General features: G+C 44.2%; 8 protein-coding genes, 1 long non-coding RNA gene and 1 pseudogene across 21 annotated transcripts; 3 read left to right on the forward strand and 7 right to left on the reverse strand.

Annotated features, from left to right (window-relative positions):
* Positions 1 to 479: 479 nt before the first annotated feature.
* LOC107326827 (vomeronasal type-2 receptor 26-like) lies at positions 480 to 10,226 on the reverse strand. Its single transcript, XM_088151200.1, has 6 exons — positions 10,018 to 10,226; positions 8,783 to 9,074; positions 7,410 to 8,204; positions 4,721 to 4,933; positions 3,160 to 3,286; positions 480 to 1,381 (listed from the first exon to the last, which is right to left on the reverse strand). The coding sequence occupies exons 1-6, from the start codon at positions 10,224 to 10,226 to the stop codon at positions 480 to 482; spliced, it is 2,538 nt and encodes an 845-aa protein (XP_088007326.1).
* Positions 10,227 to 20,772: 10,546 nt separating this feature from the next.
* LOC148214477 (vomeronasal type-2 receptor 26-like) lies at positions 20,773 to 34,773 on the forward strand. Its single transcript, XM_088151201.1, has 6 exons — positions 20,773 to 20,984; positions 22,891 to 23,182; positions 23,578 to 24,372; positions 28,700 to 28,906; positions 29,805 to 29,931; positions 33,872 to 34,773. Exons 1-6 carry the CDS (start codon positions 20,773 to 20,775, stop codon positions 34,771 to 34,773), a joined length of 2,535 nt encoding a protein of 844 aa, XP_088007327.1.
* Positions 34,774 to 39,077: 4,304 nt separating this feature from the next.
* On the forward strand, positions 39,078 to 72,952 carry LOC107326595 (uncharacterized). 3 transcript variants are annotated; one of them, XR_015798053.1, is made up of 4 exons: positions 39,078 to 39,300; positions 40,424 to 40,831; positions 41,087 to 41,190; positions 72,592 to 72,952. It is a non-coding gene; the product is annotated as an uncharacterized LOC107326595 (long non-coding RNA). The 3 variants fall into 3 exon arrangements; XR_015798051.1 differs by lacking the exon at positions 72,592 to 72,952 and adding an exon at positions 53,725 to 53,856; XR_015798052.1 differs by lacking the exon at positions 72,592 to 72,952 and adding an exon at positions 51,024 to 53,750.
* Positions 41,416 to 54,574, reverse strand: LOC103062749 (zinc finger protein 500-like). 6 transcript variants are annotated; one of them, XM_025176289.2, is made up of 6 exons: positions 54,134 to 54,574; positions 53,749 to 53,896; positions 53,517 to 53,596; positions 52,470 to 52,598; positions 52,159 to 52,206; positions 41,416 to 42,479 (listed from the first exon to the last, which is right to left on the reverse strand). In XM_025176289.2, exons 1-6 carry the CDS (start codon positions 54,572 to 54,574, stop codon positions 42,450 to 42,452), a joined length of 876 nt encoding a protein of 291 aa, XP_025032057.1. In that variant the 3' UTR covers positions 41,416 to 42,449. The 6 variants fall into 6 exon arrangements, with proteins under 6 accessions (XP_025032057.1, XP_025032060.1, XP_025032058.1 ...); XM_015890891.3 differs by lacking the exon at positions 41,416 to 42,479 and adding an exon at positions 50,852 to 51,019; XM_025176292.2 differs by lacking the exon at positions 52,470 to 52,598 and having other exon boundaries at positions 41,418 to 42,479.
* On the reverse strand, positions 57,416 to 64,749 carry LOC103061420 (zinc finger protein 213-like). Of its 3 annotated transcripts, none has more exons than XM_088151452.1 (5): positions 63,903 to 64,749; positions 63,518 to 63,665; positions 63,287 to 63,366; positions 62,495 to 62,621; positions 57,416 to 60,410 (listed from the first exon to the last, which is right to left on the reverse strand). In XM_088151452.1, exons 1-5 carry the CDS (start codon positions 64,341 to 64,343, stop codon positions 60,331 to 60,333), a joined length of 876 nt encoding a protein of 291 aa, XP_088007578.1. In that variant the 5' UTR covers positions 64,344 to 64,749; the 3' UTR covers positions 57,416 to 60,330. The 3 variants fall into 3 exon arrangements, with proteins under 3 accessions (XP_088007578.1, XP_088007579.1, XP_088007577.1); XM_088151453.1 differs by lacking the exon at positions 57,416 to 60,410 and adding an exon at positions 61,793 to 61,833 and having other exon boundaries at positions 63,903 to 64,718; XM_088151451.1 differs by lacking the exon at positions 57,416 to 60,410 and having other exon boundaries at positions 62,370 to 62,621; positions 63,903 to 64,719.
* Positions 60,403 to 61,799, reverse strand: LOC148214478 (uncharacterized). Its single transcript, XM_088151433.1, is given in 1 exon segment — positions 60,403 to 61,799. A coding segment is annotated over 1 exon segment (1,356 nt). The 3' UTR covers positions 60,403 to 60,443.
* Positions 72,953 to 79,444: 6,492 nt separating the features above from the next.
* LOC148214479 (uncharacterized) lies at positions 79,445 to 93,066 on the reverse strand (annotated as a pseudogene). Its single transcript, XR_015798000.1, has 5 exons — positions 92,884 to 93,066; positions 92,555 to 92,690; positions 88,574 to 88,647; positions 86,810 to 86,936; positions 79,445 to 83,872 (listed from the first exon to the last, which is right to left on the reverse strand). The product of XR_015798000.1 is annotated as an uncharacterized LOC148214479 (transcript).
* LOC103054222 (uncharacterized) lies at positions 86,810 to 93,986 on the reverse strand. Its single transcript, XM_088151472.1, has 2 exons — positions 92,555 to 93,986; positions 86,810 to 88,647 (listed from the first exon to the last, which is right to left on the reverse strand). Exon 1 carries the CDS (start codon positions 93,950 to 93,952, stop codon positions 93,311 to 93,313), a length of 642 nt encoding a protein of 213 aa, XP_088007598.1. The 5' UTR covers positions 93,953 to 93,986; the 3' UTR covers positions 86,810 to 88,647; positions 92,555 to 93,310.
* A 14,559-nt stretch (positions 93,987 to 108,545) lies between these two features.
* On the forward strand, positions 108,546 to 113,954 carry LOC103060567 (uncharacterized). Its single transcript, XM_088151341.1, has 5 exons — positions 108,546 to 109,780; positions 109,984 to 110,119; positions 110,248 to 110,324; positions 111,228 to 111,354; positions 112,658 to 113,954. The coding sequence occupies exons 1-5, from the start codon at positions 108,764 to 108,766 to the stop codon at positions 113,602 to 113,604; spliced, it is 2,304 nt and encodes a 767-aa protein (XP_088007467.1). The 5' UTR covers positions 108,546 to 108,763; the 3' UTR covers positions 113,605 to 113,954.
* A 5,781-nt stretch (positions 113,955 to 119,735) lies between these two features.
* Positions 119,736 to 127,239, reverse strand: LOC107326386 (uncharacterized). 3 transcript variants are annotated; one of them, XM_088151237.1, is made up of 6 exons: positions 125,770 to 127,239; positions 124,902 to 125,037; positions 124,697 to 124,773; positions 123,424 to 123,550; positions 120,924 to 122,603; positions 119,736 to 120,340 (listed from the first exon to the last, which is right to left on the reverse strand). In XM_088151237.1, exons 1-6 carry the CDS (start codon positions 127,090 to 127,092, stop codon positions 120,231 to 120,233), a joined length of 3,453 nt encoding a protein of 1,150 aa, XP_088007363.1. In that variant the 5' UTR covers positions 127,093 to 127,239; the 3' UTR covers positions 119,736 to 120,230. The 3 variants fall into 3 exon arrangements, 2 of the variants coding, with proteins under 2 accessions (XP_088007363.1, XP_088007364.1); XR_015798005.1 differs by lacking the exon at positions 119,736 to 120,340 and having other exon boundaries at positions 122,465 to 122,603; positions 124,678 to 124,773; XM_088151238.1 differs by lacking the exons at positions 119,736 to 120,340; positions 120,924 to 122,603 and having other exon boundaries at positions 123,461 to 124,279; positions 124,678 to 124,773.
* Between the last annotated feature and the right edge of the window lie 8,080 nt (positions 127,240 to 135,319).

A 135,319-nucleotide genomic window follows, 5' to 3' on the forward strand; every position in this document is an offset into this window, starting at 1 on the left:
GCTGGGGGCCAGCAAGGAAAACTAATACGTTGGGCCTAGCCTTTTCTGGGAAATGCACTGATAAAAACCAGCATCGTTCTCACAGCTTGGGTTAGGTAGTCCTGAAATCTTGTGTAACAAAACTGATGAAAGTAGCCTAGGAGCTGCTCCTCTGACAGGACCCTCTTCAAGAAGGGGTCTCAGTCCACCTGCCCCATCCTTTCTCAGTCCACCTGCCCCAAGAATATATCAATATAATCGCCATGATTTTCCACTCTTAAGCAAATAAACCCAAAGATGTAGAACGGGGAAAGGAGATGCTAGCAATTTCAGGGCCTCAGACCATCATCCTCTTGAGGGGATAAAAGGGGGTGGGTGGGTCAGAAGGATGTAAGTCACCTTGATGGTCAGATAGATATAAAGGCAGCATAGAAACACAATAATAAATGCAATAAATAATGAAATGTCATGCCTCTGAGAAAAGAATCACAATCGGTTTTCTATATGACTTTTATTGTTAGATGTTCCTTAGTGTTTAGATCTGGTCTTATTATAATAATGTAGCACTTGGGAAAAAATATACAGCCCAGGAGGCCAGCGCTGGAGGCCAAGATGGAGAAGACCTGCACGGCCACCATGAACTTCCCTTTGGTGCTCAGGTAGGCAGGCACAAAAGTTACCCAGACGCTGCAGAAGACCAGCATGCTGATGGTGATCAGCTTGGCTTCATTGAAGGCCCCAGGCAGGTTCCTGGCCAGGAAAGCCACTATGAAGCAGATGGCAGAAAGGAAGCCCATGTAACTCAGGGTGATGTAGAACATGACAACAGACCCTTCATTGCATTGCAGGATGATCACTCCAGGCTGCGAGTGGAGGTCAGAGTCAGGGAATGGGGGAGAAACTCCCAGCCAGATGGAGCAGATGAGAATTTGGAAAGCAGAACAAGAAAGGATGATGGAGTTGGCCAAGCTCTTCCCCAACCATCTCCTCACTCTGTTCCCTGGTTTTGTGGCCAGGAAGGCCAGTACCACCGTGATCGTTTTGGCCAAGACAGAAGATATGGCAACTGAGAAGATGATGCTGAATACCATTTGTCGAAACAAGCACGTGACTTTCCTTGGTCGACCAATGAAGAGAAAGGAGGACAAGAAGCAAAGCAGGAGGGAGACCAGGAGGATGTAAGAGAGATCCCGGTTGTTTGCTTTGACGATGGGAGTTTCTATGTATTTAATTAATATGATTAAAACAATGCCTGTGGTTAAGGACAAGAGTAAGGCAAAGGAGACCAGGATGATCCCCAGATCTTCTTCATAGGACAGGAACATTATTCCTTTGGGAATACATCTGACTCGGCCCTCATTTGGATATTGATCTTCCAGACACTTTGTACATTTTTTGGTGTCTGAGGAAACAAGAAAAATTTTTTTTTAGAATTCCTCTTTTTACATTTCAAAGAAGACTTTCCTTGGATGACATCTAAGACCAAGAGCCAGGATCTGGATGAGTCTGGAAATGGGGAGAAATACATGGCCTGGGGAATGGAACTGAAGATGTCCCTAAAACAGGAACGTGCTTCTCTTGGAGAACATCTGAGATGAACGTCTTAACATTTCCATAGAAAGAAGAGAAGAAGAATGATAAGTATTTTTTACAGCTAAGATTCATTCTATGAAATTGGGAGGAGTCCTTGGACCATAAGGATTTATAGATTTATTGGGACCTACTTCATTAGAGGTATATAATGAATCATTTCCTCTTTTTGTATTCCTGCTATCATTTTATACTATTTATAATTCAACCCAGTATGGATTTATAAAAACTGGACATGCATCTGAGAATATTCATCTGGCAGCAGTTATTTTGGACATTGTCACAGATGAATTAGACTTCCTTTCCTTTCCTTTCCTTTCCTTTCCTTTCCTTTCCTTTCCTTTCCTTTCCTTTCCTTTCCTTTCCTTTCCTTTCCTTCCCTTCCCTTCCCTTCCCTTCCCTTCCCTTCCCTTCCCTTCCCTTCCCTTCCCTTCCCTTCCCTTCCCTTCCCTTCCCTTCCCTTCCCTTCCCTTCCCTTCCCTTCCCTTCCTTTCTTTTCTTCCTTTCTTCCTTTCATTGATTTGTGTAGCTGTCTATCTTACAATGGCAATTCTGGGTAGCTAACATAGAGTTAAAACCAAGAAAGTACAAAAGCCAAAATAATTAAATAACAGTAATGACATAATAATAACATCATGGCACCTGAAGACAATCCAACCCAAACCACAGCCAACCACAGTCATTTAAGAAGGATCATATCGACGGGCTCATCCAACCTCCAGATCTCTAGGCCTTCAAGGACTTAAGAAATACCAGTAGGGTAGGGGCCAAACAAATATCAGGGGATATGACTTCCAAAGGGCAAGCACTTCAACAGAGAGAAGAGACACTTTCTGGGTTCTGCCACACAGTCCTTTCAATGGACGTGACCCAGAGGATGTCCACCCTGCTGAATCTAGTGGGCTGGGCAGAAAGAACTGGAGAAGGGAGACCCTGCAAATAACCTAGCCCCCAGTTATGAAGGGTTTTATAGGTGCTAACTGGTACCTTGAATTGCCCCTGGAAGGCTACTGGAAGCAGCAGTATAATATGGGTGTACCAATGGGCACCCGTAACTGCTAACACCACCATATTTGGGGCCATCTACAGCTTCCAAGTGGTCTTCAGGGGAAGCCCCATGTAGAGCTCATTACAGTAATCCTTCCAAGAGGTGACCAAAGCATTAGTGATTATAAATAACACCACTCAATCCATGAATTTGCTGTCCTAATGTCATTAGATGTTGAAAAGACCTTTGATGAGCTTGGTCTGGGTAAGGAAAGCAATTGATCTGAAACCATTCCTCAAATTTCAAGAGTTTGGATGTTCCTAAGAAAAGTAAAAATGAAAGGACACTTCCAACCTAGAAAGCAGAAGAGATGATTTCTCTGGCAGAAGAAAACCTGCCCAATCCACTACCTCCTGCTATCTTTTTTTAGTCCATCCTTCAAGATCTTTTTGGTATTCCTGCCTTTAGGGAAGTAATCGTACATGTGGAAAAGAAATAAGAAAACAGTCAAGCTTAGATGTGTCTTTAACATGCACTTTCATCAAAATGCTGCAGTTAAATCCACTCCCACAAGACCTGTCCTTTCCTCTGGTGTCACCCACCTTCCTGAGTGGAGATGGTCCCCTCTGGACAAGGAACGCAGTCGTAGCAGCAAACTGGCTCTCCTTCCCGAGCCCGCTTGACAAATCCAGGATGACAATTTTCCCCACATCTGGACTCAGGCAAAGGCTAAACAAAAACACAAGGATTGCCAAAGAAAACGTCTTAGGACTAATCATCTAAGGAATAGGATCTGAAAAGGAATCTTGCAGGCTACATAAAATGATGCAAAGACATTCCCTTTTGAAAGGAGTAGAACTTCACAATCAGTCTCCCCCATGGATCCCTAGTTAGGATACAGAGGAAACATTCCTTAGAAAGTAGGGCTCTCAAACTTAAAGGAGACTGTTTCCATCCATCCATCCATCCATCCATCCATCCATCCATCCATCCATCCATCCATTTTATATGCTCTCCTTCCTGGTCAAATAATTAAGAGTAAAAATGACCCCACGGTTGATAGGACAGAAGTGAGATGAGACGGAGGTGATGCCATGAGAATGTGTCCCTCAAAAAGGGTTAGTCAGGCATCTCTGAGCTGCAGCAAGTGGGACATGAGGATGAGTCCAGTATCAGAAAGGGTACTTCTAAGGCCCAGCTAGAACCAAGACAAGGTCCTTTCTGGTCAACAACTACCATTATGTGACACTAACCACCATGGAAAGACAGTCCCACATTTATTATTAGTGAAATGTAGAGCCTCCACCTTGCCCAGAGAGGAGTTAAAGTACATAAAAATAAATATGAATAAAAATCTAATCCAAGCTAGGGCCATGCCTCACTTTGAACAGTTGCATTCAAGAGGACTCCTGATGAAGTTCCCTCTTACAAGCCAAATGCTGAAGCAAAGTAGCATTTTTCCTACATTACTTTAGATACTAGGAGTGGCTTTTCTTTGGGTCATGTTTCTAGGAGCAGAAGGCCTATTGCTGTATTTAAGCTAGAGCGAAGCAAAGGCATGGATAACACTGACCAGTTCTGGGATGCTTAGAAACAGTGACAGACTATGGAGCTGCCCTATCAGGGAAGTCAATCCTAATTTCAAAGTTTAATTTCCCCCTGGGACCAATAGGACTTCCTTCCGGTCTAGATTCAGTTTCGTCTGATTCAGCCCAACACTGAATTCAGGCACTGGTAGACAGAATCGCCTCCTTCTTTGGCATTTGAGGGTATGGAACAACCATACTTGAAGCTGTCAGCAACATGGTCCTAGCTCCTAATGACCTCTCTCAGCAGTTTCATGGAGATAATAAATTGCAGAGCAGACACAACAGGACATCGATATACATAAAAAGGAGTAATTACCTAGCATCATATATTGGACATGGCTGAATTTGTGTAAAACTGTGCTCCAAATTACTGCACCAAGCATGCGGTTTAGAAGATCTTTCCTGATAGTACTGAAATCTCCCAAGAAGTTTATGAAAACAAGAACAACTCTACTCCCCACATTCAGTTGTCGGTGAAGGTCATCCACCATGATGCACATGCTCAGTCCCCTAGAAATGGGTCCTGTTTTAAGGTGTTGAGACAAGAGAGAAAAGAAACCAGTATTTTCCTCACCTGGCTGTGCAACTTCAGTCGGGACAGAGAGTCTTGGTTGATAGTGAGTCCCTCTCTTTCCAGACTCCCCAGTTGCTCTGTGATGAGGTCCTTATTGGGGGAAACCACCATGCTCATGATCTCCAGGTCAGCTGCTATATCTCCATTTTTGTCCAAGTACAATTTCTCCAGGGAAATATTGCAAAACACATTCTTGTCCAGAAAGGGATGAAGCTAGAATGGAAAAATCCAGGAATTCAAAAGAAAAAAACTAGGTTTCTGATCTCACTTGGTCTTTTCCCACTTCTACAGTTGTCTAACTTGCAGATATCCTTAGATGGGAGAACAAATGTTAGCCTTATCTTCAAAAGCAAAAAAAGAACATTCAGCAAACTACAGACATCAATTACTAGGAAAACTCCAGAGTAGGTCATAAAGACATCATTCATAAACAATGAAAACAATGAGGTAATTGCCAGAAGACCTGGATTTGTCAAGAACAAAGCCTTCAAGGCTAACTTCTCCCATTTTTGGATGAAATCACTTCCTAAAAGATCTTATTAATCTTGGAAAGTGCCCCAGACCATTGCCATGAGGAACTCAAAAATACCTCCCCCAACATAGAAATTCTTTGCAAACCCCAAAATGCTACATGTCCCATGCAACCCTTCAATCAGGACATAATAAAAGCTTTCAAGGCGCACCACATGAGGGAGCTTCACAGCAAGGGTTGCAAGGCTCTCAGTGCCAACAAGGAAGCCCCCATGATGGACTACTCTATGTCAGTCACTATACGCAACATTACTGATCATGTTGGCACAGCCTGAGACAGCATCACGCAGGCTACTATCAATAACTGTGGAAAAATGCTTGGCCGGGCTGCATGAAAAATCTCGAAGGCTTTGAAGATGTGACAGAAAACATAAACAACAGGGTCAAAAGCAGAATTCCTATTGTGTGGCAAATCAGGGGAGATGGCTGTGATGACATGAAGGAAGAAGACGTGGAGGAAATTTTGGCAGACAAGGCATCAGAACCCACCAGTGAAGACCTGCACAAGAGGACAAAAACAAGGCACTGGAGTCAGAGATGTTGAGGATGGTGATAAAAGTCAGATTAAGACTCCAAGAATTGTCCCTCTCACAGCAGCCAAAATATTGGAATGGAATTCTGCCTTGGAAAAACTTTTCAACAAGATGGAAGACTATGACCCGATGTTGAACGCAGCCTCAAATTTAAGCACCTAGCCTCCACTGCGTTTGCCCCTTACACCGAGACACTTCAAGTTTGAGGCGAACAGCCAAGCGGACGAGGCTGGTGCAATTTTTCAAGCCAGTTTGGGAGGGACAATCACCGACATCACGAACAAATTGCAAGAGAGAAGCTCCTGAGGTAGCATTGCCAGATCTCAACAAGCCACTCTTGTTGATGTCCTCCTCTTCTGCAGAAGACGTTCCAGCAATCTCTTCCTTGGTTTTTGTGGGGCAAGCCAAGGATGAAGGGTTTACATACTTAACCTTTGTTTAATGTCCCCCCCAGGACTTCTTTTATTTGTAAGAAATACTGTCAATACATTCTGTGTACTGGTAACTGATTGCAATAAAATATTATTATTGTCTCCTTAATGATTTTGATGAAAGGTACAGGGAAAGGCTACCAAATTGGCAGCTGATATCAAATTGGGTGGCATAAGTTATGACCGAGAAGCAGGTATACAATTCAAAACAAATCTCAATAGTTTACCAAAATGGGCTGAAAGTAACAGAATGAAATTTAAGTGAGAAACAAATGCAAAGTTCTTTACTTAGAAGATCAAAAATTTGATACACAGGTAGAGGATGAGGGATCCCTCACTTGGTAAGAATATTTATGAAAATGATCTCAAAATAGCCACTGCTTGCAAATTGAATGTGAGTCAGGAGTGTGATGCTCATGGAAAGAAGGCAAAGGCCTCCATGGGAATCTCAGGAGGTGAATGTTCTACTCTGTTCTGGTGTGGTGAGACCTCAGCTCAAGTACTGGATCTACTTGCAGGCACCACACTTGAGAAAACACTGCAAAATAATGGGAGCAGCTTCAGAGAAGGGCAATGAAGGCGATGAAGAGATCAAAGGAGATGCTCTTAGCCTTGAGGAAAGACAACAAGGAGGAAAACCATGGGAGCTGGGAGTCTATGGGAGCTGAAAATCGGAAGAGGTTTGGGAGCACCTTTTCCAACTAACAAAATTTTATTAACAAAATGGGTTGATTGGTGAAGGGAGAATATAGCACTCTTCCTTTACCTGACAGATGTTACACAGAAGCTGAAGACCTGTTCACTGTTATTCCAGAGTGCAGGACATGAAACAAAGAACTGAATTACAAGAGAGGAGATTGTGGCTGAATGATTGGAAAAACATCAAAAAAGAAGAGGATTTTGATATTTAGCCAACAAACCAGAGAAGTTCAGTCTCCCCTTCACTGAAGGTCTTAATGCAAAGACCAGGCAGGCATCAGTCAGCAATACTTTAATTGGGATTCCTGCAGAGAGGAGGGGGTTGGGCTAGATGGTCTCAGGGGCTCCTTCAAATTTATTGCTTGAAAATTCTAGAATGCTTACCACATCCATACACACAGGAAAAAAGATCAGCAAAAAATTAGCTTTCACTCTTCCTTTGGATTCCTGCTCAGCAGGAAGGAAGTTTGATGGATCCTTGCCAGGACCCCATACCTGCCATGGCTGCAGGCTTGGAGCCCCCAACCTCTCTTCACCCTCCTTCCTTCTCCTTCTGGATCTGGAGGAATATGCAGCATTCAAGGCATGTGCCAGAGTCTTCACCGTACTATAAACATGATGATCATTTGAAACCAGGACCCTGTCCCATTTCTCTGGGGTCTCCATTTGCTGTTTCTCAGTGCATCTTCTGCGGCCTTTGACAGAAAAGACGTGTTTGGAGAAAGAACAGTTAAAAGCCTTCTCTCTAAAGTCTCTGCTCACATAGAAAAACTGTTTAAAGGAATCATCTTTTGCCCATTTTTTCCTCTGGATAAGAAAGGACCAAATACTATGGACGTATTGTAAATCCTTATTAAGTAGCAATGGCAAATGCCACAAGGCTGTGGTGATCCAGACTTTCCCTTCCATGGATCCTGGCAAGTCTTTAAGTGTCTCATGTACAGTGAGCAGTCCTTGTGTGAAGGAACCATACTCTACATAGTAAACAAAGACATTGACTTGTCTCCACTTAGAAAGGGCACCACTGGTGGATACTGTCAATGTAGTCATTGAGAACCTTTGGGATATAACAACACAAATTCCATTCCTGACAAGCAAAGGAGTCAAAGTCCTGACAAAACGCTCTGCATTGTCCGTGTCTGAAGCAACAAGACCAATCAAGGTCCATCTGAAATGGAGGAGGAGTTTGACAATTCCTGGGTACTGGAATCCTTCTTTAGGGGTCATCCGATAAAAAAAAGGGAATTGAGTTTTATCATCCAGCACATGTGAAGCAACTTGATAAGTGATCTGAAAAAGAAAGGAAGAATGTTGTGTTTTATTTGGACTCAGATAAAGGTCAGAATATTAGTTTTTAATAAAACCAACCACTGGGTGATTGTACTTGTAATAATATTTCCATCATTATTAATTAATGTTATTGGTCTACTGAGCCCATAGGACCTTTTTCCCCCCCCCATGTTTAGGCAAGACAATCAATTGGGACTTTTCCCAGGAATCTGAGATTGATTTAGCATTGCTAATATGATTTATTTTGGGTCAGATCAAGGATAAAATGTGACCTTCCCATCTTTGCTACACCATCATTTTGTACAAAAGATGTTTTGATTGAGTCTGTCCTTGCCCTTATCCCCTCTTGCACCTTCACAAGTGTATCTGCAGCCCCAAAAGCAATGGGGTTGGTGTCATGGGAAGATATGTCTGCTTTGATCCTTGTCCCTTCCCCATTGTGGATCCCAATCCATAGCCAAGACACCTACAAAGTCCATAATGCAAAGGAGCTGTTGAATTTCATGGAGAGGTTCACTGGAACTATCACTCATCCACTACCCACTCAGTTTACCAGATATAGAAACATACACACAAACCTGTGCAGTTTTATAGGTGTTCCCCACAGTGGATGTATGGATGGAGATGTCATTGTCAGTTCCATCAAGAAGAGCCATGGGGTTGTCCTTCCTTCCACAGCTGTAGTTGGGAACACTGGCTTCTCCAGTAGAAAGCATGTCCAGCAAAGCATCTGATGTCACAAGGGTGTTCAAATAGTTGTCCTGGATGTTGTAGCCAAGTGTGAGATTGTGCAAGAGCTGGGGGTTCTTGTTGACCACTTGAATGGCAAAAATAAAGGGTAGGATTCTTGAATAATCAGTGGTTCCTGTACTGTAAACAAATGAGCATATCATCATCATCATCATCCAAAACAACAACAAAATAACTTCTTCAATTTATTCCTCTTTGACCCCACAAGCCTATTCAGCCTTAGGCCAATAGTGACCCAATACAGATGCCAAACCAGAAATAAATTATAGTCACCAATCAGCATTTAATTATTTTTGAGTACTAATAGAAGAGAATATGTGTAGCTCACGGTTGAACCGTGGAGTCCTTGGGGTTCTAGCACTGAAGATGTAACCTAGCTGGGTAACAAAATGTTTGCAAGAAAACAACCAAGTTCAGAGAACCCCAAGGACTCCACAGTTCTTTTTGAGTGTTGAGAAGATGGAATGGAGATAAGTGTTCCACCAGATTTAATAATCACAATATGGCCTTCTTAATAGTAGTACTAATTATCATTTCCCCAAGAACCAGGATACAAAATAAGTAAACCACTGAAGTAGAAAAACCATAGAAGGAAGAGCATGGATTAATAAGTGACCCAGAAAATCAATGTTAAAAACAAGTCATCCTCTTCTATTTCTATAAGGAACAAGCCTTTCAATGATCTGTTATAAAAATACGGAAATGGGCTGGGCAGAGGCAACTACAATCCTTTAAAGAACTACTTTAGATAAAATTCAATACTTAAAAAATGCCTGATCTAAAATTAACCCTTCAGCCTCAATTGAGAAACTGGCAGAGAAATGGCCTTTTACTTCTGCTAAAGGAAAGAATCAGCAAGTGATGAAATCGGGAATGGAAGAGGAGCGGGAGATGATCTGGACTTGGACTGCTGTCGCTCTTTCTCAGCTTCTTTTCAGTTTTTCTCTACCCCATCCTTGGACCTGAGTCCTGCTTCTCAGAAAGAATAAAGGAATAAGAGCTTGAGAACTGCAAAAGGAAGGAATGCAATTCCATCACACACTGAATGACTTACCTACTAGACTCAATAAAAGGTGCCTTGTTGAAATTGAATGGCTCAAACAGAGCATGTGTGGCAGTGACAAGCACACTGATGAGATGGTCTCCTGGCCTGTAATGGTTCCATGGCTTTACTCCATCCTGCTGCTCCAAAGTCAGAGGGCATTTGGTTCTGAGCTTCTCAGCATCTGTCTGGGGCTGCAGCAGCATCAGAAGCAGAAGCAGGAGGTCCATTCCTCCTACGGCTTAATCACCTCCCTGTTTCTAAATGACAAGAAGAAGAGTTAGAAGAATTCAAACGATTCTCACAACATGGAAATGGCTGTGGCTCTCCTGATTCAGACAAAGCCTAACCAAGCTTCACATGGAAAGGAGAGAAAGGTGCATTCAACAGCATAGCCCCTGCCTGTCTTAAATCTTTTGCAAAACACTCAGCATGACCAGAGGCATTTATCCTTTTCTGATGTAAGATCCCTGGCCTGTAGCTTTAGTCTGATGTTTACATCAAAGGCAGGCACTGGAGCAGTAGCAGAAGAGGTCTCAAAGGGGACTGGAATGTTGGTTATTACATTGTGAAGCAACATCTCCTCTGGGTAGTCCTGAACGTCTTCTGGGGCTCCATATGCAGATGGGTGGCTGGAGAAAAGCATGTTAGTGAAAATCACAGACACAGCCCTGGTGGTAACTGTTCTGCATGTCCTGTTGGGACATGTCCAGAAGTGATGCAGACAGATGAGAGTTCAACACCCAGGTGAATGATTTCTGATGTCTTTCAGGAAAGTATCTTGTCTCTTATGCTTTTCAACATCCACAGTGGAAGACAACACAATTCTTTTTGTTGAAGCAAAGAGGGGATGTGATTTGCCTTGTCAGGGGAAAAATCTTGTTAAGCACAAGAGACATACACACCAAAACACTGACCACTTCAAAGTTCTAAAAGTTTTATTAAGTGTTAGTTCAATAAACAAAATTTAGTTCAAAAAGCAAAATATTACATACTTACTCAAATTCCCATTGCAATGAGGACCAGCTTGGACAAGTGGTCAGGTAGACAGCTTAGCTGAGTGGCCCCAAGCCCTTGTCAGCAATCCCTTTTTATCCTTCAAAACCACAAACCACAATCATGACTCCCAGGATGAGCAACTGTCTTTGGTGCTAATTTTACACCACTTCCCTGTTCCTTTCTCCTATCACACTCCTTCCATCAGCACTTTACTTTGTCCATCTATTTTCTGGCTTCTTGTCCATGACTGAAAACTTTAGTCCACATAACAATTTTATTTATTGCTCTGTAAGCTTGTTTTATTTGGTGTTAGCATTTATTGCTTTATAGCTAGTTTTATTAGTATGCTTTAATTAACAAAGACCTTGTTGTTGTTTAGTCGTTAAGTCGTGTCCGACTCTTCATGACCCCATGAACTATATTGCGCCAGGCCTTCCTGTCCTTCACTGCCTCCCTGAGTTTGCTCAGTTTCATGCTCATTGCTTTAGTGATGCTATCTAACCATCTCATCCTCTGCCGTCCTCTTCTCCTTTTGCCTTCAATCTTTCCCAGCATCAGGGTCTTCTCCAAAGAGATCTCTCTTCGCATTAGGTGACCAAAGTATCTGAGCTTGAGCTTCATTATCGATCCTTCCAATGAGCAATCAGGGTTGATTTCCTTTAAGACTGACTGGTTTGACCTCCTAGCAGTCCAGGGGACTCTTAAGAGTCTTCTCCAGCACCACAGTTCAAAGGCATCAATTCTTCGGCGCTCAGCCTTCTTTATGGTCCAGCTCTCACAGCCATACATTACTACTGGATAAACCATAGCTTTGACTATGCGGATCTTTGTCGGCAAGGTGACGTCTCTGCTTTTTAATATGCTATCTAGGCTTGCCATAGCTTTCCTCCCAAGGAGCAAGCGTCTTTTAATTTCATGGCTGCAGTCTCCGTCTGCGGTGATCTTGGAGGCCAAATAAATGAAGTCTGTTACTGCTTCCATTTCTACCCCTTCTATTTGCCAGGAATTGATGGGTCCAGATGCCATGATCTTAGTTTTTTTAATGTTGAGTTTCAAGCCAGCTTTCGCACTCTCCTCTTTCACCCTCATCAAGAGGCTCTTTAGTTCTTCTTCACTTTCTGCCATTAGGGTGGTATCGTCTGCATATCTGAGGTTGTTGATGATTCTCCCTGCAATCTTAATTCCGGCTTGTGATTCTTCCAGCCTGGCATTTCTCATGATGTACTCTGCATATAGGTTAAATAAGCAGGGTGACAGTATACAGCCTTGTCATATACCTTTCCCTATTTTGAACCAATCGGTTGTTCCATGACCGGTTCTAACTGTTGCTTCTTGGCCCGCATACAGATTTCTCAGGAGACAGGTAAGGCGGTCTGGTACTCCCATCTCTTTAAGAATTTGCCACAGTTTGTTGTGATCCACACAATCAAAGGCTTTTGCATAGTCAATGAAGCAGAAGTAGATATTTTTCTGGAACTCTCGTGCTTTCTCCATGATCCAGTGAATGTTGACGATTTGATCTCTAGTTCCTCTGCCTCTTCGAAACCCAGCTTGTACGTCCGGTAGTTCTCGGTTCATGTATTGCTGAAGCCTAGCTTGTAGGATTTTGAGCATAACCTTGCTAGCATGTGAAATGAGTGCAATTGTGCGATAGTTTGAGCATTCTTTGGCATTGCCCTTCTTTGGAATTGGAACATAAACTGACCTTTTCCAATCCCGTGGCCACTGTTGCGTTTTCCAAACTTGCTGGCATATTGAGTGCAGCACTTTAACACCATCGTCTTTTAGTATTTTAAATAACTCAGCTGGAATACCGTCATCTCCACTAGCTTTGTTGTTAGCAATGCCTCCTAAGGCCCACTTGACTTCACTCTCTAGGATGTCTGGCTCAAGGTCAGTGATCACACCAGCGTGGACATCGGGGACATTAAGATCTTTCTTGTATAGTTCTTCTGTGTATTCTTGCCACCTCTTCTTAATCTCTTCTGCTTCTGTTAGGTCCCTGTCTTTTTTGTCCTTTATCATGCCCATCTTTGCACTAAACGTTCCTTTCATAACTCCAATTTTCATGTAGAGATCTCTAGTCTTCCCCATTCTATTGTTTTCCTCGATTTCTTTGCATTGTTCATTTAAGAAGGCCTTCTTATCTCTCCTTGCTATTCTCTGGAAATCTGCATTCAGTTGCTTATATCTTTCCCTTTCACCCTTGCTTTTCACATTCCTTCTTTCCACAGCTATTTGTAAAGCCTCATCAGACAGCCATTTTGCTTTCTTGCATTTCTTTTTCTTTGGGATGGTTTTAGTTGCTGCCTCCTGTACAATGTTACGGACCTCCGTCCATAGTTCTTCAGGCACTCTGTCTACCAAATCTAATCCTCTAAATCTATTCATCCCTTCACTGTGTACTCACAAGGAATATGATCTAAGTCATACCTGAGTGGTCTAGTGGTTTTCCCTACATTCTTCAATTTAAGCCTAAATTTTACAGTAAGAAGCTCATGATCTGAGCCACAGTCAGCTCCTGGTCTTGTTTTTGCTGTCTGTATAGAGCTTCTCCATCTTTGGCTGCAAAGTATATAATCAATCTGGTTTCGGTATTGACCATCTGGTGATGTCCATGTGTAGAGTCGTCTCTTGTGTTGTTGGAAAAGAGTGTTTGCTATGACTAGCTTGTTCTCTTGACAGAACTCTATTAGCCTTTGCCCTGCTTCATTTTGTACTCCAAGGCCAAACCTGCCTGTTATTCCGATTACTCGACTTCCTACTTTAGCATTCCAATCCCCTATGATGAAAAGGACATCTTTTTTTGGTGCTAGTTCTAGAAGGTGTTGTAGGTCTTCATAGAAGCGGTCAACTTCAGCTTCTTCGGCATCAGTGGTTGGGGGACATCTTTTTTTGGTGCTAGTTCTAGAAGGTGTTGTAGGTCTTCATAGAAGCGGTCAACTTCAGCTTCTTCGGCATCAGTGGTTGGGGCATAGACTTGGATTACTGTGATGTTGAATGGTTCGCCTTGGATACGCACTGAGATCATTCTGTCGTTTTTGAGGTTGTACCCCATTACTGCCTTTCCCACTCTCTTACTGACTATGAGTGCAACTCCATTTCTTCTAAGGGTTTCTTGCCCACAGTAGTAGATATAATGGTCACCCGAATTAAATTCACCCATTCCCGTCCATTTCAGTTCGCTGATTCCCAAGATGTTGATGTTCAATCTTGTCATCTCATGTTTGACCACATCCAGCTTGCCTCGGTTCATAGATCTTACATTCCAGGTACCTATACAGTATTGTTCTTTACAGCACCGGACCTTCTTTTCGCTTCCAGATACATCCACAGCTGAACGTCCTTTCGGCTTTGGCCCAGTCGCTTCACTCTTTCTGGAGCTACTTGGAATTGCCCTCCGCTCTTCCCCAGTAGCATATTGGACGCCTTCTAACCTGAGGGGCTCATCTTCCGGCGTCATATCTTTTAGCCTTTTAACATTGTCCATGGGGTTTTCTTGGCAAGGATACTGGAGTGGGTTGCCATTTCCTTCTCCAGTGGACCACATTTTGTCAGAACTCTCGGTCATGACCTGTCCGTCTTGGGTGGCCCTGCACGGTATAGCTCATGGCTTCACTGAGTTACGCAAGCCCCTTCGCCACTACAAGGCAATGATCCATGAAGGGGGACAATTCCTGACAGATAGCAGTCCGGCTCTACTTGAACATCTCCAATGAAGGCGAGCCCACATGATCAATGGGTCATGGGTTCCATTGGTGAACTGTTAAAAGCCTCTTCTGGGTTTCTCAAGGGTTGATAGGAGGAAGAAAAGAAAGGAAGCTTGGAGGTGATGTGGAAGGCCTCTTCGAGGCTGTGAGGAGAAAAAATGATTTATTAATACTTAAGAACAAAGACCTTAAGTATTAATAAATCATTTTTTCTCCTCACAGCCTCAAAGAGGCCTTCCACATCACCTCCAAGCTTCCTTTCTTTTCTTGCTCCTATCAACCCTTGAGAAACCCAGAAGAGGCTTTTAACAGTTCACCAATGGAACCCATGACCCATTGATCATGTGGGCTCGCCTTCATTGGAGATGTTCAAGTAGAGCCGGACTGCTATCTGTCAGGAATGCTTTAGTTTGGATTTCTGCACTGAGCAGGTGGTTGGACCACATGATCTTCACAGTCCCTTCCAGCTCCAAGGTTCTTCTTCTCTTTCCTTCTATCTTTCCCAGCATTATGGACTTCTCAAGAGATGACACTAAATAATTATCCAAAATAGCCATAATATTATTGACATATTAAAGTAACTTGTATTCAGTATCAAGGGCTACCATACCCTTCATACCTTGAGATGGTCTAATGAGAGAAGAAAGGGTTCAACGACCAAATTAAAAATGTAAAGGACAGGAGAAATTCTCAGTAGATGCCAGAGTATAACTGACTGGCTGGAGAAAGAAAATCATTTGTCATGAATCTGGCTATGGGGTAAAGAATTGACATTGTAATCCAAGGAACAAAAGTTGTCAGAAACCCATATCTTCTTAAAACACACTTCATCAATTCAATGTGAACCATAACAAAATCACTGTCTGCCTCTAAATGAGATTAGAGCAGCCAATCCTAATTTACTTACCATAACATCCAAAATAATAACTGCTAGACAAATATTATCAGATGCTAGTCTGTTTTTTATAAACTCAAACTGATGCTCTTCTTATCTTCTTTCTCTGGGGATGTTAAAAATTTCATCTGAGAAGCTGTGCAAGAGGAGCATGTGCCCAATTCTATGTTGGGGAATGAGATTAAGAGAAGACAAGGATTATAAATTATCAGCCTCTATATCTATTTAAAATATACAAAAAGGAAAAACTTAAGCATAAAATATATCTTCAACAATACAAAAGTGACAACAAAGAATATAAATAATACAATACAAATATACCAGACAGCAAGAAATAAGCAGTGAGCCTAAAAAGGTAAAATCAGGAAAGCAGCAGGACAAGTAAGAGGAAGGATGCTTCTCTTATACAAAGTTTGCCACCTGATACTAATAGTTCACAGCCAAAAACAATCTCTATAGTTAATACTGTTAAAGGTGTAGATCTTGCAAATGTCCAACATTCTATACTTTTTTGGCTATATGCAGATCTATCTAGACTATAAAATATGTCTTTCCTGTCTCTTTAACATCAGCTGTCATATAAAGAAGGTCATTCTTGAATCATGAAGGAAGAGACTATAAAGGAAATATAATTTTGGTTTTCTCAGACACCAAAAAATGCATCAAGTGTCCAGATGATCAATATGGAAATAAGGACCAAGTCCAATGTATTCCCAAAGCTCTAACCTTCTTGTCCTATGAAGAACATCTGGGCATCATTCAGCTGTCCTTTGCCCTACTCTTGTCCTTACGCACAGGCTTTGTTTTCATCATATTCATTCAGTACCTGAAACCCATCATCAAACCACAATCAAACCTCTCCTACATTCTTCTGGTCTCCCTCCTGCTTTGCTTCTTGTCCTTTCTCTTCATTGGCTGACCAAGGAAAGCCATGTGCCTTCTACAACAAACGGTGTTCAGCATCGTCTTCTCAGTTGCCATGTCTTCTGTCTTCACCGAAACCATCATGGTGGTGCTGGCCTTCCTGGCCACAAAACCATGAAACAGAGTGAGGAGATGGTTGGGGAAGAGCTTGGCCAATTCCATCATCCTTTCTGGTTCTGCTCTGCAAATTACCATCTGTGTCATCAGGTTGGGAGTTTCTGCCCCATTCCTATGTTGACCTGCACTCCCAACCTGGAGAGATCATCCTGCAATGCAACAAAGGCTCTATTACCATGTTTTATGGAGCCCTTGGCTACATGGGCTTCCTGGCAGCCATCTGCTTCACAGTGGCTTTCCTGGCCAGGAACCTGTCTGGGGCCTTCAATGAAGCCAAGCTGATCACCTTCAGCATGCTGGTCTTCTGTAGCGTCTGGGTCTCCTTTGTGCCCAGCTATCTGAGCACCAACGGGAAGTACATGGTGGCTGTGCAGGTCTTTCAGCCATCTGTCTCCCATGTAGAAAAGGGGATTTGAAGCCAGTTTTTAAAAATGCATTTTCACATTTGGTCCTGGAGATGGACAGTGTTTCTGTTTGGTCAGTGATTGCTCTGATTGGTAGAATCTCCTGTTTCTTTGCCCCTCCTCTCAATGTCTGGATAGCAAAGACCCACTTCCCTTTCTTTGGGCATATTGTTATTTTGGCTATAAGAGGAAAAGGGAGGGAGGGAGGGAGGGAGGAAGGAGTGACACATGGGTTTAGGTGGCATTATTCTTTCCCTTGAGTCATAATGTAAGTGTGGCAGAAAAGAAAGAAAGAAAGAAAGAAAGAAAGAAAGAAAGAAAGAAAGAAAGAAAGAAAGAAAGAAAGAAAGAAAGAAAGATCCATCATTTCACCATTCCACTGCTCAACCTGTTTAAAAAAAAAGGCCAGCCTTTCATCACGGCATCAGGTGACCAGTGACACACTCCCTACAATGGAAAGAAGTCCAGGTGAAGGACCACTTAGCCCAGCATATTTCCAAGCAGAACTTGGAAAACGTTACTGTTGACATGGAGCGGAAAAGTTAGGTGGAGATGACCTTCAGAATGGGCTGAGGGTGGGATAAGAATATTGTCATGATTCCTGCTCTGAACAAACTGTCTGAGGGTCATCTTTCCATCAGAGCAAGAAAGAAATGTGGCTCAGCCCAGACTCCAGATTTCTCTCTCATCACCCCCATTAGAGAGGGAACCTAAGATGTGGAAGGAGCATTTACGCTGTCACATCCACAGTCCCTGATCAGTGCAGGGCCCATTTCTGTGAGTGTCCTAATCTGGATTTTGTGAACAAACTACAGGAAAGGACAAAATGGAAGTTGCCTCTCTCTTGGATTCTCAGGAAATCTGAAGCCAGGAGCTTTGGCTGCCCATAGAAATGGTTCCATCTAGACATGGAGAAATAGAGGAAGACCCACTAAAGACCTACCAGAGCATGTCCTTATGCTCTGCAACCCTGGAAATTCTTACTGTTGGGAGAAAGGGGATGAATGGCAAAGTGACCCAGGAAAGTTGTCTGTTGAAGATGAAGAGCAGGAGATGCCATCTTCCTCATAATGCTGAACCATCATTGGTTCAGTGCTTTTGAAGGTCCTGCCCCCAGTTTAACTTCCAAGGTCATTCCTTACCCCTCGCTATGAAATATATTGTAGATATTATAAAGAAATGAATGTTTTAAAAGCCAAGCTTCTGTTGAGGTATCTGGTCTTCCCCAAAATCTCCCCTTTCCTCCAGTGTCACCCACCTTTCATGGTGGAGATGGTTCCTTCTGCACAAGGACGGCAGTCGTAGCAGCAGATGGGCTTCCCTTCCTGAGCCACCTTCATGAATGTGGGATGACAGCTTTACACACTCTGGGAAGGAGGCAGGGACTGGGCAGAGAGAGGAGGAACATCCAGAAAATGAAATTGTTCCCAGAAAGAGGGCAAAGGTGGAACAAACTGATTATCTCCAGCTGAAGGCTTAACTTTGCTAAATTTGAGCCTATAAAAACTTAGAGCTCATTCAACTGAATCAACTTCTGTGTTGATCTTCTTTTTTGACTTTTCACACACAATGTAGATTCTAAATTTACAAAATTCCTCATGGGAAGGTTGGATAAATTTTTTGTTTTGGTGAAATGAATCACATGGCCCAATGGCTCAGATTGAGCTCCCTTTGCACAAGACTAATAAGTACTTTATTTGGACAGTTATTTGGATAGTTTCTCGTGAACACCTGGACATCTAACCAAAGAATGTGTTGCCTCTCTTGGAGAACTTGGATGACATTCAAAGGTACTCCTTGCCCCGAGAGTGAAATCCTTTTGGTAAGATCTTCAGAAAGAGTGAAATAAAGATTTTTCCCCATTTTATTCTGCCCTTCCATCTCTGCAATTGCCTTTTGGTCGATCATTAACTTGAATTCCAGGCATCCTTCTCTTTCTAGACTCCCAAATATCACTCTCCTAAAGGATAGATTGTTGATAGACTCCCATTTCACAATACCCAAGTCAGCTGATGGGTCTCCCTTCTCATCCAAATATACGCCACGTACGGAATTATTGTAAAACTGAGAGTTTTGAAAAAGGAATGACACTGGAATGGAAGAGAAAATAGGTATCTTCAGACAGGACATCCAAAATTCGATGGCACCCCTTCCTTTGTGTTGTGGGTGAGCTGAACAGTTCTCTCTCTCTCTGCACAAAATCAGTATTTCAGATTCATTTTCCAACTTCTTCAGAAGCATCTATAAAGATTTGAATCATAACACCTAGTAATTCACTTTTCAAATACATACTACCTGACAAACACTATGAGATATGAGAGAGAGAAAATTGGATAGGCTTTCAAGATTGTGTTACCATCGCCTACAATCATAAAGTAGTATTTCTGCAATCCCTGCAGTACCTGTTTCTTGAGATCAGCCTTAAAAGCCTGTCCAGTTTTTCCCTACTTAAACAAAACAAAATCAAGGAAGAGTTATTTTGAGTTTCTTTCTCACCCTTCTATCTCTAGACTATGTCTTCTCCAAATCCCCCTTTAATGGCTTGGTCCTTCCTTCCTCCCTTAACATTGGTCCTCTTTAATATTTTCTGCTAAATTCCTTTACAAAATGCCTATGAGAATTTGAAAGTGGAATCATGTTAGAAAAAACCCCAAGGATGACTAATTTATAAGTTGCCAGAGTCCCAATGAGTCTCGGCAGCTGACAATTACTGTAGAAAAGTAAAAAAATTACAGAAGGCAAAAAGAAATCCTGAATGGCCCCAAAACCACATAGAACCCCAAATCCCATCCAGCAGGGGCTCAACTTCACTCTGCCCCAGAGCTGAGGAGAACAGCTGGGTCCTTCACAGCCTCCAGAAGGTCACCAGGGTGGGAACCATCCTGAGCAGAAGCCCTCAAAGATCCTGGGGTAAATGGAGTTTCCCCTGGACTGAAGGCAGCTTTAGAGTAGGAGATTTTCATCTCTACTGTTGGACCTTTATTTTAACATCTCTATTCTTGCCATTCTTGCCACAGTGGGACTCAGCTGTACCTTTAGCAGGGTTCAAGGCTACTAAGTGCTTCCTTGGAGTTAGAAGGCAGAGGTGGGTGTCATCAGCATAGAGGAACAGCAAACTCCAAAGCTCTGGGTGACCTCCCCATCAGTTTCTTTTGATCTTTAAAAGCATAGGAGACAAGATGCAATCTTGAAGCATCTCATAAGTCAATCCCCAAGATGTTGAACTCTTTTCCTCCAGCATCACTTTTTGGACATGTCCCAACAGGAATGGCCAGAACCACTGCAGAACAGTTACCCCCAGGGCTGTATCACAAACATGTTTTTCTCCTGCTACACCATTGCATATGAAGCCCTAGAAGAAGTTCAGGATCCCCCAGAGAAGTTATTGCTTCTCTTTGTAATTATCACTAACCCCATCTTTGAGACCTCTTGTGTTACGTCTCCAGTGACTGCCTTTGATGTAAACATCAGACTGAAGCAACTTCCATCTGGCATCAGAAAAGGAGAAATGCTTCCAGTCATGCTGAAGGTTTGGCATACATTTTAGGAAAGGCAGAGGCTGTGCTGCTGAATGTACCTGTCTCTCCTCTCCATGTGAAGCTTGGTTGGGCTCTGTCTGAATCAGGAAAACCACTGGCATTTCCATGTTATGAGAATCCTTTGAATTCTTCTAATTTTTCTTCTTGCCATTTAGAAACAGGAGGGGACTGATTCAGCCTGAGGAGGAATGGACCTCCTGCTTCTGCTTCTGATGCTGCTGTTGCTGCCCCAGACAGATGCTGAGAAGCTCAGAACCAAATGCCCTCTGACTTTGGAGCAGCAGGATGGAGTAAAGCCATGGAACTATTACCGGCCAGGAGACCATCTGATTAATGGGGTTGTCACTGCAACACATGTTCTGTTTAAGCCATTCCATTTCAACAAGGCTCCTTTCATTGAGTCTAGTGTGTAAGTCATTCAGTGTGTGATGGATGGACATTGACTCCATTTGAATTTCTAAAGCTCTTTTTCATTTATTCTCTAATTCCAGACCTGTGTAATTTCTGGCCTCATTTTGATTTCCATTGCTCCCCTCTTTTGTCTTATTTTGTACAAGAAACTCAAATCCAAGGATGGGGCAGAAATAGCTCTGAAGGAACATGAGAAAGAGAGACTCAGAAGTCCAAGTCCAGATGATTTTCCCCTCCTCTGGCAATCCTGATTCAATCACTCACTTATCCTCTCATTTAGCAGAAGTAAATCTACTTTTCCCATCGCTTTCTTAGTTGAGTCAGAAGGATGACTTTTAGACCAGGCGTTTTATGAATATTGATATTTTTATTTATTGAAAAGGCTGTAGTTACCTCTGTCCAGCCCAGTTCCATATTTTAAAAATAGCTCATGGATATGAAATGCCTGCTCCTTCTAGGAATAGCGGAGGAAGATGTGTTTTTACCATCACTTTTCTGGGTCACTTATGAATCCACGCTCTTGCTTATATGGTGGTTCTACTTCAATGGTGTAATTATTTTGAAACCTTCTCATCCCTAAATGATAGCCATGTTATTTAAAAAAAAACCATCAATCAATCTTATTCTTACTCAGCAAAAGCATTAAGAGCACCAGTAATAATAACCTATATGTTTTAAGCTTAGACAAATCAATCTCTTTTGCATTTTGACGTAACTTTCACTAGTAAGGAAAACATAAAAGATTTGTCCCCATAGGTATAGAGAATACCCATAATAGTAACATATATTTTTTAAACTAAATCAAATAAGTCTCTTTTACATTCTAACCCATAATTTTCTCTAACAAGTAGGAGATAAAAGGTTTATCCCCATATGAAATTTTTTTTAAAGCCGCATCTTACAATCCTGGTTAAAAAAAAAAGATTCCATTAATAACAACTCAAACTCAGAATGTATATGGTTTAATCCTGATCAAATAAGTCCACTTTGAATTCTTTATTCTTCTTTTTCAGAGGCTTGATCTTCAGTCACTTCTTCAAATAAAGTCCCACATAATGATTTCTTATCATTTTTCCCTGTCTGTTTTCAGAAACAACTTCAGAGATTTTGTGCTTCCCTTCTGTGGATCCAAACTCTCAAAATCACTCTTCTGATTTATAATCTGGATATACCCTTTAATTAAATTTAATTAATTTAATTAAAAACTGCCAGCATAGTTTGTATATCCATTCCAACTTCTTTTTTCATATCACTCTTGTAGTCAAACATTTTTAAGTCCATTTTCAATTTCCTTTAACTGCTCTCTGGATCCCTCTAGTAAATCTTCAAAGCACAGTCTTATCTTTTGTTTATTTTCAGAGTCAAAACTTTCCCACAATAAAGTTTCTTACAATTAATTCCAAAATCATCAGCTATATTTATATAAAATTTTAAAAGATCCATAGAAGTTATTTTTTCACATCCATCTGGCCCCTTAACTGACCACAATCAACATTCTTAACTCACTTCCACTGTTTTCCAAAAGTTAAAATTTTTCTTGTTAATCTTTACATTTATTTAAATCTTCTTTCTTCCGGGATAGAAGGAAATTCTCCCCATGTGCAGCAATTTGCCTTTCAGAAGGCTTTTAATTTTCAAATAAATCACTAACAGGTAATTTCCAATGCTAATTAAAAGAGGAAGTGAAAGCAAATTGGCAATCTCTTCTCAGGATCAGTACGTGCTTAAAATGGAATTAGCTTGTGCTAAGAGGACAAGCTCAAGGAGGAATACATTGAATAAGTTATTTTGCTGTTGATGATGCTGATCCTGATGATATGCATGTATCGATTAGTCAGGTCAAATAGGAATAAACTGAATAATTGATGTTATTGCTGGTGCTGATTTGTTTGCAGTCAAGAAACCACTGACTATTCGAGAATCCTACCCTTCATTTACATCACTCAGGAGGTCAACAAGAATCCCCAGCTTTTACACAATCTCACTCTTGGTTACAACATCCATGACAATTATTTCAACACCCTTATGACTTCAGATGCCTTGCTGGACATGCTCTCTACTGCAGAAGCCGATGTTCCCAACTACAGCTGCGGAAGGAAGGACAACCTCATGGCTCTTCTGGATGGAACGGACAACGATATCTCCATCCAGATGTCCACTGTGGTGGGCACCTACAAAATCCCACAGGTTTGTATGAGAGTTTTGCATCTGTAAAGTGCATGAGTTGGTAGTGGATGAGGGATAGTTCCACTCACCAGGTGTCAGGGCTATAGACTGGGGATTCACAGTGGGGAAAGGGCAAGGATCAGAGCAGCCATATCTCCCCATGACAGCTTCCCCATAACTTTTGGGGCTTCTGCTACAACCTCATGAATGTGCAAGAGATGAAAAGGGTGAGGAGAGACACAAATATGACACAAATTAAATCATATGATCAACGGCAATATTACCATATTACCAATTGTAAAGAAATCCAAAATTCCTGGGAACAATCATAAGACCAAGCTGGATTTATTAAAATCCAATGTTTTGGTCTTGATCTGATCCCACATAAATGACAACATTCTACCTTTCTTTTTCAGATCACTTATAAAGTTGTTTCAGAGGTTCTGAATGATAAAACTCAGTTCCCTTTTTTCTACCGGATGGTCCCCAAAGAAGGAATCCAGTACCCAGCAATTGTCCAATTGCTCCTCCATTTCAGATGGACCTTAATTGGTCTTGTTGCTTCAGACACGGACAATGCAGAGAATTTCATCAGGACTTTGACTCCTCTGCTTGTCAGGAATGGAATTTGTGTTGTTGTATCACAACAATTCTCAATGACTAGACTTATAGTACCCGTCAGGGATGTCTTCTCTAAGTGGAGACAAGTCAATGTTTTTGTTTACTTTGTAGAATATGGTTGGCTTGAACAAGGAATGGTCATTGTACTTTGGACACTGAAAGAATTGGCAGGACCCATTGAAGGGAAAGTCTGGATCACTACAGCCTTGTGGGAATTGCCACTGCTACATAATAAGGGCTTACAATACGTCCATAGTATTTGGTCCTTTCTTATCCAGACAAAAAAATGGGCAGAAGATGATTTCTTTAAACCCTTATATTATGTGAGCAGGCAGTTTAGAGAGAAGGCTTTAAACTGTTCTTTCTCCAAACACGTCTTTTCTGTCAAAGGCCGCAGAAGATGCACTCAGAAAGAGCCACTGGAGACCACAGAGGAATGGGACAGGATCCTGATTCCAAATGATCATCGCATTTATAGTACGGTTAAGACTCTGGCCCATGCCTTGAATGCTGCATATTCCTCCAGACCCAGAAGGAGAAGGAAGGAGGACGAAGAGAGGTTGGCGGCTCCAAGGCTGCAACCGTGGCAGGTATGGGGTCCTGACAAGGATCCATCAAACTTCATTCCTTCAAAGCAGGAATCCAAAGGAAGAGGGAGTGGCATCTTCTCAACCTCCTTCTGCCCTTCCACTGCCTTCTATTCCTTCTTTTGACCCACTGCTGCTTGCACAATTCTTGCTGCTCAATGGTTGTGGGCTGAATCTGGGGAGTTCTAGGGGTGGTAAGGAGAGTGTTGAACATCTCTTTAGTTTCTTTGGGTTTTTTCCCCCCATTTTTTTCACATTGTGTCTCCGTTTCCAGGAATTGCAAGTATTTATGTGTGACGGTGGGTAAGCGCCTCTCTCTGCATCTGTTTTGATATTTAACTATTCTAATTTTTAAAAGGATTTATTTATAAAAATGCTTTAATTATGGCTTTGTAATTAGCATCCTAGAATTTTACCTTCATAAAGTTGAAGGAGCCCTTGACCCAATCCCCTCCTCTCTGCAGGAATCCCAGTTAAAGTATTTTGGACTGATGGCTGCCTGGTCTTTGCACGGAGACCTTCAGTGAAGGGAAGCCTGAACTTCTGTGGTTCACTGGCTCAACTCTCAAACTTCTGTTCTGTTTTGGATGTTTTTCCCATCATTCAGCCAGAATCTCCTCTCTTGTAACTCAGTTCTTGGTTTCATGTCCTGCACTCTAGCATAATAGTGAACGGGTCTTCAGCTTCTGTTGTAGCATCTTGCAGGTACAGGAAGAGTGCTATATTCTCCCTTTTCCAACTTACAGGCTTTGTAAATAAAAATTGGTAGCTGGAAAAGGTGCTCCCAGACTTCTTCTGATTTTCAGCTCCCATAGACCAACTTGGGCTTTCTTCTTGTTGTCTTTCCTCAAGGCTAAGAGCACCTCCTTCGATTTCTTCAGTAGCTTCACTGCCTTTCCCTGAACCTGATCCAATTCTCCTGCAGTGTCTTCTCCAAGTGTGGTGCCTGCAAGTGGACCCAGGACTCAGGTTGGGGATGCACCACACCAGAATAGAGTAGAACATTCACTTCCTGAGATTCCCATGGAGGCCTTTGCCTTCTTTCCATGAGCATCACACTCCTGACTCACATTCAGTCTGCAAGCAATGACTATTTTGAGATCATTTTCACAGATATTCTTACCAAGTGAGGGATCCCTCATCCTCTACTGATGCATCTCCTTTTTGTTCTTCTAAATGAAGATCTTTGCACTTGTCTCTCTTGTAAATTTCATTCTGTTACTTTCAACCCACTTTGGTAAACTATCGAGATTTGATCTGAGTTTTATGTCCACTTCTAGGTTATAAATTATGTCTCCCAATTTGATATCAGTGGCCAATTTGATGGCCATTCTCTCCGCCTTTCATCAAAATAATTGAAGAGATATTTTATTCCAGTGAGTGACGAGGATACATACTGAATATAACAGTATGAAAGACAGATACACATGGAGCTTTAATGAAAGATCCACATTGTACCCTACATCTGTCTGCTTCCTTTTTTTCATATACTGTACTTTTATTAAAAATATTAAAAAGAAAGAAAAACTAACAGAAACTAATATAAAATAAAGAAAAGAAAGAAAGAAAGAAAGAAAGAAAGAAAGAAAGAAAGAAAGAAAGCAAGCCAAAGCCAAAGCCAAAAGTAAATAAAAAAGAAAAGAAAGAAAATATACAGTTTTTCTTTACAGCAGTTATAAGTATAAATTTACCTCTTACTCTCTGGTTACAACATGTCTCTCATTTTTTCTATAATCTATTTTTTTCCAATGATCAAAACCATAAATCATATGTTCATTTTTCTTTTTCACGCAAAAAGTCTATAAGGCATTTCTAGTAAGCAATAAATGTAAATATTGTCTTTCCTCTGATCAAATAAGTCAATTTGGTCATCTCACAAGTTCTGTCATCTTCACCATCCATTGCTCCATTGTGGGTAATGCCAAATCTTTCCACCTTTGTGCATATAACTTTGCTGCAGTTATCATGTATAAAAACAAAGTTCCATTACTTTTTTCCAACTCTTTATCAATCAGTCCGATTAGAAAAGCCTCTGGTTTAAATTGTATATTAATCTTTAAAATCTTCTGAATTAGTGTATGTATTTGTATCCAAAATTTTCTGGCTTTTTTACATGTCCACCAAGCATGCTAAAATGTCCCTTCTTGTTGTTCACATTTCTGACATAAATTTGAACCACCTTTATACTTTTGACAATTTCTCTGATGACATATGCCAACAATACATCATTTTATAAAAATTCTCTTTAAGATTATAACATAATGTAAATGTCAGTCCTTTCAACCACATATTCTCCCACTGTTCTGTTTGTATATTGTAACCAAAACATCTGTCTTTTCCCATAGAAGATATCAGAGTTTGTCAAGTCCTAGTTGCTAAAACTCAGATACTTTCCTACTGGATTTCACTTTTGCATTTCTATCTATCAGAAAGTATTTTTCAAGGAAACTTGGCATGTTTTGTAAGAACACAAAATAGTTTTGTTTGAGAGTTGCTATAAATCTTGCATCACAAAATCATGATGGGCCAACTCTTCTGCCCTTTATAAATGAGAATATTAAACAACAGATGACTCTGAACTAATTGTTATTCATAATTAACCAATTGTATGAGGAACCATTGAACATTCTTTCAGTATAATTTTCTTGCCTGTTTTGCATCTACTTAATTATCATGCCATCCAGCCCTCAATTAACTAGTTTCCTAATCATCATCTCAGGAAGTATTTTTTTAATACTTGGCTGAAATCAAGATATATTGTATCAACAGCATGCCCACAATCTATTAAGGAAGCAATCTGATCCAAAAAGGGACAAGATTAGTCTGGTGAACATTTTTCTTGACAAATCCAGGCTTTCTGCGAATTACTTCATTATTTTCAAGGTGCTTGAAGAATGGTTTTTTCATGACCTGTGCTAAATTTTTGCTGAGGATTCTTTCTTTTCCAAAGACTGGACACACCACAGCAGAGAAGAGAACTGTACACAATACTTTACTGTAGCACACACCTTTCCTGTTGCCCTGGGTCAACTCAACCCTCCTAGGCTTTGCAAGTTGATGTGGCCCTGTAAATTAGTCTTTGGTGGTTAGTCCTTATAACAAATAAAAATCTTAACATTTGTAAAGTGGCATACAACTTTTACCTCCCTCCAAAAGTTCTTGCACATGTTGGGATTTGGTGCTGCCTCAGGTGGCTGCTCCTCTTCTGGTTGCTACTGAGCTCCAGGCCAACCTCTAACCCAAGCTCCAGGCAGGAATCAGATCACAACAGGCTGCTTACCGTAGCTTGTGGTCCTGGCAGTTGACTGATAGCCCTCTTACTTGCCTGTAATAGTCATACATTCCAGATGTTGCTTTCTGCTTCCTTGTCTGCTTGCTGCCTTCTTGTCCTTCTTTTCTCCTACACACCCACACTTTTGTAGGCTAAGGGCCTGGATGGGGTGAAGCTGCCTCTGGACATCGACACCTCCTTGAATATGCCAGGAACACTGAAACCTGTAACACCAGCGTGCATGCTTGTGACTGAACTGTGACTGGGGGAGTGAATGAATGAATGAATGAATGAATGAATGAATGAATGAATGAATGAATGCATGCATGCATGCATGCATGCATGCATGAGGCCACCTCTCAGGTTTCTGGGGCTGGAAACTTTTACAGCCCTTTGGGCAAAAGCATGAGCCTTGGAGAAGTGGGGCAGGAAGCATTTCTGCCTGGCTACAGCTGCTTTTCCCAAGTGCAGGCAGCAATTCCAGCTTCATTCCCTCACATTTTCTTACCAATTGATGTCAGATTTTTGGGGTCTATAATTTCCTGAAACTTTCTTTTTAATATTGGAAGATATGAGTAACATTTTTCTCCAATCAATAAGCACTTTAGCCCTTCTTTTTCTCAAAAAGTCTTCCCTATATATTAGGATTAAGACAAGGAGAGCTGATCCTTTTCTGCCTGACCTCACCTTCTGAGGGACCAAGTGGCCACCCAGAGAACTCAGAAACTTCTAGGAAGGATCACGTTTGGAATAGTTTGTCTCCCAGTAGATGCTGGGTCAATTACAGTCTCTCATCATCTCACCAGGTCTGCATATTGTGTATTAAATTATTTTTGCCCATCTGGGCTAAGAGCTCAGACTCATTTTATTTCCATGTCTGAGCAGAAGTAGATTGAAAAAGAAGTCATGAGGACATTTTCTTTCTTTCTTTCTTTCTGATGCTTCTTTGGGTCAATTATTATACTGTAGGCAAGTTTGAGAGTTTTGTCATGTGAAAAGACCAAGTGTGATAAGAAACCTCATTTCCTTCCTCTGAAGTACTGGATTTGTCCATTCCAGTTACATCCATTTCTGGAAAAAAATGAGTTTTGTAACATTTCCCTGGAGAAACTGTACTTGGACAAAAATGGAGATCTAGCAGCTGATCTGAACATAAAGATCATGGTGTATCACAACTCTGAGATCCTCTTCAGAGAGAAATTGGGCAGCCTTGAAAGACAGAGACTTACTTTCAACCCAGATGCTCTCTCCCGTCTGAGCAACAAGGTAGGGAAAGTATTGGCTTCCTTTTCTGTTTTGCAAAGCCTCAAAGCACACTTGGAGGATGCTGGTTATCAGGCTCCACTTCAGGTGGGCTGAGACCGATCACCACGGAGGAGGACCTTCACTGAGAACTGGATGTGGAGAGTAGAGCCCTACTAGTTCCTTAAACTTCTTGGGAGGTTTCAGTACTATTGACCAAGGTGTCTTTCTGAATTGGCTGGCAGGTGCAGTAATTTGGAGCACTGTTTTACACGGATTTAGCCATGTCTAACGTGGGATGGTGGGTGATTACTCTTTAGCACCTAGATCATGGTCCTGTGGTGTCCCCTCTGCAATTTATTTTCTCCATAAAATTGCCAAAGGAAGTCATCAGAAGCTGGAGATTCTGGTGCTGATAGCCTCAAGTTCTCTTGTTCATGGCACTCAAATGAAAGGAGGAGGAAATTCCATTGACCTCTGCCTGAGTTCAGGGTTGTAATTGTAGTTCTTGAACAGAAAGGCCTTGTCTTGGATGCATAGCCTTAGAAATATACTTTTCCAATATGTGGTCATCATCGTGTCCCACTTGCTGCAGCAAAAGTTGCTTACTAAACCTTTATGAGGGATATGTTCCCATCACTTCACCTCCATCTCATGTCATTCCTAACCTCAGAGCCAAACAAAAATATTTCCTCACTACTGCCCTAGCAACCATGGGTCATTTTTACTCTTAATTATTTGACCAGGAATATCAATGTCCTGTAAGGTTAATGGCCTACATTCGTAAGGAAAATATTCCTTTGCATTTTAGTTGGGAAGCTTTAGAGAATTGAGATGGTGAAGTTCTATAATCTCTACCTCCCTTTTTCATTGATGATTAGTCCTAACACATTTTTTTTACGTTCCTTGTTCTTCTGCTTAGCCTCTGCCTCAGTCCAGATGTGGGGAAAATTGTCCCCCTGGATTTGTCAAGCAGGCTCAGGAAGGAGAGCCACTTTGCTGCTACAACTGTGTTCCTTGTCCGGAGGGGACCATCTCCACTCAGGAAGGTGGGTGACATCAGAGGGAAGGGCAGGCCTTGCAGAAGTATTTTGATGACCTAAGGTTGATTGTTTTCTTGTTTTTTTCCATAAAGGGAGGAAAAACAAAAAGATCTTGAAGAATGGGGTAGAAAGAGATAAAAGGACATGGTGGATTGGGCAATATTTACTTCTGCCAAAGAAATTATCTCTTCTGCTTTCTAGTTTGGAAGGGTCTTTCCATGTTTACTCTTCTAGGAACATCTGAGTTCTTTGAAACTTGAGGAATGGTCTTAGATCAATTGGTTTTTCTCATCTGAACCAAACCTACAACCAAACTTACATTATGGTGTGCCCAAAAATGGACACATAAAAAGATATATCAGTCAATCAACCACTCAATCAGTCTGTCAGTCAGCGAAACAAAATATCTCAAAATAAGCCCAAAGAGTGCAAAATTCAGAAAAATCCTCATTCCAGAAGAATAGAACTGTTAAAATAAAGGCCCAACATTAGAGATGAAATTCTACTAGGCTAAAGCTACCTTCAGTCTAAGGGAACCTCCATTTCCCCTAGGATCTTTGAGGGCTTCTGCTCAGGATGACTTCCACCCTGATGACCTTCCGGAGGCTGTGAAGGACCTGGCTGTTCTCCCCGACTCTGGGGCAGAATGAAGTTGATCCCCTGCTGGATGCAATTTGGGATTCTATGTGGTTTTGGGGCCATTCAGGATTTTTTTTTGCCTTCTATAATTTTTTACTTTTTTAATTGTCAGCTCCCCAGACTCACTGGGTCTCAGGCAACTTATAAATTGGTCATCCTTTGGGTTTTTTAAACATGATTTTTCTTCCTAGTTCCTCTATCAAATTCTTATAGGCATTTTGGAAAGGAATTTAGAGGAAAATATGCCTGCCCTTTTGGAAGTCATACTCCCTGATATTTGTTTGGCCCCAACCCTATTATTAGTCCTTGAAGACCTGGATGTTCCTTTGGGCAAGAGGTCTGGAGGTTAGATGAGCCCATCAATACAATTCTTCTTAACATGACTGGGGTTGTGTGGTTTGGATTAGATTGTCTTCAGGTGCCATGATGCTATTTGTTTTTACTATCATTATTTATTCAACTTGTTTTTCTTGCTTCTTGTTTTTAATCCTATTTTTCCTGGCCAGCATTCCCATTGCAAGATGTACAGCTATAGAAATCAGTGAAAGAAAGATTAATTGATCTGCCATGGTATCCAAAATACTAATTGTTAGATGAATATTCTCAGATGTTCATCATTTTTTTATGAATCCAGACTGAGATGGGTGAATTATAGATAGTAAAGAACGATGGAGGGAATATAGAAAGATTAAATGATTCAATATAACCTGGTCATGCAGATCCCAATCAGTCTATGAAGGTTCATTCCACAGAAAATCCTTGCAGTCCGATGACTTTCCCCAACTTCATAGACTGAACCTTAGCTGTAAAAAAATGTTACTCTCATCTTCTGCCTGTGGAGCTGTTAAGAAGTTCATCTCGGAAAATGTTTCTGTTGAAGGAACCTCCTCAATTCCATTCATCATGTTATACATTTCTCCCCATATGCAGACTCAAAAACATCATTTACTATGGCTTTCTCATCTCTTGGCATCAGCTGTCATCCAAAGAAGGTTGTTTATGAAATGCGAAAGGAGAGACTGTAAAATAATTCTTACTTTTGGTTTTCTCAGACACCAAAACATGCACCAAGTGTCCAGATGATCAATATCCAAATGAGGACCGAGTCCAATGTATCCCCAAAGCTCTAACCTTCTTGTCCTATGAAGAACTTCTGGGCATCATTCTGATCTCCTTTGCCCTACTCTTGTCCTTAACAGGCTTTGTTTTAATCATATTCATTCAATACTTACAAACTCCCATTATCAAAACTAACAACCGGAAGCTTTCCTTCATTCTCCTTGTCTCCCTCCTGTTTTTCTCCTTGTCTTCATTTCTCTTCATTGGATGACCAAGGAAAGTCACATGCCTTCTACAACAAACAGCATTCAGCATCATCTTCTCAGTTGCCATATCTTCTGTCTTGGCCAAAACGATCACAGTGGTGCTGGCCTTCTTGGCTTCAACACCAGAAAACAGAATGAGGAGATGGTTGGGGAAGTTTGGCCAACTCCATCATCCTTTCTTGTTCTGCAGTCCAAATTATAATCTGGGCCATGTGGTTGGGAGTTTCTCCCCCATTTCCTGACTCTGACCTGCACTCCCAGCCTGCAGTGATCATCCTGCAATGCAAAGAAGGGTCTGTGGCCATGTTTTATGGAGCCCTCAACTACATGGGCTTCCTGGCTGCCATCTACTTCATGGTGGCTTTCCTGGCCAGGAATCTCCTTGAGACCTTCAATGAAGCCAAGCTGATCGCTTACAGCATGCTGGTCTTATGCAGCATCTGGGTGTCCTTTGTGCCCACCTGAGCACCAAGGGGAAATATATGGTGGCTGTGCAGGTCTTCTCCACCTTGGCCTCCAGTGCTGGGCTTCTGGCCTACATCTTCATCCCCAAGTGCTACATCATCATTATAAGGCCGGCCTTGAATACAAAGGAGCAACTTACAATCAGAACAAGATCTTAGCCCTAAGGAACATGTAATAGAGAAGTGATTGTGAACTTGTTTCCCAGGGTTGTACCATTTAATTATTTATTGTTTATTGGGTTATTCTGGCTGTCTAGTTTCTGTATCGGGTTGGTGTTTACTAGGAGGTAGATTTCTTTGTCCTCCAGGAATGTTTTGACTTTTTGTATTGTGATTTATCCAAAGTTCTGCCTTTGTCTGCTGGAAGGATGATGATGGTTTGGTCCTTCTTTAGGTCTTTGAGGGCTGCTGGGTCCTCTGCTTTGAGTTGGTTCTGTGTTCCTCTGATCTGTGGTATGATTGTCTGTCTTATGTTTTCTTGGGGCTCTGTGGTAAGTCCTATGGTTTTAAATGCAGCTTCTAAGGCTGCACAGAATTCTAGCTGGTTAGCATCATCCATGTTATAGTTGAGGCCTGTCAGGAGGATGTGTTCTGCAGTGGATAGTGGGCAGTGGGATATGTTGAATGGCCCCCCAAACCACATGTAATCCCAAATCCCATCCAGCAGGGGTTCAACCTCACTCTGCCCCAGAGCCTGGGAGAACTGAGAACATTCAGGTTCAGTTTTTTTCAGAAAAAAATCTCATTCCACAAGAATAAAACTGTTAAAATAAAAGCCTAACATTAGAATTGAAAACCTACAAGGCTAAAACTGCCTTCACTGTAAGGGAACCTCCATTTCCCCCAAGGTCTTTGAGGATTTCTCCTCAGGATGGCTCCCATCCTGGTGACCTTCAGGAGGCTGTGAAAGACTCGGCTGTTCTTCCAGGCTCTGGGGCAGAGTGAGGTTGAGCCCCTGCTGGATGGGATTTGGGATTACATGTGGTTTGGGGGGCCATTCAGGACTTTTCTCTCCAGCAATTCTTTACTTTTTAATTATAAGTGGTCCAGAGTCCCTGGAAATCAGGCAGTCTATAAATTGTTTAAATACTATAGAATAAGCTATATTCTAGATTATAGAAGATTATAAAAAGATTAAATGATTCATTACATACCTCTAATAATGCAGGTGCCATATAAAAGTTCATTCCCCAGGAAATCCTTGTGGTCCCAAAGACTTTTCCCAATTTCCTAGACTGAACCATAGTTCTTAAAAATACTTGATGTTCTTCTTATCTCATTTCAGTGGACATGTTAAGAAGTCCATCTCGGATGTTCTGCAAGAAAAAAACATGTTCCTGTTGCAGTAACATCTCCATTTCCATTCCCCATGCTATACATATCTCCCTATATGCAGATTCATCTTGATCATTTGCCATACTTTTCCTGTCTCTTAGTATCACTTGTCATCCAAAGTAGGTATTTCTTGAAACGTGAAAGGAGAGATTGTAAAATAAATATTACCTTTGGTGTCCTCAGATGCTGAAAAATGCACCAAGTGTCCAGATGATCAGTATCCAAATGAGGACAGAGTCCAATGTATCCCCAAAATTATAACCTTCCTGTCCTATGAAGAACATCTGGGCATCATCCTGGTCTCCTTTGGTCTACTTTTGGCCTTAACCACAGGCTTGGTTTTAATCACATTCATTAAATACTTAGAAACTCCCATCGTCAAAGCCAACAATCGGGACCTCTCTTACATTCTCCTCGTCTCCCTCCTGCTTTGCTTCTTGTCCTCCTTCCTCTTCATTGGCCGACCGAGGAAAGCCACCTGCCTCCTCCGACAAACTGTGTTCAGCATCGTCTTCTCAGTTGCTGTGTCTTCTGTCTTGGCCAAAACAATCACAGTGGTGCTGGCCTTCCTGGCCACAAAACCAGGAAACCAAGTGAGGAAGTGGTTGGGGAAGATTTTGGCCAAATCTATCATCCTTTCTTGCTCTGCTGTCCAAATGATCATCTCTGTCGTATGGCTGGGAGTTTCTCCTTCATTCCCTGAGTCTGACATGCACTCCCAGCCTGGAGAGATATTCCTGCAATGCAATCAAGGGTCTGTTGCCATGTTCTATATTGCCCTTGGCTACATGGGCTTCCTGGCAGCCATTTGCTTCACGGTGGCTTTCCTGGCCAGGAACCTGCCTGGGGCCTTCAACGAAGCCAAGCTGATCACCTTCAGCATGCTGGTCTTCTGCAGTGTCTGGGTCTCCTTTGTGCCCACCTACCTGAGCACCAAGGGGAAGTACGTGGTGGCCGTGCAGGTCTTCTCCATCTTGGCCTCCAGTGCTGGCCTTCTGGGCTGCATCTTCATCCCCAAGTGCTACATTATTGTTCTGAGGCCAGATCTAAACACTAAGGAACATCTAATGATAACAATAAAGTAGGGAACTGATTGTGACATTGTTTCCCAGGGTCATAACATTTAGTTATTTGTCACATTTCTTATTGAGTTTGTATGGTTCCTTTGCAACTGTTTGAAAATCAAGATTACTTAAAACCAAAGGAAATAAAAAGATAAAGATTGCAAGCCTAATCCAATTAAAATGCAAAAAAATAATCAAAGAGTAAAATTAATGAATTAACCATGAAATTTTGCCATATAGCCAGGGAAGAACAGGACAGCAAATGAGATCATGATAGGACAGATTCAGAGGAGACAGACTCCCAAAAGAGAGGGGCAAGTAGTCCTTTGCCTGAGGTGGATTGGATATGGAAATGTAAGTGTGTTTCAACATGGTCACATTCTCTCTATGGCTTGTTCTCAAATGTAGGCTCCACGAGAAGGACTCCCCATTCCTCTGGGTAGAGTCATGTCTTGCATCCGACAAAGAGCCCCCTTGCCTAGCATGTGCATGGAAAGGGGTGGCAGGGGAACATGGGATCTGGGCTGTCTCCCTTCCAGGACTCAGATCAGACCTGAATGAAAACTTTGCATGTCTGCTTTCCTTCCTTTTCCACAAGAAAAGTTCCCCGCTCATTGAACAGAGTTACATCTGGATGTCCATCCTTGCAAGACATTTCTGCAACCTCTTCTGGATAGCTTAAATTAAGTTAAAGCAACAAAGTGCAGAGTCCTAGTGATGTCACTTCCTATCCTTCTCTGTAAAACCCCATGTACTACTTTCTCCTCCACAAAATATTTGGGCACATGTGCTGTTCTCTTCTGAAACTTAAAAGTTGCGACTCCTTCCATTTTTACTGAGGGCAGCCCCTGGTGGATGATCTGCCAGTGATCAGAAGGAAATTGTAGTTACAGTAGAGTCTCGTTTAACTGACCTTCACTTATCCGACATTCCGTCTTATCCAACGCCCCTAAAAAAAACACAACAACACACATAAATTGGCGACGAGAAAAGTGTGCTGCTTGTTTGCGAGCACGGGTGTGCTCTTTCTTGTTGCTCCTGAGGGTGCGGTGCCACAACGCAAAAATCGATTGCAACAGGTGCAGCGGATCGGTTTTTTGTTTTTTTTTACCGCACTCAATCGTTACTGTGTGTTATCCGACATTTTCGCTTATCCGACGTTCTGCCAGCCCATTTATGTCGGATAAGCGAGACTCTACTGTACTTTTACAGAATAGCATTGAAAGTCCTGCAGAATCAGCCAGCGTGCCCAAGAATGTAAGTCAAAAGCTCTGAGCTATGTCCATTGTGTCACCTGAAATTTTGCATCTAAGGTAAAGAAGCTCATTATAGCAGCAATGAAGCCACTACTAAGAGACCTAAAAGACCAAGCTGAGAACAGATCATCCTAGAGAAAGGCCACCTATGTGGTGGCTCTAAGAGTCAGTATCCACTTGCTGGGACATCGTAATCATCATCTTATCTGGGTTGAGAAGTCATAGCTTGCTTCAAAGCACCAGTCGGGACAAATCTTGGATGTTAACCTTTGAAACAAGTTGGTGTTGGATCCCCCCTTTGGCTAATACTGTTTTACTTTCCACATTGGTAGGACTGGAAATGAAAGGTGATAACGAATCCACCCATGCAAATCCATAGAGATTTGTGACAGTATAGATTTCTACACTCATACAAAACAGTTCCATAATTACCCCCAAAAAAGTAGAGGTATAGCAAGATAAATATTACAACCCTACATAGAGAAGGATCTTCAGGGTTTCTTGATGCCTGAAATTATTCATAGAAAGGCTTGTCAAAATACCTTAAACCAAGATTTTCCCCAGAGTCTTCCTAGAGTATGCATTCTGCCTTAGGGGTCTCTAAACTCCTACAGGATTGTACCCTTTCTTCCTTACATGGGGTGAAATGCATTCTTTATTTCACGATGCCTTTTCACTTGGTTTTCTCTAAGTTCTCTTTGTGTGTGTCTATGATTTTTTTTAACTACACAAAGTCCTGATTACTAGTTTTTGACAAGGGTTGATTTTGTTTTTGGGGGACTGGGCACACTATTACATCAACCCTTTGGTGGGGGTGCCCCTGAGCATTAGTTTTCAAGGCAAAATACATTTTGGCTCTAACTTTGGCTTTAACTTTGGGTCCATTTGCACTCTAACTCAGCAGGGAGCTGTTTCAGATCTGTGACATGCTCAGGCATTAACTAGTCCCCGGTGCTTTCTCTTTAACCACCAAGTCAACAAATGTCAGATTTGTTTTTCTTCAGCCACAGGTGCCATGTATTCCCCCTGGGCAATTTCAAGATCAAGCTTCCAAACCACTTAACAGAGTTCTTATTGACTGATTTAATTCTAGCTGTGCCCCTATCATTATGGGGATTTATTTTCCTTTCCTTTCTCTCCAGAGAAATGCCCAACAATCTTTGAGTCCAATAACTAATTGAATCAGTCAGGGATGTCCCCTGACAGGAAGAATTATCATAAAAGTTTCAGCTCTGCTCTTTGATAGAATCCTCCAGAGGCAGACCTTTGGCAGACACATGGAGTAATGTGCAGTTAACTTCCCACACTGACCCTGAAGGCCCTCAATGTAAATATTTTCTGGTTTAGAACTTAGATACTTTAGGCAAAAAGTATCACTGGATAATTTCAGACTTTGAACTTCTGGGTCCCATGGATCCTCCCCACTAAAGATCAGGGCTGTCTGTATTCCTTCACATCAAAATGTGCTACACTGGGGAAAATAAGGGGTTGAGTGCAAATGGACCCAAGTTTCTGCCTGCCAGGGTCATCCCAAAAAAGAACCACCTTTTCCATTTCCTTTCCCCAAATGTGAGTTCTGCTTTCTTGGCTAGCGCACCTCAGCCCCCTTGCCCCCCCCCCCGGCCAAGCCCTCCTTTATTGAACAGCAGGGTTGGGGGTCCTGGGGCCTTCCAGATGTGGTTGGGTAACAACTTTCACCCCCTTGCCACTAGGGGGCACTGGCTAGGAGTAGAACCATTCGGGCTCCTGGAGATGTGGAAGAGTGACACCCCAGCTAGGGTTATTAGTCATTATAATTCTACTGTACAATTTGTGGTAGCTGTGTGTATGTATGTGCATGTGTGAGCGTGTGTGTGAAACTGGAGTAACCCCAGACCTCCAAGCTCCCACACATGTGCTGGACTACAGCACCCAGGATTCCCTGCTAACGCCATGTGCTCTCCCCCTCCCCCGTGGTACAGTCTACCGCCCGCAGCGGCTGTGCCAGGCGTGGGAAAATCCACCGCTCCTTTCCCACGGGGAGGGGCACCCAGTGCCTTTTCGCACCGCCTTCGGGACTTTCCAGCCAAATGAGACTCTCCCCCCGCGCTCTGCCAAAGAGAGGAACCAAGAAAAGGCCCTTTTAGCCCCGCCTCCCCCCGCAGCCTCTAGGACCGCCCGAAAACCACCGGCGGTACCTATTCGCAAAGGCCCGGAGGTGCTCAACGGGTCTTCGGGCGAGGCGTTCGGGGCGGGGAAAGGAGAAGGGCCGAGTCCTCCCAGCCCCGCCTCCCTGCAGGGGTACAAAGCCATCCCGCTTGGCATCGCACGATCCACCCGCGGAGCCTCCTCTCCCACCCCCCCGCCGGGGAGCCTCCGAGCATCGCGCGCAGAATCCCCGGAAGATTATGCTGGGCGATCTCGGCAGCTTCAGAGAACAAACGGAGCATGCGCGAGAGGACATTGCCCATAGTAGTTCCGGGGGGGAGGAGAGGCTTCCACGTGGGAGGATGTTTTCAAAGGAAGGCAGGAAGCCAGTCCTCCTCTCCACTCTAGGACTTAACACCTCTCTGTCTTTAACCCCTACACTGCACTTTGCTCTTGCAGACATAGAGATTATGGTGTCAGTTGCCGTTTGCCCTTCCTCACGAGCAAAAGTAGGTCCAGTATTGGATGCGTGGAAAGGAGGAGCTTGCAAAGTGTCTTTCCTGCTCCCTTCCGAGCAAGGAAGCCCTGGGCGGGCTGCCTCCAGCCCCTGAGCCGAGCTGAGATGCTCCCTTTGGGTTCCATAATCCACTCCCCACACCCCTCAGATTTTATCCGGGTTGAATTGTTGTGAACAGAAGGCAAACATGCCTTGCGCTTTTTCTCCCGTTGAAAAATGCATCTCTTTTTCCTATGGCTTGCAAGATGACCTGCCGTGTCAGGCAAGGACCACTAGGGGGCTCCCTCTGCAGGCAGCGGACTACTGGCAGTCTCCGAACTTCAGAAGGGAAACTGAGCATGCGCCTTGCCCGCCTCTGCTTCTCCTGCTCCCTGAGCCTTATGAAAAGGCGCAGAGGGAGGGAGGGAGGGAGTGCATCCGGCAAAGTCTTCCCCTGCCCTGCGTACCCCGCACTTTGCACCCTGAATGCCCCCCCCCCCGGTGCAAAGAGGCTGCGGGAAGTCCTTGCAGGAACAGAGCGGCTGTGAGTTGCAGCTTCTTCCCATGAAATGCCGAAGGAGCCCCCTGAGAAGAGTATTTCATCCAGATTGCAAGGGGGGGGGGCACTCGGAGCGAATGGGGGTCTTGCAAAGAAGCAAAACTCTAGACGTGAGTTTGTTGGTTTTCTCTCCCCTCCGAACCAAAATCCCAGCCAGCGCAGGAGGGCTGGAGCCGGAATTTGGTGAACAAAATCAGCGCACCTCGTTTGGGTTTTCGTTCGGGTTCTTGATGTTGTTGGTGTTTTAACTTTATGAATTGGGGGTTCATACAAATTTAATAAATAAATAATAAATGAATAAATAAAATGAATTGAGGTCTGGGCTGTGCAGATAGTCTTTTCTGAGATCCTGGGTTGGCCGAGACCAAGCCTTCCTGAGAGTTCATGCTTTCCTTTAGTTCATTCATTCATTCTTTTCTTTTGGGCTTTTTTCCCACCCTCTTCTAGGTGTCCGATCTGGCGATGGCCAGTAAAGATTACATGTTTACAGAGGATGGGGGGGGGGCTATCTGGGCCCCCTTATGGCATCCCAACAGGAAGGTCTGGTGGGTGGGTAAATCTAGTCAAAGACAGCCTGGCTGGCTCTCGCTCCGCCCTGCAGGTTGAAGACTGATCCTAGCTAAAAGGGTTCAAGAAGGTTGCCAAGCGCCTTCTCTGTCCACTTCCAAGGAAGGAAGCATTGGGCAGATTGTCTCCATCCCTTGAGCCAAACTGGGACCGTTCCCCTTGGGGGACCCCCAAGAGGAGTACTTGCTTGGTCCTGAAGAGCAAGCCTGAAGGGATCAGATCTCAGTTAGCTGGGACACCTCTTCTCAACCAGAAACCCTGGAAGAAAAGCTAGCACTGGGCCAAAGGAAGGGAGGTTGATTCTGTGCATAGAGCAGATTGGCAGCAGCCCAAGAATGCGCTGAGTGTTGTCCTGGGCATTTTCAGATCAGCTCAAAACAAAGACAGAGGAAGAGCCAGCATATCAAGGACTGTGTTTGGTAGGATGCTGATACTTTTGGGGAGGAAAAGAGGCAGCAGTGTCCCATTTGATTGCACCCCCCCACACAAACTTTCACTCTGGAGGGTTTTTCTAAAAAGATCCAAGATCAGTAGGATCAGTTTGGGAGCTGAAAGGATCTTATTTCATCAAGTTTCTACCTGTCTGCAGGGGGAAAAGAGCTCATCCAAGTCAATCAGGTCAAGAGAACTCTTCCTGGTCTTAAAAAAGAACATTGCTCTTTGCAGATCCAGGAGATTCCTTGAGCAGCACTTCAGCACCATGAAAAAGTGGACTCGCAGTATATCGGAGAGGAAAGAAAGGCCCCCCTATCATCCTGGCTGGACATTGTGGGAAATTCTGGCCAAGCATCAGGACAAGCAATCTGGAGGAAGGAACCACAAGTTCTGGTGTACAATATCACTTCAGAGAGTGTGTTACCAGGAGGGACCCTGGGATCTTAGCAGCCACCTCCACCATCTTTGATATCAGCGGCTGAACCCAGAAAAGAACACAAAAGTTCAGGTGCTGGACCTGGTGCTCCTGCCCCAGAGATGGAGAGCTGGATATGAAAATGTGGAGCAGAGAGAAGTTCCCAGGCAGTGGCCCTAGCAGAAGACTTCTTCCTGAGCCAGGAAGAGGACAAGGAGCTGAAGGTGAGAGAATTTCGAACAGGTGAAAATAGTTTATCAATTTTTCTGTTTTTTAAATGCCTCCCTACTAGTCTTTTCTAGGACTAAGAATAAAAATCTCTCTTCCCCTTTAGGTAATCATTCCATTGCTTTGCCCAGATAATTTACCTTCTTCCAGCTTGCTTGCAGACATCTGGAGCAGGCAAAATTGGGGCATATAGTGAGAATTCAGTCCTTATTGGGTGCTGCCCTTGAACTCCCCTTTTTCTTTGCTTCTAGGTGAAGAGGCCTGTTATTGAGGCAATCACTCCAAGGCAAGAGGGAATCTGTCCAATCCCTCCCAAAAGCCACCCTGGAGGATCCAACTCAGGACACGTCACCAGGTAAGGAAGGGCTCCTGAATGCAGTGAGGTCCCAGGAGTTTCCAGCTACTTTCATTCATGATCTTCTGTTACAATCAAACTCTGGCCCTTTGTACGAGATTAGTCCTTTTGTATAATTTTACTTCACCGTTTTGGAAGGATGCTTCTAAATAAGTATGCTTTGTCCACTGTTATTTATTTATTTAGCGTATTTATATAGTCACCCATTTCACGAGACAGTGACACTGGGCGGCATACAACACAGTTAAAAACTCCATAGCAATCTAAAAACAGTCAAACATAAAATAAACATATAAATTAACTTATAAAATAAATGTATAAAACCCAAGAATGCGGGAGAACAAACCTCACTTGACCCCACACAGCCCCCTTGCAGGCTGTCCCTGGGATCTCCAAGGCTGATGAAAAAAACATGTTTTAAGGTATTTCCGGAAGGCTAACAGAGATGGGGCTAACCTCACCTTGGGGGGAATGGTGTTCCAGAGGGCAGGGGCCACAGCAGAAAAGGCATGCCACCTAGGTCCCATCAGATGGAGCTCCTTTGGAGACGGGACCCATAGCATACCCCTTCTGCCTGACCTGGTGGGATGGGTAGATCTAATCAGAAAGAGGCAGTCCCTCAGATAACCTAGTCCCATGCCATATAAGGCTTTAAAAGTCAAAACTAGCGCTTTGAATTGCACCTGGAAGCAAACTGGCAATGAATGGAGCTCATGGAACAGAGGTGTACCCTCCTAGGGGTACACATAACTGTCCACACAGCCATATTCTGCACTAGCTGAAGCTTCTGGATGCTCTTCAAGGGCAGCCCCATTGTTACATTAATCCGTGACCAGGGCATGAGTGACTGTGAGTAGATCCTCACAGCCCAGGAAGGGGAACAGCAGGCACACAACATGAAGCTGTGCAAAGGCCCTCCTAGCCACGACTGCTTCCTGCTCCTCAAGCTGGTGTCATGAGTCTAGATGGACCCCCAGATTGCACACTTGGTCTGTTTGGGCAGTGCCACCCCATCCAGTACCAAAGATGGTAAAGTCACAGAATTAGAAAGCCCAAAAACCCAGAGCCACTCAGTCTTGCCAGGGTTCAGCTGAAGCCTGTTGTTCCCTATCCAAACCCCTACAGTCTTCAGGCACCAGGACACCTTTGTCTTGCTCAGAGAGATGAAAGCAAAGTTGTTGGTGCTAAAAGAAATGTCTCCTCTTGTGTTGGAGCGGAAACAGTGGCTGTGACGCCAGCTCAGTTAGGAGGAAGATTTTTCAGGCATGAGTAGCTTCTGCTCCATGAAACTGAAAAAAAGGATAATTTCTTATAGTTTACTTTTTTCTCTTTAATCTAGTCTTCCTCACCTCTTTCTCATTTTCTTAGTCAAATGGAGTAGAACCCACTTAGGAATAAGAACAAGCCTGTGTCCATTATGAAGTACAGGAATGGCCTAACAAGGATGTCATAAATTGTCTGTGACAGAGTCAGAATGAAAACAACCTCAATCTCATTAAAGTCTAAGCAGAGGGGAAAAAAATGTGTGTGTGTGTGTGTAAGAGAGAGAGAGAGAGAGACAGTAAAAGAAGACACACAGTTTAGGTAGACTGATATCTCATTCTTGTATTTTAATGGGATTTTCTTTATTTGTATTCAGGAGATGATGAGAATTATACATAGCCAGATCTGATGTCATCACAAAGAACTGCACGTGACCTGGAAGAACAGTAATATCAAAATCAATTAGGACCTAAAGGCCTGAGGAAAAGCAGTCAAACAGCAAAGAGGAGAAGCCATAGTAATACTTGATGTGTGGAAAGTGTTTCAGGAAGGGTAGTCCCCTTAGTTCCATCAAAGGATCCTCTCAGGGGGAAAACCAATCAAGGATCAGGTTATCTGAGGAGCCGTCTCACCCGTTATATCAGGCCGCCCCACTCGGTCCAGCAGAAGGGGCATGTTGCAGACCCCACCAGTCAAGGAATTTCGACTGGTGGGATCTAGGAAGAGGGTCTTTTCTGCAGTGGCCCTTGCTCTCTGGAACAACCTACCTCCTGAGGTGCGGTGTGCCCCCACTCTCATGGCCTTCAGGAAGAGCCTGAAATCCTGGCTATGCCAGATGGCCTGGGGGCCGGATGGGGGCTCACATTGGTGGAAGTAGCTTGTGGGGTAATTGATTCTGCCCCCCTGCCCCTGGTCATCTTGAATGTTTTTAGTTTTTATATATAGGATGTGCTTATAGCTTGACCTTTTAATTAATTAATTATTTTTAATTAATTAACATGTATTTATTTTTTTAATTGTTTGTGGGTTTTGTTTTAATTGTGAGCCGCCCAGAGTCACCTGTTGGGGGAGATGGACGGCATACAAATTGAATGAATGAATGAATGAATGAATGAATGAATGAATGAATGAATGAATGAATGGTGTGGGGAAAGATTGTTAGAATGAGTTCTTCCCTTATCTTCCATAAAAGACTGCATAAGGGAAAAACCATATGAATGCAAGGATCGGAGAAATGGCTTCAATGAAAGTGGTCACCTTGCTTCCTATCAGAGGACCCACGTAAGGGCAAAACCCTATACAGTAAATGCATGAAGTGTGGAAATAGCTTCAGAGGCATGTTCTATTTATTACCATATAAAAGTCCACACAGGGCAAAAACCATATAAATGTATGGATAATGAGAACATTTCACTCAGCATAGACAACTTATTTCCCATAGAAGAGTCCACATGGAGGAGAAATTGTGTAAATACATAGAGCATGGAAAGAGTTTCAGGATGAGCTGTTCTCTTAGTTCTAAAAAAATTCACTCAGGAGAGAAGACCTGTAAAGGCATGGAATGTTGATAAGTTGCTTCTTGCTTCTTATACCTGAGAAGATGGAAAGAGAGAGACGAAATGGAAGGCAAGGGATGTGGAATAAGACAAGGGGTGGTGTAGTGGGGAGCACCTGGCCCTTTAAAGAACAAGCCAGGCTTATGGGCTCAAAGATCACTTTACCCAAGTGCCAATAAGGGAAAAGAAGGTGAGAAGAGTTTTGGGGGTCTTTTGAGAGTGTTGGCTGGAGTCCTGGATGAGAGGTACCTCTGGCAAAGCTGGAAACAGTTGTTGGCTATAGCTAGAATTGCATTAGGGCTTTTTGGTTTTATCCTTTTTCAACAGTGTTCTGTGTGTGAAACCTTATCTAACTCCTGTGTGTGAAGTTGATTTTGGTTTAAATCCTGGAGTTGATCTTTGGCCTTTTAGTACCCACCTCAGTTTGGCTGAGCTACTGACTCTCAAAGCCAGGCCTGGGTGAATGAGGATTTCCCCTTCAATCCTCTTCTGGTTCCCTAGAGGGCTTGTGGGGAAGGGAGAAACTGGTTGGTAATGAGGGGGTGGGGTGTGGCAGCAAGGAGACCTACAGTGGGGCAAAAAAGTATTTAGTCAGCCACCAATTGTGCAAGTTCTCCCACTTAAAAAGATGAGAGAGGCCTGTAATTTTCATCATAGGTATACCTCAACTATGAGAGGCAAAATGGGGAAAAAAATCCAGAAAATCACATTGTCTGATTTGTAAAGAATTTATTTGCAAATCATGGTGGGAAATAAGTATTTGGTCAATATCAAAAGTTCATCTCAATACTTTGTTATATATCCTTTGTTGGCAATGACAGAAGTCAAACATTTTCTGTAAGTCTTCACAAGGTTTTCACACACTGTTGCTGGTATTTTGCCCCATTCCTCCACGCAGATCTCCTCTAGAGCAGTGATGTTTTGGGGCTGTCGCTGGGCAACACGGACTTTCAACTCCCTCCAAAGGTTTTCCATGGGGTTGAGATCTGGAGACTGGCTAGGCCACTCCAGGACCTTGAAATGCTTCTTACGAAGGCACTCCTTCGTTGCCCGGGTGGTGTGTTTGGGATCATTGTCATGCTGAAAGACCCAGCCACGTTTCATCTTCAATGCCCTTGCTGATGGAAGGAGGTGTTCACTCAAAATCTCACGATACATGGCCCCATTCATTCTTTCCTTTACACGGATCAGTCGTCCTGGTCCCTTTGCAGAAAAACAGCCCCAAAGCATGATGTTTCCACCCCCATGCTTCACAGTAGGTATGGTGTTCTTTGGATGCAACTCAGCATTCTCTCTCCTCCAAACACGACGAGTTGAGTTTAGACCAAAACATTCTACTTTGGTTTCATCTGACCATATGACATTCTCCCAATCCTCTTCTGGATCATCCAAATGCTCTCTAGCAAACTTCAGACGGGCCCAGACATGTACTGGCTTAAGCAGGGGGACACGTCTGGCACTGCAGGATTTGAGTCTCTGGCAGCGTAGTGTGTTACTGATGGTAGCCTTTGTTACTTTGGTCCCAGCTCTCTGCAGGTCATTCACTAGGTCCCCCCATGTGGTTCTGGGATTTTTGCTCACCGTTCTTGTGATCATTTTGACCCCACGGGGTGAGATCTTGCATGGAGCCCCAGATCGAGGGAGATTATCAGTGGTCTTGTATGTCTTCCATTTTCTAATTATTGCTCCCACAGTTGATTTCTTCACACCAAGCTGCTTGCCTATTGCAGACTCAGTCTTCCCAGCCTGGTACAGGTCTACAATTTTGTTTCTGGTGTCCTTCGACAGCTCTTTGGTCTTGGCCATAGTGGAGTTTGGAGTGTGACTGTTTGAGGTTGTGGGCAGGTGTCTTTTATACTGATAACAAGGTCAAACAGGTGCCATTACTACAGGTAAACAAGTGGAGGACAGAGGAGCTTCTTAAAGAAGTAGTTACAGGTCTGTGAGAGCCAGACATCTTGCTTGTTTGTAGGTGACCAAGTACTTATATCCCACCATGATTTGCAAATAAATTCTTTAAAAATCAGACAATGTGATTTCCTGGATTTTTTCCCCCATTTTGTCTCTCATAGTTGAGGTATACCTATGATGAAAATTACAGGCCTCTCTCATCTTTTTAAGTGGGAGAACTTGCACAATTGGTGGCTGACTAAATACTTTTTTGCCCCACTGTAATTGGCCAGTAACTGTTGGCATGGCTGTCCTCAGAACTGAAGGACCTCAGAGGAGGGGTAGGTTCAACCTTGAGGGCACCTTTTCTATTATTACATGGTGGCAGAAGTGGAATATTAGACACTAGAGGGTACCACAGAGTCAGGCTACCCATTCAGTGGGAAGAATGGGAGGGAGAGGAGGAGGAGAGGTTTGCAGTCATGCATAACTGTCCAGGTGCTATGTTGCTCAAGGAAGACTTAGCTCAGAAGAGATGGAAAGACCTACAACCAGGAGAGAAAGACCCTGAAATAGTGGAGATAGAGCAGAGGAAGGAGGTACCCCAAATTATGCAAAAGCTTAGAATTCCCTCCCCACCCTCAAAAAGAACCCAGTGGAAAAGATGGAGAGAGAAGTCCACTGGAACTGGTAAATACTAAACTGACCCCAGGTGGAGCAGAAGAAGTGGCAGAACCAGAGTTACTCTTGCCCAACATGAGCATCATGGGGAGGTGGAAAGGGTCCAGACAAGCCCAGAGGTCCTCCAGGAAGCTGTGGAGCCCCAGGGAAAAGGGGACAGTGAAGGAAGGCAACCCTGGAAAAGCCTGTGGCCCTGGGAGTGCCAGGGGAGGCAGCACCAAGCACCCCTGTAGGTGGGCTCCAGGAAGAAACAGAAGATCCCAAGGGGAAAGGAGGCCAAGCAAGCCCAGAGGTCACCCAAGAGGCTGCAGAATCCGAGATAAAGGGAAGCAGCAGAAGGGATGAGGCCCAGGAAGGGCTTGGCACCCTGGAAGTGCTGGAGATGGTCAAGAGTACCCAGCAGCTGAGTTCCAGAGAGAACCAGAAGAGGACCACAGCTTAGCTCAGTTGTGAGAGGAGGCAAGATATACAAATTTCCCTTGGTCTAAGCAAGAAGTCCAGATTCATCCACAGGAAAACCTGCTCTATAGACACTATCTCCCAGGAGGCTACCAGGAAAGCTATAAGACATGTGGACAGCTGGTGGTTCCACACAAGCATCATCTTGAGCCTTGCCCATGACTATCTCAGTGGTCACATGGCAATGGGCAGAACCATGGAAAGAGTGGGACATAATTTCTGCTGGCTGGGATTGGGCCAGGTTAGCACCAAAAATGATAAATCTTGTGCCAGTATGTAGGGGACATGCAAACCTGGCAGAAGAAAACAAAATTTGCACCCTTCAGGATGAGACATGCATGTTGGAGACCAGCCTCTCAAACCATCAGTCTCATCATAAAAAATATACAGTATAATGGAATACTATGGAGATATAATGGAATAAAAGAACTATACTGAGAGATTACTAGCAACCTCACTCTCTCTCAGCCCAACCCACCTTGCAGGATTGTTGTTGTGGGGAAAATAGGCAAGAGTATTAGGTATGTTCTCTGCATTATACATAAAAAAAGTTATATATAAAAAAGGCAGGATAAAAAAACCCTAATAATAATAACCAGATTGATTAATTTCAAACAATTCAGTACTTTCTTCTCTTCATAAGCTATCATTACAGTGACCATATTTTCTTGGACAAACCTGAAAAAGGGGCAAATCTGAAAGAGATTCATAAGGGTAAAAAAAAAAAATTAATTGTTTATAACTTTGCTTTACAAAGGAAAATTCAAGAGCAAAACCAAGAAAATAAATAATTAAATAAATCTGAAGAACAGCTGAAATAAATGGCTGTCCTTTATAATAAAGGATGTATGGTCACTGTAGCTATCTCACAATAACTAATTTTCAGTAATCCTTCAACAGACAGGGATAATGCTGCACAATAATATTAAATAAATATTAATATAAAATAATATTAAAACGAGGGCTCATTTTTTTAATATATTCCGCTGGATGATTTTGATCTCGCCCCTCCAAATGCATTTTCATTCTGCAGGACTGCTCAAAACTAGATACGTAAATGGACAAATTACAGTTTTACAAAAGCACCTGTGGGGGTGGGCAGCTGGGCTTTAAATCATAAGCCAACCAGATGTGCCCAGAGGGAGTCACCTGACCCCTGAAGGCCAATGAAAGAAAACAAAGGGGTTCTGTCAGGTTTTGGCGGGAAGTGTTTTGGGCAGCTTTTGTGAGGGAGTTGGGGGGCTGCTGGATGAGGGGGTTACCTCAGGCAAAGTTGAAAGTTTTTTAGTTTAGTTAAAATTGTATTAGGGTTGGGCTTTGTTTTGTTTTGTTATTTAAACTCTGTGTTGTATGTGTGGAACCTTATTTTCTTTTGGTACCCTTAGTAAAATTTGTTTTTTGTTTCAATCCTGACCTGTTGCCTTCTGTCAGCTGGGCTGAGCTACAGATTCCCAAAGTTTTTGTTCTTGTTTCCCTTTTTTGTCTTTAGCCAGACCCAAAGTGGGGCGAGGGTGTCCCCTTCAACCTCTCCTGGTTCCCCAGAGGGCTGGTGTGGAGGGAGAAACCGGTTTCTAGGGAAGGGGGGTGGCAGCAAGACCTAATTGGCCAGTCACCGTGCACCCCCAGGCGCCGTTACCTCAGAGCTGAAGGACCTCAGTCCTTGACCCTGAGGGTGCCTTTTCCCCTTATTACACCTAAGTTGGAGTTTATGCATGCACCTAATAGGTGGTCTTGATTCTGTATGAGCCTTTAAAATTCTGTCATTTTTCTTAATGCCCCCCCCTTTTTTTAATGTATTGAATATCAAGATAGTTTTGTTTCAGAAGAAAAACGGAGTGAAGAATTACAAGATAATACATTCATGGTAAAAAGTCAAAGCAACAAGGCAAATGTTTGACCTGTTGTAGAATGTTTATTAAAGATAGAGAAATGGAGACATTTTACTATGTGAAAGGCTGATAGAAAGACAGTGGGCGTGATGAGGTATATTGCAAAAAATGGATGTTTCTCAAAAACAAAAACAAAAACAAAAAAACCCCATAAGGTGGAAAGAGGAGTTTGTACGTCAGGAGAAACATAAAAAAAATGAATGCAATAGAAATACTGTAGTATTCTATTTCTACTGCATTCATTTTTTATGTTTCTCCTGACATACTCAACGTCTTCTTAACTCGATGTCTTCTTGCTTTATCAAACCCACTTTTAGTATTCTGTGTTTGATAAAGCAAGAAGACATTAAGTTAAGCACAAATGAAGAATGAAATAATTTGGATTGAATACAAAAGTGACTGCTCTATACAAAAGAAGCTCTCTGAGATGGGTTGATCGTGGAGAGAATAAGACTGAAATACCAAAAGGAATATATGAAAAAAGAGTGAATGGGTCAGGAGGGAAGGGAAAAGAGGGAATCCTTGAAAGGAGCAAAGACACAAAGGGAGATTACAGCCAAGAATGGAAGCCTCTACATGAGCCACATTTAATAAACCAATGGCAGGAAAAACAACTATTTTAAGAGGAACAGAATTCTCTCAAAGAAAAGAGGAAACTGAGTGCTAGCTAGATCACCTGAAGCTGAATGTTACCAATTTCAAGACAGTCTTCTAACTTTAGAGATGCAGAAGGAAGAAAAGACAACCAGGAAGAGGACTTTAGCTCTCAGTGAAGAACAAACAATTCAGAAGGAGAAGGAAGAACTTTAAAAAGAAGCAAAAAACTCCAAAATTGAAGGAACCCTTTTTAATTAAAAAAAAAAATCTTAGCCAGGAATGGAACAAGATCCTTTCATTGAAACTAAGGTAACTGTTCATACTGAAATTCTTTCCACACTCCTTGCATTTTTATTATTTCTCTTCCATGTGGATCCTCTTATGGTGAGTAAAACTATCCCTCCTCCTTTCCATAGTCCATGCATTTATATGGACTATTTCCTCACCCACATAGATCCTTTTACGAGAAGTTGACTGTTCATTCTGAAGCTTTTTCCACACTCCAGACATTGATATGGTTTCTCCCTAGTGTGGCTCCTTTTATGGGAAGTAAGGCTATTGGAGTGATTGAAGCTCTTTCCACACTCCACACATTGATATGGCTTCTCCCCGTGCGGAACCTTTTATGGGAAGTAAGGCTATACCTTCTCTGGAAGGATTTTCCACACTCCATTCATTTATAGGGTTTCTCCCCCATGTGGGTCCTTTTATGGGAAATAAGGATATCACTCCTCCTGAAGGATTTTCCACAGTCTGTGCACTGATATGGTCTCTCTCCTGTGTGGATCCTGTTATGGGAAGTAAGGGAACAGATCTTACAGAAACTTTTTCCACACACCATGCATTTATATGGTTTCTCTTCTGTGTGGATCATTCTATGGGAAATAAGGGAACTGATCTTATGGAAGCTTTTTCCACACTCCATGCAATTATAAGGTTTCTCTCCAGTATGGATTGTGTTGTGGGAATTAAGGGAACTGCTCATTCTAAAGCTCTTTCCACAATCCATGCATTTGTATGGTTTCTCTCCAGTGTGAATTCTTTTGTGGGAAATAAGATTACCTCTCTCCCTGAAGGTCTTTCCACATTCCATGCATTGATATGGCTTCTCCCCTGAGTGGATCCTTTTATGAGAAGTAAGGCTATAGCTTCTCTGGAAGGACTTTCCACACTCCATGCATTTATATGGTTTCTCCACCATGTGGGTCCTTTTGTGGGAAATAAGAACATCACTTCTTCTGAAGGACTTCCCACACTCATTGCACTGATATGGCTTCTCTCCTGTGTGGATCCTTTCATGGGAAATAAGGTGACCATACCTATTGAATCTCTTTCCACATTCCTTGCATTTATAAGGCTTCTCCTCTGTACTGTATGATTGCTTTTTTGATCTCAACTGGTTTTGAAATTCCTCCTCATTCAGTTTAGGCTGGACTCTTCGTAATGACATCATCCCACATTCTGTATAATTCTCATTCTCTTCCCCATCATCTCCTAGGGTGAAAAGAAAGAAAATCCTCTCAGAATAAGAAAGGAACAAGGATCAATCCACAAAAGTTACATGTCCTTTTTTTTTTGCTATAACCAAGAAGTTTCTCTGCTTATATTTTGATGAGACTAAGGTCATATTTTCATTCTGACTTTGTCTGAAGTGACTCTATCTTTACTAGACCATACCTTCTATTTCATAATGTGCAATGGTGTCTGTAGGAGGGAGGAGAGATTAACATGATTGAAGCAATGCTAGGTAAAAGAGCAAACTGATTGCAATTAGTAATTGTAGAAGGGTTGGAGTGATCTTAACCATGGTCCAGAGTGTTAATCCTAGATTCATGCTTAGTATAATTAAGTAATAATTACACCTCAGAGAAAATACAGCATTCAAGGTTAGTCCAAAACAGAGCACTTTCACCAGCATTATCCAGCATGGAGGGAGGAAAGCAAATCAGGAATAAAGAGGTGGGAGAAAAGAGCCGTCTTTATCACCCTTTGCTCCAATTCTGCCAGACAGGTTTTCAGCATTATTGTATTAAACAAAAGAGGAAGCCTCAGCTGATTAGCTATTACAAAGGTAGCTGTGATACAACCTAAACTGGCAGTCAAAAACCTTGTGAGGATACATTTGGAAAGGAGAGCTGGAATATCACATAGCTCATAAAATTCACACATATGGATAGGAAGGAAGTAGCCCTCTTCCCAAAACACTTCTTGGAAGATGGTATATTATGGATACACCTGGTGATTGTCAAGCTACCAAGAGATGGTCCCAGTGATTTGAAAGCTAGCCAAATTAATAATGGATAGCCTGACCCTCCACAAATATGTCCAGGCCTGTTTTAGAACTGTCTGATTTGGAGACCAATCATCACAAGCAACAGAATTGAGCTGACCTCAGCTGATGTCAAAAAGCTACGCAGGGTTAGACCTGGTAAGTCCTTGGATAGGAAATCAACAGAAAAAACAGGACCACTGACTACACTGGGATGAGACTGAAAAGTAAAATCTGGTTAGGAATTTCCACAAATCCCAGTGGTTGCAGCCCTGTCTTGGGTATATGAAAAATGTGTTGTTGTTGGCTGGATTTGCCATGTTTCTACTTTCACATGCTCTAATTTTGATTGTATATTACTTACTTTGTTTTGATGCTGTGAGTGCCCAGAATTGATTGGAGGGGGTGGCGTCTAAGTTGAGTAAAACAAACAAATATCATTAGAGATTTGGAGGACACCTGACCCAAGAACTACTCTGGGTGGGTCATAGTTAAAAAATAGAAAAACAATGAAAACTGAATTGGGTATCAGCCAGCATTGCCTTTCCCAGGGCTCTAGATAAATGGACTGTTGCCTGCTTCTACCCACGAAAGGAATTCTCAGTATTTCTAGGAAAAAACTAGAGAATCTGAATATTTCTAATATGAATAATCTGCCCTGACAGGAGCCCTTACCCGAAGAAACCATGTTCCTTGAGTTCTCCAGCATGACTTCCCCATGCAGGGCCTTTTGGTAGCAATCCAGCAGTGAACCCACTCCCCTTCAGTGAAATACACGGCCACCTCCTCAAAGGTTACGGGGCACTAAAAAAGAAAATGTTCTCGATAAACGGGCCCTGGAGGACCTGATTTAATTCATCAATTCAAAGGCAGACCCGTGCACTGAATCTGGATTCTTTGCTCTTTTTGTGGCTCCAACTTTCCCTGGGTGGTGGGGGTGGGGCATATTTTCCTGAAAAGGTACTTATTGGATGTTATGGCTAATGCACTCAATGCTGCCTACGTTCAACACCTACTTGAAGAAGTTGGGAGGGGTGCTACAGGGAGAAATTCACACACTGCATGCAACTCTGAATGAGCTTCCCATCAGATTCTAGGGAAGCCTCTCACACTCTGATCCACAAGATGAATGAGAGCAAATCAAATGAAGCTGACTGAGGTACTGCTACTGCATAAAATGTTCCCTGAATGAATTACAGACGTAGCCTTTCACCACAAATTCTGATTAATTTTGCTGTTTCTGCCAAGCCTTCAGTACTAGCACCCACAATCTGGATTCTTTGCTCTTTTTGTGGCTCCAACCTTCCCTCGGTGGGGGTGGGGCATAGTTTCCTAAAAAGGTACTTATCAGATGTTACAGCTGATGCACTCAATGTTGCCTACGTTCAACACCTACGTGAAGAAGTTGGGAGGGGTGCTACAGGGAGAAATTCACACACTGCATGCAACTCTGAATGAGCTTCCCATCAGATTCTAGGGAAGCCTCTCACACTCTGATCCACAAGATGAATGAGAGCAAATCAAATGAAGCTGACTGAGATACTGCTACTAAATGTTCCCTGAATGAATTACATTCCCTGTTTTTTATTAATAAAGGAAAAATCCCCCCAGTGTTACTCAAAGTCTGGAATAAGGCTTCTACCTACTTTGGAAGGAGCAGCTTCTTGTATAAATCAGATATAATTGGGGGGGAGGGAGAGAGGGGAGGAATACTCCCCTTACCTTACTTAGAGGCACAGCTGTTGTTTGTGCTCCATCACAAAGAGATGTTTCTTCAACTACCAAGGACATCACCCTATTCGCTTTGAGGGAGATAAAAAGACATTATTAAAGCATCAGCACTCAACGGCGCAGTGAAATTATTCGTAAAGACATTCTTACGCTTTTATTTAAATAAAGGATCATCAACAAAAATCATTGTGAATTTCAGCAATCAGAAGGAGCAATTCTTCACCTGTTGAAGAATCCTGACTTGGATTGCCCTGGGAGATCCCCACACAGAATGGCTGCTGAGAGACACTGAACAAATCTCCTCTGGCCTTGGGACACTGAACACATCTCCTCTGGCCTTGACTGGTCACATCCAAGATGGGCCCCTTCACCTGAAACACCAGCCAGGAGCAAAGAAAAAGCAGAGTTAGAGGACAGCACACAATAAGGACTGAAATCTCACCTCCAGATGGCCATGAAAGGAACCGGAACAAAGCCTGTGCTTCTCAGACTCCTGGTCAATTATCTGGACCAAGCCATGGAATGATTTCCAGGAGGGGAAGATAAATTATATTTAAGATTCCAAGAATATTTATCATCTCACTATCATCTCTGGGAAATTCTCTCACCTGCAGCTCTGCCTCCCTCCTCTCCTCCGCCTGACTCAGGAGGAAGCCTTCCGCCAGGGACACTGCCTGGGAACTGGTCTCCGCTCCACATTCTCGAATCCAGCTCTCCATCTCTGGGGGCAGGATGGTCAGGAACTGCTCCAGGACCACCAGGTCCAGCATCTGAGCTTTTGTGTTCTCTTCGGGCCTCAGCCACTGACAGCAAAGGCGGTGGTGGAAGCTGCTAAGTTCTCGGGGTCCCCCCTCGTAGCACAACTCCCTCAGTGGGTGGTTTTGCATGTGCAGACTGGCTCTTTCCTGGAAATTCCCACCAGTGCCAGCCAGGATGACATGGGGGCCCTTCCCTTCCCCTGCTGGGTTTTGGGAGACCATCTTTCCTCTCTGCTCTAATGAGCTCCCAACAGCCCCAAAGTACCTCCTAGCTTTGAAAGCAACTTGCATCCATGGGGCACGATTGTCTTCAGGATGGGCTCTTTCCGTCCTTACATAAGTGCAACTTTAGCTGCCAAAGAAAATGCTTTCCGCTCCCAATTGGAGATGGAAGGGCAAAAAGTCAGAAGGAGCACAGCAGTCCAGAGCACTGATACAATGGTCTCTGTGGGATTTCTTTGTTTCCCTGCATTTTGTGCTGGACTTAGTTTTTGGAAGAGATTCTGGGGTCAGGGGCCCTTTCAGATGGGGTGCAGCTGCGCCTGTTTCTCCCAGGGAAAATAATTTCCTGCGCTGCTGTAGCCTCAGTGAAGAAAGGGTCCTGCTAGAGCTGCATGAAGGAAGCAGGCAATCTCCCTTCCTGCTCCGCTTGTAAAGATCTCCCTCCTGTCCCCGGAAGAACTCCTGGCAAAGGGATTTCACGTATGCCCACTTCCACATTGAAGCTAGATGCCGCCAGGATGACGAAAGCGCCCTCTATTGGAATCTGCCCGCAATGCCTGTACAACCCGCATTTGGGTTGTTGGGGACAAAATAACACCCGGGCATTTGGGGAGTGCAAACCCTCCTCTTGGGGTGGGAGAAAGCCTCTCCTGAGCTGTTTCCTAGCTTTTGGGAAGGGTCTCTAGGGGCTCCTGGCCTGCTCCAGAGATCCAAAAACATTGCCTGCAGAAGGCAGCAGTTTGCTTCTTCTCTGACAAGTGGAGAGCATTACCAGATCTCTGAATGGGGAAAGGAGGACACGGACAATTGGAAAGGAGGACAAATGGGCGGAAAAAGGAGGGCACACTGTTTAACTTTCTTGGCTTCTGCCACAAGAATTGCTGTGAAAAACTGCCCCAGAAAATGTTTTTAGGCCTACATGCATATGAAATTACTTTTTCCAGTATCAGAAAGACTGGTTTTTCAATTGGAATAGTTTTCCAATAAATCTTCATGTTGAAGAACACATGTGGTTTCTCCCTTGTGTGGATGCTTTTATGGCAAGTAAGATCACAGCTCATTCTAAAATGCTTTCCACACACCATGCATTGATATTGATATCAGCAAAAGTGGAGCTAATTAATAAAAATTGAAATTAAACTGAGGACATAAATTATTAGACCTACACTCCTCACTTTGACATGCAGACTTGCATTCCACAACAGTCATCCTCACTTTGACATGCAATAAATTATTAGACTCGCATTCCACACCAAAATGGATCATTAATCTCTGTTTTATGTCTGCTAATTGACTAACAAATGTTTATATTGAAGAATATATGCTAGGGATAATATAGCATCAACAATGATGTGCTTTGCAAATTTCACCATGAAATGTATGATGAGTCATGTGATCTACAGACTAGCATGATCATCGCTTTGAAGGGGCTGGATTGAAGCCCATTGCTGGAATCAGGAAATAAATAATGTAAATCTAGGCTGTTGTCTGTGGATGGATGAGGGAAAGAAAGAAGCCAACAATGTACAAGATCACAATACACAAAAGTTTGAATAACTACTGTTGTGAAAACAGTCCAGAATTAACAAAATACTAAAAAAGTCAGAAAATATTTGATTTTAAGGCTATGCCTGCTGAACTGGAGCACGTGAGAACTAAAAGGAGGACATGAGGTAATGGGATGTCTAGTAACCCTACTCGTGAAAATTCCATGGGGTTCAACTCTGGCCCAATTTCTGTGTGTACTGCAATTTGGCTGGCCATGATTCAGGGGGAGATTTTTTCCTCTCTGGCTCTGGCTTGAAATAACAAGAGCAGATCAGAAGAAAAAAGTCTTAGAGTCTATGGAAGCTGTGCCAAAGGACAGCCATAACAGCCCCTTGACCCAGAGAAGGACGGCCTGGGCAATTTCTCTGACCTGTTCCTCTGAACCCTTTTCTTTGCCCACATTTTATTTATACTCTTGTTGAAATGGCCCTCTGCTTTTCTGCTTGGCTAACACTGAGATGGCTTGCAAGAGTTTAATCAAACACAAAACCCTAACTGTAAAATCAATACAATGACACTCAAATATTAAAATCACTATCAATAAAACACCGTAAATGTGTTGCCAAGTTTGGAGTGTTGAGGAAGGCCCAAGGGCACCCTTATTTTTTGTTTTTTATCTTTTCCCAATTTTACTTCAAGGATTACAGATTACATGACTGCATTTTGAGATATTTGTAGACACCATATTCATTTTCTGATTATCCACATTGCGCCAGACCATGGAAGCTAGTGATTCTGTGTCAATTCACCATAACTGCCTGTGGTGTACAAGTCCCACCTCTTATCCCCATGGATTCTATACTATCCCATGCATTCTTGGATGATGAAGCCATGCTACCACTTTATGGATGATAGGAAATTGAAGATTTTCAAACTTTTTTAATTGCTGAAGAAATGTGATTGCAAGTGCTTTTGGAAGCTTAAAAACACACTGAAATCTTTCAGTTATGGATGGAGGTGGGGAAGAAAGCTGATATCTTCATGATTAATCAAAGAGTCAGCCTTCATAATGTCTGTGAGTTGTATGAGCATCTTCTGAATTTGAAAATAGCAAATGTTGCTACAATTTCTCATAGTCAGAAGCAATGATATGCAGATGATGCAAAACAATAGAGGAGGGCAAGTTCACCTACAAAATGACCACTGATTTTCTTCTTCCAAAATAGTGAGCTGTTAGTGGTTCTATGTTTAGGTGGTACAAATAATTTCTGATATTACATTTGACAGTCAATAAAACACAATGGGATAAGAGGACAGTTAGTGTTGGAGCTGTGTTTCCTATTCTATTTATTTATTTATTACATTGTGAAACATACAAACATACATAATACATTGTATTATTTTGACACAGTGGTATTTGTACAGAATTGACTAAAGATTATTAACACTCAAATGTTTTGATAATTTAGACCATTGATGATAAAAAGAGAGAGATTATATCACTATTAATTATGATTTAAAATGTCAAGGTTAATGAGCATAAGATTATTTAGGTTTTTCATCCAAAATCAAATATAGCATTAAAAAATCCATTGCAGCATCAGTGTATTTGTTGTACAATAAAGGCATCTCCACTGTATTGTTACTTAATATTATTTATGTTGGAAAAAAAAAAGAGGAAAGGATAAACAAAGCACATATGAGAAGGATTAAAATACAAAGGAAAAAGGGGAAAATAAGAGAAAGGATATTTGGTTTCTAACTTCTTCCTTTTTGAGCTTCTGCTAATTTACAATATTTATAAACATTTGCCCCCCACCAGAAGCCAAACTATAAATGTTTGTATTTGTTGTGCTGTGTGATATATTGTATACATTGGAACCTTTCTTGCTTAAATATGGTTAAACTTCCATTGGGAATATATATTGTTAATTTTGCCATTGCTGCATACTGTCAAAGTTTAAGTTCCCAGTCAGATATTGTTGGAATTGTATCTTTCTTCCTGTACTGGGCAAAATTTACTCTCACGACTGTGAGCATGTATCTTTCATTAAACAGCAGCCCTTGGGGAGATGATCGACCTCAAGAGACTATCTAGGAAGCAGATTTAAGTCAGGTTTAACTAATCAATGGACTTTTCTGTACTTGTACCTAACCATGGTAAAAACAAGCCCTGGCAACCTGTTTGTTCTGGGTTCCCATGTCATTGCTTTCATCTTCCCCCAGCCTATGAGCAAGGCAGGTTTCACTTGTCTCTTGATGGAGCCATGCTAAGATCATGTCCACCCCCTTATTCAAACCCATCCAAAGGCAGCCTGAAGATGAACTCTGCTAGGCTTGCCATCCTTTAATTTGCTGAAAGTCATCCAAAGTCCAGTGACAGCCAGTTTCACATCAGCCTCATTTTCTACCACTTAAGGAAAGGCAGGTAGCATCAAATCAGCAGTGGGAAAAGGCCCTGAGACAGTGTAAGAGTAAAGTAGGTAGGATGACAAATCAGAAGAAAATGAAAGTGACCTCAGAAGCCCTTATGAAAAAAATTATCATTGTGTAAGCAAGTACAGATTTTTGTACCTCAGAACAGAAGCTATTTTTCTATTGTGCTAATTCTTGTTATTGTTCAATAGCTCTGTTTTTTAACCAAAGAAAGAGAAAATATGTGCTTTTGATTGTTTAATGTATTTATGGATAAATAGCTAACAAATATGAGGGTGTTCTTTTTGGCTATGTGAGGATACCCCAAAAGCCCTGCTCTGCTGCCTGATCCTGGGGGTGGGGGCTGTTCCTGGGAGGAATGAGCAAAGAACAGCAGGCATATAATCCCAGCGGGGTCAGCCAAGGGGTGAGGGTCATCCTGCTGCCTAGTTAAAGCAAGCAAGCACCTATATTGGGCAGCAGTGATACAGGAAGATGCTGGAGGTGGATTATCATTTTTGTGACAATGGCAAAGGCGTCATTTCATACTGCGTGAAAGAAGACAGTGGTAAACTGCTCCTGTATTTTACTAAGAAAGCACATGGGTAGACAATATAAAGGGACTGATAATATAGTGTCAGATGATGGGCCCTTCAGGTGGGATGACACTCAACATGATACGGAGGAAGAGCTGAGGACCTTTCCAAGTGCTAATAGTATTTATGACATAGCTAGAGTAAAGCCTTTGGGATGTTCCAGTGGGGTTTCAGGTGTGGGTATGGGACCAAACAGCATTGATTACACTTGTGGATGACCTGTAGGGGGCAGTATGGGGGTGGTGCAGCCACCCTCGCTCTCCTTGCTCTCTCAGAGGTTTTCAATACTATCAATCAATGTATTCTTCTGGACAGGTTGGGAGTGGGGCCACTGTGCTGTGGTGGTTCTCTTCGTTCCTCCATGACCACTTCCAGTCGGTGTTGATAGGAGGGGAGAGGTCTCATCTAAGACTCTTCCTTTGTGATGCTCCTCAGGGCTCTGTTCCTCCCCATGCTCTTATTAACATTTATATGAAGCCTGTGGATGGTTATCCACTGGCATGGGGCTAGGTATCATCAGTATGGTGATGATACTCAATGATGCATCTCTACCCTGGGCTAACCAAGTGGTAATAAGACTCAAAATACCAAAACAAATATATGAAGGAAGAATGAACAGGTCAGGAAGGAGGGGGAAAAGAGGGATTCCTTGAAAAGAGACACAGAGAGATCACCACCAAGTATGGGAGTATGCACATGAACCAGCAGCAGGAAAAGCAACCATTATAAGAGGAACGCAACTGGCTCAAGGAGAAGCGGAAACAAAGCTACATCACCTGAAGTTCAATGTTACAAATTTCAAGAGTCTTCTAACCTTAGGGATGGAAGAGAAAAAAAAAAACCCACAAAAAATCAGGAAGAGAACTTTCGCTCTCAGTGAAGAATAAACAACACAGAAGGAGAAAAAAAGAATAATAATAATTTTTAAAAAGCAAAAAGGAACTCCAAACTTGCAGGAACCCTTTTTTAAAAAACCCTAGCCAGGAATGGAACAAGTTTGCCGTATTGTGGGAAGCCTAAACTTATTAAATGACTTTGGTTATTTTGAAGATATTTGCATCCATATAAAAACAGTGTTGAATGAAGTTTTGCAACACTATCTCCGAAGCCTCTCACTTTGTCATCCATGACACTAATAAAAATAATACATCACCAGGGCCAAAAATGCATTCCGCAGCACCCCTGAAAACCTCCTCCATGGGAAGCAACCACTGCTAAACAACCTTTAGAACTGGTTTATACATGATGGACGCATGAAGAAACATTGACCATTGCAATAGTTCTCTAGGTACTAAGTCATAGCTGCTCCAAGGAGTTTCCTTTAAGCTACTTTAACATCCATCCACCCGATTCTTTCTCTTCTGCTTCTTCAACCTTCCCAGGCCTATTTTCTTGTCCATCACCTCCTAGAATAATATTTCTGCATATCCATGACTGTGTCAAAATTTTTGAAACTCCATGCATTTCAAAGGCTTCTCCCCCATGCAGATCCTTTCACAGAAACTAAGGAAACTGCTCATACTGAAGCCCTTTCTACACTCCATTAATTTTTATGGTTTGCCCCCCATGTGCATCTTTGTATGGCGAGTAAAACTATCCCTTCTTCTGAAAGATTTTCCACACTCCATGCATGTATATGGTTCCTCCCCTGTGTGGATCCTTTTATGATAAGTAAGACTAGTGCTAATTCTAAAGACCTTTCCACATTCCATGCATTTAAATGGTTTCTCCCCTGTGTGGATCCTTCTATGGGAAATAAGACCACCACTCTTACTGAAGCTCTTTCCACACTCCCTACACTGATATGGCTTCTCTCCTGTGTGGATCCTTTTATGGGAAGTAAGTTCACCCCTCATTCTAAAGCTCTTTCCACACTCCATGCACTTATGTGGTTTCTCACCAGTGTGGATCCTTTTATGGAAAGTAAGACCACGCCTCATCCTAAAGCTCTTTCCACACTCCATGCATTTAAATGGTTTCTCCCCTGTGTGGATCCTTTTATGGAAAGTAAGATCACGTCTCATTCTAAAGCTCTTTCCACACTCCATGCATTTAAATGGTTTTTCTCCTGTGTGAATCCTTTTATGGGAAATAAAATCATTCCTAATTCTAAAGCTCTTTCCACACTCCATACATTTATATGGTTTCTCCCCTGTGTGGATCCTTTTATGGGAAGTAAGATCACTCCTAATTCTAAAGCTCTTTCCACACTCCATGCATTTATATGGTTTCTCCCCGGTATGGATCCTGCTATGATAAGTAAGTTGGCTGATCTGAGTAAAGCTCTTTCTACACTCCATGCATTTATATGGTTTCTCCCCTGTGTGGATCCTTTTGTGGGAAGTAAGGGAACTGCTCATAGTGAAGCTTTTTCCACACTTCATACATTTATATGGTTTCTCCTTTGTGTGGAGCCTTTTATGAGAAGTAAGCTCGCTGCTCGTTCTGAAGCTCTTTCCACACTCCATGCATCGATATGGCTTCTCCCCCGTGTGGAGCCTTTTATGAGAAGAAAGTGCACTGCTCGTTCTGAAGCTTTTTCCACACTCCATGCATCGATATGGCTTCTCACCCGTGTGGAGCCTTTTATGAGAAGTAAGTTCACTGCTCGTTCTTAAGCTTTTTCCACACTCCATGCATTGATACGGTTTCTCACCCGTGTGGATCCTTTTATGGTAAGTAAGGCGATAATTTCTCTGGAAGGACTTGCCACATTCCATGCATTTATATGGTTTTTCCCCTGTGTGGATTGTTTTATGGGAACTGTTTTTATTGAAAATCTTTCTGCATTCCATGCATTCTTTCAGACTTGCAAGATCAATGTCAGCCCTTCAAGGTAGTCCAGAGAGGAAACCAAAACCATGAGTACTAATACTACCTTTATTGTAAGATTACAGTAACAGACTCTTGCAAGTTTGAAAGCATTTCCCCCCTCCCTTGCCTTTTCTTTCCAGAACACTAGGGAGAGTCCCTTCTGAGATGCTTTCTCCATCCCCATTCCTGCTGCGGCCTGAGACATCTCTTATCTGGCCATTGCCCAGGCTGCAGCTCTTCCTCCTGTCTCCCAAGGTGATTCTCACAGCCCATTACACTGCTTGGAGCCCCTTGTTGGCTATATGAGAAGTTTGTTATTACTGGATGGATTCACCATCTTGCTTATTTTCAAAATGCTCTATTTTTTATTGTGTATTGGTTGTTCTGCTTTGATGCTATGAGAACCCAGAATTGATTCGACTATGTGCTGTCAAATCAAACAAACGAACATGCAAAAAAATATTATTAGAGATTTGGAGGCCACCTGATCCAAGAACAACTCTGGGCGGTTTACAGTTAAAAAATAGAAAAACAATAACAGAAAAACTGAATCAGATATTAGCCAGTCTTGCCTTTCCTAGGGCTCTAGGAAAGGAACTCTCAATATTTCTTGGAAAAAAACTAGAGAATCTGAATATTTCTAATACAAATAGTGTGCCCTGACAGGAGCTCTTACCCAAAGAGGCCATGTTCCTTGAGTTCTCCAGCATGACTTCCCCATGCAGGGCCTTTTGGTAGCAATCCAGCAGCGCCCACTCCCCTTCAGTGAAATACACGGCCACCTCCTCAAAGGTTACGGGGCACTAAAAAAGAAAGAAAATGTTCTCGATAAACGGGCCCTGGAGGACCTGATTTAATTCATCAATTCAAAGGCAGACCCGTGCATTGAAGTAAATGAGCATTTCCTCCACGTGATTCATAACTGCAAAAGAAAACGGACAGACGTAGCCTTTCACCACAAATTCTGATTAATTTTGCTGTTTCTGCCAAGCCTTCAGTACTAGCACCCACAATCTGGATTCTTTGCTCTTTTTGTGGCTCCAACCTTCCCTCAGTGGTGGGGGTGGGGCATAGTTTCCTAAAAAGGTACTTATCAGATGTTACAGCTGATGCACTCAATGTTGCCTACGTTCAACACCTACGTGAAGAAGTTGGGAGGGGTGCTACAGGGAGAAATTCACACACTGCATGCAACTCTGAATGAGCTTCCCATCAGATTCTAGGGAAGCCTCTCACACTCTGATCCACAAGATGAATGAGAGCAAATCAAATGAAGCTGACTGAGATACTGCTACTAAATGTTCCCTGAATGAATTACATTCCCTGTTTTTTATTAATAAAGGAAAAATCCCCCCAGTGTTACTCAAAGTCTGGAATAAGGCTTCTACCTACTTTGGAAGGAGCAGCTTCTTGTATAAATCAGATATAATTGGGGGGGAGGGAGAGAGGGGAGGAATACTCCCCTTACCTTACTTAGAGGCACAGCTGTTGTTTGTGCTCCATCACAAAGAGATGTTTCTTCAACTACCAAGGACATCACCCTATTCGCTTTGAGGGAGATAAAAGACATTATTAAAGCATCAGCACTCAACGGCGCAGTGAAATTATTCGTAAAGACATTCTTACGCTTTTATTTAAATAAAGGATCATCAACAAAAATCATTGTGAATTTCAGCAATCAGAAGGAGCAATTCTTCACCTGTTGAAGAATCCTGACTTGGATTGCCCTGGGAGATCCCCACACAGAATGGCTGCTGAGAGACACTGAACAAATCTCCTCTGGCCTTGGGACACTGAACACATCTCCTCTGGCCTTGACTGGTCACATCCAAGATGGGCCCCTTCACCTGAAACACCAGCCAGGAGCAAAGAAAAAGCAGAGTTAGAGGACAGCACACAATAAGGACTGAAATCTCACCTCCAGATGGCCATGAAAGGAACCGGAACAAAGCCTGTGCTTCTCAGACTCCTGGTCAATTATCTGGACCAAGCCATGGAATGATTTCCAGGAGGGGAAGATAAATTATATTTAAGATTCCAAGAATATTTATCATCTCACTATCATCTCTGGGAAATTCTCTCACCTGCAGCTCTGCCTCCCTCCTCTCCTCCGCCTGACTCAGGAGGAAGCCTTCCGCCAGGGACACTGCCTGGGAACTGGTCTCCGCTCCACATTCTCGAATCCAGCTCTCCATCTCTGGGGGCAGGATGGTCAGGAACTGCTCCAGGACCACCAGGTCCAGCATCTGAGCTTTTGTGTTCTCTTCGGGCCTCAGCCACTGACAGCAAAGGCGGTGGTGGAAGCTGCTAAGTTCTCGGGGTCCCCCCTCGTAGCACAACTCCCTCAGTGGGTGGTTTTGCATGTGCAGACTGGCTCTTTCCTGGAAATTCCCACCAGTGCCAGCCAGGATGACATGGGGGCCCTTCCCTTCCCCTGCTGGGTTTTGGGAGACCATCTTTCCTCTCTGCTCTAATGAGCTCCCAACAGCCCCAAAGTACCTCCTAGCTTTGAAAGCAACTTGCATCCATGGGGCACGATTGTCTTCAGGATGGGCTCTTTCCGTCCTTACATAAGTGCAACTTTAGCTGCCAAAGAAAATGCTTTCCGCTCCCAATTGGAGATGGAAGGGCAAAAAAGTCAGAAGGAGCACAGCAGTCCAGAGCACTGATACAATGGTCTCTGTGGGATTTCTTTGTTTCCCTGCATTTTGTGCTGGACTTAGTTTTTGGAAGAGATTCTGGGGTCAGGGGCCCTTTCAGATGGGGTGCAGCTGCGCCTGTTTCTCCCAGGGAAAATAATTTCCTGCGCTGCTGTAGCCTCAGTGAAGAAAGGGTCCTGCTAGAGCTGCATGAAGGAAGCAGGCAATCTCCCTTCCTGCTCCGCTTGTAAAGATCTCCCTCCTGTCCCCGGAAGAACTCCTGGCAAAGGGATTTCACGTATGCCCACTTCCACATTGAAGCTAGATGCCGCCAGGATGACGAAAGCGCCCTCTATTGGAATCTGCCCGCAATGCCTGTACAACCCGCATTTGGGTTGTTGGGGACAAAATAACACCCGGGCATTTGGGGAGTGCAAACCCTCCTCTTGGGGTGGGAGAAAGCCTCTCCTGAGCTGTTTCCTAGCTTTTGGGAAGGGTCTCTAGGGGGCTCCTGGCCTGCTCCAGAGATCCAAAAACATTGCCTGCAGAAGGCAGCAGTTTGCTTCTTCTCTGACAAGTGGAGAGCATTACCAGATCTCTGAATGGGGAAAGGAGGACACGGACAATTGGAAAGGAGGACAAATGGGCGGAAAAAGGAGGGCACACTGTTTAACTTTCTTGGCTTCTGCCACAAGAATTGCTGTGAAAAACTGCCCCAGAAAATGTTTTTAGGCCTACATGCATATGAAATTACTTTTTCCAGTATCAGAAAGACTGGTTTTTCAATTGGAATAGTTTTCCAATAAATCTTCATGTTGAAGAACACATGTGGTTTCTCCCTTGTGTGGATGCTTTTATGGCAAGTAAGATCACAGCTCATTCTAAAATGCTTTCCACACACCATGCATTGATATTGATATCAGCAAAAGTGGAGCTAATTAATAAAAATTGAAATTAAACTGAGGACATAAATTATTAGACCTACACTCCTCACTTTGACATGCAGACTTGCATTCCACAACAGTCATCCTCACTTTGACATGCAATAAATTATTAGACTCGCATTCCACACCAAAATGGATCATTAATCTCTGTTTTATGTCTGCTAATTGACCAGAAGGGGAAGATGTTGATTAGATAGGTAAATAGCCGTAAACAGCTGTCAAGCCCAGGGGGAATTCAGAGGAGAGACAGAAGAGAGAAAGCAGATGTGAAAGATTCATGGATGTGGGCACCTATAGCTTGGAAAGGTGTAATGGTATTTTGGGATAAGTGCACATGCTCAACTGTGTGACCAATCATGTACTCTCTGGTGGTGTATACTTTATACTTTGAAAAGTATAAAAGATACATGTTTCCTTTGTTCGGGGCTCTCTTCTTGGGAAGGTCCTCAATTACTAAGGTGCCTTAATAAATGAGTAAATGAGTTTCTCGAGTCCAGTCTTTCATTGGGTTAAAGGACTGGGCTGAAACCACGGTTTTGTGGACAACAATATGATTCTCTCCACTGTGGATCCTTTCATGGAAAATAAGATGACCAAAAACAAAGAAAATCCTATCAGAATAAGGGAGGAACAAGGATCAATCCATGCAAGTTGTGTGTTTTTTCTTTTTGTCATCACCAGTAAGTTCTCTACTTATATTTCGATGAGATTAAGGTCACATTTTCATTTTTTGTCCCAGGTGATTGTTTTCGGTAGAACATATCCTATATTTTGTAATATTCAAAGGCATCTTTTTGTTCCTAAGATAAAAATGTGAGTTCAGTTCCCATTAGACCACGTAATGACAAGTTAGGAGAGATTAACAGAACTGAAGCAAGGCTAGGCAAAAGATCAGTCTGTGAATTGTAGAAAATATTAGGGTATGCCATGAAATGTTTTCTGCACACTTGCTATAGCTGCAGGGATGTTGGAAAGACAAGAACTAGTGTGGTGTAGCAGTTAAAGTGTTGGACAAGGAGTGGGGAGACCCAGATTCTAGACTGCTCCCAACTCCCATGGTGACTTTGGCCCAGTTGCTTTCGCTCAGCCCAACTTTGTTGCCACTGTGGAAATAAATAGGAGAAATAAATAGGAGAAACTTTGTGCACTGCCTTGAATTCCTTTATAAATCAATCAAGTATGTATTGTATTGTCGAAGGCTTTCACGGCCAGCATACGATGGCTGGTGTGGGTCTTCTGGGCTGTGTGGCCGTGGTCTTGAAGTTTTGTTTCCTAACGTTTCGCCAGCACTTGTGAACAGCATCTTCAGAGTGCAGGAGCACAGACAGGAGCAGTTCTCTCTGTGCCCAGGGTGATGTGACCCTTTTTGTGGGTATTTATAGAGATCTGAGGGGGGGGAGGGGGGATTGGGGGTGTGTGGGTGGGGTTGGGTTACTGAGTGGCTGCTTGTTTTGGTGTCAGAATCTGTGTGTATCTTCCTGGGGATTAGGCAGGGTTTTTTCTTCTATTGAGTTGTTAACGAGGGGCTGCTGGGGGTGATTAGCAAGTTCATTGTGTGAACTGTTCACATGTCCTGGTGGTTGAGCTGAGTTCGTTGACCTTTTGCAGGCTGTATTTTTCAGGATTGGTAGCCAGGTTTTGTTGATTTTTAGACTCTCCTCTTTTTATTGAAACTGTGCTGGTGTTTGTGAATCTCAATGGCTTCCCGGTATAGCCTGGTATAGTGGCTGTTGGTGTTGTCCAGTATCTCTGTGTTTTCAAATAGGATTTTGTGTCCAGTGTGCTTGAGAGCATGTTCAACTACTGCAGATTTTTCTGGTTGCTGTAGTCTGCAGTGCCTTTCGTGTTCTTTTATCCTGGTATGGATGCTGCGTTTTGTGGTCCCGATGTATACTTGCCCGCAACTGCATGGTATGCGGTATACTCCTGCGGCGATGAGGGGATCCCTTTTGTCTTTTGCTGATTTTAGCACTTCTTGTACTTTTCTGGTGGGTCTGAAGATTGTTTGGAAATTGTGTTTTTCCATCAGTTTTCCCATGCGGTCTGTGACCCCTTTGATATAGGGCAGAAATACTTTGTTGGTGGGTGGCTGTTTTTCTTCTTCAGTCACATGTTGCTTTCTTGGTTTGATGGCTCTTTTTATTTCATTCTTGGAGTAGCCATTTGCTTGTAGGACCCAATTAAGGTGGTTAAGTTCAGAGTTTAGGAATTGGGTTTCGCAGATCCGATTGGCACGATCCATGCGGGTTTTGATAATGCCTCTTTTCTGACGTGGGTGGTGGTTGGAGTTTTTGTGTAGGTACCGGTCTGTGTGGGTGGGTTTTCTGTAGACTTTGTGTCCTAATTTGAGGTCTGGTTTGCGTATGACCAACGTGTCTAGAAATGGAAGTTGGCCGTCCACTTCTTTTTCCATGGTGAATTGTATATTGGGGTGGACGCTGTTTAGGTGGTTCAGGAACTTCTCTAGGTCTTCTTCATCCTGACTCCAAATTGCGAAGGTGTCATCCACAAATTGGAACTAGACTGTTGGGGTAATGGGTGTGGTTTCTAAAGCCCGTTTTTCAAAATGTTCCATGTAGAAATTTGCTACGACTGGGCTCAGGGGGCTTCCCATGGCGACACTGTCCATCTGTTCATAGTACTCATTATCCCATAGGAAGTAACTGGTTGCTAGGCAGTGCTGAAATAAGGCTGTGATGTCTTCTGGGAAGATCTGTTTGATGAGTGCCAGGCTGTCCCTCACTGGTACCTTGGTGAACAGGGAGACCACGTCAAAGCTGACCAGTTTGTCTGTGGGGTTGAGTTTCAGGATGCTGATTTTGTTGATGAAATGTCCTGAGTCTCTGATGTGGGCTGGAGTCTGCCCAATGTGGGTCTGTAGAAGGGTGGCCAGATGTTTGGATAATTCATATGTCGGGGAGCCAATGGCGCTTACAATGGGTCTGAGTGGGATCGAGTCTTTGTGGATTTTGGGGAGTCCGTATAGTCTGGGTGTAAGGGCTTCTGTCTTGCATATGCGTTGAAGTACATTGGAGTGAAGGGAGGAGCTCCTCGTCAGGGTGTTGGTTTGTTTCATGATTTTGCTGGTCGGATCCCGTTTTAGTTTTCTGTATGTGGTGGGGTCTAGTAGTTCTCTAACTTTGTCTTTGTATTCATCTGTTTTCATAATTACCGTGGCGTTGCCCTTGTCAGCCGGCAGGATGATGATGTCGGGGACCGAATTGAGGGTTTCTATGGCATTTCTCTCTTTCCTCGTTATGTTGCTGGTGGGGGGCTTTGCTCTCCGTAGGATCCTTGCTATTTCACCCCTTATTTCCTCTGCTTCCTCTTCAGGATGGTGGCGGATGGCTGATTCCACAATGGCGATGATATCTTCCACAGGAATTCTGGGGGGTGTGATTGCGAAGTTTCCTCCCTTGGCTAGGATGGCGGTTTCTTCTGGTGCGAGTTGGCGTTCTGTCAAATTGATGACAATGCGGGCGGGATCCAGCACCGGTTTTGGTTGACTGTTTTGGCATTTGTTAAACTTTTGCTTTTGCCTGGTTGTGTGGTCAATAATATCCTTTTCCATTTTCCTGTAGGTTAGGGTGTCAATCTTGTCCCAGTCCTGGCTTCTCATTTTCTGACTGATGCTGATGTGTGTGTCAAATAGTTCTTTGTCTGTGATGGCAAGCTTTCTGCGGGTTGTGTGTATTCTCTCACGTAGGAGGGCTTGTTCAAGTCGGTCGTAAATGCGGTTAGCTTGTGGAGATTTGAGAGTCCTTTTCATTCTGAGAAAAGCTGGGATGGTCCCAGTGTCTCTGCATCGTAGTAGGAAGGTTAAGGAGCATAGTAGGTATGCTTTTTTGTTCCAGAGTGTTCCTAGTCTCCGTGTCTGTTGGAACAATCCTGAAAAATACAGCCTGCAAAAGGTCAACGAACTCAGCTCAACCACCAGGACATGTGAACAGTTCACACAATGAACTTGCTAATCACCCCCAGCAGCCCCTCGTTAACAACTCAATAGAAGAAAAAACCCTGCCTAATCCCCAGGAAGATACACACAGATTCTGACACCAAAACAAGCAGCCACTCAGTAACCCAACCCCACCCACACACCCCCAATCCCCCCCTTTCCCCCCTTCAGATCTCTATAAATACCCACAAAAAGGGTCACATCACCTTGGGGACAGAGAGAACTGCTCCTGTCTGTGCTCCTGCACTCTGAAGATGCCGGTCACAGGTGCTGGCGAAACGTTAGGAAACAAAACTTCAAGACCACGGCCACACAGCCCAGAAGACCCACACCAGCCAAGTATTTATTAATTATCTTTTGGGGGAAGTTTGTTGAGAATGTGGTAGGCCTATAGCTTCTGTAATAAGAGGAAAAAAAGTGCCCTCCGAGTTGAAACAGCCTTTCCTCAGAGATATTTCAGTTGTGAGGTAATGGCGGGGTGTGTGTGTGAACAGTGACTGGCCAATTAGGTCTCCTTGCTGCTACCCCCCTTCCCTAGCAACTGGTTTCTCCCTCCACACCAGCCCTCTGGGGAACCAGGAGAGGTTAAAGGGGACACCCTTGCCCCACCTTGGGTCTGGCTAAAGACAAAAAAGGGAAACAAGAACAAAAACTTTGGCTCAGCCCAGCTGAGGTGGGTGATAGTGTCAAGAGTTTCTCATGGGAAGAAATTCATCCCGTTATCTGTACAACAATATTATGTCTAGCTTATGTAGCTCATGTAAACAAAACAAAACAACTTGTGACTTGTGTGTTGTCCGCACATTCTGCTAATTACTGCCACCTATTGGCGTGTGTATGTTAGTTACCCCGTGGGTGGGTATCGAGTGACAATATAACTGGAGCATTGTATGCCCAGCCCAGTAGTTGCAGTTACAGTTGCAGTTGTAGTAGAGCGTTAGCTACTATGTAGGTATGTAAGTTTTATAGGTTATGTTGGATGCTGAATTTATGAGAAGTGTTTTTTCCTATCTTTTGTATACAACTTGTATTTTATGAAGTTTTGCATTTTTATCAATAAACAACCAGATAGTATATATTTTCTGGCTGAGTTTCTTTGGAGAACAAGATATGCATTGCAGTTTACAAACCTATCATGCTGGTGTGTATTTTTTCCCTGGGCAAAGGGTTTCTGGGAGCACTGCTGTACTTTGCTCAACAGATAGAAGGCAACTGGTCAGTATTGAAAGAAAAAAAATCAACTTTATTTAAGGCACCAAAAGAAGATAATTTTTCACACACACAACACAGAGTTTAAATACAAAAATACCTAATGCAATTCTAATTAAACTTTCAACTTTGCCTGAGGCAACCCCCTCATCCAGCACTCCTGCCAACTCCCACAGAAAAGCCACCCAAAATTCTTCCTGCCAAAACCTTCGTTTTCTTTAATTGGCCCTCAGGGGTCAGGTGACTCCCTCTGAGCACATCAGATTGGCTTGTAATTTAAAGGCCAGCTGATTCCCCACTACAGTGGATGGAACTGAAGGGTCTCCCCTTATAGCACAACTCTCTCAAAGGGTGGTGTTGCACATGCAAAATGGCTCCTTCCTGGAATTTCCCACGATTCCTTGCCAGGATGACAATGAGGCCTTCCCATCCTGTGTTTTATGACATTTTTTTCTCCATCCTGCAAAATGCTGCTCCAAATAGCATCAAAGGATCTCCTGCATCTGCAAAGCAACCTTTTAGCTAGGACAAGAATGGAAGTTGCAGCTCCCTTAAGCCATTTTTTGGGTTTTCCTCTCTAGACAAATAGAAAGTTAACCTGGAAAGGAAGATTCTTTTAGCTCCCACTCTGAGATGGAAGAATAAAACAATTCAATATGAAACAAGACACCCTTATAAGGCATTGACACAACCATCTCATTCAAGCAGCTTTGCCCCCTTGGACCATTTCATAAAAACCTACGAAGTGAAAGTTGGAGAGTTTACAATTGTGGGCCTTTTCAGATGGGACACTGCTCTGCATTTCTCCAGAGCAGAAACTTGCTTTTACTTAGGCTTTTTTCCCTCCGGATCCCTCAGCAGTATGGAGCATCTTTCCCAGCCCACGGAACCAAGGTGTTGGAGCTGGAAATGCCCAACTGCACTCAGCCCATATTCTGAGCTGGTCCAGGGGCACTCTATGCACAAAATCAACAGGAGTCACCTTTGGCCCAAGAGTGGCCCCCTTCCAGTCTCTCTAGCTGAGAAGGAGCTTCTGTAGAGGACAAAGGGAATGGCCTTGAAGGACAGGAGGAAGCGCCACTATGAAGGCAAGTCAGATAAGCAGAATTTTAGCCTGGGTAAGGAAAATAACTTGAGAAAACATCTTAGACAAGCCCCTCTGACTGTTGCCTTCATAGTGTCTCTTCCTCCTGTCCTTCAGGGCCATTACTTATACCCTCTACAGGTTCCCAACTGCCTGAGACCCTGAGGAAGCTGAGGATTTGTGTCTGCATGAGTGGTTACGGGGGCCAGGGAGAGTCCACCTAAAGCTGTCTTCCTTGGATTGGGCTCTTTGTAAATTCCCTGGACCCTTTTTGTTGGAATCAGTCTGCAATTTACAGGGCACAGCTGGACCTATCCAGGCTGTACCTTTGCTGCCATCCTCACTGGCATTGCCCCACGCAGAGTGCTGTAAGGGGGCACAGGCATGGGTGCATACAGAGTGGAAATGGGGAAGTCTGAACCCCTCCAACTCCAAAGAGTCTTCAACCCCACCTCCAGCCCCATAGCTCCTAGGGTTGTGCCAGTCACCATTTTACCCTTCTCTGCCACTAACTGAGCAGAAGAGAGGGCAGGAAGATATGCTAAAGGCTGGGTGAGAATGTGGTTCATTCAACTAGGTCAGAAACCTAGAAAAAAGTGGAAAATTTGAGGGACCGCCTCTTCCCGATTATATCTACCAGTCCCATCAGGAGGGGTGTTACTGGTCGTGTCTGCTAACCCAGGAGAAGAGCCTTTTCTGCCTTGGCACCCCCCTTTGGAACATCTTTCCCCCCAAAGTGAGGCTAGCCCCATCCCTACCAACCTTCCAGAAAGCCCTTAAAACATGTTTTCCCCCCCAACAACTTTGGGGATCCCATGGGAACAGGGAGCCTGCAAGATGGTTGCATTGTGCTTAGGATGCCGTCTGTTCTCCCGCAGTCCTGTTTTATGTTTAATTCTTTAGATGTGTTTTTAATTGTCTGTTTTGTCGTATGCTGTCCAGAGTCGCGTTGAGCAAGATGGGCAGCTACGTAAATTTGCTAAACAGATCAATAAACGAAACAAAGGAGCGATTTGGAAGCGGCTGGCCTCAGCCTGCACCGGACGGGCAGCCTGGATCTCAGTCCCCAAAATAAGACAAGACGAAGCAGCGCTGATGCTTGAAGGAGCCTCCCAGGGCAGGTCTTGTTCACCACAAGCCGGCTCCGGCCTGCCCCGGAGGACAGAAAGGGAGAGAAGAGGCCCAGGCCCACTGGCCCGCGGCTGCGCCTCGGAGCCCCGACCTTCTGCCAGGGGCGCTGCCTCGAAGCTGCGTCGAGGGCCCCGCAGCGCCCCGCTCCCAGCCCTGACACGCAACGGCAAATGCGGAAGACCCCTGGGCTGGGTTTCGCTTGCAGGCGCTTCTCCTCCTGGTTAGCGAGACTGACTCCTCCGCGCAGACTTGCTCGCCCAGAAGATGCATGCGAGAATGCTGGGGCGGCGGCCCCAGGCAGGGGCTGCAACCTTCAAGGGCCGCCTTTCTCAGCACGAGGCAACTCAAATGCCTTCCAGGGAACACGGCGGCACTTTTCGCTCTTCATGGGCATCAGGGATGCTCACAGCCTCTCCGGCTGGTCCCTGCAGGGACTTCCCGCAGCCTCTTTGCACCGGGGGGGGGGCGTTCAGGGTGCAAAGTGCGGGGGACAGAGGGCAGGAGAAGACTTTGCCGGATGCACTCCCTCCCTCCCTCCCTCTGCACCTTTTCATAAGGCTCAGGGAGCAGGAGAAGCAGAGGCGGGCAAGGCGCAGAGGTGCATGCTCAGTTCCCCTTCTGAAGTTCGGAGGCTGCCAGTAGTCCGCTGCCTGCAGAGGGAGCCCCCTAGTGGTCCCTGCCTGCCACGGCAGGTCATCTTGCAAGCCATAGGAAAAAGAGATGCAATACGCTTTTGTCTTGTATGGCACCTTTTATTTCCCAAGTTCCAATAAAGCCAAATAAAGAGACTTGAGACGAGGCTTTTTAAGATAACAGATGTATATTGATCAAGACACAGCTGGGTGACTCCAATCAACACCCATTAGAAAGGAATGTTGAAGGAATCACACCTCACAAAGCAAACATCAGAGTTTTATAGACATCCATTAATGTATGCAGGTGATACATTCCCCTATATCCATACATGGGGTTTGGGGGATGGTCTAAGGAGGGGTTGAGGTGGTCCCTGAAAGTTGAATCTAAGTTTAACTTTTTTTTCCTTCTTATCTATCCTTTGGAATCCCAAACCTTTCTCTCCGGACATCGGCCTAACACCAGCCTGGTACGGAATTAATTTATGGCTACAGGCCTCTGGTTAATTGCTTTTAAGGGAGATGGGGTAGGAGAATGGTGTGCTCTTTATAAAGTAAGTTAACCCTTTAGAATAGAGTGCACTCTTACAGGTATAGTTATACATTATGTGAAACATATCTATATCTCTATAAAATATATATAGAATATAAAATTGTGTACTAAAATAATGCCCTTCAGTCTCTTTATAAAAATCCACACAGAATAACAGTCGGAGAGGGAGGGTGCAGTCAGCTAGATGGGACGCAGCTCCCCCGTTCTCCACAACGGAAACTTTTTTTTTTTTTTTTTTTTTTACTAAGGAAGCCCTTGAGCCGCAGCGGGCTCCTTTTCTCAGCTTGTTGATTTGAATTAGCGCCTTTTTCTTCAAACAGTCTGAGTCCAAGGTGAGATTATCATCACTGAGGCCTGAGAATTTCCCTCAGGAAGATACCAGAGGACAGTCTGGTCTTTCAAGCTGAGTTTACTCTGAATCCCCAAATTTGCTTCCCCCCACAAAGCTAGGCCAAAGTTGTGTCTTCATCGTACCTGCTCTTCCTCCAAACAAATAAATAACTAAATAATATACCCCTTGTGGGGCTCTTGCATGCATTCAAACATGGCTATTCCCAAAACTGAATTTTACCCCCGTTTTGTCAAATTCTTCCAGCAAGCCTGGGATGTATATTCTGCTCCCCAAAAAATCTCTGCATTATTTACAGGGAGAACAACACAGTAACCCAGACGTATGTCCTGCTGCATCCAGGGCTTCTTATTCATATCCTATAAGAGCATGTCACTCCAGGCACAAATGACATGGGTCAAATCATCACATTTGGGACAGATTAAATGGATCCAGTGTAGTTCATTAACTACAGGTAGTTCTCATTTAGCAACTGCAGTTGGAATCAGCAACTTGGTCGTTAAGTGAAACAGTTAAGTGAAACCGCAACTGTGCTTATGATCTGATTTCAACTTTGCTTTACAGACCTGTGAAGGTCATAAATGTGAGGATTGGTCACAAAGTTATTTTTTTATTACTGTCGTAACTGTAGTCACTTTACAAGGCAGTCACTAAACAAGGACTACCTGTAAATGCAAAGTAGTTGGAAAAGTCAACCACAGAAATGGTCTCCCTAAGATACTTATAATTTTTTTTTTGTTGGAAGAAATACTAACATATTCTCAATAAAAACAACACACTTAAAAAAAAAAATCCCCTATTCCCCTTTCCCTTTGGAAAAACCTATCTCCTTTCCCGTTGGGTAGGATGACTGACGTTGATTATGAGGAAAATGCAATTGCATCCCAGAAATAGAATGCATTTTGCATAAAATTATCGGGTTGAAAACAAACATTAAGCCATTGAATAAAAACTCTCCATTCAATGGAATTATCCAAACTAAAGTTTCTTGGACAAATGGCCAGTCGATCTTTCTTCTTCACTGGAGCTTTCCTTCTTGACCCTCAGCAAGATGATTTTTCTGGGTTCTTCTATTCTGGGCCAAAAAATGAGATCTTGAACTTGGTGACACTTTTTCAAGAACTTGCAAGATTGCTGTTGGATTGGGTGGTCCACAAGTGGAAGACAAGTGGAAACCAAAGGAAACATTTAGTAGTTTAGTACCATGTGAGAACCCAAATCTCTGTGTCTGTTGTGCAGAACTGCCATTTCCCTGGCTCCTTACTCATTTTTGCACTTGTATTGCAGAAAGCAGTCTGTCCATCCCCAATCTAGGTAGCCTTGGGTTCAAGCAGACATGGCTTGCAGGAAAGAGGACCTGAAAGTCCCATGGAAACTGCAGCTGAGGGTAGGAACAGCAGGGGCAGGCTCCCTTCACCCCCAAAAAGATGATATTGTCACCTCTGAATCCTTAAGCCCCCAAACTGTTTCTCTGTTCATCATTTATTTATTTCATTATCGAGATGACATCCTGCCTTTCTGCTTGTCTAACAATCAAATGACTTACAAGAACTGTTTAAAAAACACAAAGGACTAATACAATTGGGCACCAAGGGCACCAGTGAAAAATAGGACACTTGGAGGAGATGATCAGCCTCAGATGAACTCCTGAGACTATGTAGACAGAAGATAAAACTCAGGCTAAGCCAGTTTCCCTACTTACATTTAATGGTGGTATGAACATGCCCTGACAACCTTTTCTTCCTGCCATAAACCCCATTGCCTTCATCTGCCCCAGACAATGAGCAAGCCAGGTGTCCTGCAATTGACCTGCATTTTTATTTAACACCTGGAAGAGAGGCTCCTTAAACAAGCTGCTCTTCCTATTTACTCTTGCAAGTTGTGACGTAAAATATCTGCTTTAACACCAATCAATTATTTCCCTCTTTTGTTGCAGCAGGTGCCAGGGGCCTGCTAGACACTTAATCCGCATTAATATGTAACCTTCCCTTGCTGATGCCTAAACTAAGGAACTCTCGGTGCGACAAATCAAGGAAGGACTCCAGTGCTGTAAATAATTAATGGGGACAGTTTAAATAAACATGTTGTTGCTTGTTTGTCCTGGCACCTCCTTTAATGCCCTCCTGCTTCAGTATCCATCCTATGAATTCTAAATTAGCCAGCAACACAAGAACTTCTAAAAACCACAGGCTTCAGGCAAAAGAAAGTGGACATCTGTTCTCCATTCTGCAGGGCAAAGGTTGCTCTTTAGAGGGAGAAAGACCTGCCCTGAAGGGATCTCAAAAGCCAAGTTCTGCTCTGGGATGATGCCATTGCATCGGTGCACCCCAACTCTTTCCCCAAGGGGTGACTGACCAGGAAAATATGATCTAGGGAGGAATCTAGAAAATGGACAGAAGAGACGTGGCTTTTGTTGCTTTTCCTAGTTATTAAACACAAGGGCACGAAAAGCCACCCAGCTCCATATTTTGCCACCGTTCTTTCTAAAACAGCCTTGCTAGTTGCAGCTTCATAATTCCACTCTTCAGGTCCCCCAAAGAGAAAATGAAAGAGCTGGTTACAAAAAATCACAAATAAATGGCAAAATCCCTGGTAATTACAGGGCTTTTACAGTGACTTACCCATAAATATTTATAGACAGGGTCCCACTGAAATTGTACAGTCAAAAGGAAGCTTTTGTTGCACCAGTGACCCCACCAAGAACAAGGTCTCCTCGACTGTAAAAGTTCAACAGGGCTATTCCATCCTGCTGCAGATTCAGAGGGCACTTAACCCCCAGCATCTCACCTGCTGCCTGCAGAAACAGCATCAGAAGGAGAAGCAGCAGGACCATTTCTTGTCTACCTGAATTAATCTTCTGCTGCTTTTTTTTCAAGGAACAGCAGAAACAGAAAGGGAAACCTTCTTGCAAGGCTGGGAATTGTGCTAGCTTTCCCATGTCAAATGGAGACCACTGAATGCATCATATCCAAAAGAAAGAACGGGTTCATTGACATAGTCCTTGCTTGTTCCAAAAGTCATCCCAGACTTTCACTGAAATAGGTGGTCTTGGACCGTCCAACCTTTCTCTTGCAAGCCATCATCTTCTGCTGTTCTTCAGGCTGTTTATGTCCAGAATTCTCTTTGAGGAATATCCCTGGAGATCTGGCATAAGGGGAGAGAGCAAAATTTGCATCATCTCAAATTTTCAAATCATCTTCAAATTTTGTGTGGTTCCACATGGCTGGAAAAGTCCCAGGCATGGCTCCATACTTTATGATGAGTCAGTGAGGGAGACAGGAGAACTTGTCCAATCTCTTAGTATCATAGAATGGATGAGTTGGAAGGGATCTTTTAGGCCATCATGTCCAACCTCCTGCTTAGGGCAGGTATCCATGAAACCATGTCCAGCAACAGCTATCAAGGACCTCTTGTTCTAGTCAGGTTGTTCTTCAGTTAGTAGCTCTAATCACCAAGAAATTCCTCCTACTATTCAGCCTGAATCTCTTCTCTTTACTGCTTGGTCCTTGGTAATAAAGTTTTAAAAAATTGATCCAGTTGCTTACATCTTATATCAACCAAGCCAGTGCTGTCTGTAAACTACAATTAATGTGCTGCAGGAACCCAACCAACTATAGTTTATTCAGTAAACCATGGTTAACCCAACAATGGTTTAGTATGTGGGTGAGCAAAGGCAGAGTGGGGATCAAAGGCTCTGAGGAAGAGTGATGTAGGGCAAGAGAAAAGCAGTTTTTTAACCTGTAACAGGTTCAATATAAGTACCGTGACCATATTTTCTTGGAAAAAATAAAGGACAAACTTGAAAAAGGGGCAAATCTGAAAGAGGTTCAGAAGGATATATATTTTTTAATACTTCTCCACACTAACTGCATCTGCAGACAGTCGCCCAGCAGCCCTCTTCAAGGTGACCCAATTCCTTCTGCAGAAGGAAGACTTGGAGGTTTACCTGCAGGGCGATGCTGAGGAATTTGCTGATTTTCTGGAAGACAAATCACTCAGATTCATTCCCAGTTGGATGTCAGTGGGAATGCTGGTCTGGTGGAGATGCCTGGGGTAGGTTCTTGCCTGGTAATCTGGGAACAGTTTGACCCAATTGCTCCTGGGGAAGTAGACAGGGTCCTAGGGAGTGAGAGCATGGCCACCTGCACTCTAGATCCATGTCCCTCCTGGTTGGTGAAAGCTTCTTGGGAGGTGACATGTAGATGTATACTGATGGTGGTTAATCCATCTCTGGAGGAGGAGGTGGCACCCCAGCCTTTTAAAGAGGCTGTGGTTCACCCCCTTCTTAAGAAGCCATTGCTAGATCCCACCCTGATGGACAATTTTCATCCTGTCTTCCCCAAAAAAGGGAAGGTTGTTGAGAAGGTGGTCATGCTGCAACTCCACAGGATCCTGGATGAAATGGATTATCTGGACCCCTTTCAGTCAGGATTCCGGCCTGGATGTGGGACATTGGTCGCGCTTCTTGTTGATCTCTGGCAGGAGCAGGCTGGGGGTAGTACGTCCATCCTTGTTTACTTGACTTCTCTGCAGCTTTCCATGCCACTGACCATGGTATCCTTTTGAACCGGCTTCAGGGGTTGGGAGTGGGAGGCACTGTGTTGTCCTGGTTCACTTCCTTCCTCTGAGGCCATTCTCAGTCAGTGTTGATTGGGGGCAAGAGGTCCAGCCTGCAGCCCCTGCTTTGTGGGGTTCTGCAAGGGTCAGTGCTTTCTCTGCTTCTGTGTAGCATGTACATGAAGTCTCTGGGTGAGATCATCCGCCACCATGGGGTTAGATATGATATCAGTATGCAGATGATATTCAGTTGTTCATCTCTGCCCATGGTGAGTTAAGCAATTCTGTGACCACCCTTTCTCAGTGCCTGGAGGCTGTTGAGGTCTAGATGGGGAAACAACAGGTTGAAGCTGAACCCCAGCAAGAGTGAGTGGCTTTGAGTTTGGGGCTCTTTTGTCTCTTTGATCTTGAATGGGGTTGCACCACCTCAGACAAACCTGGTGCATAATCTGGGGATTCTGCTAGACTTCCCACTCCTGCTTGACCAGGAGGGTCCAGGAGGGCCTTTGCACATCTGCAAGTTCTGCGCATTACATCCATTTCTGGACCAACATGCCCTTTTCAGAGTCACGCCCAAGTCACCTCCTGTTTGGACTACTGTAATGCGCCCTACATGGGACTACCCTTGAGGAGTATCCAGAAGCTTCAGTTGGTTCAAAATGTGGTGGCCCGCATGGTTTTGTCCAAGCCTAAATTTGTGCATGTTACCTCTTTTGCAGGAGCTGCATTGGTTGCCAATTTCCTTCCAGGTCCAATTCAAGGTGCTGGTTATCACCTTTAAAGCCCTACGTGGCTTGGGGCCTAGTTATTTGCAGGACTGCCTTTCCCCAGTTACATTTTCCCAGCCCACCAGAGTAGGGAGGCAGGGTATGTTGCACGTCCCTTCAAGGAGGGAGGTACATCTAGTGGGACCGAGAAAAAGGGCCTTCTCTGTGGTGGCTCCCTCCCTAGGGAATAGCATTCCTCAGGAGATAAGACTGGCCCCCCCAACTTGATACTTTTTGGAAGGCCCTGAAGACATGTGTCAGTGGGCCTGAGGACTCCAGGGTTGATACAGAGCAGATCAAATGGTTAGTCTGAGTGTGTTTGTTGCTGCCAGGGGAGTGGGGGGTGGGGGTTTCATCCATTTTTGTATTATGGATTTTAATTCTATAAGCCGCCTAGAGTCACCGTGGGTGAGTTAGGCAGCCATACGCATTTGTTTAATAAATAAATAAATGTTTGCTTTGCAAAGGAAAATTCCAGAGCAAAACAAAGAAAAACTTTACAAAAAAGGCATATTCTAATCAAAAATATTTAAAATCAAACAGTATATGCAGTTTTACTTTAAAAAGACAATTCAGCTTCCTATTTTTCACATGAATGTAAAAGGCTGTGCATTAAGTGGTACCATTTGTCCGGTAAAAAGTTACATGACCAAAATAAGACAAAAGTCCATTTTTGAAGAATAGATAAATCTAAAGGACAGCTTTTTGAAATAAAGGACTGTCCTTTCTAATTAAAGTCATATGGTCACTGTAAATATAAGCTGGAAAATTAGGTATTTTGAGCTGAATTAAGACCCTCGATTTGAAATTGCAGGAGATGGCGGAAGCAGAGATGGAGTCTCTAGTACATGAATCTCTCAAGAACTAATTAGAAAGTGTTAACCTCAATTGAACATAAAACAAAGGAAAAGGGACCATCTAAACAGTCTGAATGGAAAAATCTCCACACCTGAGGAACAATATAAACATGAAGCAGGTTTGAGAAATGCAGCATAAAGATATTTTCCTTCTGCTAAAATAATAAGGCTTCTGAATGATCTTCACCCTCATGGTTCTTCTCAAAAAGGTTTCCCTCAGTGATTACTTTCAAAATTAAGATGCATTTTATTCGAAAGCCACCACTAACTGGGCTGGGGCCAGATGGTAGCCTTGAGATTGGGGTCAAGGACTAGGCTATAAAGATTAAAAGCCTGAAGAAAATGGTAAGTATTTAAAGAAATGGGATCTGAAGGAGAAAAAAAAAATTCTTTGAATATATATTCAAAGAAACACCATTCCCAAAATTTTACCTCAGAAATTGCAGCAGAGTGGGGAAATTAAGGCTGGAAAAGGTTAATTTCAGTGAGTGCAAAAGAAGAATTCTTTGAAAAGGAGAAAAATCAGAAGGAGGAATGGCAGCTTGGATAAACCCAATATTTTAATCTAATACATGAAGGGGAAATATTAATCACATTTCATTTTTAAAAAATTAAAGTATTCCTCAGGAGATATGAAGAGCTTAAGAGGTCCGAAAACTCAGAATCTGAGGCAGCCTAAATATCAATCTCAAATAAACAAAAGGGATTGGGGGGGGGATTAAAATTCTGTTCTATGAAGAATAGAAGTTAACAGGAAAGGTCCCTATCAATAAAGATGGGGGGGGGCTCAATGTTAGGGGGATGCCCGCAAGATGTGGTCAAAAAAGTCAACTTCTGACCATATGATGGAAGCTCCACCTGTATTTTAAGTGTGTTGAAAAATTTTTTCATCAATTTCAGACATTACAAATCTTACAGCCGCAATGACCAATCCGCATTTGGTCCCTTACACATTTCTAAGCAAGTTAAATATCCCACTCAAGTTTGCCTTTGCACTTGTGTATCACCATAATGGCATTTTCATGGCCACCTTCCATAGAGTTTGTCCCATCATCTATAGTCTAATTCTGAGGTGGCTGGGAAGAGGGAGAAGCAGGAGAAATGCCTATGGGGTTGGAGAATGATGAACGTGAAAAAAGAAGAAAGACGTCACTCCTTCTATTGAAAATTTGGAGTTATCATCCCGGGGCAATTTTCCAGCAGTGGCTCAATCCAGAGAAGATGTATTTTTGGTATGTCTGAACTGGTAGCATGGGATCTGGCCTGGGGGGTGAGCAGATCATGAAGGAGTGTGGGTTGGGGATTTGCCTGCCCATTTACTGCAAGACAAGAGTGGAAGGCAACAGTGGAAGAATTTCTCCAAATATATTTTCTGGAATAGCATTGGAACAATTTGCCTTAAAACATCTCATATTATTAACCCCAGCCAATTCAGATAGGAAGTCCTTTAAGAATTCTGATTGTTTTTTATTATTTTATATCCCATTTTGAGCTTGTCAGGTGAACATCTCTCATCTGCAGCTCTTCCTGCTCCTGCTGTTCCTCCACCTGGCTCAGGAGGAAGCTTTCGACCAGGCCAACCATCTGGTAACTGTTCCAGGAACACCTGGTCCTGCTTCTGAGCTTCTGTGTCTTTCTGGCTTCAGCCACTGATGGCAAAGGGGGTGAAGGCAGCTGCAAATTGCTCAGGGCCCCTTATTCTCCTGAAAGTGGACATTACTGAAGCTCCAGTGCTGGATGGTTTCACTGATTTTTGCAGAACCTCTTTCCACATTCCAAGCATTTATATGGCTTCTCCCCAGCATGGATCCTTTTGTGAAGAGTAAGGGACTCGTTTGTACGGAACCTCTCCCCCCATTTCCTGCATTTATATGGTTTCTCCCCACGTGGATTCATTTATTGGAAGTAAATTGAAGCTTTTAAGTAAAGCACTTTTCACATTCTTTACATTTCTACAGTTTTTCCCCCGTGGGGATCCTTTTATGGGGAGTTGAATATTTTGAGTAAAGCTCTTTCCATACTCCATACATTTATATGGTTTCTCTTGTGTGGATCCTTTTATGGCAAGCAAGGTTGCCAGTTGTATTGAAGCTTTTTCTGCCCTCAGTCATTTGTATGGCTTCTCCCTTATATGGATCATTTTATAGGAAGCTGAAGCTTTTGAGTAAAGTTCTTTCCACCCTCTTTACATTCATATGGTTTGAGTTGAATTTTTTGAGTAAACCTCTTTCCACACTCTACATTCATATGGTTTCACCTCTGTGTGGATCCTCTTACGGCAAGCAATGTTGCTGGTTCTAAAGGTTCTTTTCACATTCAGTGCATTTGTATGGCTTCTCCCCTATAAGGATCCCTTTGTCATATGTAAGGGGACTGCTCATGCTGAAGCTCTTTCCTCACTCCATGTACTTATATGGTTTTTCCTGTATGGATCCTTTTATGGAAAGTAAGGGAAACATCCTCATTGAAGGTCTTCCCACATTCCATATGCTCGTACAGTTTCACCCCTGTGTGGATCCTTTTATAAGAAGTAAGATTACCATGTTGGCTGAAGTCCTTTCCATGCTCCATTTGTTTATATGGCTTCTGCCCTGTATGGATTCTTTAATGGTATGTAAAGGAACTGCTCATGATGAAGCTCTTTCCACACTCCATACATTAGTATGGCTTGTCCCCTGTGTGGATCCTTCTATGGTATGTAAAGGAACTGCTCGTGATGAAGCTCTTTCCACACTCCATACATTCACAAGTGCATTTTGTGCACTTATATGGTTTTTCCTGTGTGGATCCTTTTATGGAAACCAAGCGAAATGCTGTCACTGAAGGTCTTCCCACACTCCACACATTCATATGGTTTTTCCCCTATGTGGATCCTTTTATGGGAAACAACAGAACCACTTGTGGTGAAGCTCTTTCCACACTCCATGCATCTATATGGCTTCTCCCCTGTGTGGATCCTTTTATGGGAGGTAAGTTGACTCTTTTGAGTAAAGCTCTTTCCACACTCCATGCATTTATATGGCTTCTCCCCTGTGTGGATCCTTTTATGGTATGTGAGGTAACTGCTCATGCTGAAGCTCTTTCCGCAATCTGTGCACTTATATGGTTTCTCCCCTGTATGGATCCTTAGATGGGAAGTAAGCTTAGTGCTCCACCTGAAGCTCTTTCCACACTCCATGCATTTATATGGCTTCTCCCCTGTGTGGATCCTGTTATGGTATGTAAGGGAACTGCTCATGCAGTAGCTCTTTCCACATTCTGTACACTTATATGGTTTCTCCTCTGTGTGGATCCTTTTATGGAAAGTAAGGGAATTACTCTCACTGAAGGTCTTCCCACACTCCGTGCACTTACATGGCTTTTCCCCTGTGTGGATCCTTTGATGGGAAGTAAGCTGAGTTCTCCATCTGAAGCTCTTTCCACACTCCATGCATTTATTTGGCTTCTCCCTTGTGTGGATCATTTTATGGTATGTAAAGGAACTGCTCATGCGGTAACTCTTTCCACACTCCATACATTTATATGGCTTCTCCCCCGTGTGGATCCGTCTATGGTATGTAAGGGAACTTCTCATGATGAAGCTCTTTCCACACTCCATACATTTATATGGCTTCTCCCCTGTATGGATCCTTCTATGGTATGTAAGGGAACTGCTCATGATGAAGCTCTTTCCACACTCCATACATTTATATGGCTTCTCCCCTGTGTGGATCTTTCTATGGTATGTAAGGGAACTGCTCATGATGAAACTCTTTCCACACTCCATACATTTATATGGCTTCTCCCCTGTGTGGATCCTTGTATGATATGTAAAGGAACTGCTCATGTTGAAGCTCTTTCCACACTCCGTGCACTTATATGGTTTTTCCCCTGTGTGCATTCTTTGATGGGAAGTAAGCTTAGTGCTCCACCTGAAGCTCTTTCCACATTCCATGCATTTATATGGTCCCTCTTCTGCGTGGATCCTTTGATGGGAAGTAAGCTGAGTGCTCCTCCTGAAGCTCTTTCCACACTCCATGCATCTGTACGGCTTCTCCCCTGTGTGAATCATTTTATGGGAATTAAGAGTAACCTTCTGAGTAAAGCTCTTTCCACACTCTGTGCATTTATATGGTTTCTCCTCCGTGTGGATTTTTTTATGAGAATTAAGATTACTGTGCTGGCTGAAACTCTTTCCACATTCCATGCATTTATACGGTCTCTCTCCTGTGTGGATCCTTTGATGGGAAGTAAGCTGAGTGCTCTTTCTGAAGCTCTTTCCACACTCCATGCATGCATATGGCTTCTCCCCTGTGTGAATCATTTTATGGGAATGAAGAGTAACCTTCTGAGTAAAGCTCTTCCCACACTCGGTGCATTTATATGGTTTCTCCTGTGTGTGTATTTTTTTATGAGAATTAAGTTTACCACGCTGGCAGAAACTCTTTCCACATTCCATGCATTTATATGGTCTGTCTCTTGTGTGAATCCTTTTATGGCATGTAAAAGAACTGCTCATGCTGAAGCTCTTTCCACACTCAGTGCACTTATATGGTTTTTCCCCTGTGTGGATCCTTTGATGGGAAGTAAGCTTAGTGCTCCACCTGAAACTTTTTCCGCACTCCATGCATGTATGTGGTCCTTCTTCCATGTGGATCCTTTGATGGGAAGTAAGCTGAGTGCTCCTCCTGAAGCTCCTTCCACACTCCATGCATGCATATGGCTTCTCCCCTGTGTGAATCATTTTATGGGAATTAAGAGTAACCTTCTGAGTAAAGCTTTTTCCACACTCCGTGCATTTATATGGTCTCTCTTCTGTGTGGATTTTTTTATGGGAATTAAGATTACTGTGTTGGCGGAAACTCTTTCCACATTCCATGCATTTATACGGCCTCTCTCCTGTGTGGATCCTTTGATGGGAGGTAAGCTGGCTGCTTTTCCTGAAGCTCTTTCCACACTCCGTGCATGTATATGGTTTCTCCCCTGTGTGAATCATTTTATGGGAATTAAGAGTAACCTTCTGAGTAAATCTCTTTCCACACTCCGTACATTTATATGGCTTCACCCCTGTGTGGATTTTTTTATGGGAACTAAGATATCTGCGCTGGCTGAAACCCTTTCCACATTCCATGCATTTATATGGTTTCTCCCCTGAGCAGATCCTTTCATTAGGAGCAAAGGAACTGCTCTTACTTAAACGTTTTGCATTCTCTGTACATTTATATGGTTTATTTCCCATTTTAGTTTCTCCACATAAAGAAAGTCTAGATGTCCAACTGTAATTTTTTTCATCCACATGGCACAGATCCTCTTCTTTAGTGTGAATTGTGTAATGTTCATATAAATCTAAGTCCTCTTCAAATGTTTCTGCAGTTTCCACTTTTATTTTTTCTTTCTGATCTTGTTGGGGAAGAAAGTCTTCAATTTCAGCTGATGGCAAAGTTGAGCTCCTCTTACTCCCATTTTTGGACAGATTTCCCTCGTGCCCTTTTGGTTCCATTAAATTTGCAAATTCCTCTCTTCCATCTTCATGCCTGAACATTTGGAAGGCTTCCTTGTTCTCTTGCACATTATTTTCTTAAAAGAAAAAGAATGAATGACAATTGAGGCAAGGTAGGGGAAGCAAAATAAGAATTCACAGCACAGGAAGTGAGTGTAAATTGCCTACTGAAATTCTGCCAAGGTTTCTCCATAATTTTGAAAGGTTGTTCTGCTGATCAGCATTAAATACTCTGACCTATGCCTTACTAAATGTGGGGTTTCAGTGACAATTTGTTATAAAGTTCATATGAATAAAACAGTATAGAAGTGGAAGACTTTATGGTATGAACTTTGGAAACCTACAAAAAAATCCATTTATTTATATTAAAGCAGCACATTTGCACTGTTACACTATTTTGCTCAATAAATTAATTCTCCTTATGAATTCCTATCAAGTCCCAGCTGGAGTTCAGTTCAAGGAAGTAAGGAATCAGGGGAAAGAAGCTTGTAATATTTATTTAGACGTGGACAAGTGGGACAATGGGAACAAGGAGTTGTGCTAACTAGATCTAATTTCTTGCCTGCCTTCAAAAACCTGGTATTAACTGGGAAAAACAATAGTTTATAGAAAAAACAGAGAGGGATTTAGGCAACACAAACACCAGCCAATGTAGTAGCATCATTTACATCTAGTGCCATTTAATCAATCTGTCACCCATAAGATGACAGATCCCCTTCTTTCCCCAGCCAGGTGAGGTTGTTTGGGGATTTTTTTAAAAAAGAGAAATAACTGGCTGTATCTGTCCACAATGTATTTCTTCTAAGCATCTGAGGACAGAGCAGGGGGGCCTTACCCAGAAAGGCCACATTTCTGCAGTTCTCCAGCATGACTTCTCTGTGCAGGGCTTTTTGGTCAGGATCTAGCAGAGACCACTCCTCCTTGGAGAAATACACAGCTACCTCCTCAAAAGACACAAGAACCTGCAAAAAGAAGTAGACTTATGAGCAGCCAAGTTTTATTTGCAAATTCTCTCTTTTTGGTTCAAGAATCCCCAAAGCAGAGATTTGCAGTGAGTTAAATGGGCACGCTCTACAGGGTTAAAAATCTGATGTGACAAAACTGACAGCCTTTGACTGATGTAACATTCCTGGATGAAGATTATCTGAGGAAGCAGATTATCTAGATATCTTTCACTCAGGTTTCAGGTCGCGATGTAGCATGGGGATAGCCATGATCACACTCTTGGATGATCTGTGGCGGAGCTGGGATGGAGGTGGTGCATCCATACTTGCATCCCATGATCTCTCAGCAGCTGTTGATACCATCAACCATGGTATCCTGCACTGGCTGCAGGGGTTGGGGATGGGGGCACTTTCCTCCATGGGTGGTTTCAGTTGGTGTTAGCTGATGAGAAAAGGTCATTCCGTAGACCCATGGGGTGACAAAGGGCTCAACACTACCTCCCCTTCTATTAAACATCTATAGGAAACTGAGTGACTGTGGGTGTTTGGGCCACTCAGATGTGAGGATATTTCATCTCTGACCTTAGACGGGTTGGCACTTCCCTATTCAAGGGTGGTGCATAACCTGGGTATTCAAAGACTCGCAGCTCCTGCTCAATGACCAGGAAGGTCTGTGGACAACTTCAACTGGTGGCCTTTGCATCCTTTTAACTGATCCAGAATGCAGAACTGTTTACTGGTATGCTTCTAGGTAATTCAGTGCTGGTTGTTACCTATAAAGCACTACATAACACAGTGCACAATTATTTGAGGGAACACCTATCTCCCTTGATATCAGCCCAACTGTTTAGATCTGAAAAAGGCTCTGGGTCCCTTCAATTAAACAAAGCCATCTATTAAGATTGTGGAAGTTGTCTTCTCTCTCGAAGTACCTGCCTTCTAGAATGAGGTTCCCTTTGATATCCACGTGGCTCCCACCCTGCTGGCATTCCAGAAAGCCTTAAAATCTGGATGTTTTCCCAAGCCTTCGGTAAGGATAGTCGGGGTCCCTGCCAGATTAGGGTTTAGTCAGATGGTGGTTACCTGGATACACCATCGGTTGTTGTTATTCTTCATTGTATTCTGCTTTTATTCTGTTTGTTTTATTGTATACCACCCAGAGTTGGTTGGAAATGGCTGATGTATCAACCACATTGAATATACAAGACTTTAAGGGCCCTTCTGTGAATGCAACCAAAGTATCTTTCTGAGTTCTGAATTCATAGATAGGCCTATTGGTGGTTCTCATCCTTCCTGATATTTGCAGGAGGACACGCTGGTGGAATTTCTCTAACATTTTAACTGACAGACTGCAGGTTCTAATGAGGGGTTAATCTGGCCCCACAACAGATTCACAAAAGTACTGGGAGAGCTCATCATCAACAGATTTATTTTGTGAGGTGCCATCAACATTTGGGTGACACTCAGCCCAATTTTGGCTTTTACACCTACACCTTTTACACCTACAATTCTGAGAGAGGAGTTAAGCTAAGCATTACTGATCAGCAAGCTGAAGCCAATTTCATGGTGCTCAGAAACTGCAATGTCATATGTAGAGCCCATAACAAGAGACCTCCAACTGATCTCTCTATCTTCCCTGATGTTTCCTCTCCTACCTGAGTTGGGGGTTCATCTGCTCTTTCAACTCCGCCAGAAAAAGGAGAACCTATGAATGCCAACTCTTTATTCCCTGTGAGATAAAAGTGACATAAGCAGAATTTTTAGAAACAAAATTACTAAGATATGGGTATGCATTATGCAAAAGCAAGAGAAGAGACGTCTAGAGCATTGCTGGTGCTCGATGAGGGACAAACTTGACTGAACATGGGGCAGAGCTGCTATTCATGCCTACTTAGTGGCGATAAGGGCAGCAAAGTGTCATTACTCCCCTGCATCTGCAGATAGATGCCCCGCAGCTGTTTTGGGTGACATGAGCCCACCTGGGTAAGGATGGTTCGAAAAACCTTCTGCAGGGACCTGCGGAGGAATTTTCCCAGCATCTGTCAGATAAAACCACTTGGATTTGTTCTCAGTTGGACGTTGGCTTTACTGCAGGTCTGGAGGAGATGCCTAGGGAGGAGTCTTGCCCTATTATCTGGGAATGGTTTTAATCTGTTGGACCTGAGGGCAGGGTCCTTGGGGCTGTAAGCTGAGTCACCTGCTCTTTAGATCCATGCCCCTCCTGGCTTGTGAAAGCAGCCTGGGGGTGTTGTGTGAGTGGGTTCTAGTGATGGTTAGTGCATCTTTGAGTGAGGGGGATGTTCTCACACCTCTTAACAAGGACTTGGCTTGCCCCCTCCTCAAGCGGCCATCACTAGATCCCACCAAACTGGACAATTTGGTTACAGCATTGGTTACACTTTTGGATGATCTCCGGCAAGGGCGGGATGAGAGTTGTACATCCATCCTTGCCCTACTTGACCTCTCTGCGGCTTTTGATACCATCGACCATGGTATCCTTCTGGATTGGCGGTGGGCAGCACAGTGTTGTGCTGGTTCACCTCCTTCCTCTGGGGCCGATTCCAGTCAGTGGTGGTTGGGGAGGAGAGATCCCGCCCTCGGCCTGTTAGGTGGGGTGCCGCAAGGTTCGATGCTCTCCCCCTATTCAATATCTACGTGAGGCTGCTGGGCGAGCTCATCCGCCACCATGGGATGAGGTATCATGAGTATGCTGATGATACCCAATTATACATCTCTGCCCCTGGCGAATCAAGCAATGCTGTGAATATCTTATCCCAGTGCCTGGAGGCTGTGAGGGTCTGGATGGGGAACAACAGGCTTCAAATGAACCCTGGTAAGACTGAGTGGCTTTGGGCTTGGGGGCTTTCTGGTGCTAGGGCTATGCCATCTTTGGTACCGAATGGGGTTGCACTGCCTGACAGACCCTGTGCACAATCTGAGGGGTCCTCCTGGACTCGCAACTCCTGCTCGAAGAACAGGTAGCAGTCATGGCTTGGAGGGCCTTTGCACAGCTTCACGTTGTGCACCAGTAGCACCCATTCCTAGATCAGAGGGACCTACTCACTGTCACTCATGTTTGGATTTCTGTAATGAGCTCTACATGGGGCTGTCCTTGAAGAGAACCCGGAAGCTTCAGCTGGTGCAAAATGCAGCGTGGGCAATTATGTGTGCCCCTAGGGCAGTACACATTACATCTCTGCTCCGTGCGCTGTGCTGGCTGCCAGTTTGCTTCCAGGTCCAATTCAAGGTGCTGGTTTTGACCCTTAAAGCCCGTCATGGCATGGGGGTAGGTTATCTGAGGGACTGCCTCTCCCCAATTACAACTGCCTGTCCCATCAGGTGTGGCAGAGAAGGCACGGTGCGGGTTCCATCTGCCACAGAATTATATTTGGCAGGTCCCAAAAGGCAGGCCTTTTCTGCCATGGCGCCCATCTTGTGGAATCTTCCCCCCCCCCAGAAGTGAGATTAGCTCCATCCCCCCTCTTTTTTTTCAAAACTTTTATTAAGGTATATAAAAGTACAATTAAAATACCAATCAGAAAATATAGAAAAGAAAGAAGATAAAACTAAAAGAAAAAGACAAAAACTAAAAAGGTGGGATTGAACAGAAAGATGAAACAAGAAGTGACTTCTGACTATCTCCAATACAGATGTAAGTACAAATTTTAAAAAAGTTAAACCTCTTACCACTATTTAATCCTAATTCAGCTCCATCCCCTTTAACATTCCGCAAGTCCCTCAAGACTTGGATATGTGATCAGGCCTGGGGCTTCCCGGGGAGATTTTGCGATGGCTCCCTTATTAATTTTATCCCCTCCTGTTTTGTGTGCTTTTATAGTTTTTATTTGTAATTGTTTTTATGTATTTATTCTTTTCAATTGTTATAAACCGCTCAGAGTCACTTTGTGTGAGATGGGCAGCTATCTGATTGATAAATAAATTACACACACACAGAGCGCATTCGGAAAGTATTCAGACCCCCTTCACTTTTTTCAAGTTTATGTTGCAGCCTGATACAATTGTTCAAATTCATTTTTTTTCTCATTAATCTACACTCAGTACCCCATAATGAAGAAGTGAAAACAGAATTTTAGAAATGTTTGTAAATTTATTAAAAAGGAAAAACTGAAATATCACATTGGCATAAGTATTCAGACCCTTTGCAACAACACTTGAAATTTAGCTCAGGTGCCTCCCATTTCTCTTGATAGTTGCTGAGCTGTTTCTACACCTTGGAGTCCACCTGTGGTAAATTAAATTGATTGGACTTGATTTAGAAAGGCACACACCTCTCTATAGAAGGCCTCACAGCTGACAATGCATACTGTATCAGAGCAAAAGCCATGAGGTTGAAGGAATTGCCTGCAGAGCTCAGAGACAGGATTATTGCAAGGCACAGACCTGGGGAAGGCTACAAAAAAAATTCTGCTGCGCTGAAGGTTCCCAAGAGCACAGTGGCCTCCATAATTCTCAAATGGAAGAAGTTTGGCACAACCAGGACTCTTCCAAGAGCTGGTCGTCTGGCCACACTGAGCAATCGGGGGAGAACAGCCATAGTAAGAGAGGTGACCAAGAATCCGGTAGTCACTCTGACTGAGCTCCAGAGATCCTGTGTGGAGATGGGACAAAGTTCCAGAAGGACAACCATCACTGCAGCCCTCCACTAATCTGGGCTTTATGGCAGAATGGCTAGATGGAAGCCTCTCCTCACTGCAAACACATGAAAGCCTGCTTGGAGTTTGCAAAAAAGCACCTGAAGGACTCTCAAGACGGTGAGGAACAAGATTCTCTGGTCTGATGAAACCAAAATTGAACTATTTGGCCTCAATTGCAAATGTTGTATCTGGAGGAAACCAGGCACCGCTCATCACCTGCCCAATGCCATCCCAACAGTGAAGCATGGTGGTGGCAGCATCATGCTGTGGGTGTTTTTCAGCAGCAGGGACTGGGAGACTGGTCAGGGTTGAGGGAAAGCTGAATGGAGCAAAGGACAGAGATATCCTCAATGAAAACCTGTTCCACAGTGCTCAGGACCTCAGACTTGGCCAAAGGTTCACCTTCCAACATGACAACGATCCTAAGCACACAGCCAAGACAACACAGGAATGGCTTAGGGACAACTCTGTGAATGTCCTAGAGTGGCCCAGCCAGAGCCCTGACTTGAACCCTATTGAACATCTCTGGAGAGACCTGGAAATGGCTGTCCACCGACGGTCCCCATCCAACCTGATTGATCTTGAAAGGATTTGCAAAGAAGAATGGCAGAAAATCCCCCAATCTAGGTGTGCAAAGCTTGTCACGTCATACTGAAAAAGACTCGAGGCTGTAATTGCTGCCAAAGGTGCTTCAACAAAGTACTGAGTAAAGGGTCTGAATACTTATGCCAATGTGATATTTCCGTTTTCCCTTTTTAATAAATTTACAGACATTTCTACAATTCTGTTTTCACTTTGTCATTATGGGGTACTGAGTGTAGATTAATGAGGAAAAAAAGTGAATTTGAACAATTGTAGTATCAGGCTGCAACATAAAAAAATTGAAAAAAGTGAACGGGGTCTGAATACTTTCCGAATGCTGTGCGTATAGGCCCAGAGAACGAGAAAAAATTGCCTTCTTTCTGAGGAACGTTCTCTTACTGGAGGAGGTGTCCTGACTTTGATCTTCATGGAAGATCCTGCTGATGAGCAGCTCCTGGCAAGGATCTGGAAGATTCCTCCTTTCCTTCGAATTCTCAGAGACTGACTTCAAGTCAGGCCTCTGGACCTGATATACCTTGGGATGCAAAGAAGTGCAAATAAGAGAACTTATTAAAAAGAAGTGGATTCTCATTGTGTGCTCAATGGAACAATTTGAGGGCCTTATGAATTAAACATCTCTTTTCCTTAGTATCTTCACAACTCTTTTAGGGAGAACATGTAAGAATCCCAATATATGGTTATTCTTTGAAATCCCATTTTGAGCTTGCCCAGTTAAGGTCTCTCATCTCCATCTCTCCCTGATTCTTCTGCTCTTCCACCTGTTTCAGGAGGAAGCCTTCGGTCAGGGTCACCGCCTGGGAGCTGGTCTCTGCTCCGCACTCCCGCACCCAGCTCCCCATTTCGGGGGGCAGGACGGAGAGGAACTGTTCCAGGATCACCAGGTCCTGCATCTGCGCCTTCGTGTTCCTTTCTGGCTGCAGCCAATGGCAACAAAGGTGGTGGAGGTGGCTGCACATCTTCCGGGGGCCCTGGTCCCACAAGATGCAGGACAAAGCACCCATCTTCCTCCTGGTGGTTTCCTGCAGGGCATCCTGAAGGTCCTCCAGCTCCCTCCATGGGGCCTACCTCAAAGAAGAGGCGTCCACCTCTGCCTGCCGCCCACCCGCCTCCTCCTTCGGCAGGTGAGACCAGAAGTCAGTGGCCACTGGCAAAATGCTCCTGCTGGGAGCCTCTTGGGGAGCTCTCCGCAGAGCCCCCTTGTGGGGCCCTGTGCCCCAGCCCTGCCTCCTGCAGGGGGGCTTGCGTCAAGGCCCCATTCGGAGCGGCCGCCGCCGCCGCCGCCGCCTCCTCCTCCAGCCGCGCAGCCCCGGCCCCTCCAGCTCCGCCGCCACCCCCAGCAGCGCCGCCCGCACCGCCTCTCCGCCCGGCCTGCTCCGCCGCCGCCTTCCCGGCCGGGCCCCCTCCGCCGCCCAGCCGCTCGCGCCCCGGGCCCGCGCCCTCGCCCAGCGCCCGGATGCCGCGGAGCAGCGCCATCTCCAGCCGCAGCAGCCCCTGCAGCCGCTCCTGCTCCGCCTCCGAGAGCGCCGCGTGCCGGGCCAGCAGCGCCTCCCTGCCGCGCCGGGCCTCGCTCAGCTGCGCGCGGAAGCGCTCCAGGTCGGGCGGCTCGTCCAGCTTCACCGCCCAGCGCCAGCGCGCCCGGACCGGCTCGGAGACGTGCGCCGCCAGCAGCGCCTCCGCCTTGGCCAACCGACGCACCAGCCACTCCGAGGAGAACTCCTGCGCCGCCGCCATCGCCTCGCCTCGCCGTCCTGCGTCCCCCGGGAGGCACCTCTCCATCCCCTCCGCTTGGAGGCAACTGGTGGCCCCGCCCTCCCCGACTGGGCCCTCCTCCCCAAGGGCGGGGCTCCGTGGGGCCTGGCTGGCCCCTTCTGCTGGGGCGGAGGTCCATTCTCAGGCTGTTCAACCGAGCGCCCGCGGACGCCGTCGTAAGGGAGCCTCGCTCGGCTTCTTCTGCGCGCAGATCCGCAAAAGGGGGGGTCTCCCACGCGCCCCTCTTTCCACGGCTGCTCCTCCCACGTGCTTTCAGGCTCTGGCGCCTTCTTTGGGGGATGAAAGGGGGTGCAGGACTGACCCCCCTAAAATCGCACTGGCTTCCCAAACAGCACCGGCTTTGGCGAGAGCTCTTGGAGGAAGAACGAGGCGCCGCTGGGAGGCCTCAGCCCTTCCATTCTTTCTTTCACCTTTCTGAAATAAAGGACTGTCCTTTCTACTAGTCACTGGGAATAGAAGCTGGAAAATTGGATATTTCGGCCGAAGGAGACCCTCCTTAAGTTGAATTCAGAGGGAAATTGCAGGAGATGGCTGAAGAAAAGATGGAGTCTCTACACATGAGTCTCTCAAGAACTAATTAACTAACCTCAATTGAACATAAAAGAAAGGAAAAGGGACGGTCTAAACAGTCTGAATGGAAAAATCTCCACACCTGAGGAACATTATAAACATGAAGCAGGTTTGAGAAATGCAGAATAAAGGTGATTTTCCTTCTGCTAAAATAATAGGGCTTCTGAATGATCTTCACCCTCATGGTTCTTCTCAAAAAAAAAAAAAGTTTCCCTCAGATATTATTTTCTAGATTAAGATGCATTTTATTTGGAAGCCACCACTAATCTGAGGTGGGGAGAGATGGCGGCCTTGAGATTGGCGTGAAGGGGTGTGCTATAAAGACTGAAACCCTGAAGAAAGTGATAAATAATTAAAGAAAAGAGACCTTGAGAAAAAAATATATATTCAATGAAACATCATTCTCAAAATTTTACCTCAGAAATTGCAGCAGGGTGGGGAAATAAGGCTGGAAAAGGCTAATTTCAGTGAGTGCAAAAGAGGAATTCTTTGAAAAGGAGAAAAATCAAAAGGAGGGATGGCAGCTTGGCTAAATCTAATATTTTAATCTAATGTATGATGGGGAAACTTCCATCACATTTTGTTTTAAAAAAAATTGAAATGTTCCTCAGGAGATATGAAGAGCTGAAGAGACCCAAAAAATGAGAATCTGAGGCAGCAATAAAGCTTTTTCTATATTCTGTGCGTTTATATGGTTTCTCCCCATGTGAGTTTTTTAATGGTAACTAAGATTACCACACTTTCTGAAGCTTTTTCCACACTCCAAGCATTTGTATGGTTTCTCCTCTGTATGAATCCTCTTGTGGAAGATAAGGAAACATGAATGAATGAAGCTCTTTCCACACTCAGTAGTACACTGATATAATTTATTTCCCATCTGGGATCTTTCGTGTAAAGACAGAGTGAAAGTCCAGTTGAAATTCTTTTCATCCTCCTGGCATAGATACTGTTCACCGTTAGCATGGTTTGCATAGGGTTTGTTTAAATCTAATCTGCCTTGGACCAAGAATTTATGAATTTCAGCACACTGGGAAGTTGAGCTTATTTTATTACTATTTTTTTGATGCATTTCTTTCATGTCTTTTTGGCTCCACTGGATTTGTGAATCTCTCTTTTCCCTCTTCACCCCACATGGTTTGGAATGGTTCCTTGTAATTCTCATTCTCCTGTCCAGTAGCCCCTTCAGAGAAAAAGAAACTACATTAAGGCAGGGAAAATAAAATAAAAATCAAAGAATAGGAACTGACTGAATTCTGCCAATAACTATACAGTAGGTTTACAAGCTGTTCTGCTGAGCAGCATTAAATACTCTAAGGCATACCAAATTTGGATTTCCAGTAACTACTAAGTTTGTACGATAAAACTGTACAGTACAGAAATGGATTACTTCTATTTTATGAGCAGAAAGAACCTTCCAAAATTCCAATTATATAAAATAAAATAGTATTCCTGTGCTATTGTAATCTTTTAGTAAATTAATTCTCCTTAGAAAATCCCATCAAAGCTGGGGGGAAATTCAAGGTAGTGAAGGAGAAAATATGGTATTAAATTAGGCAAGTAATTTATTTATTTAAGCAATTTATATGGCTGCCCAACTCACTCATGGTGACTCGGGGCGGCTTACAGGAATAAAAATCCCAAATACAAAACCCACTCCATCTCCCCACCCCCCCAGCAGCAACAATACATTTACACTAGATGGGTTCTGGGTTGACCTGGGATCCCCATGTTGTTTAGTCATTAAGTCGTGTCCGACTCTTCGTGACCCCATGAACCATATTGCGCCAGGCCTTCCTGTCCTTCACTGCCTCCCTGAGTTTGCTCAGTTTCATGCTCATTGTTTCAGTGATGCTATCTAACCATCTCATCCTCTGCCGTCCTCTTCTCCTTTTGCCTTCAATCTTTCCCAGCATCAGGGTCTTCTCCAAAGAGATCTCTCTTCGCATTAGGTGACCAAAGTATCTGAGCTTGAGCTTCATTATCGATCCTTCCAATGAGCAATCAGGGTTGATTTCCTTTAAGATTGACTGGTTTGACCTCCTAGCAGTCCAGGGGACTCTCAAGAGTCTTCTCCAGCACCACAGTTCAAAGGCATCAATTCTTCGGCACTCAACCTTCTTTATGGTCCAGCTCTCACAGCCATACATTACTACTGGAAAAACCATAGCTTTGACTATGCGGATCTTTGTCGGCAAGATGATGTCTCTGCTTTTTAATATGCTATCTAGGCTTGCCATAGCTTTCCTCCCAAGGAGCAAGCGTCTTTTAATTTCATGGCTGCAGTCTCCGTCTGCGGTGATCTTGGAGCCCAAATAAATGAAGTCTGTTACTGCTTCCATTTCTACCCCTTCTATTTGCCAGGAATTGATGGGTCCAGATGCCACGATCTTAGTTTTTTTAATGTTGAGTTTCAAGCCAGCTTTTGCACTCTCCTCTTTCACCCTCATCAAGAGGCTCTTTAGTTCTTCTTCACTTTCTGCCATTAGGGTGGTATCATCTGCATATCTGAGGTTGTTGATGATTCTCCCTGCAATCTTAATTTCGGCTTGTGATTCTTCCAGCCTGGCATTTCTCATGATGTACTCTGCATATAGGTTAAATAAGCAGGGTGACAGTATACAGCCTTGTCGTACACCTTTGCCTATTTTGAACCAATCGGTTGTTCCATGACCAGTTCTAACTGTTGCTTCTTGGCCCACATACAGATTTCTCAGGAGACAGGTAAGGTGGTCTGGTACTCCCATCTCTTTAAGAATTTGCCACAGTTTGTTGTGATCCACACAATCAAAGGCTTTTGCATAGTCAATGAAGCAGAAGTAGATATTTTTCTGGAACTCTCGTGCTTTCTCCATGATCCAGCGAATGTTGGTGATTTGATCTCTAGTTCCTCTGACTCTTCGAAACCCAGCTTGTACATCTGGTAGTTCTCGGTTCATGTATTGCTGAAGCCTAGCTTGTAGGATTTTGAGCATAACCTTGCTAGCATGTGAAATGAGTGCGATTGTGCGATAGTTTGAGCATTCTTTGGCATTGCCCTTCTTTGGAATTGGAACATAAACTGACCTTTTCCAATCCTGTGGCCACTGTTGCGTTTTCCAAACTTGCTGGCATATTGAGTGCAGCACTTTAACACCATCGTCTTTTAGTATTTTAAATAACTCAGCTGGAATACTGTCATCTCCACTAGCTTTGTTGTTAGCAATGCTTCCTAAGGCCCACTTGACTTCACTCTCTAGGATGTCTGGCTCAAGGTCAGTGATCACACCAGCGTGGACATCAGGGACATTAAGATCTTTCTTGTATAGTTCTTCTGTGTATTCTTGCCACCTCTTCTTAATCTCGTCTGCTTCTGTTAGGTCCCTGCCTTTTTTGTCCTTTATCATGCCCATCTTTGCACTAAACGTTCCTTTCATATCTCCAATTTTCTTGTAGAGATCTCTAGTCTTCCCCATTCTATTGTTTTCCTCGATTTCTTTGCATTGTTCATTTAAGAAGGCCTTCTTATCTCTCCTTGCTGTTCTCTGGAAATCTGCATTCAGTTGCTTATATCTTTCCTTTTCACCCTTGCTTTTCGCATTCCTTCTTTCCACAGCTATTTGTAAAGCCTCATCAGACAGCCATTTTGCTTTCTTGCATTTCTTTTTCTTTGGGATGGTTTTAGTTGCTGCCTCCTGTACAATGTTACGGACCTCCGTCCATAGTTCTTCAGGCACTCTGTCTACCAAATCTAATCCTCTAAATCTATTGATCACCTTCACTGTGTACTCACAAGGAATATGATCTAAGTCATACCTGAGTGGTCTAGTGGTTTTCCCTACATTCTTCAATTTAAGCCTAAATTTTGCAGTAAGAAGCTCATGATCTGAGCCACAGTCAGCTCCTGGTCTTGTTTTTGCTGTCTGTATAGAGCTTCTCCATCTTTGGCTGCAAAGTATGTAATCAATCTGGTTTCGGTATTGACCATCTGGTGATGCCCATGTGTAGAGTCGTCTCTTGTGTTGTTGGAAAAGAGTGTTTGCTATGACTAGCTTGTTCTCTTGACAGAACTCTATTAGCCTTTGCCCTGCTTCATTTTGTACTCCAAGGCCAAACTTGCCTGTTATTCCGATTACTCCTTGACTTCCTACTTTAGCATTCCAATCCCCTATGATGAAAAGGACATCTTTTTTTGGTGCTAGTTCTAGAAGGTGTTGTAGGTCTTCATAGAAGTGGTCAACTTCAGCTTCTTCAGCATCAGTGGTTGGGGCATAGATTTGGATGACTGTGATATTGAATGGTTTGGCTTGGATTCGCACTGAGATCATTCTGTCGTTTTTGAGGTTGTACCCCATCACTGCCTTTCCCACTCTCTTATTGACTATGAGTGCAACTCCATTTCTTCTAAGGGTTTCTTGCCCACAGTAGTAGATATAATGGTCACCCGAATTAAATTCACCCATTCCCGTCCATTTCAGTTCACTGATTCCCAAGATGTCAATGTTCAATCTTGTCATCTCATGTTTGACCACATCCAGCTTGCCTTGGTTCATAGATCTTACATTCTAGGTACCTATACAATGGCAAAACCATGTCTTCAGGGCCTTGCGGAAGAGCATCAAGGTGGGGGCCAGTCTTATCTCTGCCGGGATGATGTTCCACAGGGAGGGAGCCACCATGGAGAAGGCCCTTCTTCTCGGTTCCACTAGACGGACTTCCATAATAGGGAGGACCTGTAACATACCCTACCTCCCCAATCTGGTGGGTTGGGGAGATGAAACTGAGAAGAGGTGGTCCTTCAAATAACCTGGCTCCAAGCCATGTAGGACTTTAAAGATGACAAAAGGAAGCAAATTGGCAGCCAATGCAGCTCCCGCAAGAGAGGACATGTGCGCAAATCTAGGCTTACAGAAAACTATGTAGGTCGCCGCATTCTGAGCCAACTGAAGCTTCCAGATACTTTTCAAGGGCAGCCCCATGTAGAGTGCATTATCTCCTTCCTCAAAAACCTTTCCCAGAAATTAAACTGTCAGCTCAGCAATAAAACATTTTGAGGCCAAGGGATGCTGACACGCTGGGAAAAGATAGCAGGAGATAAACACAGACTCTGAGAATGAGGGACAAATCCCATAACTTTAACTCTTTAGAAAGAAACTTTGTTGTGAATGACTGCCATTTTGTTCTCTCAAAACCACTGTTTTTGTAGTCCTGCTCATTGTCCCATAGTTCTGCCCTATCTCACTAACATCATTAAACACATTATATGTTATATCTGATCAAGTACTTTGCTGCTGTACCCAATGACATCTATACTCTAATTTTCATAACTCTAAAATGAGGAACTGTATCTCTTTTCTTTTCAAGTTTGTCTTTCACCTCCAGTACTGTAATAAACCAATTTGTGCTTTAATGGAATTGGGCACAGATCTCCAGCTTAAGTGAACTATTTAAAATTCTCCTACTGTAGGGAGGAATCATGGGAATTAAGCTTTTAAGCTTCATTCCAGAAATGCCCAGTGGGACAACTGGAGTGGGGGGTAGAGTCACATAAATCAAATTGCTATCCAACCCTTCCCACTTGTCCGGAACTCCCTGCGATTTGCTACTCATTCTTTTCCCAATACAATCACTAGGATTTAAAAGAAGGATACAGTAGTTGATCTAGTAGATGAAAATCAGATATTTGCACTAAGTAAAACTGCAGCATTCCATCTGAGGCCCACAAGTATAGATGAAAAACATAAAAGAAAAAGGTAGGGATATTAAACAATAGCCTGAGAATGAGCCAATGGTTCAGCCAGGGAGGTGTCTGGTCCAAGACCAGAAGAGACCTGTGTAGTCAGAGGTAAGACTAGAATTATTGTCATCTAAAACCAAAGGACTCTCATTGGTGAGATTAAAGGGAAACTAAAACATTTATTAAGGATAACCCATCAACTCATAGATCAGAAATGTTGCATCTAAACTGGCAGCTACTGATTTTTTTGTTCTATTCCTTGAAGAAGCAGAAGATGGATCTTCTCCGCCCTGACAAGGTCAGGTCAGAAGGCTTTCTCTATGTATCTGAGGTAACAGCAAAGTCCACCTACCCAGGGAGACTGCAATCCTCAAATTCTCAAGCATGACTTCCCCATGCAGAATCTTTTGGTCAGGATTCAGCTGAGACCACTCCTCCTTGGAAAAATACACAGCCACCTCTTTGAAGGACGCAAGACCCTGAAAAACAAATTCACATCTCCATTTGTGTCTCCAACGCAGTCTTGTTACTGGAAACAGGTTTAAGTCCTCTTTTGATTTCAGCAAGGTTAGCCACTATTAAACTATGTTTGAAATTATGCATTTTTAAAGTATCTGCTGCCCTATTGGTACTAGTCACTTTAGATACCTGGAAACAGTACCTGGAAACTTTGTTAGCAATGAGATATGACAAATAGGCATTGATCTGACTGGTCAGTGATTGGAATCCAAACCTGCCCATTCCATGGTCAATGGTCTCCTGCATCACTGGTCTTTTTCCTCCTATCTGAGCATGAGGTTCAGCTGCTACTTTGGCTCCACCAGAAAAAAGAGATAATCCTAAGGACATCAACAGCATCATTCTATTCTCTGAGACAGAGAAACAAAAACGGTGGAAGGAGAATTTTCAAAATCATAAGTAATAAAATACAGGGAGAGACAGTAGAATTTGCTCAGGAGGAAACTTCTAACGCTTGGAAGGGTCTTTTCTTACCTCCTGAAATGTCCCAACTTTGATTTTGCTGGGAGATTCCCCTGAAGAGCAGCTCCTGAGAGAGGGGCTGGAGGTCTCTTCTTTCCCTTGGGATGTTCAGTGACAGCCTTTACAAAGGACCTCTAGACCTGATGTACCAGAAAGGGAAATAGGGAAGTACATATGAGAAAAATTGGATTCTTATTCTCTGCTCACAACTTCACAGCCTGCTATGCCCACCTGTAGCTAAGCCTGTGGGGTGAAGAGTGGGAAGCCTTAACCTTCGTTCTCCAGAAGTCCTCTGGATTTTACACCACTGGTCCCTTTTCCTGCCCAATTGTAGCTGCTTGATGGTTACTCCTACCACCATCTATTTTTCAAGGGGTTGTCTTTACCTGGCATCATCCCTTAGCCATGTGTGAGATTACACAGGAATACCAGAGCTTGTGTACTCTATTGGCGAGAAAAAGAAAATAAAACTGATAAAAATGAAATAACTTTGATATAATCACCTCCTCAAACAGCATCATGAGATGTAGGACGAGGGAAAATAGTCCCCAATTCCTTCAGGGATAAATCAATCTCACAAGTGATAAATTACATTGTATTACAAAAAAAGGAGACAGGAAAATGTAGAAGACTATGGTGCCTTGAATTATTGATATGTAATACATTCAATGGCAAAGTAGATAAAATATATTGTTTAAATCAGAGCCTGAGATTCAAAAGGATCTCCTATAGAAACATCTCAAAGGACAAGATAAGGTTTTCAGCAGATTACAAGATGATGGATCTGCACCTACTATAGACACAATCTGATGTGAAGAGGTGCCAGGCTGCATAAAAAGCATACAATTTACTGAACATAAACAGAGAACACAAACACTTGAGAATGCATTCACTAAATATTTCACTCCAAATATTTCATTCAAACTTAAATACACAGCAAAAGAAATTAAAAGTAATTGCATGCAATTGTAATATTTGTAGCTAAGCAAATATTTTTTTAAGAAAGCCATTTTTCCTGAACCAGATTTCCCTTAGTCTCAGTTCTTCCAGGACTGTCCTCTAGAACCCTGATGGATCTGAGCAACTAATTCTGGGGTTGCTGGGAAGAGGGAGAAGTGGGAGAAATGTATGTGGTTGGAGAAAGATGAACTTGAAAAAAGAGGTCACTCCTTATAGGGAGAATTTTGGGTTATCAACCTGGGTGCATGTTTCTAGCAGTGACTCAGTCGAGAGATGTATATCTAGTACAGGTACAGTAATACCTCAGTTCACAAACGCTTCTGTTCACGAACAATTCAGTTTGTGAACAGCAGCGTTCGCAAATTTTTGCTTCCATTTGCGAACTCTGCATCAGGTGATGAACATGACCCACAGCCATCTTCCCTGCTCTGACACATGGTCATGGCTTCCTCTAGGCGAGATCGCGGTTGCAGACACTTGCTGTGAAGCTTTTTGGTGTGCTTTTTAGTACATATAGTACATCCAGCATGGCTCCAAAAAAGTGCAGAGCAAGCATGGTGGTAAAAAGAAAGTGCAGAGTGGTAATGAAGGTGACGAACGTGCAGAATGGTAATGAAGGTGACAAGAATGTGCAGAGCAATAATGAAGGTAACAAGAAAGTGCAGAGCAAGAATGGTAAGAAGGTTTTGAAGAAAATAACCATTGAATTGAAGAAGGAAATTGTAGAAAAGCATGAGCATGGTATTCGTGTGACTGATCTGGCCTCGGAGTACAAGATGGTGAAATCGACAATCTCGACTATTGTACTGTACTGTACTTTGTTTCATATTTTTGTGGTTAAAAAAAAATACATATGGTTCAGAACAGATTAACCTTATTTATATTGAACCTTATGGGAAAATGTGATTCAGTTCATGACCAGAATCGTGGAACGGATTAAGTTTGTGAACCGAGATACCACTGTACTTCTTCTTTACTGACTGCCTTGTACAGCGGCTGTTCACAGTTATGACAGTGATGAAAAAGTAACTTTGTGACCAATCCTTGTATTTACAACCTTCACAGGTCTGTAAAGCAAAGGAAAGCTGAAGATCATGAGCAGAGTTGCACTTTCACTTAATGACTGCTTCGCTTAATGGACGAGTTGCCAGTCCCAATTGTAGTTGCTAAACAAGGACTACTACCATGTCTGAACTGGTTGCTTGGGATTTAGCTTGGGAGATAAACAAAACATGAGGGAGTATGAGGTGGGGACCTGCCTGCCCATCTGCTGCACCAAAGACAAGAATGGAGGGGAACAATTGGGGGAGATGGGCGGGGACAAGTTGAATGAATGAATGAATGAATGAATGAATGAATGAATGAATGAAGAATTGCTCCAAATATATCCTCTGGAACAGCACTGGAACAATTTGCCTAAGAGTTAAACATCTCCTTTTCTTAGTATCTTAACAACCCTGTTAAGGAGTCATTTAAGAATCCCAACATATGGTTATTCTTTTAAATCTCATTTAGAACTTGCCAGGTAAAGGTCTCTCATCTGCATCTCTCCCTGCTCCTTCTGCTCCTCTGCCTGGCTCAGGAGGAAGCCTTCCACCAGGGCGACTGCCTGGGAACTGGTCTCCACTCCACATTCTCGCACCCAGCGCTCTATCTCTAGGGGCAGGATGGCCAAGAACTACTCCAGGACCACCAGGTCCAGCATCTGCGCCTTTGTGTGTCTTTCTAGCTTCAGCCACTGACAGCTGGTGTGGAGGTGGCTGCAAATCTCTTGGGGCCCTCTGGTTTCCTGGAAGTGGACATTCCTGAAGCTCCAGTGCTGGACCTATGAACTGATGGTTTCCTCCTCCAGGATCTTCTGCCCAGTTCTTGTCCAGATTTCTCCACTGCTCCTTTCCCCAGCTTTCTCACCTGCATCCATTGTCTGTCTGTTCTCTAACCCAGCTCCAAATGGGGCCAGTGGATCTTCTGGTTTGAAAGAGATCAAATTGACGTTCACACAGTTTAGGTACGTCAAATCCAGCTTAAAAGACCACAGTGCTGGTGTTTGCATAAAATGCAACGCCCAGGAGAATAAACCAGATTAGGGCTCTGCCTGCTGTCCTGGTTCACACAACCTCCTAAGAAACTGGCAAGGTCGCCCAACAAAGCACCCAACCGCATTCTAGCCTAACCCGTCACAACATGTGAATGCAGTTGCAGAGTACCATTAGCATCTCCTTTCTTGCACATTCTATATTTGCCATCTGAGTTTTGCAATGCCCGCCTCTCCCTATCCCCCCACTTGGAGGCTCTCGCAGGAAATGGGGGTGAAGGGCTTCCCCAGATCTCCTGCTTCCTGGGGATCCTGAACTTTTTCCTGGGAGCAAGGCGGCGGGTCTGGAGCTCTGCCTTCCCCCCTGCCTGGACCGTGCATGCAAGAGGGCAACGGGAGCATGGGATCTGGGCTCTCCCCCTTCCAGGAGAGCATAGGAGGCATCATACCCATTCCAGGGGCTGAGTTTCCTGTTTTCCTTTGGAGGTTCTGGAAGGTTTGCAGAGGGAGCCCCCTGGCAGATTCTGTGCACAGTGCAGGGATTTTTTTTTTGCGGGGGGGTGGTGGCATGGATGACGGGAATGGGAGGAAAGCCCCCTCTGAGTGTTGTGCAAAGGTAAACTTGAGGGGGATTTTCCACTTGCTTAGGTGTAAGCGGCCAAATGCGGATTAACCAATGCGACTGCACTATCTGTAATGTCTTGTCTGAGACTGACAAGTTTGAAACGCGTATAAAACAGGAGGAGCTTCCATCGCACCGTCAGGGCTGCAATCTTGACTTTTTTGACCACCTCTTGCAGGCATCCCCGTAACATTGTGTATTCTTCCCCCCCATCTTTTTTATTGATGCCTTTTTTTCCCTCTTAACTCTCTAAACACAGGGAAATCTCTCCAAGGTGGTGCAAATACCTTTCCTGTTAACTACTATTCTCCCTGAAACATAATTTTTAGGTTTCTTTTTCCTTAGGCCCCTTTATTCCTTTGACATTTTTCGATATTCATGCTGCCTCAAATTCTGTTTTTGGGGCTCTTCAGCTCTCTGCATCTCCTGAGGAGCATTTCAGTTCTTATTCTTTAAACAAAATATGATGGGTGCTTCCCCTTGATGTGTTAGATTAAAATATTACGTTTATCCAAGCTGCCATCTCTCCTGGTTTTTCTCCTTTTCAAAGGATTCCTCGTTTGCACTCACTGAAGTTAACCTTTTCCAACCTTAATTTCCCCACCCGGCTGCAATTTCTGAGGTAAAATTTTGAGAACAGTGTTTCTTTGAATATGTATTTTTTCTCCTTGAGGTCCCACTTCTTTAAATACAGTAGAGTCTCGCTTATCTGACATAAACGGGCTGGCAGAACGTCAGATAAGCGAAAATGTTGGATAATAGGGAGGAATTAAGAAAAAGCCTATTAAACGTCAAATTACGTTATAATTTTACAAATTAAGCACCAAAACATCACGTTTTACAACAAATCAACAGAAAAAAAACCCCAATTCAATACACGGTAACGTTATACAATAATTTATTTACAAATTTAGCACCAAAACATCGTAATGTATTGAAAACGTATTGAAGTTGTATTGAAGTTAACGTTAAAAACTGACTACAAATAAATATAGAATTGCATAAAATGAACTTACAGTAACAGCATTGTCGGAAGTTAAATCCATAAAAAGTTCAGTCCTGTGATGATTTTAAAAAATTTGTGATCCTAGTCTGCTTTCCTGACAATTGCCGTTTCTTCGCTGCCAAGTCTCGCCATCTTTGCAGCATCATTATGTCGATCCCCATAGCTTCTTCTTGTTGCTCAACGTATTTCATGGCAGTTTCTAGAGCCTTAACTCCATCGTTATGCGAGATTCTGAGAGGGTCAACAGTTGATGCTCGATCATCAATTTCGTTGCCATCGCTATTAACAAGAGCGACAATTTCTTCATCAGTTATTTCATACTGATCGTCTTCGTTCATCCAACTTTCAACTTCTTCGGAAGATGCATCCTCACATCCAGGGATATGTTGGACTAAGGGTAGAATGCTTTCTTTGGTTTCATCTGTGCTTTCCGTTTCCATAATTTCATCTTCATCTTCGCCTAACAGCTTCTTCCATGATTTGGCAATTGTTGGAGCCCTAACATCAGCCCAGGCCCTTGCAATCCAATAAGCAACATCCTTTACATTGATGCGTTTCAATTTTTCAATCATGTCTTGCCCTTCTTCAATTTCTTCTATCATTGTCGACAGTAGCTTCCTGCGATAGTTCCTTTTTAGCGTTTCCAAAACGCCCTGATCCATTGGTTGGCATATGGCGGTTACATTAGGTGGCAGAAACATAGCCTTAATGTCCCCATCTTGAAGCTCCTCTGCATCAGGGTGGGTTGGGGCATTGTCTACCAACAAAACTGCTTTTCTAGGGAGCTCATTTTCTTTCAAAAATTTCTCCGTGGAAGGAACGAATTCCTTAAAAAACCAATCTTTGAAAATTTCACTGGTCATCCACGCACTTTTTTGATTGTAGTAGTATTTTACAGGAAGAGCGTTTTTTGAAATTGTTTTAAAGGCTCTTGGATTTTTGGACTTCCCAATCATTGCGAGGTCCATTTTGTGGTTTGCTGTAGCATTGCTGCATGCTAAAATTGTCAGTCTTTCTTTACTATGCTTATAGCCAGGGGTTGCTGCTTCAGTTCTGGCTGCAAGACTCTTACTAGGTAACGTTTTGTAATTAAGGCCTGACTCATCACAATTAAATATTTGATCACCTGTTAGGCTTTCAGTTTCAATAAAGTCTTGAAACTTTTTCTTGAATGCCTCCATTTCTTGAAAATTTGATGACAGTTTCTTACCACAAACACTTAACTGACGGATTCTGTAACGTTTCTTCCATCTGTCAAGCCAACCAACACTTGCTGTAAAATCTGGGTCCCCTTCATTAAATTCATTTCGAAAATGCAACGCCTTTTGCTGTAAAATAGGCCCTGAAATAGGCACACCTTTGTTTCTGAACTGTGTAAACCAAATGTACAAAGCCTCGCTAACTTTTTCATAGTCACACTTTTTCATCGTTTTTCTCTCTTTTAGTGCACCATCTGTAACTCTCGAGGAACACCATTTTTCTATTTCCAATCGTTTCCTTTTCCAGTCTCCTACTGTTACCCGTCCGACGCCATAGTCGTCAGCTACTTTTTGCATCGTCTCTCCTTTGTCCAGTCTCTTGATTGCCTCAAGTTTTTGTTCCATTGATACAACAACTTTCTTTCTTTTCATCGCCATATTCGCGTAAATTTCAGTAAAAATTGCTTCACAACACAACTACATTACTTATGTTAACATGCACGTAAACACTGCACAGTAACACACAGTAAACCGATCCGCATACAATAACAAACTGCACTGAGTGACCATTGGGAAAGGCGAGACATGACCAACACATGAGTCATAGGCTAGACATGTGCGCCTGCTGCACCTGTTGCAATCGATTTTTGTGTTGCGGTGCCGCACCATCAGGAGCAACAAGAAAGAGTACACTCACACTCGCAAACAAGCAGCACACTTTTCTCGTCGCCAATTTATGCGTGTTGTGTTTTTTGTTAGGGGTGTCGGATAAGACGGAATGTCGGATAAGCGAAGGACGGTTAAACGAGACTCCACTGTACTTATTTTCTTCAGGGTTTTTATCTTCATAGCCTAGTCCTTGACCCCAGTCTCAAGGCCTCCAACTCTTCCCATCCCTAATCAGTGGTGGCTTCTGAATAAAATGGCTCCTTAATAATTAATAATCTGTGAGGGAAACCTTTTTTTTTTTTGAGAAGAACCATGACAGTGAAGATCATTCCGAAGCCCTGTTATTTTACCAGAAGGGAAATCATCTTTATGGTGTGCTTCTGAATCCTGCTTCATGTTCCTACGGTTCCTCAGGTACAGAGATTTTTCCGTTCAGACCATTTAGATAGTCCCTTTTCAGACGTTTCATGTTCAGTTGAGGTTAACAGCCTCTAATTAGCTCTTGAGAGATTAATTGGTTAAAGACTTCCATCTCCATCTCTTGCAGTACCTGCAATTTCCCTCTGGCTTCTATTTACAGTGACTGACGACCCAGCAGCGCCTCGTTCTTCCTCCAAGAGCTCTCGCCAAAGCCGGCACTGTTTGGGAAGCCAGTGCGATTTTAGGGGGTCCGTCCTGCACCCCCTCTCATCCCCCAAAGAAGGCGCCAGAGGCTGAAAGCACGTGGGAAGACCAGTCGTGGAAAGAGGGGCGCGTGGCAGACGCCCCCTTCGGATGATCTGTGCGCAAGAGTCCGACCGGGGCACCGGGCCGCGGAGTCGGCGGTGGCGCGGAGGAAAGGCTGAGCAGGGGATCCAACTCCCGGGGCGGGGCCCCTGGAGCTCCGCCTTTGGGGAGGAGGGGGCCATACGGGTAGGGTGAGGCCACGATCTGCCACCAAGCGGCGCGGACCGTACCCCGGGTGGGAAAGGAAGGCACCCAAGGGCTTCCGGCCGCGGCCCTCTGGGAAGGCGTCTCCCAAGCTACACAGGGCGGCGAGGCGAGGCGAGGCGAGGCGAGGCGATGGCGGCGCGGGAGTTCTCCTTGGAGCGGCTGGCGCGCCGGCTGGCCAAGGCGGAGGCGCTGCTGGCGGCGCACGTCTCCGAGCCGGTCCGGGCGCGCTGGCGCTGGGCGGTGAAGCTGGACGAGCCGCCCGACCTGGAGCGCTTCCGCGCGCAGCTGAGCGAGGCCCGGCGCGGCAGGGAGACGCTGCTGGCCCGGCACGCGGCGCTCTCGGAGACGGAGCAGGAGCGGCTGCAGGGGCTGCTGCGGCTGGAGATGGCGCTGCTCCGCGGCATCCGGGCGCTGGGCGAGGGCGCGGGCCCGGGGCGCGAGCGGCTGGGCGGCGGAGGGGGCCCGGCCGGGAAGGCGGCGGCGGAGCAGGCCGGGCGGAGAGGCGGTGCGGGCGGCGCTGCTGGGGGTGGCGGCGGAGCTGGAGGGGGCGGAGGGGCCGGGGCTGCGCGGCTGGAGGAGGAGGCGGCGGCGGCGGCGGCGGCCGCTCCGAATGGGGCCTTGACGCAAGCCCCCCTGCAGGAGGCAGGGCTGGGGCACAGGGCCCCACAAGGGGGCTCTGCGGAGAGCTCCCCAAGAGACCCCCAGCAAGAGCATTTTGTGCCAGAAAAGACAGTGGCCATTGACTTCTGGTCTCACCTGCCGAAGGAGGAGGCGGGTGGGCGGCAGGCGGACGCCCTTTCTTTGAAGGATGCCCCGTGGGGGAAGGTGGAGGACCTTCAGGATGCCCTGCGGGAAACCACCAGGAGGAAGATGGGTGCTTTGTCCTGCATCTTGTGGGACCAGGGCCCCCGGAAGATGTGCAGCCGCCTCTACCACCTTTGCTGCCAGTGGCTGCAGCCAGAAAGGAACACGAAGGCGCAGATGCAGGACCTGGTGATCCTGGAGCAGTTCCTGGCCATCCTGCCCCCCGAAATGGAGAGCTGGGTGAGGGAGTGCGGAGCAGAGGCCAGTTCCCAGGCGGTGGCCCTGGCCGAAGGCTTCCTCCTGAGCCAGGCGGAGGAGCAGAAGGAGCAGGGAGAGATGCAGGTGAGAGACCTTCACCTGACAAGCTCAAAATGGGAGTTCAAAGAATAACCATATATTGGGATTCTCCTATGACTTAACAGGGTTGTGAAGATACTAAGAAAAGGAGAAGTTTAACTCTTAAGGCGAATATTTATATTGAACAGAGAGTGAGAATGTGCCTCTTTTTTGTAATTCTTCTTACATCCGCTTCTTTGTTTCTCCAGTTGCATCTGGTCCAGAGGCCTGACTTGAAGTCAATCTCTGAAAATCCCAAGGAAAGGAGGAATCTGCCAGATCCTTCCCAGGAGCTGCTCATCAGGGGGATCTTCCATGAAGATCAAAGTCAGGACACCTCCTCCGGTAAGAGAAGGTTCCTCAGGAAGAATGCAGTTCTTTCTCGTTCTCTGGGCCCTCTTTTGCCTAATGCTTATCTGTATCTTAGTAATTATGTTTCTAAAAATTCTGCTTATGTCACTTTAATCTCACAGGGAATGAAAAGTCGGCATTCATAGATTCTTCTCCATTTTCTGGCAGAATTGAAAGAGCAGCTGAATCTCCAAATCAGGTAGGACAGGAAATGTCAGGGAAGATAGATCAGTTGGAGGTCTCTTGTTATGGGCTATAGGCATCATGTTGCTGGTTCTAAGCAACATGAACTGGGGGTTCAGTTTGCTGATCAGTAATGCTTAGCTTAGCTCCCCTATCAAAACTGTTGTGACTCTCACAAGAAGAAAAAATTGGGTTAAAGGTCATCTGAATGTTGATGGCGCCTCACAAATCAAATCCTTTAATAAGCTCTCCCAGCACTGTCGTGAAGGTGTTGATGGGGGGCAGGATTGATCCCTCAGGAGACCCTGCAATCTATCGACTAAAATGTTAGAGAGGATCCCACCATTATGTCCTTCTGCAACTGTCAGGATGAGAACCATTGATAGGTCTATCTGTGAATTGATCCAGAAAGATACTTTGGTTGCATTCACAGAAGGGCCCTGAAAGGGGCCTAGGGAATCACCTCTCCCCATCCGCCAACACTGACTGAAACTGCCCTGAAGGAAATTGCCCTATCTTGAACCCCTGCAACAGTGCAGAAGGATACCATGGTTGATGATATTCACTGCTGCTGAGAGATCATGGGATGCAAGGATGGATGCACCACCTGCATCCCAGCTCTGCCACAGATAATGTGTATGTATGAGTGTGACCATGGCTGTCCCCATGGTAAATTGCAACCTGAAACCTGAGTGAAATCAATCTAAATAATCTGTTTCCTCAGATAATCTGCTTGGTCCACAAATGTTACATCAGTCAAGGGCTGTGAACTCTTGTGAGTTTTCTCACTTCAGATTTTTAACCTTGTAGAGCGTGTCCATTTAACTCACTGCGAATCTCTGCTTTGGGGATTCTTGAACCAAAAGGAGAGAATTTTCAAATAAAACTTGGCTGCTCATAAGTCTACTTCTTTTTGCAGGTTCTTGTGTCTTTTGAGGAGGTGGCTGTGTATTTCTCCGAGGAGGAGTGGTCTCTGCTAGATCCTGACCAAAAAGCCCTGCACAGAAAAGTCATGCTGGAGAACTGCAGAAATGTGGCCTTTCTGGGTAAGGCCCCCCTGCTCTGTCCTCAGATGCTTAGAAGAAATACATTGTGGACAGATACGGCCAGTTGTGTTTTTTTAAAAAAAAAATCCCCAAACAACCTCACCTGGCTGGGAAAGGAGGGGATCTGTCATCTTATGGGTGACAGATTGATTAAATGGCACTAGATATAAATTATGCTACTACATTGGCTGGTGTTTGTGTTAGGATATTCTCATGGGAAGAAAAGCAAATTGCTTATCTCTAACACATTGTTTTGACTGCAAAAGTCATGCCACTTGCATTTGTTTTTCTAGTTTGCACGTATACTGCTATTTACTGCCACCTATTGGCGTCTGTATGCTAGTTACCTAAGGGGAGGTACATAAATTGTGGGTGATTATATGCCTCACTGCTTAGTAGGATCTTAGTCATCATGTAATCAGTTTTATAGGTTATGTAGTAGTAACTAATAACTAAGTAGTGTGGCTCTTCTTTGAGAGTTTTTTTTGGCTAGAGACTTTGTTAAACTTGTGTATTGGATAAGTCTTGGATGCCACATATATGAGAAGAAGTTATTTTTTCTATGTTTTGCATGAAACTTGTATTTTATGTAGTTTTATTTTTTTCTCAATAAACAACCAGATATGTTCTGTACCTTTTGGCTGGATTTCTTTGGAGAACAAGATAAGGACATTGCATTCTTTAAATCTCTCTAACGCTGGTAGTTATATCTGCACTCTGCCTAACAGTTTGTGTTGCCCAAATTCCTCCCTGCCCCAAACCATCCCTGTTTTCTCTATAAACAATTTGTGTTTTTCCCAGTTAATGGCAGGTAGTTTAAGATAGGTAAGAAATTTAGTTAGAATAATTTTTGCTCCCATTATCCCACTTGTCCACCCCTAGAGTAAATATTACAAGTTTCTTTCCCCTGATTCCTCACTTCCTTGAACTGAACTCCAGCTGAGATTTAATAGGAATCCATAAGGAGAATTAATTTATTGAGCAAAATGGTGTAACACTGTAAATGTGCTGCTTCGTTTGAATAAATGGATTTTTTTAAGGTTTCCAAAGTTCATATAATAGAAATGATCCATTTCTATACTGTGCAGTTTTATTCATATGAACTTTATAACAAACTGAAAGCCCACATTTAGTAAGGCTTAGATCAGAGTATTTAATGCTGATCAGCAGAACAACCTTTCAAAATAATGGAGAAACCTTGGCAGAATTTCACTAGGAAATTCACACTCACTTTCTGTGCTATGAATTCTTATTTTGCTTCCCCTACCTTGCCTCAATTGTCATTCATTCTTTTTCTTTTAAGGAAATAATGTGCAAGAGAACAAGGAAGCCTTCCAAATGTTCAGGCATGAAGATGGAAGAGAGGAATTTGCAAATGTAATGGAACCAAAAGGGCACGAGGGAAATCTGTCCAAAAATGGGAGTAAGAGGAGCTCAACTTTCCCATCTGCTGAAATTGAAGACTTTCTTCCCCAACAAGATCAGAAAGAAAAAATAAAAATGGAAACTGCAGAAACATTTGAAGAGGACTTAGATTTATATGAATGTTACACAATTCACACTAAAGAAGAGGATCTATGCCATGAGGATGAAAAAAATTACAATTGGACATCTAGACTTTCTTTATCTGGAGAAACTAAAATGGGAAATAAACCATATAAACGTACAGAGAATGGGAAACTTTTAAGTGAGAGCAGTTCCTTTGCTCCCACTGAAATGACCCACTCAGGGGAGAAACCATATAAATGCATGGAATGTGGAAAGAGTTTCAGCCAGCGCAGATATCTTAGCTCCCACAAAAAAATCCACACAGGGGAGAAACCATATAAGTGCACAGAGTGTGGAAAGAGCTTTAATCATAAGGCTAATCTTAAATCCCATAGAATGAATCACACAGGGGAGAAGCCATATAAATGTGAAGAATGTGAAAAGAGCTTTACCCATAACTTTCAACTTACCTCCCATAAAAGGATCCATACAGGGGAGAAACCGTATAAATGCATAGAATGCGGAAAGAGTTTCAACCAGCGCAGTAATCTGAATTCCCATAAAAAAATCCATACAAAGGAGAAACCATATAAGTGCATGGAGTGTGGAAAGAGCTTTACACAGAAGGGTAATCTTAATTCCCATAAAAGGATCCACATGGGGGAGAAACCATATAAATGCAGAAAATGTGGAAAGAGCTTCCATAAAAAATGGGACCCTTACTCTTCCCAAAAGGATCCACACTGGGGAGAAGCAGTATAAATGCTTGGACTTTCAAGAGGTTGCACGAAAATCTTGAACCATCAGTTAAGAGGTCCTGTGCTGGAGCTTCAGGAATATCTACTTCCAGGAGAGTAAGAGGCCCAAAGAGATTTGCAACTGCCTCCACCACTTTTGCCATCAGTGGCTGAAGCCAGAAAGAGACACAAGCTCAGATGCTGGACCTGTTGCTCCCGGAACCGTTACCAGATGGTGGCCTTGGATGAAGGCTTCTTCCTGAGCCAGGCGGAGGAGCAGAAGGAGCAGGAAGAGCTGCTGGTTAGAGACCTTCATCCGGCAAGCTCAAAATGGGATTTAAAATAATAAACCACAGTCTGTTTCAAATCTTAGAAGGCTTTCCATCTCAGTTGGCTGGTGTTAATAATATGAGATAGTTTAAGGCAAATTGTTCCAGTCCTATTCCAGAGGATATATTTGAAGCAATTCTTCCATTGTTTCCCTCCATTCATGTCGTTGATTCAGTAAAGTGGGAAGGCAAGTTCCTACTGCACAATCCCTTGTGTTCTGCTTATCCCCCAGGCTAGATCCCAAGCTACAGGGAGCTGCAGCTTCAGACATACAGGTAGTCGTCATTTAGCAACTACAATGGGGACCAGTAACTTGGTTGTAAAACAAAGTGGTTGCTAAGTGAAACTGCGACTGTACTTATGATCTTACTTCAGGTTTCCTTTGCTTTACAGACCTGTGAAGGTCATAAATACATGGATTGGTTGCAAAGTTACTTTTTCATCACTGTCATAACTGTAAACAGTCACTGTACAAGGCAGTCACTAAACAAGGATCACCTGTGCTAAATACACATCTCTCAACTGAATCACCGCTGGAAACGTGAACCCAGGATGATAACCCAAAATTATCCATAGAAGGAGTGACCTCTTTCTTTTTTCAAGTTCATCATTCTCCAACCCCATAGACATTCCACCCGCTTCTCCCTTTTCCCAACCATCTCGGAATTAGTCTCTAGATGATAGGACAAGCTGTATAGAAGGTGGCCATTATGGTGATACATATGTGCAAAAGTAAACTTGAAGGGAATTTTCTACTTGCTTAGAAACCAATTTGGTAAGAGACCAAATGCAGATTAACCAATGCAATTGCAACATTTGCAATCTCCTGTCTAAAATTTCAGATAAGTTTGCAATGCACGTTAAAAAAAAGTGGAGATTCCATTGCACTGTCACGGCCACCATCTTAACTCTTGGCTACAACTTATGGGCATCCCTGTAACATTGAGTTTTTCCCCTCATCTTTTTTCTTCATAACTTGTTTTTTCCCCATTTTCTTCCCCAAACACAGGTAAATTTCTCCAAGGTAGTGTAAAATACCTTTCCTATTAACTACTATTCTCCCTAGAATAGTTTTTAGGGTTTTTTTCCTCAGGCCCCTTTGTTCCTTGGGATTTTGGGATATTGATGCTGCCTCAAATTCTCAGTTTTTGGGCCTCTTCAGCTCTCCCTATCTCCTGAGGAGCATTTCAGTTCTTTTTCTCAGGTAAAATTTTGATAATGGTGTTTCTATGAATTGAATGAATGAATGAATTCCTCAGTCTCGGGTCCTCTACCAAAGGCCTGGGAGTTTGAGGGTTCTGCGCAGTATCTTAGCTGTTCCTAGCATTGTACTCTTCTGGACAGAGAGCTCGGATGTTGTTCCTGGGATCTGTTGGAGCCATTCTCCCAGCTTAGGAGTCACGGCCCCGAGTGCTCTTACGACCACCGGGACCACTTTGGCCTTTACTTTCACATCCTCTCTATTTCCTCCTTCAGGCCCTGGTACTTCTCCAGCTTCTCATGCTCCTTCTTCCTGATGTTGCTGTCACTTGGCACTGCTACATCTATCATTACCGCTGTCTTCTGGTCTTCGTCTACTACCATGATGTCTGGTTGATTGGCCAGTACCTGCCCGTCTGTCTGGATCTGGAAGTCCCACAGGATCTTAGCCCTGGTATTCTCCATGACCTTCTGTGGAATCTCCCATCTGGACTTGGGGGGGTCTAGTCCATAGGCTATGCAAATGTTCCTGTACACAATGCCCAGCAACTTGGTTCTGCCATTCAGTATATGCTGTTCCTGCCTGCATCTTACACCCTGCCACTATGTGTTGGACTGAGGCCTCTTTGCACAATCTGCACCTTGGGTCCTTTCTAGTGTGGTAGACCCCTGCTTCTATGGATCTGGTGCTTAGTGCCTGTATATATATAGCAGCTGGATAGCGTAGTGGTTAGAACACTACCTTTGATGCAGGAGACCGGGGTTCAAATCCCTGCTGGTACCTACCTTACCAGTAGGGGTCCTTGGGCAAAGACCCGCTAACACTTCACCTGCCTACCTCAAATATGAGAGTGACATGAACTAAGAGAGTCATGCCGGCTTGGATGTTGCCCGGATTAACAAGGTCTGCATCAGATGTTGGGGAACCAGGACAATCTGATGTTAAGTGGGCTACTGGAACAAACCAGAGACAAGAGAACTTGGAATTGATGGAATGAATGAATGAATGAATGAATGAATGAATGAATGAATGAATGAATGTATTCATTGAATGAATAAACATACATACATACATACATACATACATACATACATGTAATTTTTTTCAAAGAAACACCATTATCAAAATTTCAATTCAATATATATTCAATATATTTCTCTTTGAGGTTCTATTTCTTTAAATATTTATCATTTTCTTCAGGAATTTAATCTTCATACCTTACCCCTTTGACCCCAATCTTAAGGCCACCATTTCTCCCCACTCCAGATCACTGGTGGCTTGTGAGTAAAAGAGCTTCTTAATCTTGAAAATTATTGCTGAGGGAAACCTTCATTTTGAGAAGAACCACAAGGGTGAAGACCATTCAGAAGTGCTATTTTACGAGAGAGAAAGCTTTGCCTAACCTGAAACCTTCATGTTCCTACTGAAGATGTCCCTTTTCCAATGTTTGATGTTCAATTGAGGTTAAGAGTTTCTAATTGGTTCTTGAGGGATTCCTGTGTAGACTCTTCAGCTGTTTCATACAATTTCCTTCTGAATTCAAGTTGAGGAGGGTCCCCTTCAGCCTGAAATACCCAATTTTCTGGCTTCTATTCCCAGTGATTATTAGAAAGGACAATCTTTTATTTCTGAAAGGTGAAAGAAAGAGTGGAAGGGCTGAGTTGCCCTAGTGGTGCCTTGTTCTTCCTCCAAGAGATCTTGCCAAAGTGGGTGCTGTTTGTGAAGCCAGTGTGATTTTAAGGGGGTCCATCCTGCACCTCCGTTCATACCCAGAAGATACCAGAGGCTCAAAGCATGTGGAGGCAACGGTCATGGAAATGGAGGATGTGGGAGACGGCTCCCTTCTGCTGATTTATACGCAGAAGACACTGAGCAAGGACTTACCTTCCAGGAGGCAGGGTGGGGCGGGGTCCAAGGAGGCCTGTCTGGGGATTAGGAGCCAGCCTGGGAGGGCGGGACCAGCAGGTGCCACTAAGCGGCGAGGATGGAAGGGCACCTTGCAGGGGACGCAGGGCAGTGGGTCAAGGCAAGGGCATGGGAATTCTCCGTGCAATAGGGAGGTGGATGGGGCCTGCCAGGGAGGATGCGGCAGTGGGACACAGGCAGCAGAGATCAGGCAGCGAGGTAGTGTGAGTCATGCTACTGGGAGTGGCAGTGGAGCTGGGGGAAGTGGAGAGAGCAGGCCTTCATGGGGGTACAGCTGTAGAAGCAGTTGCAGGAAGCCCTCCGGGCCCTGGACCTGCTCCTGCAGCAAGGGTGCACCCAGCCGAGGTGGCTGCTGGCCCCGGGTGAGGCCTTGAAAGTGAAAGGCTGGACCGATTGACCAGACAGGCTGCCCCTGGAGGAGCTGTGCCTGCTGCTGGAGAAGGTGCTGGACTGGAGCGGAAAGCGCTGGGCTATCTGGCTGCTGGCCTGGAGAGGGCTCTGTGGGCAGGCCCACTAGAGGAGGAGGAGGAGGAGAACGCTCCAAATAGGGCCTTGCCAAAAGCCCTCCTGCAGGAGGCAGGACTGGAGCGCAGGGGCCCTCAAGAGGCCCTTGCATAGAGCTCCCCAAGAGCCCCTCACCAGGAGCACTTGGTGCCAGAAAAGATGGTGGCCACCAACTTCTGGTCTCAACTTACAAAGGTGGCAGGCGGGCTGCAGGTGGAGCTGGATGCCCTCTTTGAAGGTCGCCTCATGGGGGAAGGTGGGGGACCTTCAGGATGCCCTATGGGAAACCACCAGAAGGAAGATAGGTGCTCTGTCTTGCAGCTTGAATTCTGAAAGCAGAATTACCCATTCCATTATGGAGGCAGCCAGCCAGTTTGGTGTAGTGACTAAAGGCACCAGGCTAGAAACCAGGAGACCATGAGGTCTAGTCCTGCTTTAGGCATGAAACCATCAGGGACTCTGGTCCAGCTCCTCTCTCTCAGAAAAAGCCATGGGAAACCACTTCTGGAAAACACTGCCATGAAAACTGCAGAGGCTCGTTCAGGCAGTTGACTTGAAGGCAAAAGTTATTTCTACTGATGTGTAAGGAGGTGCTGGAACCCAGCCTGAGATTTGCAAACTTTGTGTGTGCCATTCTTGTCAGAGTGGCTAAGAATAATGGTGGCATCCTCAAAGTGCATCACTTTCTAGCTCTTTGTCATCTGTATGAAACACCCCAACCCACCTCCAAACAACTTCATCTGCTCTGGGCAAGAGTCAAGGAATCTACCTCAATAAAATGACCATTGTCTTCCAAACATCATTTTTGGAGAAATCTCTGAAAAGGAAGATTGGCAATTCTTTCCTTGGGCTCCCCACAATTCCCCTTCTAGTGTGGTCTAAGTAGAAAAGGTGGATTGCAAAACTATCCCATGAAAGGCCCAGCACAGTGGTTGGACACTTTTAGAAGGGCCATCAATGGCAACAAGGGCCCCAGGAGGCACTGAAGTGGCCCCTGAAGCTTCAGTTGACCCTCAGTGTTAGAGAGAAAAATGTTAGGATCTGACTGAGTTCACAAAGTACAAAACTGTATGGGGTGGAAATAGCCAACTCCCAACCCCTCTTGGAAAGGAAGTATAGTCCCTCCAAAGCAAGATTTATTAGACAGCATAGGACAATTGGCAACAGATATTATCAGGATTTGAAATACCTTATGCTTTATTGGGGAGTAGCCAACGACCTAAGATAGTGAAAGATGGTTGGCTATGACATTTAGTGGAAAATTAGGAAAATTAAAGTCTCAAAGAAAAATGTAAATATTTAAAGCCTAGTATCTTTTGGCCTAAAACATGTTCAAAGAAATAAAAGTTCTGAAGAAAAAAAGTTGGAAATTGTAATGGGACTGGGAAATTAAGGCTGGAATAGGAGAAAAGGTAGAACTCTAAGAATCAGCCAAGATGGGTTTTGGAGCGTGGATAATTTCATAAAGTAAACCCTTTTTTTGATAAAGTGATCCTCATTGTCCTCTGTAAACACAACCCAATTGGAGTCTAAAGGACCCTTGAGAACATCAGGAGCCTATACCTCGAGATCATGATGAAACAGAAGTACCTCAGATAAAAGTAAAGTACCAATTTCTTCAGAGTAGAAAGCAGAAGATGCAGGGAAAAAATCACCAAGAGATGGGTCTGCATTTGGATGTGAAACAAAAAGAAAGCAGAGATTAAGTTATAGCAAAGAATGCAAAAAAGAGAAGCACCCATGAAACACCAACCAAAGAAAAAGGACAGTTATTCTGCTTTTTTTAAAAAAGGGCACATTACAAAGCCTTTTTTAAAAGCCAAAAATAAAAACTGAGAGTACAGCTGTGGGAAGCCTGTTTATTTCAGGCCATTTCTTTCATCTATCAATATTCCTTTGAATTCTGTGGTTGGTTTTAGGGAACTGCTGTTCTGCAAATTTCATACAATAAAAATGATACTGAATCTCATAACAAAACCAGCAGCCTTTCTCCAGTTTGAGCAGGAACTGTGGTTGAGCACTCTTTGAGAAAACTTTCAAGCCAATACCCAACTCTGAAACCTTCAAGGCAAGCCCTAAAGGCCTTCCAAAAATCATTCATTTTATTTATTTATAATATTTGTCACATCTCTATTTTTTTAATGTGACTAAAATTAGAGATGATTAAGTACTGAGCAGAAATTAATCCTGACAAGTGTCTTTAACTAGTTTAATGTTATTTTAAAGGTAAATGCAGGCACGTCATGTTTTTGTTCTAGCTCTTGTCACACCACAGAAAGGTGGAAGTTGGCCCTGCTGCTTGAAAGAAAGGTCTTTTCCACATGCGTTTTTAGGACATCTGGATTCTATAAATTCTTCCTCAAGCAATTTCCACACTCCATACATTTATCTGGTTTGTCTCCGGGTGGATTCATTCAGGGTGGACAAAAAGTAAAAAAATTTTCCAGTCTTCAATCAGGACTAAAATTTTCCCCTGCTTCTGCATTCATCCTGGTTGATCTCTAGCCTCGATTCTACACTCTGGATGGGAGTCCAATTTCTCCTTGACCCTTGTTTCATGCAGAAGGCAGTTCTCTTCTTACTCTTCTGTGATCTGATTAGATCAGGAGGAACTTCTGGGCCACATCATGTTCAGACATGGATAACTTTTGCCAATGTTCCTGGAGAGGATTCCCTTATTTTACTTTCCTTTATTTTGGTTCCCCATGACTTCCAAATGTCTCTTCTCTCGTTTCATGCTTTACTATTTCAGATGTCAACATGCTTGACTTTTTGTTCTCATTCTCTTGCATGTCTCTTACTTGGGACAAAAAGAAAGAAACTCATGTAAGGCACCAACTGAAAATACATGAGACTAAATAAAAATTATCACTAATTGAAATACACACAATTTGGGATGGATAAAATGGTGATTACACTCATTTTTGAAGCAAACCTGAACATTAAGATGCTTGGAATTCCAAACTTCTGAAAAAAGGATTTTCTCTTATTTATGTGTAACACCTTAAAACAATAAAACCTTAAAAACCCCCACTCATCTTCAACAAACCAGAACATCTCTATTATTAAAACTGTTTCCTCAGTAAATTAATGCTCTTAGCTAGAGTCAGGCTCAGAAGTGCCCACAGGGTATGGCAATAAAAGTAAAACAGGGCACCCACAACTGTGTGATAAAAGTTCTGCCTGTTTTTTATATGCACTGCATGTGCAACTCACATAAAAAATGAGTTTTAATCGCACTGTTGTGACTTCTTCTACCATACCCTGTGGACATCCCGTCAGTCTTCAATCAGGACTGAGAAAAGTACCTTTTTAGGAACATACATTATGCATGGATGGAACCAAGTAAATATACATTCTTACCTAAAAATACAGATTCTTACCTAAATGGATCCTCATATGGGATGTAAGGTTACTGCTGGTGGTGAAGCTCTTTCCACACTCCATGCATTTATACGGTCTCTCCCCCGTGTGGATCCTTTTATGGGAAGTAAAGGACCCATTTTCACGGAACCTTTTTCCACATTCTAAGCATTTATATGGCTTTTCCCCAGTGTGGATCCTTTTATGAATAGTAAGAGAAGTGTTTTCTCGGAAGCTTTTTCCACACTCCAGGCATTTATGTGGCTTTTCCCCTGTGTGGATTGTTTTATGGGAAGCAAAATGACTGCCCCGACTGAAGCTCTTTCCACATTCCATGCACGTATATGGTTTCTCCCCAGTGTGGATCCTTTCGTGAAGAGTAAGGGACCCATTATTACGGAAGCTCTTTCCACATTTCCTGCATTTATATGGTTTTTCCCCTGTGTGGATCCTTTTATGGGAAGTAAGTTGAATCTTTTGAGTAAAGCTCTTTCCACACTCTTTACATTCATAGGGTTTCTCCCCTGTATGGATCCTTTTATGGGAAGTGAGTTGAATATTTTGAGTAAAGCTCTTTCCACACTCCATACATTTATATGGTTTCTCCCCTGTGTGGATCCTTTTATGGCAAGCAAGGTTGCTGGTTGTATTGAAGCTTTTTCCACATTCAGTGCATTTGTATGGCTTCTCCCCTGTATGAATCATTTTATGGGAAGTAAGCTGAATGTTCTGCGTAAAGCTCTTTCCACACTCCGTACATTTATATGGCTTCTCCCCTGTGTGGATCCTTTTATGGTAAGTAAGGGAACTGCTCATGCTGAAGCTCTTTCCACACTCTGTGCATTTATATGGTTTTTCCCCTGTGTGGATCCTTTTATGGAAAGTAAGGGAACTGCTTTCACTGAAGGTCTTCCCACACTCCATGCATTTATATGGTCTCTCTCCTGTGTGGACCCTTTGATGGGAAGTAAGCTGAGTGCTCCACCTGAAGCTCTTTCCACATTCCATGCATTTATATGGCTTTTCCCCCGTGTGGATCCTTTGATGGGAAGTCAGTTGAATGTTTTGGGTAAAGCTCTTTCCACACTCATCACATTTATATGGTTTCTCCCCCGTGTGAATCATTTTATGGGAATTAAGATTAACCTTCTGAGTAAAGCTCTTTCCACACTCTTCACATTTATATGGCTTCTCCTCTGTGTGGATTTTTTTATGGGAATTAAGATTGCCACGCTGGCTAAAACTCTTTCCACATTCCATGCATTTATACGGTTTCTCAGCTGGGTGGATCCCTTCACTGGGAGCAAAGGAACTGCTCTCACTTAAATGCTTTCCATTCTCTGTACATTTATATGGTTTATTTCCCATTTTGGTTTCTCCACATAAAGAAAGGCTAGAAGTCCAATTGTAATGTTTTTCATACTCTTGGCATAGATCTTCTTCTTTAGTGTGAATTGTGTAATGTTTGTATAAATCCTCTTCAAATGTTTCTGCAGTTTCCACTTTTATTTTTTCTTTCTGATCTTGTTGGGGAAGAAAGTCTTCAATTTCAGCTGATGGCAAAGTTGAGCTCCTTGTACTCCCATTTTTGGACAGATTTCCCTCATGCCCTTTTGCTTCCATTTCATTTGCAAAGTCCTCTCTTCCCTCTTCATGCCTGAACATTTGGAAGGCTTCCTTGTTCTCTTGCACATTATTTCCTTAAAAGAAAAAGAATGAGTGACAATTGAGGCAAGGTAGGGGAAGCAAAATAAGAATTCATAGCACAGGAAGTGAGTGTGAATTTCCTAGTGAAATTATGTCAAGGTTTCTCCATTATTTTGAAAGGTTGTTCTGCTGATCAGCATTAAATACTCTGATCTAAGCCTTACTAAATTTGGAGTTTGAGTGATGAGTAATAAAACTACACAGTATAGAGGTGAAGCATTTTATGATATGAACTTTGGAAACCTTCAAAATATCCATTTATTTAAGCAAAGTAGTACATTTACACTGTTAAACCATTTCACTCAATATATTAATGAGGAATCAGGGAAAAGTAGCTTGTAATATTTATTCTAGAGATGGACAAGGGGGACAATGGGAGCAACGAATTGTTCTAACTAATTTCTTACCTGTCTTAAACTAACTGCTATTACCTGGGAAAAAAACAATTGTTTATAGAAAAAACAGGGATGGTTTCAGGCAGGGAGGGATTTGAGCACCACAAATGTTGTGTCATAGTCAACATAATAACATAATTTACATCTTGTGCAATTTAATCAATCTGTCATCAGAAAGATTAAAAAAAAACCAAAAATGTTATTTAAAGAAAATTGTATGAAATAAATAGATGAGTAATAGTCCAATCACTAAAAAAATACTGAATTGTTCTTCTCCTCAGTGCAAGAGGAGATCCACTACTTTTCCCAGCCAGGTAAGAATGTTCAGGGATTTTTAAAAAAGAAAAAAAAAAACTGGCTGTATCTGTCCATAAAGTGTTTCTTCTAAGCATCTGAGGACAGAGCAGTGGGGCCTTACCCAGAAAGGCCACATTTCTGCAGTTCTCCAGCATGACTTCTCTGTGCAGGGCTTTTTGGTCAGAATCTAGCAGAGACCACTCCTCCTCGGAGAAATACACAGCCACCTCCTCAAAAGACACAAGAACCTGCAAAAAGAAATAGACTTATGAGCAGACAAGTTTTATTTGCAAATTCTCTCCTTTTGATTCAAGAATCCCCAAAGCAGAAATTTGTAGTGGGTTAAACGGGCATCTTCTGCAGGGTTAAAAACCTGATCTGAAAAAACTGAGAGTTCACAGCCTTTGACTGATGTAACATTTGTGGACGAACCAGATTATGTGACGAAGCAGATTATGTAGACCTGTTTCAGGCTGTGGCTGCCCAGATCTGGAGATATTTCATCTCTGACCTTGGATGGGATAGCACTTCCCCATTCAAGGATGGTGCACATGCTGGGGTATTCCTAGACTTACAGCTCCTGTTTGATGACCAGGAAGGCCTTTGCACAACTTCAACTGGTGTGCCATCTGCATCCTTTCCTAGATCGGGAGGTCCTTCAGTCATTCATGCGCTGTACACGGGGCTGCCCTTCAAAACTGAGATTCCCTTTGATATGCACACAGGTCCCACCCAGCTGGCATTCCAGAGAGCCTTAAAGATCTGGCTGATTTCCCAAATCTTCAGTTAGGGTAGCTGGGTTCCCTGCCAGATTAGGGTTTGGATGGATGGTGGTTACCTGGATAACACCATTGGTTGTTGTTATTCTTTACTGTATTCCGTTTTTATCCTGTTGGATTTATTGTATACTGTCCAGAGTTGGTTGAAAATGGTTGGTGAATCAACTATATTGAGTATGCAAGACTTTCACGGCCCTTCTGTGAATGCAACCAAAATATCTTTCTGAATGAATTTACAGATAGGCCTATCACTTGTTCTCATCCTGACAGTTGCAGGAAGACATAGTGGTGGGATCTTCTGTAACATTTTAGCCGATAGACTGCAGGGTCTCCCAAGGGATCAATCCTGCCCCCACTCAACACCTTCACAAGAGTGCTGGCAGAGCTCACTAAAGGATTTGCTTCATGAGGTACCATCCACATTTGGATGACATCCCAATTTTGGCTTCTTGTTACACCCACAACAGTTTTGAGAGGGGAGCTAAGCAAAACATTACTGATCAGCAAACTGAACCCCTAGTTCATGTTGCTCAGTAACTGCAATAATATATGTACAACCCATAACAAGAGACCTGCAACTGAGCTCTCTCTCTTACCTGATACTTCTTCTCCTACCTGAGTTGGAAGTTCAACTGCTCTTTCAACTCCACCAGAAAAAGGAGAAGAACCTATGAATGCTGAATCTTCATTCCCTGTGAGATAAAAGTGATGTAAGCAGAATTTTTAGAAACATAATTACTAAGATACAGATAAGTATTATGCAAAAGAGGGCCCAGAGAACGAGAAAGAACTGCCTTCTTCCTGAGGAACCTTCTCTTACCAGAGGAGGTGTCCTGACTTTGATCTTCATGGAAGACCCCCCTGAAGACCAGCTCCTGGGAAGGATCTGGAAGATTCCACCTTTCCTTGGGATAGTCAGAGACTGACTTCAAGTCAGGTCTCTGGACCAGATGCAACTGGAGAAACAAAGAAGCGGACGTAAGAAAAATTACAAAAAAGAAGCAGATTCTCATTCGCTGTTCAATGTAAGTATTTGCCTTAAGAGTTAAACTTCTCCTTTTCTTAGTATCTTCACAACCCTGTTAAGGAGTCATATAAGAAACCCAATACAGTGGTACCTCGGGTCACGAACACTTCTGTTCACGAACAATTCGGTTCACGAACAGCACCATTCGCAAAATTTTGCTTCCATTCGCGAACTCCGCATCGGGTGATGAATCCACGGCCATTTTCCCTGCTGTGACACGTGGTTGTGCCTTCCTGTAGGGAGGGGGACTCTCCCTCCAAATAACCGCCTCCCCACCCGCCTTCCTGTCCTTCACGCCAGAAGTTGCCTCAAGCAAGGTTAGTGTTCTCTCTTCGTACTGTACTGTACTGTTTCATATTTTTGTGGTTTTAAAAAAAAAATACATATGGTTCAGAACGGATTAACCGTATTTACATTGAACCTTATGGGAAAATTTGATTCGGGTCGCGACCAAAATTGGTTGGCGACCAAATTCGTAGGGGTCAGAACGGCGGAGTAACCGTATTTACATTGAACCTTATGGGAAAATTTGATTCGGGTCGCGACCAATTCGGGTCGCAACCAGAGTCGTGGAACAAATTAAGTTCGTGACCCGAGATACCACTGTATATGGTTATTCTTTGAACTCCCATTTTGAGCTTGTTGGGTGAAGGTCTCTCACCTGCATCTCTCCCTGCTCTTTCTGCTCCTCCGCCTGGCTCAGAAGGAAGCCTTCGGCCAGGGCCACCGCCTGGGAGCTGGTCTCTGCTCCGCACTCCCGCACCCAGCTCCCCATTTCGGGGGGCAGGACGGAGAGGAACTGTTCCAGGATCACCAGGTCAAGCATCTGCGCCTTCGTGTTCCTTTCTGGCTGCAGCCAATGGCAACAAAGGTGGTGGAGGTGGCTGCACATCTTCCGGGGGCCCTGGTCCCACAAGATGCAGGACAAAGCACCCATTTTCCTCCTGGTAGTTTCCCGCAGGGCATCCTGAAGGTCCTCCACCTTCCCCCACGGGGCATCCTTCAAAGAAGGGGCGTCCGCCTGCCGCCCACCCGCCTCCTCCTTCGGCAGGTGAGACCAGAAGTCAATGGCCACTGTCTTTTCTGGCGCAAAATGCTCCTGCTGGGGGTCTCTTGGGGAGCTCTCCGCAGAGCCCCCTTGTGGGGCCGTGTGCCCCAGTCCTGCCTCCTGCAGGGGGGCTTGCGTCAAGGCCCCATTCGGAGCCGCCGCCGCCGCCGCCGCCTCCTCCTGCTCCAGCCGGGCTGCCCGCGGAACCCTCTCCAGGCCGGCAGCCGGACAGCTCGCAGCAGCCTTCCGCGCCAGGCCCAGCGCCTTCTCCAGCAGCGGGCGCAGCTCCTCCAAGGGCAGCCCGTCTGCTCGCTCGGCCCAGCCTTCCCCCTGCAAGGCCTCGCCCAGGGCCAGCAGCCGCCTCGGCCGGGCGCGCCCTTCCTCCCGCAGGAGCGGCTCCAGCGCCCGGAGGGCCTCCCGCGGCCGCTTCTCCAGCAGCGCCTCCAAGGCAAGGCGGAGCGCGCGCGCTGCGCCCTCGCGCAGCCCCGGCCCCTGCGCCCCCTCCAGCTCCGCCGCCACCCCCAGCAGCGCCGCCCGCACCGCCTCTCCGCCCGGCCTGCTCCGCCGCCTTCGTGCCGCCGCCGCCGCCGCCTTCCCGGCCGGGCCCCCTCCGCCGCCCGGCCGCTCGCGCCCCGGGCCCGCGCCCTCGCCCAGCGCCCGGATGCCGCGGAGCAGCGCCATCTCCAGCCGCAGCAGCCCCTGCAGCCGCTCCTGCTCCGCCTCCGAGAGCGCCGCGTGCCGGGCCAGCAGCGCCTCCCTCCCGCGCCGGGCCTCGCTCAGCTGCGCGCGGAAGCGCTCCAGGTCGGGCGGCTCGTCCAGCTTCACCGCCCAGCGCCAGCGCGCCCGGACCGGCTCGGAGACGTGCGCCGCCAGCAGCGCATCCACCTCGGCCAGCCGGCGCGCCAGCCGTTCCGAGGAGAACTCCCGCGCCGCCATCGCCTCGCCTCGCCCGCCGCCCCGCGTAGCCCAGGAGACGCCTTCCCAGAGGCCCGCACCCGAAGCCCCCGCGGCGGCGTCCTCCCCCGCCCAGAATGGGGTCCCTGCCGCTTGAGCGCAGCGGGTGGCCGCCCTCCTCTGCTTGATCCTCCTCCCCAAAGGCGGGGCTCCCGGGACCCCGCCCCTCTCCCGTGGCAGTGGATGCCTTCCTGTGGCCCTTCAGCCGAGCGTCCACGGACCCACCAAAGAGGCACTCGCTGGGCTTCTTCTGCGCGCAGATCAGCAAAAGGGGGGTCTCCCACGCGCCCCTCTTTCCACGGCTGCTCCTCCCACGTGCTTTCAGCCTCTGACGCCTTCTTTGGGGGATGAAAGGGGGTGCAGGACTGACCCCCCTAAAATCGCACTGGCTTCCCAAACAGCACCGGCTTTGGCGAGAGCTCTTGGAGGAAGAATGAGGCGCTGCTAGGAGGACTCAGCCCTTCCATTCTTTCTTTCACCTTTCTGAAATAAAGGACTGTCCTTTCTTTTTTATACATTTTGTATTGTTGTTGTTCAGTCATTAAGTCGTGTCCAACTCTTCGTGACCCCATGAACCACATCGCGCCAGGCCTTCCTGTCCTTCACTGCCTCCCTGAGATTGCTCAGTTTCATGCTCATTGCTTCAGTGATGCTATCTAACCATCTCATCCTCTGCCATCCCCTTCTCCTTTGGCCTTCCATCTTTCCCAGCATCAGGGTCTTTTCCAAAGAGTCCTCTCTTCGCATTTGGTGGCCAGAGTATCTGAGCTTGAGCTTCATTATCAATCCTTCAAATTTTGTATTGCTTTTTAATTAATAACAAAAGGGGGAAAAAACAATAATAGTGATAATACATAAGAAGAAAGAAAACATTAAAAGTTGGTATTACAAAACAGTGACAAAAATAGAAGAAATTTTTTTTTAAAACCTGTAGTATACCATTATACAGTAAAGTTACACATCTATATATATTTAATGCAAATATTATTCAATGCATCTGTATTTCCAAAAAAATTATATAACTCATTTTTTTAACCTACTGTATTTTGTATAAACGAGTTGCATATTTCTTTATTTATTTATTTTTCAATCATATTTCTATAGCCACCCATCTTACACAAAGTGACTCTTGACCATACAAAGTCCATGTCCACAGGCAATCTGCTGATACATGGCAAGTGCACTCAGGTCTTCAATCCTTTGAAGGACTGTCATTTTATCACAAGCCGGAAAATTCAGTATTTCGGGCTGAGCGAGACCCTCCTTAACTTGAATTCAGAAGGAAATTGGAGGAAATGGCTGAAGAAGAGATGGAGCCTCTAACCCATGACTCTCTCAAGAACCAATTAGAAACTATTAACCTCAATTGAACATGAAACTTCTGAAAAGGGACCATTTAAACTGAACAGAAAAATATCCCCACTTGAGAAACAGTAGAAATACGAAGCAGATCTCATAAAGATGATTTTCCTTCAGATAACATACCACTTCTGAATGGTCTTTGCTCTCATGGTTCTCCTCAAAATGAAGGTTTCCCTCAGTGAGAATTTTATCTTTATTCCCTCTACTTGCAACCTTCCCTGCACTGACTTGCAGAGTTAAATGAGCATGTTCCGCAGGATTAAAAATCTGATGCAAGAAAACTGACAGAGTTCACAGATGAAATATTTGTGGATGAAGCAGATTATCTGAGGAAGCAGATTATCTAGACCTGTTTCACTCAGGTTTCAGGCTGCAATTTAGCATGGGGACAGCTTGTCCATGACCTGTGGCAGAGCTGGGATGAAGGTGGTACATAATCCCTCAGCAGCTGTTGATACCATGAACCACAGTATCCTTTGGGACTGGCTGCAGGGGTTGGGGATGGGGGCACCTTCTTCTGTGGGCAGTTTCATTAGGTGTTGCTTGATGGGGAGAGATCATTCCCTAGGTCCCTCTTTTGTGGGGTGACAAATGGCTCAATGCTATCTCCCTTTCTATTAAACATCTATACAAAACTGAGTGGCTGTGGGTGTTTGGGCTGCCCAGGTGAGTGGATATTTCATCTCTGCCCTTAACTGGGATGGTATTTCCCCATTCAAGGGTGGTGCACAACTTGAGGTAATCCTGGACTCACAGCTCCTGCTTGATGACCAGGAAGGCCTTTGCACAACTTCAACTGGTGTGCACTTTGCATCCTTTCCTAGATTGTAAGCCCTTCATGAATGGGTCTGCCCTTCAAGACCACTTGGAAGTTTTAACTGCTCCAGAATGCAGAACTTTTTTCTTGTATGCTTCATGGTGAATTCAGTGCTAGTTGTTACCTATAAACCACTATATGGCACAGGGACCAGATATATGAGGGACTGCCTCTCTCTGTTGGTATCAGCCCAACTGGTTCGAACTGACAGCTCCCTTCAATTAAACAGTGTCATCAACTGGGATCTCAGAAACGTGTCTTCTGTCATAGCACCTGCCCTCTGGAATAAGATTCCATTTAATATCCATGTGGCTCCTATGCTGCTGGCATTCCAGAAAGACTTAAAGATCTGGCTATTTTCCCAAGCTTTTGGGTAGGATTGTCAGGGTCTCTGCCAGATTAGGGTTTAGTTGGAAGGTGGTTAGCTGGATACACCATCAGTTGTTATTCTTTACTGTATTCTGTTTTTATTCTGTTGATTTCATTGTACAGGTAGTCCTCACTTAATGACCATTTAACGACAGTTCAAAGATACAATGGCCTCAGAATGGGGGTTAATGGCCCATAAAGCACTTCTGGCTGTTGTAAATTGTCATGGTGCCATACACACCCCCACAGTAACCTAACCGCATTTCAGACAATTAGCAACTGGCTCGCCTTTATGACCTGTTGTCAAGTGCCCTGCAATCATGTGATCGCCATTTGCAATATTCTCTGCCGGTTTCCCTAGAAAGTCAATGCAGAGAAGGTTGCAAGCGGATAGGATTGAGGGAAACCTCTCAGCGGAACCTAGAAAGTCAATGCAGAGAAGGTTGCAAGCAGATGGGATTGAGGGAAACCTCTCAGCGGAGGGCAGGAACGGAGCTCAAATCCTTAAGTTTTGAGCTCCATTCCTCCAGCACTAGGAAGGATTTTCCCTCTGTCCACGGAGGGAATTTTCCCTCTCTCCAGCCAGCTTTAGGAACATTTGAGAGCTAAAGGGCTGCCTGCCGGGCAGACAGCTTTCACTCTATCTGTTTAACCACACAGGAGATCTCTTAACAACCACAACCAGGAGTGCCCAGATTGCGGTCATTGAGCAAAGCAGTCACGTGGGCATCTTGCTTAATGGTTGCTTTGCACAGCCATCGAGATTCCAGTCCCAACTGTGGTCGTTAGGCGAGGAGTACCTGTATACCGTCCAGAGTTGGTTGGAAACAGCTGATGGATCAACTACACTGAGTATGTAAGACTTTCAGGGTCCTTCTGTGAATGCAACCAAAGAATCTTTCTGAATGAATTCACAGATAGGCCTATCGGTGGTTCTCATCCTTCCTGACAGTTGCAGAAGGACACGTTAGTGGGATCTCCTCTAAGATTCTAGGTGATAGACTGCACGGTCTAATGAGGGATTAATCCGACCCCCCAACATGTTCACAAAAGTGCCGGGAGAGCTCAACGGATTTGTTTTTAAGGTGCCATCCTGGGCCCTCGCCCAGCGCCCGGATGCCGCGGAGCAGCGCCATCTCCAGCGCAGCAGCCCGTGCCGGTGCTCCTACTCCGCCTCCGAGACTGCCTGCTGGCCTGGACTGCTTCGGAGGCAAGTGCCTCCAGCAGCACCTTCGCCTCGGCCAACCGATGCACCAGCCACTCCGAGGAGAACTCCCGCGCCGCCCTCGCCTTGCCCCGCCGCCCCGCATAGCCCGGGAGACGCCTTTCCATCCCTCCGCTTGGAGGCAACTGGTGGCCACGCCCTCCCCGACTGGGCCCTCCTCCCCAAGGACGGGGCTCCGTGGGGCCTGACTGGCCCCTTCTGCTGGGGCGGAGGTCCATTCTCAGGCTGTTCAACTGAGTGCCCACAGACGCCGTCATAAGGGAGCCTCGCTCGACTTCTTCTGCGCGCAGATCCGCAAAAGGGGGGTCTCCCACGCGCCCCTCTTTCCACGGCTGCTCCTCCCACGTGCTTTCAGGCTCTGGCGCCTTCTTTGGGGGATGAAAGGGGGTGCAGGACTGACCCCCCTAAAATCGCACTGGCTTCCCAAACAGCACCGGCTTTGGCGAGAGCTCTTGGAGGAAGAACGAGGCGCCGCTGGGAGGCCTCAGCCCTTCCATTCTTTCTTTCACCTTTCTGAAATAAAGGACTGTCCTTTCTACTAGTCACTGGGAATAGAAGCTGGAAAATTGGATATTTCGGCCGAAGGAGACCCTCCTTAAGTTGAATTCAGAGGGAAATTGCAGGAGATGGCTGAAGAAAAGATGGAGTCTCTACACATGAGTCTCTCAAGAACTAATTAACTAACCTCAATTGAATATAAAAGAAAGGAAAAGGGACGGTCTAAACAGTCTGAATGGAAAAATCTCCACACCTGAGGAACATTATAAACATGAAGCAGGTTTGAGAAATGCAGAATAAAGGTGATTTTCCTTCTGCTAAAATAATAGGGCTTCTGAATGATCTTCACCCTCATGGTTCTTCTCAAAAAAAAAAAAAGTTTCCCTCAGATATTATTTTCTAGATTAAGATGCATTTTATTTGGAAGCCACCACTAATCTGAGGTGGGGAGAGATGGCGGCCTTGAGATTGGCGTGAAGGGGTGTGCTATAAAGACTGAAACCCTGAAGAAAGTGATAAATAATTAAAGAAAAGAGACCTTGAGAAAAAAATATATATTCAATGAAACATCATTCTCAAAATTTTACCTCAGAAATTGCAGCAGGGTGGGGAAATAAGGCTGGAAAAGGCTAATTTCAGTGAGTGCAAAAGAGGAATTCTTTGAAAAGGAGAAAAATCAAAAGGAGGGATGGCAGCTTGGCTAAATCTAATATTTTAATCTAATGTATGATGGGGAAACTTCCATCACATTTTGTTTTAAAAAAAATTGAAATGTTCCTCAGGAGATATGAAGAGCTGAAGAGACCCAAAAAATGAGAATCTGAGGCAGCCTAAATATTGAAAAATCTCAAATGAACAAAAGGGCCTGAGGAAAAAAAAAGATGGGGGGGGGGAAAGTGATTGTTACAGGATGCCTGAAAAGTCAAGATGGTGGCCGTGATGGTGTGATGGAAGCTCCACTTATTTTTTATGTGGGTTGCAAATGTATGTGGTCAGTTTCAGACAAGGCATTGCAGACGGTGCAGTCACGTTGGCTGGTCCGCATCTGGTTACTTACACATTTCTAAGTGAAAAATGCCCCTCAGGTTTACCTTTGCACATGTGTATCACCGTAATGGCATTTTCATGGACACCTTCTATAAGGTTTGTCCCATCATTTATAGCTATTGTTTGAATGGCACCCTTGCACCGTGTAAGCAGAGTGACTGCCTGCTTATCTATTCTATGCTGATTCAGCTAACTTTACGTCCTGTTAATGAAGTCTGTTTGGCTAGGCTACATTTGTGAGGAGGAAATTCCTCATAAAGCCCCCAAATTCCCCTGGGTTCATCTCTCTTTCACACCTCCATGGCTCCTTTTAGGAGAAATAAGGAAATTGCTCCTCCAGAAGCTCTTCCCACGTTTGTGACATTTAGAGGGTTTCTCTCCCTTGTGGATTCTTGGATATAAAGTCAGGGAGAGAAGATCAGGAGGGCTGTTCTGTCAGGAGCTCTCCCCGACAGAGCACAGAACCCAGAGTTTCTTTTTTGCTGAACCACACGGCTCTAACTCACCTATCCTAAGCTTGGGATAAAGACAGTGAGAACCCCAAAGGGTTTTTAGGGCCCATTTGAGTACCACTCCCAAGTAGTAGTGTGGGATTAATCCGACCCTCCAACACGTTCGCAAAAGTGCCGGGAGAGCTCAACGGATTTGTTTTTAAGGCGCCATCCCGGGCCCCCGCGCAGCGCCCGGATGCCGCGGAGCAGCGCCATCTCCAGCGCAGCAGCCCGTGCCGCTGCTCCTGCTCCGCCTCCGAGACTGCCTGGCGGCCCGGACCGCTTCGGAGACGAGCGCCGCCAGCAGCGCCTCCGCCTCGGCCAACCGACGCACCAGCCGCTCCGAGGAGAACTCCCGCGCAGCCCTCGCCCCGCCCCGCCCCGCCCCGCGTAGCCCGGGAGACGGCTTTCCGTCCCCTCCGCTTGGAGGCAACTGGTGGCCACGCCCTCCCCGACTGGACCCTCCTCCCCAAGGGCGGGGCTCCGTGGGGCCTGGCTGGCCCCTTCTGCTGGGGCGGAGGTCCATTCTCAGGCTGTTCAACCGAGCGCCCGCGGACGCCGTCGTAAGGGAGCCTCGCTCGACTTCTTCTGCGCGCAGATCCGCAAAAGGGGGGTCTCCCACGCGCCCCTCTTTCCACGGCTGCTCCTCCCACGTGCTTTCAGGCTCTGGCGCCTTCTTTGGGGGATGAAAGGGGGTGCAGGACTGACCCCCCTAAAATCGCACTGGCTTCCCAAACAGCACCGGCTTTGGCGAGAGCTCTTGGAGGAAGAACGAGGCGCCGCTGGGAAGACTCGGCCGTTCCTGACTCTACCGTATGTCCCCTTCCCTGGAAGATACGTTTGATCATGCATGATTGATTGATTGCCATTATGGTTCATCTCCTACGGCCACATAGATATCTGTTCACCATAACAAAATTGTTTGGGAGTTGCAGTGCAAGAAAATGACTGGCTGTAGAAGTGTCAGAACTAAAGGTAAAGGCAAGCAGACTGGTCTGGTCAGGGAGTATGGAAACCTCTTATGGACTTTTTGCTAAAAGAAGGAAAAGGTGGAATGATGATTTATGGATGTAATGACTGAAAGATGAGAAATAAATGGTTGAAGGGATTTCTGGAAAAATTAAGCAGGAGGGGAGATAATAGATTTGTTAATATCTGTTGGAGAGAAGGTCGGAAGCTATTTTGTAACTTTAGGGTTTTTTTTTTCTTTTCTTCACCTTTTTTTCTTCTCTAGATTTATCTTTTACTTTATGTAACATCCTCCCTTTCTCTCTCTCAATACCTACATAAATAAATAAAAAATGACTGGGTCAAAGTCCCCCAGGAAGTTACCACAGATGCTGGTGGACCACAATCTGAATCCACCCCATTCACCCCCAAAGGCTGCACTAGGGGGCATCTCACACTGCTGCGTCTTGATCTCAGAGACTTTTCCTTTTTATTTTCCCTGCCAGAGCTTTATCCTTCCAGTTCTCTGCAGTCTTTTAGTCAGCACAACTCTGGGCAGCCTTGGGATAACTCCTGCTGGAGCCCAGATGCTGAATTTATTAAATGCTTCTATGTTCCTCACCGATTCTTTCCCTCACCTCACTCTTTGGCCTTGTTAGCCTATTTGGACTCTTGTCTCTTCAAGACAGGCCAGTTCAAGGGCCAGACACAAAAACTGCTAGAACTCAACTCTATTATTACAGGGCATGATACCAGAATCTTGAAAGCCTGAAAGAATCTCTTTTTCCCTGCCTCTTATACCAAAAAGAGTCAAGGCAGGCCAATCTTCAGTTTCTTCCTCACTGCCTCCTGTCTTCCTGGGCTAAGCTGATGTTTTTGTAACAGCTGCCACACACTTTCTTCAAAGCCACCCCATGCAACCCTTCTTTCCCAGTACCTTTGTCCACTTCCTGCAGCTTAATGGGCCACTGGCCCAAGACCTCCATGTTCAGGGCAGGGAGGGAGGCATGGCAGAATTTATACCCAGCCCTTTCTCCTTGCAGCTTCTTTTCTTCACAGTGTATTTCCTTGGAACAGAAAAAGTATTTGGGGGAGAGAGAACTGGAGTTTGTCTTCAGTTTCCAAACACAGAATGAAACTTTTTGCCCATCTCTGATCCCAGTATCATAGGTTGACCAGTTTCACCCAACAACTAGTACTAACATGCCTTTGGCTAGGCTGGGCTCAGTGCTTTGTAAAATCACTGCTTTGTGAACATTATTACATTTGAACCCAGAAAGAAAACTGGCACACAAAACAAACAACACTTGGGCAATAAACCAAAAGTGATGGACCCTGTTCGATGTTGGGCAAGTGACTGCATCCATATCCAGATGGTCAGGAGATAACCCTTGTAACAGTGCCATCAAAACTAAACTGGGGTTCGCCTGGTTAAATCCTTAGCTGGGAGTG

Source organism: Python bivittatus, unplaced genomic scaffold (assembly GCF_059951505.1).
Source record: "Python bivittatus isolate LINGU-HERP-01145 unplaced genomic scaffold, Pbiv_v1 ctg000650_np1212, whole genome shotgun sequence".
In the NCBI taxonomy this organism is placed as follows: Eukaryota; Metazoa; Chordata; class Lepidosauria; order Squamata; family Pythonidae; genus Python; species Python bivittatus.

What these genes read in the sequence shown, in the direction of transcription:
- LOC107326827 (XM_088151200.1), bottom strand. Translation starts at nt 10,226, where the DNA reads ATGGACCTCCTGCTTCTGCTTCTGATGCTGCTGCAGCCCCAGACAGAT. An exon ending in AACAAGGCACCTTTTATTGA is followed by an intron (nt 9,075 to 10,017) that starts GTCTAGTAGGTA and finishes ATTTGTTTACAG; the next exon opens with TACAGGAACCACTGATTATT. An exon ending in CAAGCCTGCAGCCATGGCAG is followed by an intron (nt 4,934 to 7,409) that starts GTATGGGGTCCT and finishes TTTCCATTCTAG; the next exon opens with CTTCATCCCTTTCTGGACAA.
- LOC148214477 (XM_088151201.1), top strand. Translation starts at nt 20,773, where the DNA reads ATGGACCTCCTGCTTCTGCTTCTGATGCTGCTGTTGCTGCCCCAGACA. An exon ending in GCACCTACAAAATCCCACAG is followed by an intron (nt 23,183 to 23,577) that starts GTTTGTATGAGA and finishes TTTCTTTTTCAG; the next exon opens with ATCACTTATAAAGTTGTTTC. An exon ending in CAAGGCTGCAACCGTGGCAG is followed by an intron (nt 24,373 to 28,699) that starts GTATGGGGTCCT and finishes TGTCCATTCCAG; the next exon opens with TTACATCCATTTCTGGAAAA.
- LOC103062749 (XM_015890891.3), bottom strand. Translation starts at nt 54,574, where the DNA reads ATGCAAGTTGCTTTCAAAGCTAGGAGGTACTTTGGGGCTGTTGGGAGC. An exon ending in AAGTCAGGATTCTTCAACAG is followed by an intron (nt 53,597 to 53,748) that starts GTGAAGAATTGC and finishes TCTCCCTCAAAG; the next exon opens with CGAATAGGGTGATGTCCTTG. An exon ending in CAGCTGTGCCTCTAAGTAAG is followed by an intron (nt 52,599 to 53,516) that starts GTAAGGGGAGTA and finishes TTTCTTTTTTAG; the next exon opens with TGCCCCGTAACCTTTGAGGA.
- LOC103061420 (XM_088151451.1), bottom strand. Translation starts at nt 64,343, where the DNA reads ATGCAAGTTGCTTTCAAAGCTAGGAGGTACTTTGGGGCTGTTGGGAGC. An exon ending in GGAGGGAGGCAGAGCTGCAG is followed by an intron (nt 63,666 to 63,902) that starts GTGAGAGAATTT and finishes CTGGTGTTTCAG; the next exon opens with GTGAAGGGGCCCATCTTGGA. An exon ending in CAGCTGTGCCTCTAAGTAAG is followed by an intron (nt 62,622 to 63,286) that starts GTAAGGGGAGTA and finishes TTTCTTTTTTAG; the next exon opens with TGCCCCGTAACCTTTGAGGA.
- LOC103054222 (XM_088151472.1), bottom strand. Translation starts at nt 93,952, where the DNA reads ATGGAGAGGTGCCTCCCGGGGGACGCAGGACGGCGAGGCGAGGCGATG.
- LOC103060567 (XM_088151341.1), top strand. Translation starts at nt 108,764, where the DNA reads ATGGCGGCGCGGGAGTTCTCCTTGGAGCGGCTGGCGCGCCGGCTGGCC. An exon ending in AGGAGCAGGGAGAGATGCAG is followed by an intron (nt 109,781 to 109,983) that starts GTGAGAGACCTT and finishes TTGTTTCTCCAG; the next exon opens with TTGCATCTGGTCCAGAGGCC. An exon ending in AAGTCAGGACACCTCCTCCG is followed by an intron (nt 110,120 to 110,247) that starts GTAAGAGAAGGT and finishes TTAATCTCACAG; the next exon opens with GGAATGAAAAGTCGGCATTC.
- LOC107326386 (XM_088151237.1), bottom strand. Translation starts at nt 127,092, where the DNA reads ATGGCGGCGCGGGAGTTCTCCTCGGAACGGCTGGCGCGCCGGCTGGCC. An exon ending in CAGAAATGTGGCCTTTCTGG is followed by an intron (nt 122,604 to 123,423) that starts GTAAGGCCCCAC and finishes TTTTCTTTTAAG; the next exon opens with GAAATAATGTGCAAGAGAAC. An exon ending in CCATATGAGGATCCATTTAG is followed by an intron (nt 120,341 to 120,923) that starts GTAAGAATCTGT and finishes TTTTGTCCCAAG; the next exon opens with TAAGAGACATGCAAGAGAAT.